General features: G+C 40.1%; 4 protein-coding genes and 1 long non-coding RNA gene across 5 annotated transcripts; 3 read left to right on the top strand and 2 right to left on the bottom strand.

Moving 5' to 3' along the window:
- Positions 1 to 45,311: 45,311 nt before the first annotated feature.
- On the top strand, positions 45,312 to 72,389 carry gpat2 (glycerol-3-phosphate acyltransferase 2, mitochondrial). The gene is made up of 22 exons (XM_041042831.1): positions 45,312 to 45,383; positions 48,699 to 48,809; positions 49,166 to 49,236; positions 49,346 to 49,456; positions 49,899 to 50,021; positions 51,718 to 51,817; positions 53,193 to 53,326; positions 53,553 to 53,652; positions 56,098 to 56,277; positions 57,667 to 57,765; positions 58,516 to 58,598; positions 60,898 to 61,028; positions 61,162 to 61,232; positions 61,489 to 61,649; positions 61,784 to 61,887; positions 63,945 to 64,129; positions 64,732 to 64,809; positions 65,940 to 66,062; positions 69,376 to 69,496; positions 69,918 to 69,986; positions 70,354 to 70,409; positions 72,273 to 72,389. The coding sequence occupies exons 1-22, from the start codon at positions 45,312 to 45,314 to the stop codon at positions 72,387 to 72,389; spliced, it is 2,400 nt and encodes a 799-aa protein (XP_040898765.1).
- Positions 72,390 to 73,717: 1,328 nt separating this feature from the next.
- LOC121185164 lies at positions 73,718 to 74,210 on the bottom strand. The gene is made up of 2 exons (XR_005894344.1): positions 74,108 to 74,210; positions 73,718 to 74,014 (listed from the first exon to the last, which is right to left on the bottom strand). It is a non-coding gene; the product is annotated as an uncharacterized LOC121185164 (long non-coding RNA).
- A 45-nt stretch (positions 74,211 to 74,255) lies between these two features.
- On the bottom strand, positions 74,256 to 80,029 carry fahd2a (fumarylacetoacetate hydrolase domain containing 2A). The gene is made up of 8 exons (XM_041043185.1): positions 79,885 to 80,029; positions 78,949 to 79,214; positions 78,298 to 78,514; positions 77,660 to 77,719; positions 77,401 to 77,563; positions 75,981 to 76,089; positions 75,229 to 75,316; positions 74,256 to 74,993 (listed from the first exon to the last, which is right to left on the bottom strand). Exons 2-8 carry the CDS (start codon positions 79,212 to 79,214, stop codon positions 74,931 to 74,933), a joined length of 966 nt encoding a protein of 321 aa, XP_040899119.1. The 5' UTR covers positions 79,885 to 80,029; the 3' UTR covers positions 74,256 to 74,930.
- Positions 80,030 to 80,860: 831 nt separating this feature from the next.
- Positions 80,861 to 87,084, top strand: zgc:152830 (uncharacterized protein LOC767682 homolog). Its single transcript, XM_041043111.1, has 16 exons — positions 80,861 to 80,975; positions 81,898 to 81,939; positions 82,041 to 82,131; positions 82,421 to 82,569; positions 82,833 to 82,941; positions 83,114 to 83,241; positions 83,345 to 83,444; positions 83,621 to 83,696; positions 83,836 to 83,921; positions 84,021 to 84,125; positions 84,542 to 84,617; positions 84,733 to 84,851; positions 85,123 to 85,206; positions 85,338 to 85,395; positions 86,242 to 86,423; positions 86,541 to 87,084. The coding sequence occupies exons 1-16, from the start codon at positions 80,965 to 80,967 to the stop codon at positions 86,676 to 86,678; spliced, it is 1,554 nt and encodes a 517-aa protein (XP_040899045.1). The 5' UTR covers positions 80,861 to 80,964; the 3' UTR covers positions 86,679 to 87,084.
- Positions 87,085 to 87,981: 897 nt separating this feature from the next.
- Positions 87,982 to 91,526, top strand: pcna (proliferating cell nuclear antigen). Its single transcript, XM_041043108.1, has 6 exons — positions 87,982 to 88,411; positions 89,564 to 89,661; positions 89,778 to 89,845; positions 89,941 to 90,135; positions 90,723 to 90,846; positions 90,958 to 91,526. Exons 1-6 carry the CDS (start codon positions 88,191 to 88,193, stop codon positions 91,032 to 91,034), a joined length of 783 nt encoding a protein of 260 aa, XP_040899042.1. The 5' UTR covers positions 87,982 to 88,190; the 3' UTR covers positions 91,035 to 91,526.
- Positions 91,527 to 108,229: the final 16,703 nt, after the last annotated feature.

Genomic DNA, 108,229 nt, shown 5'->3' with positions numbered 1-108,229 from the left:
ATAGCGGTCAGGTGACATACTCTAACACAGCCTGCCACTCAGGCCTGTGTGTTCTCTGCAGCACCCGGCGTGTACTCCCATTCCCAAGGCTGTGCACGGCTCTGCATATCTGCAACCCCTGTGACAGTGCCAGTCGCTGTGTGGCTCTGTGCTAATGGTTTCCTTTGAATCATAAATTAGACTTGAAAGAAGGGAGAGAATGAGCACATGATTGAGGACTGAGAGGTACAGAGAGAGCGTGATAGATTTTTCTATCATTAATACAGATTGTCTTGCCACAGCGCCTCTATCATGTAGGCTAATTATATTGATTTCGTCCGTCAGTCAAGTATTTTACCAGAGTGTAGCCTTCGTTGAGTATGCATGTGTGTGCCTGTTGTAGAGAATTAGCCAGGTCGCACAAGGGTCTGTCAGAGGACTTTGTCTGTAATTAAAGACTGTGTGGCAGCAGCATGTTTCCCATTAGGGCACCAGTATCACATCCCAGCCATGTGGATCAGCTTTGGCAGTCTGGCACTCTTGCCCTGTTTAATAGAGTTTAACAGAAACACTTAGGCTAATTGTTCACGTCCCTGTTTGGATTTGCCTGTAGCAGTGACACTCTAAAGCAGCAACAGTGATCAGTTAAATAGCAAAGATTAGAAGGGTTAAATATCAAGTAATCTTTAAAGTGTACATCAGGTTAAGAATGAAGAAAAAATAGTGTGTGTTCTGAGTTGTTTTGGATTACATTTCTGTGGAAAGACCTGCTGCACAGGTACAGGATGCAGCTGTTTTATTGATTGCCTTCAGGGAGATTGTAAGGAGCTGTACCCCCAGTCTGTGGCACATTAATGTTCCACAAAATGCTTTTCAGAAAGTACAGTTTCGTCTCATACTGTTTCTTACGCTCAACCCTCACCGTGTCTACCTCACATGCTCTTTAATTCTCTCTCCCTGTCTTTGTCATTCAGCTGGCTGTGCTCCATCTCTCCAGCCCTCGCTTTGTCTCTAGTCACCATTGTCTGCAATGTTACCAAGGGTACTTGAATAGCAAATTTGAAGGGCTTAAAACTAATGAGGACATAATGACATGAATACTAGTACATACAGTACTAACTGTGACATAGTCGGATGTGTAATGAGCACCGGCTGGAGGCAGAGAGGGGATGTGGCTCCCTCCTGCAGCAGTGAGTTGCAGTCAACCTGCCTCAGGACCTGCTCACTCCCTGACACTGCATGGTTTGAGTGGGTAAAGTTTATGCCCACTGTAGACAACTGGAGAAGGAGAGGGATTTTGCTCCTTTCTGCCATGGCAGCTGACGCTCGTGTCCTAAATCAGGTTAATTATCTCTGGACAGGTTAAAGTGTGATGACTTGGTGACACATGGGTAGAGGGTCATGAAGAGAGAGGTAGACCTACACAGCCACTTTCCCAAGACAGGCTGACTATGTTTTCTGCTTTGTGTGTTAATAAATGGGCAGACTGTGGATGAAAATGTTTTTGTTTTTCTCTCTGTGTTAAAAAGCCCCTATTAAAAGCCACTTTGGCGGCTCTGTGGTCATTTGCTACATCTACTTTTGGCCTCATGCCACACAATTTACGACAGTTCTGTGGGGCTGCATGGTTAATTGTGTGTGTGTGTGTGTGTGTGTGCGTGCGTGCGTGTGTGTGTACTCTTTTGCATGCTCTTATGCACTTTAGTATATTTCTCTTTAAATAACAACAGTTTCTTCAGTACAGTTCCAAATACAAATACATTCCAAATTAATATCAGGTTTACTAAAATATCTCCATACTGCCACAAAAGAGTACACCACACTCTATGATCTATGAACAAAAGATCTATTAACATAAGATCTATTAACAAAAGAGATTTCTTAATATTGTGTATTTTTCTTTATGTTGTTTATTATACAGAGTTCATACACAATAGGGCTGGGCGATATGGCCAAGTTTTATTTCAAGATTGGGGTTGAGTAACAATTTTAATCAAAAATGTATTTTTTTAACCTGAAAGACTAAAACTTGTCTGAAACTTCCACATATTAGGATCTAATGTGCATTACAGTTACAGCATATAAAAAAAAATACAGTTGTGGACTGCTTCAACTAAACAGAGCACTGTCCTCTTTAATAGCCATTTTCAGCACACATACAGTAGAAAAGTCTGCACACTAATGCATCTGCTTCTGTTGTTTGTGTTTCTTAACTGGACTGGACATCAGCCTGATATCTGCAGCTCGCTAGGATAAAGTAGAATCTCCACTTGGTTGAGTTGACTGCGGTGGCTTTGTTACCTCGTTGCTAAACACAAACAGAGAGCAAAGATGAGCTTACACAAATGTTTTTCAGCCTGTCCCAATCAACTGTTATTTGACTATAAGTAATGTTTTTGTGCAAATTGTATTAACTTAATTTTAACAATGTAGACATTTTGTACATCATGCAAAAGCATAAATTTCTTCTTGTTTCTTTAATGTGATGGATTTGCTGCTTTTCTCTGTTTTACACAAATAAAAACTTTAGTAACTTCAGATTCTGGATTGTTAGTTGTAAAAAAACACCCCCAAAACATTTGACTATGTCACCTTTGAAGAGATTCTGTACCGACATTTTTCACTGTTTTTTGACATTTTAGGTTCTTGCGGGTGATCGCAAAGTGGTCATTTGTAGTTATATATTCTCTGACATTTGATGTTTGCCCTTCAAAGCGAGCCACTTGGCAAGGCTCTTGGCTTTTTTGGCTCTGCTGGCACATCTGTCATTTTTAGTATTTTAACCTGTCCAAATGTTGTTGTGATTTTAGAATGTGGACTGACAGCCCAAAATGCCAGTTGTTCATGAGTTGCAGCAAGTGTGGTAAAATTATTTTGCCCTTGAGTTTATCAAACTGAACATGATGTGTGGTAAAATGCTACTAAGGTACAACAACACTAACGTGTTAACAGGAGCCCTTGGTTCTTAAACACTCACAACAAAACTTGATGTTTCCTGTATTTGGACTGTCTCAGCTTACTGTATGGACATTGTTTGCTCCAGTTGTCCATCCCAAATGATACTGAAGCTAACATAAAAGCACTCTGCTTAGTGTCATCTCTGCAAAAGACTTGGCAGTTAAATTGGCTAAATAAGTGCAGTTTGATGTTTACTTTAAATGAAATTTCCACTCAGAATCTTTATGAGGTGGAAAAACCGGAAAAACAGTTTACATCTTTCAATCATCTATTCCAGCAGGCTTATTTGTGTGTGTGTGTGTGTGTGTGTGTGTGTGTGTGTGTGTGTGTGTGTGTGTGTGTGTGTGTGTGTGTGTGTGTGTGTGTGTGTGTGTGTGTGTGTGTGTGTGTGTGTGTGATATATCAGGTTGGCTTCTAGTTAGCACCTGAAACTTGAATCCACAGAGACATGTGAACACGTGTGAGTTATTGCTGAATTTCTCAGAAACACTAAATGCCAGTGAAGACACATCCTGTTTGTCCTGGTTGATCTGGTTATGTCAATAGACTGACCACCACGTCCTTAAAGAGAGATGCAGAGATGCTTTTTTTTTTTACATGCACACACTCACAGATGCACAGAGAGAGAGAGAGGTCCATGTCAACATATATGGTACATAGCATTATATAAAGCGCAGGGTCTGTGCTCAGATGTTATTGATATGTGTAATCATGGAGTGTCCCACACTAATGGAGGAAGAGTCAGTGCCTCTCAGGAAGTCTGGCCTTTTGAAATGTCACAGTCGTTTCAGAGGACGATCCTTTAAAAGAGAAGATTTCAGTCCTTCGTCTTCCTCTTGTCTTTTCTCCCCTTTTTGGGTCTATGTTCTCTCTCTTTGCACTGCAGTTTTCATTGTTCGTCCTCTCTCTTTGAGTCCATCTCGAAGCTTTGAAGAATGTCACAATGTGCTTTTTGATTCTAGCACAGGTAATAGGGAGCAAAACTGCACTGTGGCAGTTAAAGGTGCAGTGTCACACCTTAATAGGTTATTCATATTTTTTTGAATGCGTGCAAACACATCGTACAATTTAAAAAATACAAATAAATAAAAATAAAAATTCTTATGATATTATGTATTTAAGAAACTGGCAAAGTCAGCAAACTAGGGCTGCAACAGTTATTTTGTTTGGTTAATCTTCCAGTTATTTTCTCCCTTAATTTATTTATCAGTTTGTCTATAAAGTGCCGTTATAATATCCTACACCCTAAGGTCACTTGTTAAAAAGTCTTGGTTTGTCTGACCGTTTATCCAAAACCCAAACTATTCAGTTTGCTATTATGAATAACAAAGAAAATCATTAAATCCTCATATTTGAGAAGCTGAAACCAGTAAATGTTCATTGTTTTTTCATTATTAAATTAGTTGATGATTGATTTTCTCTTGATCAGTTGATCACCTAGTCGTTGCAGCTCTGCAGCAAACATTTTCTGTCTGTGTTATCAACTGTACATAGCATACATTTTTAGCTATGGGAAACAAACATTACACTTGGGAAACTCTATCTTTTTTGGTAGAACCATACCCTTTTTTCTAAGAGTGTGCAGCACATAGTTCTCCCATCCTGTGCCAGTGGGACCCAGCTGATATGAGTCTCATACACTTGACCTTAACATAAAACCTTTAAACACTCAGACAGGGAGTGAAGTGCTTTGCTTCACCAAAGGTCACTCCCACAGATTTCTCCCACTCTGGTGCAGTGCTTGGCAGCAAGAAGGAAAAAGGATGAACCCAGCAGGCTGCCGCTTTATGACCTCAGGCCGAATACATTCCTGCACAGAAAAATAGCCTTGATCTCTCTTTACACTATAGTCTTAAGCTTGTAAAAGCTTAATTTGGCTGACGGCAGATGTTTATAGTTGTTGATGTTTAAGTACAGTTAATCAACTTTGACCCTCTGTAACTGATTCAGATATGGATCGTCTTTTTAGATAAATTAACAGTATATAGGCCATTTTCTTGGTGTGTGTGAGTGTAGGCCTGAATAATGCTTAATTAAATCTTATATAAAAATGACATGTATGTTCACATACACATTAGTACCCCAGTTATGATCAGATTTTTGGAGCGTCCCATGTCTCTGCTCTCAGATAAGCGCTTACATGTGTCTGAGAGCTACCTGGGTGATAACTGGGGCATGTGAACACCTATTCCAAGTTTTTGATTGTAGTCTATATATCCTTTGATGGCCTACATTCTGAAATGAAAGTGAATACATGATCAGTCATTGTCACCTGAGCTGAATCAGAGACATTCAGACGTGCCTTGTCTCGTCGTGTTCAATTCATGTGCTAGTTGACGATGTATGTGTTCTGTGTTGTGTGATGTTGCATCTCTGCTCTTTTTCTCTCAAGGTTGTATTATCACAGCTCTCTTGCTTGTTTGTGTTTTGGATCTAACTTCTGAAACCTGGATGATCAAATCATGTACACAGGGATTTGAACAACCAGGTTAGTCTTTGATCCTTGTAAATATCATATTCTGAATCAACCCATCCTCCTAAAAAATTGTGTTTATTTAAGTATCTTCATTTTGTGACTTGACATATATGTTCATGAATTTAAAAAAAAAAGGCAAGTTAAAAAAAACAAAACAGGCTAATACCACATTATTAGTCTGCATGTAAACATGGGTTAGGTGTTAACAACATCAAGAGGAAGGGACGTTGATACAAAGCCTCATCATGTGTCACAAATTAATTTAAACTCTGGTCTGTTGGCCTTTGAGATTCTGCTTTTTCCAATCTGCACATTTATAATCTGTGTGACCTCAAATGTGACTGGCTCAGTCTCATCTGCTGCCTTTGATTCAGTCAGGCTCACGCTACGCTCCTCTTTCATCTCCGTCCCCATCGCTTGCTTGTTTTGTCTCCCAGCTGTAGCAGTGTGATGAGATGAGCGCATGCAGCGTCGCTGTTTACAAAAATGACTGCTAACCTGACATTCAACTGTCCATCAGGTGCCTACATGAATTCTTTTTACCCCCCGTTCTGTCTTCCTGCCTGTCATTTTTTTCTCTCTCAGAATCCAGCCTAACATGCCTTTCTTCTCCTAGTGCTTCGACTCCTCTTTCTCTCCTCCTCTTTCATCCTTTCATCAAATCACTCCGCCTCAGTCTTCCACAGCTATCAGAGATGTCAGCTTTAACTGCACTTCCTCTTCTGTCTATTTCTTTCTCCTTTACCTCCTTAGCTCCTACCTCTCCTCTCACATTTCTTGATCCCACTCTCCTGTTTCGAGTAAACTGAGCAGTCGCCTCAGATCTTGTAACGTATCAGGTTGTTTGAACTGGAAACAGCTTTTTCTCCTCCCTCGTGTTTCCTCCCACCACACTATCGCATTTATCTTCATCCTCCACTCATCCCATCCTCCCTGTGTGCCTTTCTGTCTCTTCTTTTGCCTGTTTCATGTTGTTCCATCTTCTGTCTGTTGTTTATCTTCTTCCTTTTCTCCCGCTTTGGAAAACTATTCTTTTTCCCTTTTTTTTTTTACTTGAGATTAATGTATCTGTCCATCTGTCATGATTTGTCAATAAGGTTTGTTTAAGTGTATATACTCTGAGGACTGTTATCTGGATATATTCATCTACTCTCAATTCACAACAGTGGAAGTTTAAAGCAAAGTATTTTTCACCAGATATTTGATGCTCTGAGTGTGCCAAAAGATGTGATTCTGTCCTACTGCGTTTTAGAGTTGAAAGGCCTTCGTTGTGTGGGCCAGGGGCCTAACGTGGTGGAAAGGACCCCTTCTATTTTTTTAATCGACAGAAAGCCTTGCTGTTCTCACTAGCTCTCCTCTCTTCCCCTACTGGGTAGATGAAGACCTTCATCTCTCTATTCATCTCTCTGTGATGCAGCAGGAGTCTATATTTTCCTGTTTTGCTCTTCATCCCCCTCTCCCTTATTTTCCTCTTGTCTTCTATTGCCTTTATCCTGTCATGGTCATTTATTTTATATTCATTTTTTCCCCTGTGGCAAAAAAAAAATCAAAATGTCACTACATCGACATCCTGAGCTTGCCAACCCACACAAACCTTGCACTAGAACGCCCACTTTACTTTAAAACACTGAGGCCTGGAATCATATGAAATGGTAAATGTTTTGATCCATACAAAATGCCCTCTATGAAAGAGAAGTAATTTGTTGTTTGTTTCACAGCTTGTCTCTCCCCAAAAGTGATGCTTCCTCCGTTTACTGAGGCAGAACCCAGTTAACACAGAGACTGAGTTTTAATTTCCCCAGATCCTCCATCATTTAACTACTCATGTAGCCTGTCGCCAGTCTTGATTTGCCAGAACAGAATTGACACTAAACGTAAAGAAAGCAGAACGCCCCTTTTTATTTCAAAATGTATGTTTATTTCTGACTGGCAGACATGCAATTAATACAATAATTTGAAAAGTCTTATATCATCCTAATAAGCCAAAATGCATCTGGGCCATCATGGCTCTGCTTCTTAATAGAAAATTCAGGTATTTTTGAACCTGGGTCTCATTCTCATAATTGTGAATATCCTGACTATGGATCATCCTTGTTTTCTTTAACTTGTGTAACGTTTCCTGAATATCTATTGAGGGCGGTGGTTCAGGTGGTACAGCAGGTTGTCCACTGGTCCCTGGGCTGGTGTTTCGCTTGTCAAACCCAGTGACTAGCTTGGATAAATGAAAGGGTTGCATCAGGAAGGGAATCTGTGTGTGTGGGTATTTGTGAGAATAAGACCCAGATTGAAAAATACCAGAACTGTGTAGCAATAGAGAGGTAGAGGGAGCCATGTAGTGATAACAGAGTTAATAGTGAGATGCTACAGAGGTTGCACATTTACTCATATTGTGATAGAAAAGAGATCATGGTGTTTATGTCGTGATCTGCTTTCTCCTCTTCGACCTGTTCTCGCATTATCACATCACTCCAAAATACTTAGCCTTAGACTGTTTGCCCTGACTCACCAAATGCAGTTTTGCTCCTTTGCCTCCTCTTTTTCCAACGTCCCTGTCCCTCTCTGGTTTTTAAAATGTTGCTCTGTCACACATCAGCTGAAACCCCTCTTTACTTATACGTTTTTAGCACTTTGCAGTGGCAGTGGGAGTAGAAGCAGAAGCAGAGGTATCATCAGATTTACCATAGTTTTGTCCTGGCACATTTGTGTGTTAATGGAGGGGAAAGTGAGTCAGCGAGCATGAAGCATGAGAGGTGAGCTGAAGTAAAGTGTAGTGTGGAAGAGCTGAGGTCATTAAGACACTTTGTATTCAGTTTTTTGAAAAATACATCTTTATTTTTTCATCATGTGCGGCGTTTTGTTGTGATCCTCTCATCTAAAAGCTGAAAGGCACTGCTGTTAACCTGTACTCTCATAACAATTAAACAACTCCCAAAACTCAGAATTCATAATTAAGCAAATCACTTGTCTGATTGAGTAATTAAAATGGGCTGTGTTGTTCCTTTCCCCCAGAAGAGTCAAAAAAGCTGTTTGAATTAACTAGCGTGGGCCTCTGTAATAAAATAAACATTCACTGCGTCAGACTGTATAATACGGAGTGAATTTCTGTATCATGCTGTACAATACAATATGTAAATATCGCCTTTGTGAAGCTGTTAATGGTCAGTTTGTGGTGAGAGCTTTTGAATCAACTCTCTGGTGATTTGTGAGGCTGGAGGGTGAAGCGAATACTAGATTGCATTACATTATATGGTGTTCCTGTTATGTTGAACAAAAACACAAACAACTCACAAAATACAATGAGATACAGCACAGTTTATGAAATGCGAAGTGACTCAAGCCCCCTTAATGTCTCACTGTTTTGCTTTATATATTGAGTGGTAACAGCAAAACACAATGTAATGTGAACTGGTTTAAAAAAAGGGTCAGTTACACTCATATTAAAAACAAAACAAATAAAGAGAAGTGCAGAGTAACCTAAAGTAAACACCTTACTGTTACATACATAGCTTACATAAATTAACTCAGCCATCCAGCTTGAAACAATAGAACCTGATGGGTCTAAATGGATGTGCTGACACTAGGCTATTACCATTTCCCTCCTGTCCTAATTAATTGCATGGTGAAAAGCTCCCCTCCGACTCTTGTCTAAAGCCTGACACTTTGTTTGATGTGTGTGACTTTCCCTTGTTCTCGGTTGGATCCCATCCATTGCCGTGCTCTGTAACTCCTGGGCAGGGTAGGAGTGCTACACACACACACACACACACACACACACACACACACACACACACACACACACACACACACACACACACACACACGCAAAAAAGAAAGAGCTTCTGTTTAAGCTGGGAACTCGTGCCTGGCCTCCCCTCTGCTGCTAATTGCCTTGTTTCCCATCTGGACTATCTGGCACGAGTAGCTCTCTTTCTCTTCTTCACCCTTCTCCCCATTTTTTTTCTCTAACAGTAAGTTAGTTGCACGCCTGTGCAGTCTCTAAAATAAACTGCCACTAGAACTCTTCATCTCCCTTTCCAAAGGTAAGAAGATATGCAACACTGACATTTCTCACTCACGGTGCTGGTGCTACAATGCTGTTCTCCTTTATGACTTCCTGGATCTACAGTTCAACATTTCACTGCATATGAGAATGAAAATTAGTGTGCGATAATGTGTGTGTGCAAATGTTTGTACATATTCACACAGAACACACGGATTCATATAGTTTCTATGCTAAAAATCTTTTTATCTCTCACTTTCTTAGGAGCAGTGTCCAAAACATTGTGGTTGCAGCTTCTTATTTTTAACCAGCACTGACTGTCTCTTTCACCATTTCACAATCACTGCTGGTGGCAGTTAACATTAATCCTGTGAGTACCTTGATGATAGTCCAAAATTAAACTTGCCTGTTGAGTGGTTAAAGTGCTTTGTGTAGCCGGTGTCTGTACTGGGCCAAAGATTTTGAGGGAAGAACCTCACCTCCACCCTGCAACGTCACTGCACATCCATGAATGAACTCAGTGTTTCTGTTCCCTAGGAGAGAGATACCTCTTCTCTCCAGTATATTGCCTCATTAATTTCGAGTTTCACACTCCAGTTAAACTTTCATTCATATCAAATCAGTAATTTAAGCTTACAAAGTTAATAGTTTTGAACGAGGGCCTCCTTTGTTTAGATCATGCAGCTTGTGAAAAACAAGGTGTGTCTACAGGGCTACAGCTGCTGTTTGATATTTGATATCTGATTTCTGTCCCAGATACATATTTAGGTAATGTATCGGACTGGACTCTATCAGCAGATTCCCCACATTAAAGGACTCGGGTCCAAAGTTTCCTCGTTGACCAGAATTCCGTATGGGTCTCCATGCTTGATTTATCCAAGGGAGGAAATTAACTTCTAATTTTGAAATTGTAAACTGAAAACCTAAACCTACGGTTTTCCTTCTATGACCAGTCAGTTTTAAATGGACAGTTGATCTTTTAACTTTCTGTTGGAGTTCAGAAATGTTCCCATTTTATGGTTAGCACTGGAACCGTTTTCCATTATATTAACTTGTCAGCTCTAAAACTTAACACTGGTTTGTGATGACAGGAAATGTAAAAGGTTTCATAAACCAGGTAAAGGTTGTTTTACAACACCGTCACTCAGCTCAGCTGGCATTTATCAAGACGCCCCAAAACAGACGGCATAGTGACCTTGGGGTTATGGGGCTGACAATTAACTGCAACGTCTCTGGATAAAGTCTGAATGGAGACATGGATATCATTCCCATCTCTTGCTCTCCTCATTTCCTGTCATCTGTCTGCTGTTGCGGTCCACTAAAGCCACAAAAATGCCCCAAAAATAATTCAAAATTAAAAAAGTAGCTCCAAACACAGTGTCTGATCCCAGCGGTTGCTTCACATCAAAGAGGTTTTTGTCCATATACTTTGATATATCATTATCTTACCAGCCATTGTCTAGGCACTCTTTTTCCATCACTATTGAGGTTACAGGGTGGCAGAGCAGTTTCTCAGCTGTCTGCTTTTGGAAATGCCTCAGTCATGAGTTGGTGGCAGGTATTCTAAAAATTAGAAATTTCTGGCTGTAGTTCAAACCAGACCTCTGTCGTCCAGATGAAACATTTTGTGTCAACATCTTGCTCTTCTTTATGTTTACTTGCCCTTGGCAGATGTGCCAGGATGTTAATATTGGAGTCCAGTCCAATATCAGCATCTGTATTTTGACAGATTATTTGTCTCCCTCATAGGCTTTGATTTTAGTGAAGAACTCCTTCGCTCCATGTCTTGACATTTGATACCAGGTCACTGAGAGTTCAGGAGAAGTTATTACACAGTAGTCATCTTAACCTGAGCTTTCATTACTCAGCAGATGATTTTTTTTTCTGCTGGCTAAATCCTTCTGCATGTCAGAGTTTCTGGACACTCGTGTCCACAAAGTGAGCCTTTTTCGTTTGGTGATCATGATGGTGTGTGACAGGCAGAAAATGAGACCATTAAAACCGACCAGGAAAATAATTCCTACAGCACTGTAACACATTATGTGTGATTGACTACATATTTGTGTCAAGATTTTATGGATTCTCATTAAGTCCCAAACACCCGTTCCAGTTTTTCATGCCTGTGATGGTCAAATGAGACATTGCATCTGAGTTACTTTGAAGTCACCGAGTCTTTTCATCAGGACTTTCATCAGAATGTGATGGAATAATAGGAGTCTTTATCTGTACTGAGCTTTTGATTTGGCTGCATGACGTCAGGGAGAGACGCATCAGCTGTGAGATGTGGCAGCCACTCAGACAAGTTAATGTTGGGTTTCTTTCCTTGGTTAATAACGTGTTTGATAGAAGGAGGATGTTTTTGACTAGGGTTGTGAAATGTATTACTTTCTGTAGGCATGTATGTGCTCATTTCCGTAACCTGCACCTTGTTTCTTTTTAGTTTTCCCTGTATGCTTCAGCTTAGCTCGATAACACAGACAGACTGTTTTAAGGAAAGTAAAACAGTAAGCAGAAAAAAAGATACCAATCAATATTACGATATTACTGGCTAATGGAAAAAAATATATTAAAAATGCAATCAGGCGCTGGGCTCCAAGCAAAAGAGGTATGTCAAGTAACAAATCCTTACTAATGTCCAACAGTAAAGAAAGCACCCTGAGGAATGAACAAGTACCAAATGGTTGTTTATTTTATGACACATTAAAAAACAGGTGTTTCAGCATCAGTCATCAGCATGAAATTACACAATTTCCCTGATGGTGTAAACACCTTCAAGCAAGGTGTCCTAAAGACAGTGGTTGCTACATGTTTCTTTTACCAAGTTTTGATGTGCGATGCTTACATACAGTCCTTAATGCTTGACCTTAGTAAACACTAACACTTTTTGTGTAAAATGGGCAGAAAACCAAAAAGGTGAAATAACACGCTCCCTCAACACCCATTTGATCCTCTTGGCCGGCCCTGGATCACTGCTGTTAATAGGATTAGTGTGATAGAGAACAGACAGTGTTACTCAGGGTCAAATGTGTTTTTGCTTCATATTTGGTCCAAACTATGTTGGCAGTCTTAGTAAGAAAGTAAGTTAGTAAGTAGGTTAAGTAAATAATTGAGGGAATTAAATAAATATCATATACCTGCACAAAACAACAACAACAATAAAAGGTCCTAACGGATGTTATTATAATTTTATGTAAGGTTTATTATGGGGATTATTTGGATACAAATCTCAGTGGAGTGGCACTCTGAATCTAAATACATAATCACATTATGTGCTGTTTTAAACAGTCCTGAGATGAAGTCCCAAGTAGACATGAAGGCAGAGGACAGTATATGCACTTGAATTCAAAAATTCTTGCTGAACTAGACTTGGAACTCGTCTTTCTATGCTGTAGAAAACAAATAAAAAGAGATTGTAGACTACAACATATTGGTTTTACAAGTTTGTTTCACTAGCAACTGAGTTATAGGAACCGCTTAGTAAGTCAGATGAGGGGGTGTACTCAGACCTCAGCAACCAAAAGAAAGTGGCACAGATTAAGCATAACCTAACGTAAATTCATGATTAGACATAGCTGTCACTTGCATTTAAATTATTATTACAGTCAGCGTTGAATGGAGCTGTTACCGCATGCTGCTCTTTTGCCACTTATTGCCACAGGATCAGAAACAAAAAATATTGCAATGTACCTAATCCTAGGTAGGGTGAATATTGTGAGCTTTATTCATATCCTGTCTTCTTGGCAAATTTCATGACTTCTCACAGGTGAAATTAAGCAACCAGCAACACGTGAAGGAGGTAGCACATGTCGGCACGCATCAGTCCTTGTTCAACACAGCAAATAAGTTGATGTTTTGTGGGATCAACAGCAGGGATAGCAGTGACTTTGACTTTGCTTAAATTCAAATTTAAAGACAAAAAATAAGATTGAAAAAAGAAAAACTTATCTTTATCATGAAATAAAACAAAACAACAGTAAAGTAAGAAAAACAGTTTTTAACACAGTAATGTCTGTTGAGTTATGTCCGGTTTGAATTTAAAAAAAAAAAAATCTTACTACTTTCATACAAGGATAAGAGAACACAATAAGATAAATTTTAATTTTTCCTGTAATACAGTGCAGGACCTGGCCCAGCCCTGATGGCTGCCCCTAAAATGGGCTGTGAAAGTGAATGACATATTGATTTTGTTGCATATTGAAATTTCAGAGTACACCAGTGTTGACAACTGTCAAAAATGCTTTAGGCGACAGAGGCACCCAGTCAGTGAGATGCCAGGCTTACAACATGAGGTCTTAAAATAGTATAGGCTTGGTAGAATTTACTCAGATGTTGCAGCCAAACAACAAAATGACAGCTTAATAAAAGCCATAAGCTGACACGGCTAAAACAGTTTCTGGCAGCTTCCACTTAATACACTGAATTAAATGGTGAGTTTCCCTTAGTAAACAACCCAAAGCATTGCACACTTTTTGACTTATTTATCATGTATTTTCAGCTGTTGAGGTAAATTGAGGATGCTGTACTTATATCACAGTTGTAAACAAGGCAAGTTCCTGCAGCATTTGAACAATACATTCTTGATTTAAATATGCAGCTACTTTGAATAAATCGCTGTGTTGTGGTTTTACTGCACACAAGTGGTGGTGGTGTTTTCACTGGGTTCATTGTCACAGCTGTTTGGAAGATGAATGGTAGCTCAAAATTAAAAAGATTAATGCTACAAGACAAACAAATCAACCACACATTATTGCTCCTAAGACTTGAAATGGACAAAACACTGACATTAATTTCCATTCACTAATTTATTATCCTCTCTGCTACCAAAGTAAAAGTTTGAAGCAGATGACATAAAACAACATGAAGATATAAACCTGTCACCCTAGTTATCTGGATGTCTTTGGAGTAAGACCAAGAGTAATAACAACAACATGATGTTCAGAGTCGAAAAACGCTCTGACCATAGTCAATCAAAACAAAATTTGTTCTCTACACGCAACTAAATACATTCATTTTTTCAGGGCAAAGCACTTCACAATACATTATTGTGTAACAAAATGCTTTGTGTATGGATAAGGTAAACAACAGTTGATTCATTTGCTTTAATTCTGTCTCTTTCATCAAAATAGGGGGGGTCAGAGGAGGTCTCTGAACAAATGGATTCAAAGGTCAGAGACCCTGATGCTTGTACAAACTGAGTTAAATGGGGTTGTGTGTAAAATCCACTCTACCCCTGCTGTGGGATTGGCTTCCACTGGTCTGACAGCCCATGTTTTCCATCAAAAGTAAATTGTATGCATTTGCCCTTTAATGCATTAAATGGACTAAGATAAAAACTGAACTGGGGTCAAGCTTTTGAGGGCACAAATGCATGGGAAATTCCATTTAGCAAAGAACAAGTGCAGGGAAGGGTCTACCAGGAGACAAGGGTCCAAGAATGCCCACCCTTTGGGTTAAGTGACAGAATCCACCCACTCTGTTTTAATTCTGTGAATAATAACATTTTGTGATTCGTGATTATTTGAAATAATGCTTTTAAAAACACTGAATTGCTGTCCATAAAACAGTTCTTTAATGAGTGTTGCTGTAATGAGGATTTGTTGCCATGTGAGTATAATAATGGGGTACTGTCAAAACACGCTTGTCTGTGTGCTGTTTGAATGCATCATTGAGATCTACAGTGTTTCTTGACAAGGCTGATCCTTAGGAGTGCTGCACAATTAATTAAAATCATGGTTTTGATTCATTGCAATCCAATTTTTACTTAACAGTGATTCAATGAGTATTTCCATTATCAGGGAGATTCAAACCAGCAGTTCCTGATTTTCCCCAGTAAATGATGATTATATGACAAACTGTGCACAGGCAGCGTAGAAAGAAAAATCTAACATCTGTGAGAAGTAAGGCCATTTTCAGACGTTAGTACTGTGGGAAAAATCCTCATTTTTTTGAATGGGCTGTTGACACAGAGGGCTCAGGCAAAAATAAAAACCGGGGATCATTGAGCACAAAAGTTGAACAGGGCTCAACTTTTGCTGGAGTGCAATGAGGAGTCAGCGGGAGTGCAGACCCCAAAAACAGCTCTGCGTTAAAACACAAGGGGGGCTTGTGGGGGTGTGTTGCCTCAGGTACTGGTGAGACATGAAATAAAACCCATTAATAGATCCATAAATGTGAAGGCTTATCAGACACCAAAATACTGCACTGTGGATTTTAATACTGACACAGGATTTTACAACTCACAGACAAAAGTTATTGCAGCAGTAAGTATTTTAAAATAAACAGTAGAAATACAGCTTTCTTGTTACACAGTAATTTCCGCGGAAATGCACACTTTTACTTATTTGACTGGCCACTGCAGCACCTTGCCAGATAATAAGGAACAGTAAAATCAGGAAAAACCTACTTTTGATGGTAAAGAATAGACAAATGTATCTAAACTCAGAGTAAAGGGGGAAATAACAAAGAAGCTACAAAGGTCTCTGTCTGAATTGAACCAGACATGTTACAGTTACATGGGATGTTTCTTAGGTCACAGCACCCCAGCATGCCCCATCCAACCCTGTTTCTGGCAGAGGTGCTCATGCCCAAAAAAGCTTTTCATTCTGTTGTGGCCAAATAGTGTTGCACTATAGTTGCAGCTCTACGACACCATAGATTTATAGAACCACTCAAACCTTCACCACAAAATACAGGATGATAAAAAGCTGCAGAAAATCCATAAGCAGAGCCTTATACAGTGCACCATAGTCAGTAAGTTCCTATAGGCGCAGAACAGAGACAATATTTCATTATTAAACTATAATAATCACCTTGTGGTTGTATGCCTCCGCTAACCAGTCGAGTTGCAGTTTACATCCCTGTCTGTTCAGACTTATGGAGTGAAGACTTTGTACTTTGAATACTAAATGTTAATTTGTGTGGTGGACAACTATAAAAATGACAAACCAGCATTATTTAATGTGATTAGAGATGCTCTTCAGAAGTGTTAATAAGCTTGTCTGGGTTGTAAAGTCACACCTAATGTGTTAGAAAGTGAGAAAGGCTGCTAAACACAGAATACATGTCAAAACACAACGTAAACACTGTAGTATTACACTTTGCTTGCTAGCTGTTGCATTGAACGGATTTTTAAATAGTTGAATAAACATCAGTGGCTGTAGACCTGGCTTGAACTTTCTAGATCGATTTGCAAGTCATTGTGTGTTCATGGTTTCAATAGATTGGTTATTGGGACCGATCCCCTGCGAGTGTTCCTGGCTGATAAAGCCCTCAGGGCCGCTTGTTGCCAGCAGCCGGCAAAAAGTCCATGCATGCTAGAACCTCGTCAGAGCCAAGTCTCCAAGGACTGCCAGGTCTGTGCAGTGCTGCGCTGTGTGCTGTCAGACACTACAGAATGATAACTACCAAGATGGGCATTAATATGCAGTATCCACCAATCAGAATATAGCAGCTGTTATACAAATCGGCATTCTTGAGTGGGTGACTACACCACTGGCTTTATTTGATAGTATTGGATTCTGTGATGCTTGTAACATTGCATGCTTTTCTTAAATGTTTCCGTGTACTAAATGCTTATTCCTACTGTGCTACATCATGTGAACCACCTCAGTTTATTTATTTAGGTTTTTTAATTTGACTTTAAATAGATGACTGCTTAAATTTCACAGTTGCACCATTATTACTCCACTCTCCTACACCCAACATGTGTTGTTAAGGTTATTGGAGTGTGCAAGTGTGTCTCAGAGAGCAAAATGTGTTTGTATGTATCTCAAAGGAAATGCTCTACACAACTCCTGGGTTTATTGCTTTCAAGGCAACACATGTAAATGTGTTGTTCACAGATGTTCTAGGTCACTTGATACCCAAATCTGTTTAGGCTTCATGCAACTTTTTACTCGTTGTCAGCATAAAAAACATTTCCCAAACTGGCCGTGGTGTCAGGCCTTTGATGAAAGTGAGAGTCCAGTTCGAGAGGCCATGGATTCATGCAAAATTTAAGGTCCTTACTCTTTCGCTTCCTATTCTCTTTGACACTGGAGCATTTCTGTTCTGGAGCCTCTGTCCAGTCTCAATGTCTTCTAAGTATTAATGATGAGGCATGAAATATGAACAGTCACAGTGACTCAAGATGAAGTCTGAGCATGAGTGCAGGGTAAGGACCAGACATGAGCCTTTTGTTGCTAGAATGATGGAATGATGTGAAGACATTTGGAGTGGTTGGTTAAAACTGTGCAAGTCAAACAGATTTGGCAAAATATTATAGACTGAGAGTTATGATAAAATGTCCGGAAGTGTATAATATGTGATTAAAGAGACAAAAGTTTGAGAATTACTCCTGTGTAGTATGGCATCCAGTTTTAATTTTAGCATTTTAAAGTTTTGTAATCTTAGCCCAGCAAAACCTTCCCAGAAGCTGTTGAGGAACGCGTAAGAATCAAAGATTATAATACATTATTTAAAACAGTGTTGAGCTGATCATTAATTAATATGACCTTAGATATTTTACTATTATGAATTTAAAATCCTTTTAGCTGCCATACAGCACACTAGTCGAGTCCAGGTTATGGGCAGAAGAGGACAAGCTGCCATTCCTGAAGTGGCATGTCACTTGGAAATCAGCAAATGACACTGTGTTGTATGTAACAGATTTTACTTTTGAAGGACTTTTGCCAATAAATATGTCAAGGAGATCATGTAGAATCTTACATGAAATTATATTCATTAAATTACATTAAAATTATTATATCGTAACAAAAAAAAACCCAAATACTAAATTTAGTCACATTTAACAAGTGGACACCTTTCCTGGGCTGTGGTGTAATCACCTGCTCCAACAATAAACTTCAACTTTGGTAGAAAATGGAAAGCAAGCCTCTCCACAAAATTAATTTCACCATTATTCATCTCTATTAATGTTAAATGCTCATGTTCTGCTTGGATTCTGAGAAACATGCGGCTCCGTTCAGTAAAGGTGGCTGTGCTGTAGAGCGCAACCCATAAATCAAATGCTGGATTTGTCTATAGACAAGTACACTTTACAATCTACTGTGCTGAACTCTTGGGTCAGCTAAGTTTATGCCTGTGTCCATGCATCCAGTCTAGTTGTTGCCAAACAAGAAGCAAAATTGAAATGGTGAGTTGTAAACAATAGCTCCCCATAAAATTAACTTGTGGCCTGGTCAAACACATTACTTCTGTCTCCAGCCAGTGGATTGATTATGCTAACTAAGCAGCTAACACCTATTAATTCTCAAATATGTCACAGCCCTACAATTAAAACAACTTCCACAGTCTATCAGAGATAGCGCAGAGCAAGGCTGGAACGCTGCCAGGACCAGTCAGCAGATGTCAAGAGAGTGAAACACTGCTATTATCAAAGTAAACACTCTTTGCCTGAGAGGCCTGAGAGAGAGAGAGACCTTAAGACCTTGTGCATGATCTATAAAAAGTGAGTCAATATAGCCTGGGGGGGCATACTAACTTGGTTCCCCGTGGTATCTGTGTATGTATGCACCCTGTCAATGTCTATTAGAGCACAGAAAAAATTGAATAAATGTGAGTTACCACCAGCATCTACTCCTCTGGTCATTGAATCTGTGGGGGGCAATGGCAGTCAGAGATGAGTTAGAGCTGTGAAACTGCATTGTGTTTGTGTGTATGTGTGTGCTTGCCAGCATGACTGAGAACTGAACAGTAGGTGAAAGCAACTGCTGTAGAATTAGTAGCATTAAAGCCTGAACATTACACAAATGATTTGGAATTGCGTCTGTACTGAATGGGAAATGTGACTCATAGCTAGGCCCGAGTAATATGCCGGAGCTGGAAAAAAATTCAGAATTGTGTCTATATCATAGATCAGTCTCTGGTTACTCTTAGGGTGCCTGATAGAATATTGTTGTCGTAACCACTTTAGCTTTTATATAAACTGCGCCAAATGGCATCAATTTAAAGAAGATATATTTATTCTGATAATGCAGAAGCAGCCCACAATCTCATACTGTGCCTAATCTAGTACTACTCACCTCTATTCAGGGGAAAACCCTTTGTTATGGAATTCAAACTCATATTCTGCATCTAATAGCACCTTTAAAAAAAAAATCAATCATCTGTGGAGTCGAGCAAGTACTTGTAAAAGAGATTTCACAGACTGATGGTTGTATACTGTAACTGCAGTTATCTGATCTGACAGGCGAAACCGGCTAACAGGGCTCTGTAGTCTTAACCCTTCATCCTCATCCATCCATCCATCCATTAATCTCATCTTGTCTGGCTTGCGGTGGCAGCAAGCTAAGCAAGGTAGCCCAGATGTCACCCCGGTGGAACCTGAGGTGTAGTCAGAGTTGTGGAAAGTATACCACCAGGGTGTGCTGCCCCAGGTGCTCCTCTAATTTTTAAATGCCTGTGTGGAGTGACTTCACAGAAAATCATTCAATTTGAATGTGTACACTCAATCAGCAATAGCGTTTGAGCTCAGGTACAGGACAAGGAAAAGAAGGAGAGGGGAGAATGGGGGGCAGTGGGAACAGGAGATGATAAATATGACACATTTTAAGGTGCTGCACAACATAATGGCATTGTCAGGAAGTAGAGGTGGCTGAGAAAAAAGCGCCATGATCAGAGGGCTGCGTTAATGTTAGTGAGGCTTTCCAGTGGTGGAGAGACCTCTGAGTTGAAAGGCTTAAAGATGGATGTGGGGGTTGCTCTGTTTATGCTTGAGAGGTGGGTTAACATTACTTTTGCTACGTCTCACAGAGCCAGTAGGTCAGTATTGTTTTCTCCCATTTGCTAACATTTGTGATAGCAAATCCCAGCTGTTTAGTTAGCAAGCAGGTACCTGAGTCACTTTTGGAAAATACATACCCACAGACATTCAGATTACTTTCTAGTTTGTCAAAGTGTCTTGGTTTACAAAGAGCACTGGTGCAATAATTCACTCTCACTGCCAAAAGTCTAGGGTAACAAAAGATGAAATATTAATTAAATATCACAGCAGGTCACTCTACGGCTGGCTTCATTTCCCATCAGCTGAACACAGTGTTTGTTCTGGTAACACGGGTAGTCTTTGGCTACGCATATCTGTTATAGTCATAATGTCATGGTCCCCATCTGAACCTCAGTCTTGGCGTGATCGTGGCTTTCCCTGTGGTTCGTGAGCATAGCGTTTTGCTCTCACTGGGTTTCCCTTCTTCCTGATCTGCCGTCTTCTGGCTTTCTAATCTCCTTCACTGCCCTTGGTCCTCACTCTCCGGAAATCAGTCATTGTTAGCTGATCATAATCAAGGTCACTGCCATTAAGTTTCCCTCCTTACTGGCCAGATGCTTCGTAATGTAAGACCCCCCTATCTCCTCTCTGTTGGCTCAACTGACTGTGGCTTTTCTATTCCATGTTTCTCCACAAATGTTTACAAATGTATTTATGGAAGAGTTGGGAGGAGGGTAGAGCCATCTCATTAAGCACAGATAAAAGTCACTGATGTTCTCTGATTCCTGATTAACACAAAAATTAACATGCAATGGAACCACCAGTAGAGAATGCAAAAAAAAAAAAAAAAAAAATCAAAATGATCAAAATATTTAAATGAGTAGCACTAACTCACAAATGGAAATAAGTATAAATAAATACAGTATAAATGCTGGTAAAACAAAGAGAATAGTGTTTACCATATTAAAATGCAAAGAATTTGATTGTGTTCACAAAAAATCTTCAGACTGAGAGTAGCTCCTGACTGGCTGATTTAGGAGTGACTTCTGCAAATAATGGCTCTGTTGGACGTAGCATTACACAAACGCTTGCTTTTAGTCAGAATAATTCACAAAGCACTTAAATCAGCTCCCCAAGTCACAAAAGTTAAGCAAAAAAAAGCTTCATGGCTGTCACCGGGCGGCCAGATTGAGTGCTCACCCTAATATGTGCACCAACAAAAGATGATGTGTCTGTCAACAAGAATAAATATCAACTTCCATTAGCACTTAGGTGGTTGATGAAAGCACAGTACAGTATAATGCAGTTGACATTGTTGTCAAGTGTGCAGGCTGAACCCATGAATCCTGTAGCCTGCAGTGTCTGAGGCTGCCGTTTCAAAGGCATCATGTCCCAGCTGGATGTCACTTGGTGGGGGGGCAGTGTCTGTCCCTGCAGGTGGTGGCTCCTCACGCACATTATCACTCCTCACACATCCACTCAGTTAATCCATGTGTCAGCAGACAGAATTTTAGTTTGTTGTTTGAATTAGGATCATTTCATTGCATAGTCACAAGTAACTGTGAATGTGTCATATGTATTTTTACCTCCTTGTAGTTAGTGGGGACTGACAGAAAGCTAGTTCATTCAGGCAGCACGATTTTGTCCATAAAGCAACAGGATCAACCTTGCCCTTGCATTCTCATTAAGTATACACTTGAGTATTAAGTATACAGGTCTCCTGCACTGAAAGGACGTATAAAACATTAGCCTGGTTTAAGACAAGGTGCTTTGCAATGACTTGTCCGAGAAATTTGCCTGATGGTAGTAGAAAGGACCTATGATTCAATTTGATTTTCTCTTTTCTTTTTTTTTTTTTTTTTAGGCAGTGGGCATAGCACACGGGTCAAAATATCTCACACTAATATAATCTCCTCTGCTTCAGCAAAACATGACTTTACCACAGTATCCAAAAGTAGCTGCCTGACAGAGGGGAATACTCGGCTATTTAGCTGGCAGTGAGTGCTTTGGACTGTCCTCTGAATTCCAATAAAGGAGTTTGTACATCAATATAGAATTGAGTAAAGGAGAACTGTGATTCATGTAATTATCAGTTACTTTTTTCCAGCCTGATGTGAGGGAGGCTGAGTCTTTTTTACCGTTTTCTCCTTGCAGTAATATCCCTTGCAAAATTGACCCACCTTTTTTTTTTATCCATGACGAGGATCTCCACATATGACCTGTATCTGGCCACTTACTTGAGATATTCTCATAGTGTTATATACCAGTAAGACCACTACGAATGATTGAGTAACTCTATTTTTCTACTTCATATAGGCGTGTGTAGGCTGTAGCTTTTTTAATAAATAGAAAAAAGGTTTAGGCTTTGTTGTATGTTAAGTGAATAATGGCACATGTCAACATCTCAAAGATTTCATGGAGGAAAAGCGATAAAAGAAAAACACTCAACTCCAAAAAAGGAGTGGAGTTCTTTTATTAGAAAGTTTGGCCTGCTTGAGGAAGAACTTGCCAAGATTAGGTTGGTGGATTTAAGGTTGTCAAAAACAATTTTTAAACTGTCCTAGGACCTGCCTTCGATGTCATGTCATCAGACCCAAGGTGAATCTGTCAAAGGACTTCTCCACTTATCTTTTATTCCTCTTTATCTTTTTTCAGCAGTTGTTTCCTTCCTCTGTATCCTCTGTTTGACTTTAAAGCCCAGTTTCTCTGTGATCCCTGGAGGCTGAATGTAGACAAGTGGTGTCTGCATCACAGTACAAAAGCCATTTTAGTGTTTTTAAGAGAAACCAGACTTGGGGATTGAGAAGACAGAAGAAACGGGCTAGTGTCAGTATCATTCAAATGAGAAAATCAGTCATCCATCCCAAACAACAGTTTCCTAGTTTTTTAGAGATTTCTGAATGATTATATCATAAGATTAGATCACAGAAAGGTCACTTGTCCTGCTTGGTTGACACTGGACACTGAAAAGTTAAGGCACTGGGTTCCTACATTACCTCCTTACATCTAGTGAGAATTGCTAAGTATGATAGGCCACTACAGGTAAGTTATAGGAAGCATTAGAGTCTGTTATTATCATTATCATTATTATTATTATTATTATTATTGGGCTGCTGCATAATAAAGTGAATTCGCCCCATACGTCTGTCCTTTGTCCCTCTTTTTTGAAGGGTAATTTCTAAAATTCAGACCTGCCTTGGTAATTAAATATTTTGTGTATTAAATAGATGGTTTTGTAGGGAAGATGTTGTATCATGCCAAAGAGAAGGTGACTCAGTTCTTTATTTTTACACCGGGAGTATATATCACTGCTCACAGAGGTGACCCATGTGTAAGATGAAGTCAAATCCATATAGCACTTAATAGAGTTAATTTACAAAACCAGCTGAGCAGAACTACAGCCAATTGTTGGTCCAAGTCCAAGCTATAGATTGCACAATTACAAAATCCCAAGTGAATTTTTTTTTCACAAAAAAACATGTTTTTAAGTAGACCAAGTTTCTCTACAGTGAACCCTTTCTTCATTTAGCTTAGTCACAAACAGCAAAAACAAAAGTTTTCCACCTTGAAGTTTTAAAAACATATCAATTGTTGTTGATACTATGTGTGAAAGGACATAGCGAGTATTTATAAGTGAACTCACAGAGATGTGGATATTGGACATCTGTCTACAGCTACCACTTTGCTAAAGGACTGATATGATACAGGAAGACAGCTACGCTACTAGAATGTGTTCTACTTGACTGCAATGGCTAAATTATTAATGTACCTTTATTATTGCAAGACTGTAGTATCTTCAGCTAGAGCAACAGATGATACTGCACACCTAACTAGGTGCTGTGGGACTGGGAAACATCTGTGTTTATATGGGTATTTGTTTGCCTAATACTTTGGTGCCTCAAACTGTTTGATTTGTTTAAGGTACTTTTTTTTGGCTCTAAGTCCTGGATATTATTTAACAGTGTTTCTTCCTAATTGTTTCCTCATGCATTATGGTCCTCACAGGAATTGCTACTGCAGTGACAGTAATTACGTGCTTCCCACACCAGTAAACACTGCTGTTTGATTGGACACCCAGCCAAGGCTGCTGCTAGAGGCTGAATCTGAGGTTGCACAGTGTTGCATGTGTGGGACTCCCATGTCTTGCATATCTTGTGTTCCAGTTTGTGTTGAGTCCAAATAAACTCTGACAAGCAAATTTGCACCGTTGACCAGTGGCAAACCTGTTTAGATGGTGCTGACCTTTGAGGGAACAGTGAGCTAAAGAGTGTAAAGCTGAGGAAGCTGTTATAACTTATTAGCTGTGCCGTCCACCTTTATGTGTCACTTCTCTGCTGCAGTGTAAATAGCTCCATAAAAAAGGCATGCTATGCAAACAGTTATGAGTAGATAATACCTCTGTTGAATAAACTATGTTTAACTTGCTGTGAATTAATCATAAAAACAAAATACCCGCACATAATGACACTGTTTCCGTAGTTACAGTTTAAGGTTTTTGTATGGTCAACAAAACTAGCATTTGAAAAGTGGCACATTTTTATATTTACACTTCATATGGAACAGAGAGGTGAGACTTTAAACACAAGTTTTTCTGGTGCAGGTGAAAACCACTTATTTTGGGGCACATTATTTAGGGCATGTTAACACTTCCTGCTCTCAGTCCACTTCTTCTCAGCCACACTTCAACACATCCCCTTATTAAAGCAAGGACCTTTATTAACCTAACAGCTGATCAGGATAGCTGGTCCCCTGACAAGACTGTGAGGTAAACATGCACCACATGGCAGATTGATGGCAGAAAACCGCTCTCAAAACTATGTACTGTTGTAAGTTTGAAGTATCCCCAGTTTTACACATCACACACACTGAAACATGAAGAACTAGATGAACTTGTTAACTCAAAATCTCTGTTGTAGCCTCTTAAGTTTCAAAGAGTGAATGAGCACCACAGCTAGTATGCATGTGTTGTTATTTTCAGCATGCGGAGATGTTTTTGACCGTACAGTATATGTGTTCATATCAAGGTCACTGGCCTGTGGCCTTTTGGGGAAACTGGAGCTGTGATGCTGAAAGCAACAAATTCATAATTAATAAATCAGAGGCAGACAGCAGCACAGACCCTCTCAATGGACCACAAGCTGCTGTTTGATGCTATATCCCCTGTCTCACTGTTACTATTTTCACAGTGAGAAGAGGCCATCTCCTGGTTCTTGTGGCCTAGAACCACGAGTGTCAAAATTGGTAACACTTTGTCGAAAGCTGTGATTTGTGATATTGTATAGATTGGTGCTGTCACCATAGTAACCATTGTCACTGCTGTCAATTTTTTTCCAGTTTCTTAGTGTAGTTTGATGGGTGACGGACTTCACAAAGCCAGTAAATGTCTCACAAGCTCTATTTTTGCCTGGTCAGATACAATACCGGACCAATTGCCGAACTGAAGGGAGTGTGTAGATCATGGTGTGACTCAGCTCCCATTAAAAGCCCTGAACCTTTTAACAACTATTAAAAGTAAGCATTGTAGACGTAAAATGAAGCACGTCTCTGCTACTTCATGGCCCTTTTCTAGTATCGTATTTATCCAGAATCAGATTTTCAGCCATAGTCCAATGTCAGATGTAAAAAAGAAAAAAAAAAAACAATCCTGTTAAAATGTAAAAATGTCTGTTTGAAAACCAGAATGATGAGACCGGTAAGTGGTGTGTTAGTGCAGTTAGATTTAGGAAGGGTTTGTATTGATTCAAGATATATATAAGGCATCGGAAAGCACTGTCAAGAATCTATTATTTAGGCTTCTTAAAATAACATTTGTCTAAACAAAATTAATCCAAGGCTTTGCCAAACACCAGTGAAAGAGGACAAATTATGAGCTGTCTTTTCCTAATTGTCTGAACTAGAGCCCAGACGATACAGCAGCTGTTGACTGTGTTGCTGAGCGGAAAAAACTACAACAACTAACTTCCCATTTTTTTGTCTCTTTCTTTTATTTTCCAAAGCAAATGCCTGCACCTGAAAATCTCTAATCTGGAGTAATTTATGACACTATAGTTCTTGAATATTAGATAGATAACAGTGGGTGTTACATGACGTAATCCTAATCATTCTGAGCTGAATAAATTGGACGCTGATTATTTCCTGTCAATTTAAGCAACACTTTGTACTCCATTTGGCCTTCTGATGACATCCATTACCATTGCAGAAACCTGTGCATTTGTCTTGGATGTGTCTGCATAAAACAGGCATGGGTATGACAACAAGTCCCAGTTGCTCTGGTCTGATTGTCGTGCTGCAACAGAGAGAGGTGTGGACATTTACAGTGCACCCACTTCTCCTGTCATCAAAGCCGTCAGCATCAAATTGCCATGATTCATTCCAGCTTTTTGATTTTTATTTTTCATTTGATTGATTAGTGCCATTTTTGTTGACTGCTTGCCAGAGTTGCAAACAAATAATGGTGGGGGGAATAAGGGATTGAAAGACTGAAGGTGAGGGAGTGGGCGACAATTGGGATGCATAGACTCTGGTCTCAGCTAAATGAGCTGTTGCTGGAATTATTGCTCAAATCAATCTGAGTGCCAGTGATGCCAGGGCTGTCTACCTGCAGGGCAAGAGTAGGCGTTTTATGATATCGTTCTCCTAGAGTGGGACACACACACACACACACACACACACACACACACACACACACACACACACACACACACTTACAGAAGGTAAGGCCTCTGGTCATTTTCAGTAGTGTATAGATCTTCAAACCTTGACCAGCTTTGTATGTTCTTCAGTTTTCCTAATTTTCACTTGGCAAAAATGTGCTGACATTTGGTGTAAGAGTTACTGTTGTTTGTAAGTGATTCGTTGATTGAAAAGTACATTGTATTGTGATTGTATGGAGAATTAAAAGTAATAATCATGGTCACTGAACTTTGGCTCACTCTAGCAAACATCTTATACCACACACTGAGTGACCAGAAACACAGAAACTATGACCAGTGCGATTTAATCCCACAGTATTTAACATGACCTTTGTGCAAAGTGACACTGTAAAAAACATGGTGATTCAGCTTTATGGTAATTGTGGTGCTGTAATTTGAAGTTGTAGTGTTAGATTGGATTATATTACTTGTAAGGGCAGAATTAGTAAATGAGATTTATATGAATCTTGTAAGTGAAATAGTAGAAACAGCCTTCAATATAGTTAAGTCTTATACAACACCACTACAAAGTACAGCCTTTAAAATGACCATAGAACTGAATCAGCAGACAAATTAATAGTAGTCTCTGTAAAACTAAACCTTTTAAGGTGGTATGAAGTGTGGGGCCTCAGTGTTGCATAACGCTGTGCAGGTGTTTATTTGTCTGGTTACTCAGTAAAAATGTACATTTGCACTCACTGGAACACTTTAACTGGAAAACTCAAGTTTTTGTTGGCTAAAGATGTTAAAAAAAAAAAAGATAGATACTTAGTTTTCTTTAATATAAAACACGTAAAGGCAACAAATACTCGAGGAGCTGAGAATTTTAGCAAATGTAGGTAATTTATACCTTAAGCCAAGACAGAATGTGTGTATTAATGGATTGAAATTGACAATACAACTGCAAAACTAGCTGTCTCCTCTTACATAAGGGGTTCGTTGGTTCTTCCACTGAAAGCTTCCCATGGAATATACAGTATACAGTTATTTGTCTTAAGGCCTTAGTTGTTACTGCCAATAATTAAGGGATTAATTTGTCAGTCAGACAAATTGATGATGGGACTAACCCTGACCATGACCCGGACCCCATCGATTAAGTCCCGTTGAGTAAAATGTGCTGAGACAAGAGTATTGGACCTCATTTCAATAACAGTTGTTCTATCCAACTGTTTTCCTGCCCGTCAGCTCTTTGTAGGCAACAGTGGGATCCTGGGAATCTTGCTGATGCTGAAGAGCCACTATGATTCAGGCTAATTTGATTGGTAGTCTCCAGAAGGAAACTTCATGAATTGAAAAGTTATGGCCCGATTATCACATAAATTGCTCCATTAAATAGATGTGACTTCCTCTGTAGTGCGTGTGTGTGTGTGTGTGTGTGTGTGTGTGTGTGTGTGTGTGTGTGTGTGTGTGCGCTTGTGTGAGAGGAAGAGAGGAAGAGAGTCATAAAGCGAGATCCATTCAAGATAACTCGCTCTCCATTACTTATATCAACAGCGCAGATAATGCTAGTGTGGTTCTTTATTACCGTCATCAGTTTTATTGGTGTTGTTAATACTATGGTTTGTTCCTCTGGCACTCTAATGCAGAAGAGATGAGTGGATCAATCACAGGTAGATTGGCTCCTGGAGGAGAGATAACCTTCATGAGGTAGAGGGAGAGACAGGCAGAATGAGCAGCAGAAAGATAAATAGCAAAGAAGTAAAAGAAAGATGATATAAAAGAATGAACAAAATAATTGAACAAACAAATGGGCAGAGATAAGTTTTTACTCAAAAGAGAGGAACTGAGTCAGACAGAAGCAAGAAAATGGGTTGCCCTGGATTGTGTGTCCTCTGTGGGCATAAGAGTGATTTAAATTTAGTCAAAAACAACAAATGTGCACAGAAGGGGGAAGGAAGTCTTTGCTTCACTGATGAATATCTGGGCAGAGGTCTAGATGTGTTGGAATGTGTTAAGTTTGAGTTTTTCACTGCAGTCCTTCATCACTGTACTTTTAGCTATGCGCTGCATTAAGCAGCCTGAGCAAACACGGTCCACTCTGTCTTTGGCCTGGCTCCTGGTGGCATTTATGGGACAATATTTGTTTGCATTTTGTGTGTCTGCAGGTTTTGAGGTCTTCAGAAGGTTTACAGAGGTTTTAAATATTTTTTTCTGGCCTGCTGTGGTCATTAATAAAGTGTATTAATAAAGTGGGGTTGTTTTGACAGTGTATTGTGTGTGCAGGAGACTGTTTAATCCTCTTTGATGGAGTAAGCAGTCAGCACCATTCAACTTATAACAAACTACTGAAAACTACGGTGGCTGTGAAGTTCATCAAGGAGGAATTGAATAGCATTATATGCGGAGTTAAAAAGGTCCCTTCAGAAACTTTGAAAAAAGGAGAGATACAAAAACAAGCCCATCAGGAAAGTAAGGCAACAAATTCCAGACAAAAATCTAAAAGTATTTGATATGACATGTGGGGTGTTACTATCTGTGGGTGAAACTTTAGACAGCTGACGCTATTATGTTAAACTGAATATTGCACACGCACACAGAAACAACAGTTATCAGTCAGTCAGTTTGTCATTTTAGACGTAGGAGGCATGGCTCTGGAGTGAGAATATGGAGTTATTATTCTATTATAATAGCTTACATAATGTTCCCTAAAGTTTTTTTTTCCACACATAAACAGCAAAGCACCATCTTTCTCCTCAAATGTCTCATTTGGAAGTGGACATTTAAGTAGTCTCAACATTCCAGGTAAATTATTCCTGTACAGACAGTTAAGTTTTGAAGTGAAAGGGGCATTTTCATGGGTACAAAGCAGGGATGCTGTCTATGCTGATAGACAGCAATCTGTAGCAGCTGATACTCATTATAAATGACCTGATCAGGGTTCTCAAATTCACTGATTAAAAAATCAGATTTGCAAAAAACAACACTAAAGCTTCAGTACGGTAGGAGAACTTGAAGTTAGTACTAAGTACTAAATCTATTCGGTAAGTCAAAGTGCAAGGAGAAGAGGTAAAGGATTGCACAGTAAGTGCTAGGTTGGGTATTAGAGGTTAGGGTTAGGGTATTAGAGGTGTTAGGAGAGGAGGTGCTCTCTGAAGAGATGAGTCTCTCTTCAAGAAATTCCTGAAGTCTCATTCAAGTCTTGAAGACTCGTTTTTATTACTGATTAATGATAATTTCTCAGGTGTTTAATTCAATTTAATCAAACAAATATCCAAAACCCAGAGGGATTCAGTTTACTATCATATACGGCAAAAAATAAAGAAAAATTACAGATTATGAAAATAGTTGCAGGGTATTTCTGCTGATTTACTTGATATCCCTTATAGATAGATGCCAGATACTATAATAGCTTGGTTGGTGTGATATGACGAACAAACTAGAAATGATGGAAAAGAAGAGGCGATTGCCAAACAATAAATAGTGGGGAAGATCAGGGACAGAAGCATGACAAAGAGGAAAAAATGTGTAATGAAAGGGAAGACAGCAGATGATGAAAGGAGCAAAGACAGAAGATTATGGAATAAGAGGAGACAGGTGGTGATGGGAAAGGAAAGTGGATGTGGATGGTTGTGAGCAGAAGAGGTCTGTGTTTCACATCGTAAAAGCAGATCAGAAAAACGATTCTTTAGCTCTTTGTTATGGTTGTTAAAATTCAAGAGAGACAACGAGTGGTGCAGAGACTGGGGAGCCGAAGAGGCAGAGTTTAGGAGGAGCAATAGAGAGAGAGGGAGAGCAGTAAGACAGAAGAAGCCGAGGCAGTGTTTTGTAGTGTAATTAGAAGAGCTCTTACCCCAGGCCGCCATTGGGGATGTTTCTGTTCTCCACTTGAGCACCTTGTTGTTTATCTGCACAGCTGGTTGAGAGAGGGAAAGGAGCAGGGGGGGGGGGGCAAGACTAAGCGTGCATGGTGGTAACAGAGGGGTAAAAGCTTCAGGGTGTCATGTTTTTGAAGAAAATATGCTCACACCTGTGGCGCTTGCTGGCTAATATGTTCTGTCATTGCTTGTCGTCAGTTATTAACTCTCAGATCTACTGTATACGCAGCCTGCTTAGCTACATTATGTGTGTTTTTAGCTGCATGCCGATCCCTTCATGCCCCACTGCAACCATCACATTAGAAATGTTTGATTAAATTTGAAGGATCGGTTGAGCAGTTATGCTTTATGTTTCTGCCCCCTCTTTCATTTTAGCTGACCAAGTTACTGGACGGTTATATTCATATCTGCATTATGCAATAGCTTAAGCACCGGTTGCACAAGGAGTCTTATGTAAGTATTTCTGTGTTCTTTACTGCTTCTATTTTCCACAATGTACAGCACTACCTTTACTACTACCACTAATTAGAAAGAAAAAATTGTAAAAATTATTATGATTGCATGTATAATATATAATTATCATATTTTAATTATAATATTAATGTTGTTATTGCTTGTGGGTATACAGAAATCCTGACTCACTTGGGAATATGGTAAATTACAGGTTATGGTGTTCTGATGGTTTCCTGTGTGCTTACCCATGCATGGAATTGCTTCTCCAAGCCATTTAAGTGGTGTAGACTGTCAGCAATCTCAGTAATATCACTTCAGAACCTGTGTAGGGCACTTGTGATTTTCTGTACAGGTCTTTATATAGTTGGTTTTAACCTTTTCCTTGCTTTCATGGTGTGGAAATTCACATAACAATGATAATAGTCCAGTCCGCCATGGTCGCAAGAGCCACACCACACATTTTCTGAGCGAGAACAAAGAAGGGTGTGATAAAGTAAGTGTCAAGTTGTTCAGATGAGGAGCGTACTGCAAAGGGAAACTAAAGCCGCAGAGTTACATCTCTTCCTTTCTTTTCTTTCTTTTCTCCTCATCTCGTCTTTTCCTCTTTTTCTCTGTTACAGCTGGAGTTAACATAAACAGAAACTGACATTTACTACACGGTTACTTAAACAGTGAATTAAAGGTAGACATTGTAGGTCGCTGTTTATTCAAAATACCACTTTTCTAAATTTATCTAGTTGAAACATACAAAGACTGTAGTAAGACAGACCATCGGCTCAGGTTCCCAGTGTCTAAAGATGTGGAGCTCAGTGTCCACTAAATATATCCAAAAATACAGCTGAACCGAAACTACAAAACCACCACAAGAGCCCACAAAAGGCAGAAATGGCATAAAATAAACTACTTTTAATCTATTAGAGTAAATTATAGCCAGTCCAGTGCCATACCTGTACACAGTAGTGTTTTAGGCCTGGACACAGGGCGCACAGTCTCTCCTGCTTCTCACAGTAGGTGACTTTTTGCCCTTTCCTGAAAAGGATTTTTGTGTGCTGTTTTTTTTTTTCCTGGATCCATATGATTCTACCTCAGTACTTAATGGGGGAACACAGCAAGAAAAAATGCAATAAAGGTCAATGTAAAAAGATCTTTCAAGTAAACAGTGATGTTGTTTTACCTGCTTCTGTTTTTTCCACTGTAGACAAAATGCTGCTGTACTGCTTACACCCACCATTACACGCCTCCACCAAAAAGACCTAAAAGTATAAGGGGCTGCTGACAAGAACACCACACAGTACAAATGGACAGAGGAGACAGGTTATTCATTAGAATACACATTTAGTTCTCTTTAGTTAGGTTATCCCAAATCCAGCTTGTACACTAATCCACTCCTTTATTAGCCAGCAGTTTATTAATACTACAAATCCTTGAAACAATCCAATCCCCAGGCTGACTTCTAAGCTTCCTAGTTAGTGTTTATAATGATCCCCAAATTGCTGTTAATGATGAAAACACTTTTTATTTGCCAGGAAGCAAAACTCTGCAGCCTGTTCTTGTCATTTCAAATGAAGCACTGCAACAAATTATATTCTAATACAAAGTATATTCTTACACATAGCTTGGCATTTGACCTGAGGATCTCTAATTAAAGGCTGCTGCGGATGGTGTTAAAATATCTTGAATTTTTACAAAAACCATCAGAAGTAATGAGGTGCCCTCTCCCTCTCACTGTAATCTCTTTCAAACTTGCAAGGACTGATTTCTGAGGATCTGTCGTGTGCCGAAGACTTCTCATTGGTCGGATGGATTTCCACATGAAAACACACAAACCCCCTTTAAAAAGACCTTGAATCAGCTAAAGACTAAGCTTTGTTCACAAATATGGAGCCATTTGTTCAGTCTACTGCAAGGTCTGTTTTAGAATACGAAGAAACATTTCTGTGCAAGGCCACCTCCTTCTCCTCAGAGCCCCATAATGCACAACACTACAGTTCACTGCAGCCTATTACTAGAGGCTGTTCCTGCATCCAGCATTATGACCTGTACAGAAAAATTCCCAGTAAGAAGAATATTGATTGCCTGTGTTTTCACAAAGCCCTCCTGAAAAGGTTGCTTTTACCTTACATCAGCTGTGTATATACCTGACATGATCACAAATATGGCTAATGCTAGACGCCCGTCAGGTTAGATTGGAGTGAGAAGAATCAGCTTTTAGGATTTGCCCCAGGGGAAAATGGAACAAACAGTGAGCTGTGCTGAAAATGAGAATACTACGCCCCTGAAGAGAAGACTTTAAAAAGCTACTTCTGCACACAGGAAGAAGATAAAATTATGTTAATTACAATTGCAAGCTCTGTTCTCATATTAAGTTGAATGCCAAACAGCAGCCTTCGTCATTGATGGGGTCTTGCATCAAGTGCTTTGAAATGTTTTTTTCAAGGCAACGTGTACAGTATACATGCAATAGGTTGTGGCTGTTAATATTTAAACTTGCATCTTGGTTGTGTGTCTCAGCTGTCTATGCTGACACATTTTGACTTGTATGTTTTGTTATTGATAAGACACAGAGTTTTCAAATTTGTTTTCCAATTAGATTTCCTGGTATAAATGAATGTAAATGCAGTAAATGGGATGGGGTGTAGTGCTGAGGTCCTTAATTCCTTTACTTAAACACTGATCAGTGTTGTGTGTTGGATAAATAGGCAAACAAACTGGAGAAAACCAATTTATAGTCCTCGCCAGGTTTCATGAGGGCGATGGTGTGTGACAGAGTGGATTCAGAGGCCACTTGTTTGCTCAGTTTTTTTTCTCATCAAAAAAACATTTGTCACTGAAACTGAGATATATTTACAAATGCAAGCACTCATAGTACTGTAAAGCACTTTGAATAAAAGTGCCCTCTTTACGCTTTTTCATAAAATTACATGACTGAGACCAGAGATCGAACATCTTTCAACCAGTGTTTGACTATTATTAATTCAATATTACTGGACACAGGTAACCCAGAAGGAAAATACTTTCAACATCTAAGGTTCTGCAAGGATCCATTTGACATAAATTTTTGGACGCCAGTCTGCTGCTGTAGATGAGACCTGCTGTTTACCAGACCATGTATAAATCTATATGCTAAATTTGTTGCACGTTTGTTTTTTTGTTTGTTTGTTTTTGCGTTGGAGATTCAATATTGATTTTTTTTTTTTCCACCTCATGGTCAGTAATGCAGCAACTTGCTCTTTACCAACGTTTTTGTTGGTATTTTGAAGAGAATGATTGAGAGGACTTAAAGTCACCACAACTACTTCAAATAATATACAATAAAATTATAGTACAGTATATAATTATGTACACATTTAGAATTGATATGCTAAGAATATTACAAAAAAAAGTTTTTACATGGTCTCATACCAAAAGCTTTCACATCTGCATTAAACCGAGGTTAGAAGCAGGGACTTAGCCAGTCCTTAAGAAAGATGACTTAGCTGACTCGCTGGCACCCATCTGAATTTGGCATTTTCAGTAACGCTGTACGGGTGCATTCCACTATAAATAAAACAACAAAGCTCCTCCCTCAGTAACTGGGAGGAGCTGAAGCCAGATGGAAGCAACATTAGCTGCTAACACTACTGTTACGTGGGTTTAAGATGCCATCGGCATATTTTATGATACAGTTGCTCTTTTTTGAAGACTGCGTATGCAATGTAAAGATTTTAACCAGCATTTTACTTGGTGGTTCCGACATTGTGTTCAGTGTAGGAATGGTGTGGATGGATTGAAGGAGAGGTGTGAATCTCTGACTCTTGTATCTGTTTTACTGATAATGTATCGGCTAATCTATATCCCCACACTTTTTTCCCTAAATTAGCAACGTCATGTTGTGATTAATTATTGCATATAAGCAGATCAGTCAATTACCAGCTTAGCTGAATGAGACCGATCATGAAGCATCTCATCTCATCTCATTATCAGTGTCGTTACTAGATGACAGTTTAAACTGTTGTCTTGCTCTTTTAATTACATAGCCTTTTCTGTGTAATGTAGCACTACTGCTAATTTTCCCTGTAGCTTAATAAGACTAATATCGTACTTCATAAATGTGGCATTATGGCGTTATTGTGACGAATCGGGGGCATTTCTAGTATAAAATGCTTCAAAAACCCTGAAGTCAGGTTGGCTATATTAACCAATTTTCAGCAGCAGCAAATACAGATTGTTTCTGTGCCCCTGCTTTAACATGACTTTAAGTTAGTTTTTTGTCTGTTTTTCTTGTAGTATGTAAAACTACCTTAGGATCTCACAACGAAAGCATTTGTTTCCCTATTTCTCAAATGTTTGACAGGAAGCCAGTTCTTGTTAAAACTCCCGTGACTAATAACATTACCAGCCAACTTCATGAAGCCTCCTTAAAGGCTGTTTGAAATTAATTTTTAATCTGTTAACCAAAAAAAAAAAAAACAAAACAAGCATGCTTCTCCTTCGGTTTCACATTCTTTCACTTCATCCATCTGTTCCCTTGCCTCTGGATTGAAAATATTTTTGTTGGGTGTGTGCTGCCTTCTTTTCATAAGACTCAAATAAATTGTACATTGTTTTGAGAGTTAGCCTTAGAGGAGGTTTTGGTATTTTTCACTTTGCAGAGAAGTGATGGAGCTTGGCAAAAAGGTAAACAGTGACACCACTGTGTTCCTTTAACCATACACCCACAGCAAGAGAGAGAAGGAGCGGGAGGGGGGAATTCACATAGAATATTCACCCTTGTCAGCCCACGGGCTCCTCATTGAGCCTACTAATGACCCTCACATGTCTCCCTCTCTCACTCTGACATATAACCACAGAGCCCTCAGCCTTGATTGTATTAGATTTATCTGCTGTTAAAGTTGTGATCATGAGACCTCAATAAATTGCCTTCTTTCTCTTTTTCTCAGAAGGCTTCTAAACCATGTGGCAAAATTGCATACACATTCACATTACCCTTTTAGTGGCTATACACACACACACATACAAAAGGAACAAAGCTTAATGTTACAAACGGAAATTATTGGTTTCTGTAGCATTACATGTCACCAGTATATTGCATACAAAGAGGCCTTTACTCTCAGAAGGCTTCTCTATGTAACTGTTACGCAACACCAATATGAATCATGTTAGGCTTGAGATATGAGGCAGGTGGTGGAGAGAGTGTACTGACAAAGCAATATTATTAAACAACAAAGCGGTGTAATTTAAAAAAAAAAATTCATTTTTGACAATAACAAGGTCCACTCAATAGCAACTCTGGAGGTTTTAATCAGATCCTAGGATCTTCCTCAGCAGATCGATCTGTTTAGTTGTCATGAAAATGTTCAAATTTCCACTTTTTCTGAGCACTTGAAAGACTTAAAAATTGAGATTTAGTGTTCATTCTCAACCTTGCAAACAGCGGTCCACTCACAAGCATTAGTGTTTCTCCCGCTGACTCTGCCCATATGTTCCCGCTTGACCCGTGGACTTTGCACAGGGAGGACGACATGGAAATAAAGATGTCTCTTCAAGGCTCTGGGAAAGTTTTACACATATCTAACCCTTCTTTGATTAAAAATTCATAACACAAATACTAAATGCTTGAGCCTGTTTGCAGGTGTCCTGTGGTCTGTGGGGCCCTTTTGGGCCGTTGGTTTTTTTTTTCCATTGCAGTTCCCAGAGTGGCCACAGGGACAAATTGGCAGCAGAGGAAGCTCAGCGGCAAAGCTTAATCTCACTCTCTTAATGCTTCCATGGGCCTGACTCATACTGGGGACTAAAAGTGAGTCAATTTTGGACATTTAAAACAAATCTGTTCTCACAAACCCTTGGATATGACCGTTTATAGAAGAGCAATCACAAGAATGCTTGCCTTTGGGACATTTGTCCATTTATGTTAATCACCAAACTTAGAAAAACTGAGAAATGCAAATGGAAAAATAAAAGAGAAACTCAAATTAAAACGCAGGCAGGCAATACAAGCAACTTTTCTTGCGAGTTCACATTGTAGCTCTTTGTCATATTTTTGAATGACTGCTCTCATTACTTCACCCACTTTAACCACTTTACCTTGCTCTTTTAAAAGATGTTCACCAAGATGAATCCAGCTTGTATATGATCTGTCTGATCCTTCTGCAGGTTGTGTTTCTGTCTGTATGAAGAGACTGACAGACTGTTCCTGGTGTAATTTAAAGTTGCTGTCAACTTTTTTTGTACACCATCTCTATAGCTCCTGTGGCCATGAATACAAATATAGATAATTATACACCACTGTGTCTTCCATTATTCATCTGTAGGTCAAACACCAATGAAGAACATAGTGTGCTCACACACACACACACACACACACACACACACACACACACACACACACACACACACACACACACACACACACACACACGGCCCTGATCAGCAGTTGAACCCAGATTCTTATAGCATCCAGTCAGTTCTACATCATTTCTGCCACATCTATCTCACTTTACTTGAACCCTTTTGTCTGTGTGTGTGTGTGTGTGTGTGTGTGTGTGTGTGTGTGTGTGTAAATGTAAATGTCAGTGTGGGTGTGAGATCAATGGCTTTATGCATACAGAGATTACAGGCGCAGCAGTGATGTGCGAAAATTTAATGTACTCTTATCATCCTGGTGAAACATCTCTCCAGCCGTATGTTTGACTAATGAGTCTGTTATTGAATTATAGACATAATCAATCGACTAAGTGTCCACCTGAACTGAACCAAGAGCCTTACAGACTCCCCCGTTTCCTTTTCTAGACCTGAAATGATTAGTCTTGTCTTACTTGTGATGGGCATTTTGTGCTATTTGCGGTAATCTGTAGAGCTAACAACAAATAAACCATTCTCGGAAATGTCATTTAACTTTAAGGAAAATAAATGTTATTTGCAGTCCTCTAATTTTCGTTAGCTATCTATATTGAGTAATACAAGCATACAGCAAATTTTACTTTATGCTAGAGATCAGTAATTGGTGAACAGAAAATTAATTATTAGAAGCTTTGACAATAATTCCTAATTCATTAAAGGCTAATTTCTTAGGCAAAAATCGCAAAACTCAGTGTTTTCACTTCTATCAGATTTTATGTATTTACCCTTTATTTATTATGGCAGGGTATATAAGCTGTTCTTTTACAAGAATGCCTTGTCAGCAGTTTTGTAGAAAAACTGAAATAAAACAAAAAGGAACAGAGACAGGCTGGTTTCTTCTTGATTTTGTACTTTTGTCACACAAAAGCAGTTTTACCACCGGTTTTGGGAAACAGATGGACGTTTTTCAAAATTTTCACAGTTCTACTGACCATATGGTTAATCGAGAAGATAAGTGGCTGATTAATTGGCAATTAAAATAACTGTTACTTGAAGCCCTTCTTTCCATCGTTCTTCAGAAGCTCACTTTTTTCAGCTGCCCTTAAACTCAACGGTAAATTTACAATAGCTGTGAAATGTTTGGAAAGAGCTTAAAGGAGCGAGTTGCTCGCTGTTTTAGTTTGGCCATGCTACTCTTCCTACTGTAATTCAAAATTACAGTGGGAAAAGACATTCATTGGGTCTGCCTTGATATAATTCAGTGAATACTTTGTGTAAGTGAGTTATTGTCAGCTGCTGAGGAATGTTACTTGCTGTACGGCATATAGGCATACACATGAATGTCAGGCTTGCCACTGAGTCATGCTTTCAATTGGATCAGTGTATTCTCGGCGTTCTTTGCAGCACACGTGTTGTGCAGTTTGTCTTCGTTGTCGCAGGAGGAGTACAGCTCGGAGTCAAAGATGAAATAAATGTTTGTTGAATGTAAATTTAATATGATGATAAGTGGATGTTATGGGGCACTTGGTGATGATCAAACAAGCTTACATTGTTCATTATCTCATCAGTGCAGCCTTTGGAGAGATGTCGGATGTTTGACTTTGCACCAACATGCAACAGCAGACACATTCACATATGTTTACACAATTTATACTCAAGTATTTCATAAAAGCTGCCAGGCCTTCCTGAATATTTTTGGTTCATGAATCAATTACCAAATAGGCCGGTTGCATAAGACATCAGGTTACATCATTGTGTTTGTAGAACACATTTTGAGGACTCTCTCTTAATATAGCTTCTCAGCTTTGTGTGGTCACACATTTGCACGTATTTGAATGCATCTGTGTTTCATGTGCCAAGATGTTTACGCGGCTAACAGCTTGCATATTTGCTTGTGTTTGGAGTTTAGGCAAAGCATAGCTGCGGGTATCACACTTCTTGTCCTTACCTCAATCTGTTCCAGGTCAGCTCAGGTGACTTCTATCCCACAGTAGTTAATAAAACATCATGGGTGTCAGGGATAGATGAAAACCTGTTTAAAGGTAGGAGAGAGGGAGAAATATAGATGTGTGAAAGGGAAGAGATGATGGGTATCTGACACGTAATTAGTACTCTCCTTTTTTAGCGAATCCAATGCGAGATAGAAACCTTTTTATCTGACAGTATCAGATAGAAACAGCTCAGTGATCAGTGTAATTACCATCAGATCCTGTTTGTCAAAAAAAAAGATGATCAGTGTAATTATCATCAGATCCTGTTAGTCGAAAACAATCTGATCTCTCTTTTCCCCCCACCCCATGTTTTTCCTCAGTCATATACAGTTTTTCTGCATGCTTTAATGTTGTTTTCACGAAAGAACATCAAAAGTAAAGCACAAATTCACTCTTTCATTCCCCTCTGGTTTTCTCTATTTCCCCCTGAAACATATTTAATCTTTTTATCTCTCTGTCTGCGTCTTGACTTTTATGACTAGATGAGTTGGGTCACCCAAAGGTCAGAAAAAGATAATGTCCAGCCACGTCTGAAATATTTCAGCAGTAAACCATGTCAATCAACTTATATGATCAGCCTTGGTTAGCAGGAACAGCACAGGTGTTGCAAGGAACATTAACAATGGCTCAGTTTTATTCAAGTGTAAGCCGTGACAGTGTGACAGTAGGCCAGCATGCACAATAACAACACCCTGAAGCTGAAGCTGCTTTTCCTTCTGTGACATGTCAGCGTGTCTTCATTGAAAAATGCCTGATTGGATTTTTGCTCAGCAATACTCAGGTGAGCTTGGCCACTTGAAACAATCAAGCTGTGGGAGGATTAGTTAGAAAATATTCATACTCAGCTTGAGTCTTTTTCGACCTGCACTTTGATGCCGATTTATTTTCTTATCCAGACAGCATGTGCTCACCCTAGCACTTCCAGTTTAACTTCTGCCTCTGTTACCACCACAGATTCCTAATTGACATGATAGCGTGTCTGTCTTCAAATGGGGAAAAATCTTGTCTCACCCACGTAAGTGTTTTCAGTTATTCTGGCTAATTAGATCTCAGGTTGACGTTGGGTGTAGCTATGCTGGGATTTACACATCTATAGTAATAATAAGAGAGGGTATGTTTCAAAACCTGAAAGGCACAGTGCTGGTTTGAGGTGCTTGGATGTGTTTTCCACTACATTTCTATTCAGCACACAACACAGCACGTTCAGCCTATGCCAATATGAATCAACTTGTCTGTGTAGCAAGTGCAGAAAATATCATGTGTATCAACACCACTGCATTTGATGCAGACTAATAAACTCTTATTTCATGTGACTTGTACCGACTGAATCCAGATGGAAAGGTAGTATACTGTCTCTGCCAACACTTAATTAATTAAAAGATGAAATTAAAGTTTACCACAGCATCCCTACTACCTGCTATAGTTTGATTAGCAGCTGATAGAGATTTAACTTCACACCTGCCGCCTCGTTTGCTGCGTGCCCCCCAATTAAGCTGGTCTTTCCCATCACGACCACGACTGACGAGTCCAGTGATAAAGGTACACATTTTCCCGTCATGACAGGTGACAAAACAAGATAGTTGAGGACATGTCAGTCAAGCACAGTCTCTAGACTGCCACACGGTCCTGAGAAGAGCACAAATCAGGCATATTGATTAAATATTAAGCCATGACTAAGCCATGATTAAGCTGTGTAGAAGCCTTAAATGACACACTGTTTAACACATTTGTTAAAGTATTTACTGTATGAACTAAGATCAATTCCTGCTGTATCATGGTAGCAGTTTTTTACATTTTAACTTGTGTTGGGATGCTTTAACTGCACTAGTATTCTTTGACACAATCCATTGATAATTGGGAAATGCAGTTAATTATTAAGGCTAAGACTGTCCGTGTTACAGTGGAAATATAATACAAAAACCAGTACTGTCATGCAAGAAAAGTGGTCCTCACTCACACATAAACAGACAGGTGTGTGGGAGATTAAGTGAGGGAAACAAAAATCTGCTCTGGCACACACTCATCTCTTATGGTAAATTTACTGAATGTGCTTCATATTGGTACAGTGAAATGAATGCCTCTGTCAGGCATTTTGATGCTGTCACTGTCCCAAAATGTAGCTATTTAATAAATTTACCATAAATGTTCACACTTTGCAGGGCCTGATTTTCATTAAAAAAAGGATTATGTGGTGCTCTAAAGAAATTTCAGAAGGATTCTTGTATTAACAGTATTGTGCTGTAAGCCTGTTATTAACCGTGTCGTGTTGAAACTCTAAATAAAGATAAATAATATGAATAGCTTACCCATAAATATGGATAGGCCGTATCTAATCAGATAGCAGTACAATTAGTCATAGTTCTGTAACGGTCTGAAAACAATGTTTGAAATTTTGATTGTTGGCTGTCAGAATGTTTGTTTATATAAGGATTTTCTACAAGCACTGTACCACGGACATTAAAGAAAAAGCACTGAAGCTAAAGGGAGGAGGAGAGCAGAGAGTAAAGGTAAAGAATTCTTTTTGTTGTGGGAAATCAATGATACTCTCTGGCTCCATGACGCACAGCTACTGATTCACAAATTGATTTTCAATGTGTGTGTGTGAGTGCGTGTGTGTGCAGTGTACAATTGACGCATCCAGGTCCATAGTTGTGTGCTTTTACCATATTAACATTCTTTTCGAATAGCCTGTTTTACTTGCAAGCTGTAAATAAAAGCCCATCACGTTGATGTCCCTGTGGCGTTATATATCTGCCTTGTCAGCAGGATCCTCGCTCCCCATTGGTTTGTTTAGGATGGCTCATAAGCATGTCAAAGACATGTTGTTAACACCACTGCATTTTCTCCTTTGTCCCTTCTTTGCTAAAGTGGAGGCTTAGATTAAAATTTTCTTTTCAGCTAGAGGAGACTTTCTCTGTCAGAAGCAAATATTTGTGGCAGTTATTATATTCACAGATTGGATATATATATACACACACACACACACACATACCAGATAATGCAACTAAGTGAAAGTTATCGTCAAAAAAGTTCAACAGCTAATAGGGTTGACCTGTGGTGATATACTGGACTTGTGATTAAGGCAAACAGTCCCTGTTAACAATGAAGCCCTTTTTGTTCCCATCTATGGCTGCACAATATTGACATTTTTACCGATTATTTGATAACTGGTCATTTCCACGGTCACTTGGCTCATATTGATGTTATTCATTATACCGCAATACTGCTCTGTGTCTGTTTTCCACTGGTTAGTCTCTACTGTAATAGTGATTTTTGCTGTAGCGGTAGACGTCCTAACAACATGGCTATATTGGTTTCTGTCCTGATTTATACTTCACTGTTTCTATGTGTTTGGAAACACTCGAGGAGTTGGAGTTGAGTGGAATTTAATCTGTATCATACACCACTTTTCCTGTCAGACACAATACACATACAGAAACTCAAAATCATCATCACAGGGCTTGGTCACAGGCAGAAATAAAAAGTCCAAATACAGATCACTCATCGTTCCTGGACATTGCCTTTGATGTTTGAGTGACAGGTCATTGGGCAAATTCAGCTAGTTTCTGCTGAAAGAGGGCATCTCGCTGACTCTCGTGAAGTGTTCCACACTGCAAAGAGTACAACAGGAGAGAGAGACTTGTGACTTTGACCAGTTTTCCACCATATAAAGAACTTAAGCCGAGTAAGGAGAGTAAAAAGATAATTTATATGCAGCGTGAATTTCACCCAGAACTATATACAGAACAAAACTTGACTAGTAAACAGGTCATCACTGCAGGAGGTGTAGCAAGGGCTCCATTGTGGGAATTTGGTGGAGCTCAGCAGCAGGTGAGTTTTTCCAAATAAATTGTGAATTGACATTGATGCTCTTTTTTTTTAACTTTTAACATGTTTACTCTAAAGATGTTGCTAGCTAGCATGTACATTGTTGTGGCTCGTTCAGGTACACAGATAATGAAATACAGATTTGGCTTGTTTATACTCTTCCAGCATTCAGCACAAATAACACTTTCCATTTGTTTTCTTGTCAGTATTTTCAGCTCAGGTTTCTTTCTGTTTGGAAAAAAACAGTTTCCTGTACCCTTAATGTGCGTGTGTGGAGAGGCAAACTTCTTAACTCGCCATGTCTGGCTCCTTTTCAAATAGACGCTAAGTGTATTTAAAGCCCTGACTAATCACTGAGCGGTTTTGGGAATAGATAGGAATGCACCACCCGACATCCCTTCAACTGCTGCTCTAAAATTATCTTCAATCTAATCTGACCTGGCAGCTCATAATGGCTTCTGATTTTTAATCCTTTCTCATCATGGGGCCCACATAGGTCTGGGATATCACATTAGCAAAACTACAGCATTTTAATTAAAGACTATAATTGATCAATTAACTTTTGACGAGAGGAAGAACTAAGCAAGTATAAATATGAGCGCTGTAACGAGGAACCCGCGGCCCAGATTTGAATACCTGTCATGTTTCTAGGTATCAGTGTATGAATTTTTCTGTTGTATGCTGACAGGTACGCATGTGTGAGGGGGAGTGTGCTGTGTGAAACTGTTTGTAGTGTTACGCTAGTCTTGCCTTAGCATACAGCTATACCTAACTATATTCACGTGGCCTCATATTCCCTCTGGAGTGGCTTATGTAACCCCATTAGAGCCTTTGCTGATTCTTTGGCTGTGTAATTTACAGTTTTACACCCTTTACTACCCGTTTTGCTGCCTTGTCTCCTCCATCACCCTGTCCACCTGCAAAAAAACCAAGCCCTGGGAACCTCTTATCAGTGTCTTCTTTCCCACCGGAGTTCGTAATGAATGTGGGAACTGGAGCTTGTTGAAATGGAGCATCTCCCCATGGGGAAGGCTTAAGTTTTAATTAGCAAAGTTAATGGGGCAGAGTGGGATCAACAGAGTGGGAGACAGAGATGCAAAGGAAAAGTCTCCCACTGAACCTAACAAGACTCCTGAATCTAATGGGTTTAACCCGCAGAAAGATTTATTAGAAGAGAATTGGTGCCACAGGATGATGGCGGGCCACGTCTTTATCCTGTTGTTGTAACAGCAAATCCTTCCATAAAGCTGACAGGAAGCTCTCTCTCGAGGTGGTGGCTTTGACGTAGCTCTTGCTTTTGAGAGTGTGCACAGGCTCTTGATCTGTGTTAAATCCACTTTAATCCGAGATGATTACTCATTTCAGTTCCAACATAGCCAATGAAATACGTTAGGTAACCTATTTCATCTAGATCGTATTACATTGTGCCCTATGTTCCCAACTCTCATTACTGGGTTTCTGAGTGGGCAAGGGTCCAGCATCAGTTGCATAAGAGCTGTTTTCCTGCTGGTGGCCATACCCTGGTTTTAATGATTTATAACCCACTGGTGAGTGTCTGCCCCACGCCACCCGCATGTTGCTGAGCACAGACAGCCTGGGAGTTCCTCTTGATCTCTAACCTCTTAATGGCAGTTGTGTCCACTTGTGGGCAGTTGGGAAAGTTGGGAAACCAACATGAGGGAATCAGCAGCAAGAAGCTAATAGCCCTTAACTTGAAAAAAATTAAGGGAAGGTGAAGAATTTGAGAGAATTTTGTGATGGTGGAGGGAAATAATTCTTTGTTATATGGGTGAAATTGTAGCTATGGGCACCAGGTGATAGATTGGTGAGGGCTGCCAACCCTCCCCTGCAAAGGACCAGAGGACTTGTGTTGAGAATGTGTGTGTGTGTGTGTGTGTGTGTGTGTGTTTATTTTCTGAAATTGGAGAGATGAAGCCTTGTCTTAAAGCTTATCGTAGAGCTCCTAAAACTGACTGCTCAGAGAACAATCCGTCTTAATTGTGAGAAAGCGCTGTTTTAACATGATGCTGTATTTTACTCTTTTCCCCCAATCTTTCCTCTGGTAGATCTCTGGGTAAAAGTCTGCAGGGGAGCTCACCATGGTGCAGGAGAAGAATGACGGGATAAACAAAGACATGGTCCTTCCACCAATTCAACAGAATAGACCTGCAGTAAGAATGCCGCCTGCATGACTCTCTCCCACTGTCACCTCCCACTTACTCCATGTGCACTAATCTCAAACTCTTTGTTCTTCACAATCACGCGAAAACATGCATGGACCCATGTGCGTAATTCTGTTTGATCACAGGATGTGGTGTGCCAGTGAGTCATATCGATCCTTCAGAAAATGAAGAGAAATGTTAAAGGAATATTTTGACATTTTTGGAAACAGGCTCATCTGTAATTAAATGAGTAGTAACTAGTCTTATGTCTTTGGATCTGGATCCTGGAGGCGATAAGCTTATGGCACATTTAGACTGGGTTCACTGCATGCCACATTGCATGAGATTGGTCAAATAAAATCTTGGCCTATATCTGTTTCAGACTTAAAACATGTCAGATTGTGCAGCAAATGTGTGGTGAAGCATAGCGCTACCATGTAAACACAAAAAAGTATATGAGAGCAGAGGCTCGCTATCAGCTCCGTCTTCCTCCATTGTTTTGTTGGACCTGAGTCACAGTAGCTGTCACACTGTGAGATTTCGATCCTTAATTTCTGACACTGTCTGAATTTTTCCGCAACATATGTTTGGTCACCAGAGCTCACAGCATCTGACAGTGCGATCTTGGTCCACCATTTTGGATTGACGACCATGAATTTTACAACGTTTCAACTTGCATCTTAGGCAGCCCCAGATCATACATCGTAAAGGGGGCCCTTAGCATAAGCTTTAGCTTGGCATAAAGAGTCTGTGCTTTAACCAGTCCCTTAGAGATCCCCTCCTAATTAATTTCCAATGTAAGTGATTGGGACTCATTGTGTGACGGTAACTGACAGTACAGCAGTTGCCCTGTGGAAAGTGTAATCGTCTTTGTGTCGTTCCTCATTGTGACATTCGCTCTATGACTTTCTGTTATGAGAGCATCACTAATTTACAGAGCTAAAATTTTCTTCCACTCTGAGGTCATCAGAAATGACCTTCATATATATGACCAGTCTTTACGATAATCATGTCTGGTAATATTTGTGTTCCCCGTTGAGTTTCCAGACACTATAGCTTATGAATGCGATGCTTTGTGGCAGCTGAATGGCTCTGTTGTTAGAGCTTCACTTCAGCACATGAATGCATTACTAGGAGGGATACACAGATCAGTCCATGACTTTGACACTACTAAAACTCTAAAATTAAGTAACGAAAACCAGTTTGTTTCATTTGGATGCGTTAACTATGCTGAGCAAGTTTCAAGGCTCTGTGAACTGCTTTTGTTGAATGACTTGAAAACCATTGTGCCATTTGGATGAATTGGGAAATGGCTGTCATTAATGCAAGTTTAAGAAAATTTGTGAACCTATCCTTTAACACAGAAATGAGTGTGGTGTTAATTTTCTCACCTAACTCTATTCTAGTTCTACTCTAAGCTTATTCCCTAAAATGTGAAACTATTCCTTTAACACCTAGGTAAGTTTGCCCACATACTTGTATCATTTGCTGTTTCTACTTCTCCCTTCTTTCTTTATTGCTTTCAACTGAACTAGTATGGTAATTTGAATCATTGATAGTTCGATTTAAGCTCTGTCATTACAGTAATGTTTTGTCTTTAATCAATATTTTCTTGGCAAGGCACTGATTCAGTCAGCTTCTCGGTTTTCTGGAATCCATCATCATCAGTCAACCAGGAGAAAGTGTCATTGATTTCTGGAGATTCATTAGCTCGTTTCACCTAAACGGAGCGATCAGTCTGAATCCTAACTAACACTTCCTTTCAGGCACAGTAACAGCCCACACGCACACACAGAATGATAATTAATGGGTATCGTTGCTGTTTGTCATCATAACACAAATATTTGTACAACTGTCCACCAGTCAAGCTGCTAGAAGAGACCTGGTTGATTAGTACGCAGTACACAGTCTGGCCTGTGCTTCAGTGCATGAGCTGTTTTTGCCTGATGTGCAGTGATTGCCTGATACTGGGTCTCACATGGGCCCTGTATTAATATTTACTGCACTGCAAGCTATTGCATGCTCCCACGGATGCAGAGTTAAACCAATCGCAGCAACACGGAAATCATAACAAATTCATAATGAAATCAAGAGCAAAGAATCGAAGCATTTAACTTTTATGTAGAGCTGGGGAAATGAAATGTAGCTGACATTTCATCGACGCTGCCGTTATTTGTCAACTTGTAAGACTGTACTTTTTTGTACTCACAAGAGACCAGGTTACTGGGAGAAATCAGGTTATTCAGATAATCAGAGTGCACTGCAGCAAATTGGCTACTGTAAATATGTGTGTAAGTACAGCAGGTTAGTGATGCACTATAATGATACTGAATTTTTATGTTGTGGCCAGCAGTTTAAATTATTCCAACCTCTTTCATGATAAATCATCTTTTTTCAATAATTTTTTTACTACTTCTACAGATAAAGCTGCTGATATTTTTGTCAGCAAATCCATTGAAAACACCAAATCCAACAATGAATTGATCCTTTGTTTTGTTTATCCAAAGTCTGGTACATCTCCTTTATGCCATAGAGCATGGCTGTCCAGAAACTATTAACACATCTAACTAACACATCACTGAATCAGATTTCTCCGTACTCCTGACTTCATTTAATGTGTGAGTGAGAAAACAGGCTCTGTAGCTTTTCTGTACAACACAAATGTGTCTTAATGTTACAAGTGGTCAGTTGTAAAACTGTGGAAGAAGCAGACTTATTTCGATTTTTGCAGGCTACTTTGTTAGTTTCAGTGGGTGCATTTATTTTGGATGTAAGGATGCACTACTGCGTGTAATGATGATGATCTTATCGCTCTGCTGTCACATCGATTATTTGCCTGTCCCAGGCACACGTTTACATATAAAAATCAATGAGAAGCACAGTTATGTGCAGCACAGTTATATAAATTAGAAGACAGTTTTATGTCTGCAGAAAACATGTAAACGCACTGGCTGTGTAATTAGTAGGTATATCAGACATGCTCTGCTTATCCTGTTCAAAATGAAAAGGTCCAGAAAGTTCAGTCCGCATGCATTACTATATACAGTAAGTCGCTATTTTATTAGGTTCACCTGGCTAAAGTTAATGCAGTCTGATACAAGAGTCCTGCAGTAAATCTGAAGTTCATGAGGTTCAGCTCTCTAAAACAGTTTCAACAGAAACCGAACATTATAACGTATATTAAGGTCAGATTTATTGTAGGACTGTTGTGTTAGACTGCATTAGTTTTTGCTAGATATACTTAATAAACTGGGAACTGAGTGTATTTTCAGTGAGTGGATGTAGTTACAGTCCCTGTGTCTGTTTCGTTTCCTTCCCTCTCAGTTGTCATGGGAATTGAAGATCATGAAAAAGCTGACATCTGCGCCTCCCTGTCTGGGCAAGTTCAGACCAGCTGTGGGCCAGTGCTGCCACCAGTGCACCCCGGACAGCCTGGTGAGTGTGGAGTGTGGGGCCCAAAGAAGGTTAGAGAGAGAGAGAGAAGAGGGGAAAGGGAAGGTGATACTAATGAAATGAGAGCCATAGGTTGTGTTTTGAAACCATAGAGAAAATTTAATTTCTGTGATCCAGGGCTGTAGATTTACTTACAAGTACAGATTACAATGAAACAAATTTTTTCACTAACTGGAAAGATTAAATTTAAAGATGCTTTGATTAGATGTCTACATTCTGATGGCTTCCTTGAGCTGCATGTGTCTTGTATACAATGAATTGGATTATGTCCAGCAGGGCTCATTCTTGGTTGATGCTGACATCCAGGTCATCTTTTTGTCTGTGTTTTTCTGGCTTAGCGTAAGAAGCTTGGACAAAACTCTTCCCTTGGCTTCCACAACCTTCTGAGTGTCAAGGAGACACAAACCAGGTAGTGATAGTATCTACAGTCCTCAGACAAACACCTACAAGATTTTTCAGGCCCAAGACACTCACCCATGCACATCTTCTGGCTCTGAATTGTGTGTTTTCTATCATAGGTATCGAGGCTGGCTGGTGCGGAGGGTGTGCTGCGCGCTGTTTGTGAGTGGGTGCAAGGTTTACGCAAGTCCTGTTAGCAACAGACTGGAGAGAGTCTGTCAGAGCAACAGGTACCTGAGGGGAAAGAGGAGGAGGAGGAGAGCAGTAGAGATGCCAGAGGAGAGTAAATAAATGATAGGCAGAGATACAGAAAATGAAACAGGCTCCTGCAGTTCAGGAGAGAGGGAAAGAAAAAGGAGGAGAGGAGATAAGAGACGCAAACAAAGATACAGAAAATTACGGCTATCATGGGGTCTGTGCAGAGTGAAAGAAGAGAAATGGGATAACTTGGGGACTGTCATCACACTTCCCCTATCTCTGTCACCGGGTATTCAGTTTGTATATGTTGTTGTCTCTCTGTCAGTGTAATTGAGTCTAACCTTTATGTAACCTCTTTAGTCAGGGATGTTGTTGTTGTTGTTGTCTTACTGGAAGGTGGGTGCTTGTCTGTGTGCAGCACAAAAGAGGCTTTGTGCAGCGTTAACCCTGCTGTCCTGTGACCATGTGTTTCAGGGTGAGGGAAGTGCTCACAGCAGAGCATGAAGCACCTGAGGGGGGAGACGGCCGAGGGCAGCTCAGCCACCTCTCATCATTCCTCCCCCTCCTTAAAACCTGCATCTCCCCTGGCCTCTTACGGTTTGTGTGTACATGTGTGTGAGCTAATGGGCAAAGGCTGACTTTTAAAGACTATTGTTTATTGTTCATGTATTATTATAATTGTGTATTGATTTAAAGCTGAACTATGCAACCCTTTCACTTAGAAGCAACAAGAAATAAATAGAGTATATTCAACTTTATCAGTGTGAATGAAGCAATAGAGTAGTTGAAAACTTTGTTTTACTGATATTCCACAATCTTCCTCAAAATAGAAAGACTAGACTTTTTTTTATCATATAATGATACTGAAGGTTTATGTTGTGGCCAGCAGTTTAAATTATTCCAACCTCTTTCATGATAAATCTTTTTTTTTTCAATAATTTTTTTACTACCACTACAGATAAAGCTGCTGATATTTTTGTCAACAAATCCACTGAAAACACCAAAACCAACAATGAATTGATCCTTTGTTTTGTTTATCCAAAGTCTGGTACATCTCCTCCTTTATGCCATAGAGCATAGCTGTCCAGAAACTATTAAAACACATCACTGAACCACAGGTTGCACTGGGTGATATGTTTATTCATTACTATGAACAAAAACACTGTAGTTTAGTTTGAGCCAGTCGCAACGTACGCTGTCGTGCTGCCATAAATACTCTAGATCTCCAGCTTTTAGTCTTTTTTCAAATGAACTTTATATCCTTGGTCTGTTTTGCAAGATTTAGCTCTTCGGTAGGGACACATGGACTTGGGACAAAGTTTGTTTGGAAGAAAACATTGCACATTATTTGTTGAAAATGGACCCAGAATCTGAAAGTAACATCTGAGTGGGACATTTAGATCTAGGACCTTGATGCTCAAAATAAATCCTTCATTTTGGCTGTTCTACAGCAGAACAGTAAGACGTACAAAACAACAATAAAAACTGAACAAAAGAAACACTGGGCACTGCTTTGTAAACAGAACAGAAAACAGAAGTGGTTCACATTCTGTACTACTTGACATGTAAGATGTTAGTGCATGACTTTCCATCACTCATTTAGCATGCTCCTCAAGATGACTGACAGTTGATGAGGCATAAATTTGTCCATGGGCAGTGGAGGACATGCAATTCTCCTGGGAAAGGGATGCGTCTAGTATTTAAAAGAGAAATCGGGTGGTATGACTCAGATCTTACAGGCCTTTTCCTGTAACCACAGACAGGGTTAGAAATTCTTAAAATGTCTGGTGAAATGGAGTGGAAACTTCTTGCTTTTTTTTTCTTATGAAACTTTTTTGACTTTCGTGTAGTCTCTTGTAGGAATCTGTCTTCAAAATCTGCCTTGTTCTTTCTTTTTTCCTTCTCTCTCTCGTTTACAGCTTCAGACGTCATCTCTATCTACAGCTGTCACCATCTCACACACCCCTCTTTATCACTTTCTGTTTTGCTTCTTCCCTGTGTCATCAGTTTGTTTCTTATCCTCATCCTTCTTGTCCCCACTTTGTCTCACCCCCATCTATCTCATTTACATGTTGTCACACAGAAATCCATCCTCACTTTCTTTGCTATAGCTCCCTTTGGCTCGACATCACATTATTGGTGGCTACTTTCTCTTAGCTTCAACACTATCTGTCCATTATTCCCTTGTGTACATTGTCTTCCTGTCCCCCTTATCTCCGGTCATTAATTTCTTGCATTCTTCTTTCTTTCTTCTGTCTATACATCTCTCCACCCACTATCTTTTTCTGACCAGACTCGTGGGCTGGGTGATGCTGAAGATGTTCGCTTCCGTCTTTGGCAGTATTCAAGTTAACCTCAACCATCTGTCGGCTTTGCACAGAGTCTCACAGGAGGTACAAGTATCTATAAACACACACATGCATATGCAGATTAAATGCCCTCTCTTTTTATTGACAGATTATTAAATGTGTCCATAACCGCTACACCAAAGAGTGTCAGCTCTTCCTGCAAACCATGGAGAGTACGCTTTGTATTTGGACATAGATACTATGATGTGTAGGCTCCACTCACATCCTCACTCAGGATATGAAATTAGGTTGAGCTCAGCCATCTATTAAGATGGTAAACAGCTACAGTACTGTTTGCACGCATCTGCAGAACATTTCAGGGTAAACAAAAATGTAAGAATGTGTGATTACTTTTGATAGTCTAGAAAAAAAAATGCCCTCTCTTAATTCCCTTGTTATACTTAATTATTTTCATAAAGTTTTTTTTTTTTTTTTTTTTTTTTTTTTTTACTGAAGACTGCACCATAATTACATGGTTGACTAAACAAAAACAAATAAGTAACTCTGAGTCAGGCTGCTGTTGCAGAAGTTCAAGATGGGCATGAATGAATTCAGTGAACTATGTCTTTACCTTAGATCTCACTGAAACGCAGACTGTTAGATACATTAAGGCAAATCCAGCAGGAAGTTATTATACTGTTGCTTATAGTTTTCACATGTTGTCAGCTGGTTGTCGGTGCATATTCAGGGTTTCTTAAGACCTGTTTTATTTACTTTTTACTTATTACAAATAAAAGATAAAAACTTAAATGATAAACGAGTAATTTCAATAAATTATATTATTATATAATGGCTTATAAACACCTAGCTATGCTCCGACTATTTACACAGTTTTAATGTTGCCGCACTTTTATTGCGAACCATATTACCTTCTTTTACTGTAGTATCACATTCACAAAAGTGCAATCATGTTTTATCTCTCCTCTTTGACTTCACTTGATATATAATTGAGTTTGCGATAGTAGCTCTTCATTTCCATGTCTGTAATGAAAAAAGATTAAATGCTACTCAAAACATGAACGGTTACATGCAGAATAAAAGCTGTTGTTGACCTTGGGGAAAAAAAAAACACTCATGGTACTCTGTCACCTTCTACAGTGCACACAACAGTCACTTATACATACCCCAGGTATATGCCTAATCTGTGCCTGCATCATTCTAAATATTTGAGTGAAAATATACTGAGATCATCCGATTGTGTCTCTCTGCTGGTTTTAATTTATACATCTGTTTCCTCCTCTCCATTGTGCAGATACTATCTGAAGCTTGTGGGCCTTGATTATAATATTGATTAAATATAAGGCCACAGAAACACTCCGAATCTGTGTGCCACCTCTGCACAGTCCACTGTTGTTTGCCATAATGAATGACAATGTGAAGAACCTTGTTTATCTAAAGTTGCTTCTGTTCGGTAATTCAGGGATCTCCGCTGGTTTATGTCTATGTGCGTCAGAGCATCGTGGACTGTGCCCTCATCCCTCTGGTGCTCTTCTGTCACAGCCTGAGAGTCCCATACACTGTTTGTCCTCTCCAGGTTTACAGCTCCTCCTTAAGGTATAGCACACACAAGTTTGTACTGATATAACAAGTAAACATACAGTATCTTCCCCTACAAATAATGCAGACACCCTTTCTTGCCAGGAATGAGATGCTGAATTTATCAGTTATAATCACACCCTATTTAGGCCAGTCAGTTTAATTTTACATTTTCACAGTGTGAAGATGCTTCTAAATTAAACTAGTGATGTCTGAGATTACGTATCATCTGTTTGTCCTATAGATCAATCCTGCAGAAAGTAGGCGTGGTCCTCCTGCCATCTTCTGCACTCACAGAGCAGGAAGCTGAGACGGATAGTCTGTACTCACCTGTCATGACCTCTGTAAGTCTGACGTGTTTTGACACCTGTATTAGAAATCTGTTAGTGACTGGAAGCTGCAGCTGAGCATACTGATCTGAAACTGCATCACAACATCTTCACTTTTACGCTGAGGTGGACAGATTCAGTTGATTGAGTTGGTGTATTACTCCAGCTATTTGTGTTTCACCATCAAAGTAAAAATGACAGATCTGTAGATCTAATTGATAAAAAAAATGTGCTAAATTAATTAAAATTAAAATTAAAATTTATTTGTTAGAAATACTCTCTGCATTATCTGTTATTTCCCCATTTAATGTGTACCATGGACAAGATATTATGGCTACACTACATAGTTTGATGTGAGATATATTTCCTTTATATTCCACTTTCCCTGAAACATGTGGACTGACAAATCATTTCTACAAATTATACGATATTCTAATCACAACCTACATTACTAAATAACAAATATACAAACCAAATATCAATACATTTTGAGACAAATAATAAATTTAAAGAACAAATTTCTGCCAGTAGCAATGTTTCATGAATGAAGTCCATTCACACACTGTTGCATAAAGCTAATTTAACCATTAGCCTCAATGGGAGCCTGTGGTTAGTAAGGTCCACCTCTGCCCACCAGCACTCAATCAAAGGTGCAGTTTCTGTTTCAAATTTGTAGTCTCCAAATGGACTTACATGGCTTTAGTTAAGTACAATAACATCTGCACATTGTGCAAAGCTCCTTGAGCCACAGACATGCAAATGTCCCCTTCAGCAGGCAAAAGTTAATTCAGGTTCCTTGTAACATTTTCTCAGAGTCAGCAACCATGATATGGTATATGAAACCAAAAGCTGCCTGTCCACTTGTAGATGGGAATGAAACACAGGGCCATGAATCATAAAACATGATGCTAATGCATTTCACTGAAAAATAACCTTCATAGACAGCAGGTAATTATATGAAATTGCAGGCCAAGCAAAAGATACCTGTCCTTGCAGTTTGACTGTTTAGTGTATGTGCATTCGGTTCAATTCATTCTCCCTCACATACACACACTTTTCATCGCACTCCACAGTGGAGTGTTATCACAGTCAGCTCCTCAATCAGAATACAACCTGTCTTTTCCCCCTCTCCCTCACTCCCCAGCCTCATCCCACTCTCCATTCATTCTCAAAATTACCAAGGGGCTCGAGTTTTGCTACAGAGATTGCAGCTCTGCAGTTGGCTGGAGTGACAATGCAATGAGGAGAGGGCGGAAAAATGAAAATAATGGTGGTTAGTTTGATTGTGTCAGCTTGGCAGGTCTGAGCAGGTTGTTTCTGTTTTTATGAGAAGGTTATTCATGTTTTTATCAGCCACAACAGTGTGGCTGGTATTGTTGTGAGTCTGTATGTGTGTGTGCGTGCGTGTGTGTGTGCGTGTGTGTTTCATCATGGCAAAATGTGGTTCTGGAGACACCTACTGTAGCGGGAACTACCATAGAGGCGGTTTTGAGAAATGTGGCAGGTGTTTATATATCTGTCTGTCTGTGTGGACAGATTTTGTCACCACAATAGCATCACAGCCTTGCGAGATACAATCACAAAACTTTACACAGCCGAGTTCAAAGGTGGGTGCGGTCTGAGCAAGGGGCCTGGAAGCAGTGGGGGTGCAAGTAGGGAAGAAGCCATTGCCCCCATATATAATAAATTGAATAAATCTTGCACAGGTCACTTGTTTGGCCACACTCTCTTCTCTCATGTTGTGTGTTCCATTGCACCACGCACACAAGGTGGTCTCTAGTTTTTCCCCTTATATTGGAGATTTTCATGGTCTGAATCATGGTTTTATCTAGCAAGGGAGTTCTTTGAATCTGTTTGCCTAAAGATGCATTTCATTTGGAGGAGTTGCTGGCTTTATTAAGATCAATATTGTGCTATACAGCTCAATAAAACTGCTCAGTCTGACATTAATCTACAAGACTACAGCCACAGTGGAACATAAACAGGTTGTTTATGAGTGACGCAGTAAGTTTCTTTTCTTTTTTTTTTTTTTTTTTGACCATTTATGTGAGTAAGCATATTGGCTGTGCGTGAGAAAGCAGGCTTGTTTATTGGTTGTATTTCAATGTTAATAGACCTTTATTGTTTATTGAGTGTAGGCCTGCTTAGCTGCTGTTCAATGGTAATTGAATTTTTCTTGTCTGTAAGGGGAAAACAGTACTTGGGGCAAGGGAAGTATCTCTGAATGTCATGAAGTGTCTCCCACAGTCCCCTTTTGTTTCTGCTCCTTATCCTCCCTGCTTCCTGCATTTTAACTTGTCCTCCCTCAGCTGCCCTCCATGCTCTGTTTTTTTGTATGGCTTATGTGTATTTTAAAATGTATGGCAGACATTTTATGTTAATTGCTCCCCTGTTGCCAGCGCTTCTCAGACCTTTGTCTCTGCCATCTTTTCTCTCCCCCTTTCTCTTTCCTCTCCTCAGCTGGTACGTGAGCTGCTACATGAGGGCCAGGCGATAAGTGTCGGTGTGTCAGTGGAGTCTGGCCGAGGCGGCCAGTGGCTGGCTCACATCAGACAGCTCATCAAAGAGGGATCTGTCCCCGATGTCAGTCTGGTCCCCGTGGGCATCTCTTACGACTGCTTGCCCAAGACCAACATGCAGGTGGGTGCGTGTAAACACACACTTAACAAGAGCCACCTGTAACCGTAATGTCCTGGGGAGCAAGTGAACAGGTTTGGTTCAGAACAGGGCTTTTAAAACTGTGACATGCGCCACGGAGGAAGCAGAAGAGACTTGAGGCAAAGACACTGTGTGAGGTGTAAGGGACGAGTGCATGTCGGTTTGATAAGAACAACAGGAAGTCAGTTACTGTAAGTTTAGCATGATGATCTGGCTCACTCACCATCAAGTTCAGCAGTTGGAGCTCATGGAGGAAATGAAGGTACTTTAAAATCCTTGGTGCCCAAGTTGCATTAAACATTGTTCAAATCTGAATACACAGACATGATGCACATATTTCAGTTACAGTGTGACTTCCCAAGTATCTCCGGTGTCCATCGTTAATAAACATCCACAAATCTGGTTAGAAATCATCCCTCTAAAACTTGCCTGAAAATCACGTTTCATGTTTTTAGGTTTTCTTCATTATGAAAGTAATCCAGAGACAGTGTTCCCAGACATCTCTGGGAAACTGACAATAGCTAATTCAGCAGACTTTTGACTCATGTTGCCAGTTTGATAAAATGTAGACAAATTTAACCCTGTGAGCCCGTACGTATCATATATGATACCCACATTTCTGGGACTCATTGCATCACCATCAAGCATAAACTTTGCATTTAACCCTTTTAGATGAACTCTTATGCTCGTATACTGACTCCTGGTGGACCCCCCTCACTTTTCCAAATGTTTTGACATGTGTGATACAAACAAAAAATATAATTAGAATTTATTTTTTTAATTATTTTTTTTTTACATTTTGTCAAAGGGACAAATAAAGAGTTCATATTTGAAAAATTAGAATTTTCTGACCATTCTTTCATAGTTCAGGTCTCACAGGGTTAAGCCAAAAAAAAAAAAAACTCCCAGTAATGATCCGGTGTACACTTTTAAGAGTCTTGTTTCACAACTTTGCTTTCAAATGTCTCACCGGCCACCAGCGTTGGTTGATTAGGTTTGCATTCCATTTTTTCAAGGTGATGGCTATTAGTCTCCATTAGTCTTGCCCTCTGTTATCTGCACTTACGATATTGGAGAGTGGGAGTTACTTTCAGTTAATTGCCGTAATAAGGTCCTCGCCTCATCATTTTGTTCTGTCATTCAGCCACAGTGCACATACAGTACTGTACACACAGTTCTCGCACTCATACGCACACTCTGAGACTGGCTATTTATCTTAGTGCTCATCATAGATCCTGCTCATTAGTGGTGTTTCTGTTGGAATGTCACTCCTAAAGGCAAATACCTCATTATGATAAAATCACTAACTTCATTGTATGTAGCACTATAAAAACGTGTGTGTGTGTGTGTCTGTGTTATACATCCTCGCAGGTTGGCTTAAGCACTGTGTTGCAGTGGCTGTGGTCTCTTCTCTGGAGGAGACCAGGAGGAAGTGTGAGGATCCACCTCGCACAGCCCTTTTCTCTCAAGGTGCACATCAGAAAGAGCATATCATCAAAGACTTGCGTGTCTTTTGCAGTAGCAGTTTCCTGTGGTTCCCTGCTTTCTTGTCCTAAGACTCTTTAAACCCTTTATGTCTACTAGTGACACCTCATCATATGTCATAGGTGTTAGTGAGAACATGAGCTGTGAGCTTTCTTGTCCCTTTAATCATAATCTTGCGAGTCCTCGGTTTTATCTTGGCCACTGTTTCAGCCCCCAGGTGTCAAACCGCTGATTTATAGACAAGGTCTGACAGGGTAAGAAAGAGTTATACTAACCTTTGGAAGTAAGCCAACCAAATTATCTTTTACAAGTTGAAATTGTTGACATTGTTCTTCTTTAAACTTTATCCTCACTCAGAACTCATTATTTTGGGGCATAAAAATAAAACTTGAATGGTGGCATATTATCAAAAGCATCTCAATATATGCAGTACAAATCAATATACCACAAACTGCAGTCTTCAGAATGACTGTAAAGTTGAATCAGCACTTCTCTAAAGCAGTTTCAGCAAACTTGCAACTGAGTGCAGTTGAAGGTTAACAAATGGCAGCAATAATAGAGGAATGAGCTGCAGCAATAGTCGGAATCAAATGTTTTAACTCAAACTATGTCTAATTTTCTGAACTCACTTAACCAGAACATCAGTGAATGATTTAGAGACACTGTTTTGCAGCTCTTTGAGAGTGCTTGTGTGCATATATTATCCATTTTGTGTGCTCTTCTGTGTGTGTGTAGGAGATGTGCGAGTCAGGGAGGTGCAGAGTAGATGAATGGCTCCCTCTACAGGACCTGTTGCTGCCTGTTATCCTCAATGGCAGGTAATCAAACAACCTGTGTACGTACCTGTATGCACGAGTTAGTGTTGATACCATATGTGAACAAAGCACAATGGGATTCAGATGCAAATTGTCTTTTATCTAACATCTGTGAAATTGAAAAGTTACTTTCTCTTAAACTTTCCTCTAAACCTTAAATCTGGCACAGCTACGATGCAAGCTCTGATGAGAGTTTTCATCCTCTTAGACTCGGTCCAATTACCATCAACATTACACAGTCTGCCAGTGAGAAAGATAACAGAAAGAAAATAACATCCTTACTCAATCTCTGCTTGGCTTCTGACGAGCAAAGTGGCTTCTCCCTTAAAATGTTTAATTCTTCTGAGAGAGCGGGACGAAGGAAAAACAGCCCGAGTGAATGAGATGGCAAGTGATAGAAGAAAAGAGGTAGAGAGGGATAGATGGATTGTTATCAGCATGTGAGCAGTTTTAGTTCTTTGAGCATGTCTAGATCGTTAACATGCTGTGGTACTTAACACTATGTCTCTGCCATGCTGATTCATTTGTCCTCAGCTGCTGAGGTTCCAGCTTTTAAAGCCTCTGTTTTTGTGTCCATGTATTAAGAACACAGGGAATATAATGAAAAGTAAAAGTCCTCACATACAAACACTCATTTTACAGCGATGCATACCCTCACAGATTATTTATTCTTGGTTGAGATGAACAGTGTCACTGTCTAGAGGACGTGTGCATTAACAGAGCCAGACATGACACACTCTCTGATACACTACTGTACACTCACCAAGCACTTTATTAGGAACACATGCGCACCTGCTTATTCACGCAGGTATCCAACCAACCAATTATCTGACGGCATTGCTGTTCATAAAATCATGCAGAGACAGATCAGGAAGTTCATCAAACATCCTAATGAGGAAGACTGTGATCTCATTGACCATGGCATGATTCTTGGTGCCCGACAAGCTGGTTTGAGTGTTTCTGAAACTGCTGATCTCCTGATATGTTGGCAGATTAAATAGAATAGAATAGAATAAAATAAAATAAAATAAATAAAACAAAGAAAATAAGGAAAAAAAACGTATGCGTATAAATACAAATGTATGTACACACAAACAAATGTACTCATAAATCTTATCAAACAGCTTAATTTTACCAAGTCATACTTGTATTTAGAACTAGAGTGATGGGCTACAACAGCAGAAGACCACGTTGGGTTCCACTCCTGTCAGCCAAGAACAGAAGTCTGAGGCTGCAGATGGTAGGGTCGGAATTTGGCGTCAACAGCATGAATCCATTGACCCAACCTGCCTTGTGTCAACAGTCCAGGCTGGTGGTGTAATGGTGTGGAGAATGTTTTCTTGGCACACTTTGAGCCCCTTAATACCAATCAACTGCATCCCAAATTTCCACCATGTTGTGGAATCCATGCCACAAAGGTTTGAGGCTGTTACAAGAGCAAAGGGAGGAAATACGCAGTAACAGCGTGGTGTTTACTATACCATGCTCGGTGAATGTATATTTCTCACTCGCACAGCTCAGAAGCATAAATAATATTTATATTATTCCAGCATGGCCTCGGGAAAGCAGCTCATAAAATGTATCACACAAACCTTCATATTTGAGTGATGCAGCTGCATTTTACAGGCTTGTGTTGACCTAAAGTGACAGTGACTGGGAGTTGGTTTGCCTCACACACTGTCTTTTTATTCTTATGAATGTAGTGTTTACGTGATCTGTTGAACTCTCTTAATGGTTGAAATTCTGGTAATTTTTCACTTCACATACTTAATTGTGAATGTTGTAATAAAAGTGAATTGACCATTACTGGGAAAAATTAAATGAAACTATTCCTTTTCTTTTTCAGCTGAAATCTGAATATTTATACTGGGATTCACATGATTCATTATGCAACTCTCTTGACAATGAATGCAATTTACTGTAACACATTCCAATGGTCTGCAGTGTCTTTTCTTTAGAAATACAACAGAACAGCAACTGATGTATCTGTTGTCACTCAGAAAGCAAACTTATGTTGTTTTTGAATGTGATAAAGCTCTGATACTGTGTAAAGAGAGTGAAAAGTGAATGGCGATGCTGTTATCAGTGAGATGAAATTGCACTGGATTACATCGTAGACCCTACCACTAACAATTAAAATAAGCTTCACTATTTAGAGAAGCAGTCAGTGAATGTAAATATATTAAATGTCTTCTGAAGAAGAAAACTTAAAGGAGTAGAAGTTAGTGGAGACAGCCTAAAATAAAATTATTGTAAACTCATCCTGACACCCTTCTCTCCTCATTTCACTTTTTCTCTCGAGAACTGACTGTGTGTTTGGGCAGAGGAGGATGTCGTGGCTCTTGCCTTCTTCTCATTATGCGTCTGAACCTGAAGAGCCAGCTCATCCAGAGAGAGACCTCAGCATCGCCATCATCCTCCACCTCATCTTCTGTAGGTCCAGGATTATGTACCCCTGCTGAATCGTAAATGACTCTTTATAAGCTGTTGTTTTAATGGTATGCAAATTGTGCCGCATTATCTCTGTATGTGTGTGTGTGTGTGTATGTGTGTTCTCTCTTTCTAGCTGCAACTTCCTGCATGGCTGTGATGTCCACCAGTCTAGTGTCCAGTCTTTTGCTGTACAAACGCCGCAAGGTACAAGCGTCATCCCTGTGCTTGTGTGTTTGTTGAGCAGTTTTCCCCATGGTGCTGTCGGTATTAAAATCCGCCCCTGCCCCTCTTAGGATCCATCAGTACTCCAAGAGGCTCATAAACAGAATTGGTTTTCGTTCTAGTTTATTAGAGTGTGACAGTGATTTTCTGAGTCATACCCACCAGTCTCTAACTAATGTCACCAGATGGTTAATGCTCACATTTTGAAGCTAAAGTTCTCCATCTTTCTCCTCCGCAGGGTGTAAGTGCATCTGTCTTGTGTCGTGATGTGGCTTGGCTCACAGAGGAACTCTTGTTCAGGAACAAAGACGTTGGCTTTGGGGGAAGTTTGGCGGATGTCGTCCACTATTCGCTCTCCCTGCTCGCCCCTCACCTCATCATAGCTGCAGTGCCGTCTAGGTTGGTTTTCTGTCTGTCACAAAAGAAAAACAAACACTGATAAGCTGTACACCTCAAAACTGCTGTTATCAAAAATCCAATTTCCCTTTCAGTGAAACCTCTGACTCCATTAATGTCTTTTCTTCTTCTTCCAGGACAGACCCTTTTATTGTGCCCCGTCCTTCTCTTGCTGCCACTCTTCACCTGGCCCTGCAGGCCCAGACTGTCACACGCACCTTTATATTGGAAGCTGTTGGTGGTGAGGGACTTTGAATGCATGTATTTTGTGTAGCTGACAAAACTTTCTTATAACACTTAAGCCTAAATATCATTTTGAGACCCTGTGTTCTCCAGGCACCTTATTTTTCGTGGGAGGCCTTGGCAGTGGCTTTGACTGTTGGCATGTCAGTATGGAAAATCAGTCTGAAACATGACATTTTAAAGTATTAGAAGTTAATGTTCTTAATGTTTAAGGAGTACCAGACTTCGGGCAGTGTCAGGGTGCTGTACACACAACAACAACATTTTTTTCCACTTTTTAAAGGAAGCAAGTGATGTGAGGACAGGTCATCAGTGTCATCCAGTTCTTAGGCTGGCTCTGTCTGTCGGCTCGTGTTTGTACCTTTCTTTTAAATTTCCAGATGTGCCAATTTGTGTGATTTGTAGGGACTGACGTGAAAACGCTAACAAATGAAGTGCTGTACCTGTAACATATGAGAGTCATCCATAGAAATCAGGCAGCAGAATGATTGGAGGAGACCGTACTTTAATTGGAAGACTCAGATACCCCAAACCAGGCCTTCCCCATGTTATAGTCCCCTTCTGATGATCTGCAGCCTGCAGCTCTGTTTTATTAAGTAAAAGCTTGTTCAAAACTCAGAACAGAAAAAATGCATGCACTCCACAGGAGCACAAATATAATAATAGCTACATATTGTTAATGTTAAGTGATTGTAAGAAGCGCTGAAGTGTCAGATTTGTGTGGCTATGTAAAATTCAGTCGAGCTGGAAGGCACATGGTAGTATAAAAAACCTTTACATGCACATGCAGACCTCCAAACTCTGGCTTAAGTTTGGTTATCATTCATCTTCTCTTTGTTTGGTTTTATGATAAACAAGTACATTAAATGAAATTCTTCTCAGCTGCTTTTTTAAAAGTCCTTGGTACTGGAACATGTGGAACTCGAGCTCATTAGGAATTATGTCCATATTGGATGAGTCTGCGCCTCACAACTCACATCCACTGCCAACATTGTGTGCCAGCGTTCAGTGCAAATGTGAGAAAATGTAACCAGGCAGACAGTAAGGGTGTGGAGATTGGGCAAGTGGATGGACACATAGCGAGTCAGATTTTCCTGCAAAAAAGTTAGTTAACACATCCTGTGAGTTAACACATCACAGGATTTTTCCCAAACCATCTTTCCCAAACCCAAATGTTTTGGTTTGTCTGATCTATACCCTAATTGCTTCATTTTCCATAAGCGCAGTCTTTCCATAACCTCAACCACACTGCAGCTGTCGTGCGCAGATATAGCAGAAAGTGAGAATTTTTAAAACACTGGCACTGAAGATAATGCAGGGTTTTGCAGAATTGCCCAATTTTGGTGTTGTTGTCTGGTGATAGGGTTGGGAACACAGCGTAATACGTATGAGTAATATATGGTAATCTAATGGCAGAAAGCCTAGATCCTAAATCCTCACCAGATATTATATCAACTCATCTTGGGGCCAAGAGTTATCTGTTGACTTAACTGTACTCAGATGCATGCTGTTCTGTCTCTAGATATCATGCTAACAGGCTGACTCGGGTGAAGCCATACTTTAACATTGCTAGTATAAGTAATTTACTGCTTTGAGCAGAAATCTACTTTTTCTGTTGAATAAAGTCTCTGTTTCTGCATGACTCACTATTCCTGCATGACTTGTTATGGTTGTATAGAAAGTGAAGCTGGTGGGCAGTGGGCTGTGTGCTGCTGAAAGACTCTTTGTAATAGACTGGTACATGGATGCTTGATCAGGTGATAAAAACAAGTTAAATCAGCTATAGAGAGGCAATGATATATCCATATAAGAAACACTAGGTGGAGGACACATGATGTGTGTTCTTGACCTGACTTGGTAGTTCAGTATTTGTCTTCCAGTTTGATTTTGTGACGCAGCACATGAAAGTGGGATAATGGGGAAAAAAAGTATAAATAAAGACATGAGGTTTTTATAGATATAACCAAATTCTGCTTAATTTGGATCATACCACACATGAGTTTTGTAACACTAGAGAAAATGATCAGATGTTTATGTGTGTGTTTTTGTCCTTAGCGTGTGCGGTGTCGGCCATGCTGTGCGAGGTGGCCGTCAGTGGCGTCAGCAGCAGGGTGAGGAGTGACGGCGTGGATGGAGAGGAGGTCAGGGGTGACATGGAGTTTGATGTGGTGCTCTGTCAGTCTGAGCTGACTGAGCGAGCCCTGCAGCTCTGCCATCTCCTGCCTCCGGGCTCCATGCCAGTGAGTTTGAATTCATATCACACACACACCCGCACCCAGTGTGTCTCATTCAATGGATGTTTAATGGAGCTGAACAGCCATTCATCCTGCTCTGCTGCCTCTATCTCAAGCAGAGAGAGGTTTTGGATTGTGTGTGTGCGTGTGTGTGCGTGTGTGCATTGTGTATCTGTGTGGCTGTATTTGTACATGCTCCATCAGACTGACTTCAAGGGCTCCGAATCTGAGCCAGAAATACTGTTCCTTTCTCTGTTTGCCTACCTTTCATTTCAGCAGCTGCTCTTTCTTGTCTCCTCTGCTTGCAGCTGTGTTTCTCACCCCATTCCTCATTGAAAAATATCTCTCCTGCTCTCATTCCCCTCCCGGCCATCTCTCATTCTCCTTCTCTGATCTCTGCTACATCTCTACTGTACACCTCATGGTCTCTGTCAGCTGTCCGCTTCTGCAACTCTTAGATATGTGATGGGCTGAAGCTGTTTGTGACTCTAACCTTGCTTTACCATTGAGCCTAACCATCCTCTCTCTCTCTCTCTCTCTCTCTCTCTCTCTCTCTCTCTCTCTCTCTCTCTCTCTCTCTCTCGCTCTCTCGTTCTCTCGCTCTCCAGCCCTGTCAGTCGTCCCAGAGTTTTGCTCTGGACGCCGTTGACAGTCTGGTGCGCTGTGGCATCCTGATCATGGAAGAAGTAAGAAAGAGTTTTAAAGATTTCTAAAAGTTGTGCTCTCAAACTCTACATAATTGAAGAAAGGTTTTTGAAAATATTACTGCCTCAAGTTAATCTCATTATTCATAAATCTAGATGATCTGGTCTGCATTTTATCAACAAATACAATTTTTTTTTTAAGTTATCTTCAGTTCTAGTTTTATAACTTTTTATACTCTCAGTGTCTGCTTTATTAGATACACCACGACAGTCTAATGCAATCCAATGCAACGGTTCTACCATAAAGTATTCTTTTATGATGAGGACGCTTACAACACCATCTTTAACTATGCCCTCAATAATAAACATATAACTGAATTTACATACCCCCACACTGTCATCACATCTGAACATTTTGAGCCTCGTAAATGAAGATGTTATGGCAGGGCTGTTGTATTGGACTGCATAAGATTGTACAACTGCACTTAATGAAGTGGCCTCTGAGTGTATGTGATTCATTTTTTTATTTTCATGATTAATAGATTAATCATATAGTTAAAAAATGTCATAAAATATTGAAAAAAGCTTATTACAGTTTCCCACAACCTAAGATGAGGTCTTCAAATTGATATTCAGTTAAACTGATATCAAACAGGGAAAAGGCAGAAATCAAAAGCATTTTTCCTTCATAAACGACTTAAACTATTATACATAAAAATAATTGACAATTTTCTTTCTGTTGACTCAACTAATCGTTTTAGCCCTACATTATTTTATGTCCTGGTTTATATCCCGACACAGTAAGTTGCATTTGTGATTGTGATGTATGTTTCCTTACTAGCGTAGGTGTGTTTTATTTGATGCCATTAAAAGCTCTGGGATTTCTTTTTGTTAAACATTTTCCCTGATGAAGTTTAGTGGCTTTAACTACTTGGTTAGGAAACATTCAACTTATTTATGTAAAGCAGCTAAACTTATTGATATTTTTACAATACCAATGTACAAAATGACAATGTGACATAGAATCATCAGACTGAATATTAGACTTACATTCACCAGGTTGCCATAAACAAGACTGATGAATGTGATTGTGTTCCTTCATCTTTTGATGGAGTGTAATGAGAGTCACAGTCTGATATGCTGCTGTCTGTTCTACCATCCAACCTATGTAGATTCCCAGGGATGTTCCCATTTGTGATTTCTGGAAAAAAGAGGGTGCTCTGACCTGGACCACTACTGATGACCCCTATCACAGCGACTCTGACTGTGAAGAGCAGGACCTGCATTCCTACAAGGTACATAAGAGCACTGGTAGACCCCTCTGGGTTCTTCACATGCCTTAGAGAGGCCCCAGTTTTCATGAAGGGAAAAATGTTCCATGCTGGCCTGACCTACAAAGGATGGCACCCTAGGTGACTGCCTACAGGGCACGAACAAAAATACCAGAAACACCACATGAAAAAGAACTTTGAAGTAACTAAATCTCCATTACAAACGCACCTACACAAATGAGTCATGTATCTTGAATGCCAATTAGCAGTCATGTCAGCTTTATAAGAAGTCTAACTGTCATGAATGTAATATGTGATTTTTCAAAGCGACACGAGGCAGCTCACCAACTTCCAAAGGGACCAAACAGGCAGAGCTCAAAGTGTAGGCGCATCGGTCACAGAAGCTGCAAAGTGACTTTGAGGTGACATCCTCTGGAGTCATAACGGTACAAGTAAAACTTAAACTGCATTTAGATATGCAATAAAAAGATTATCACATTAAACAACAGTAGCATGTTAATTCTCAGTGCTTCTTACGAAAACACGTCGTGTCCTCAAATTTTAAGACGTGTGGAGTCCAGTTGTTGCATCAGAAAACATTTTGAAAGCCCTGAATGTACTGAAACCTCTGTTGTTCTCAGCAGTTTGAGGTCTTAATGGAGTTTGCGGTAGTTCAAGCAAACATGGAACTTATTTTATAGCCACATGCTTCAGCTTCCAGTCACAGAATGCCCACAACCCATCTCTTACCATAGGGTTATAGTTAGTTATATAGGGATTTCATCCAAAGGGATTTGCAGTTTACCTTTCATCCACCCATTCACACACAGACTCAGTTACACTGTTGCATGGTACTGGCCTTGTCATTGCCTGAATTTTAGGTGTACTGACTGTTTTTTGCCTGTCAAATACCCCTCAAGGTTGAAACACTGCATCATTAACAACTCTTGGGAGCTTGCAAAATTCAGTGTGTGGACACTGCACAAACTCTGTAACAAGCTAGAGTGAACTATACAGAATACATCCAAATAATTTGTTATGCCTACCTGTGCTGCAAGCAAGTTGATCTACTAGTCCAGAAAGAACAATGCCACTTCTGTGTTGGCATAATTTCTTCAACTTCAGCTTTGTCCGCTGAGGAAGAGTCTGGCCTGTGTTTATACCAGCTTTGCACTTTTTAACTTTACTCCATTCTTTTAACTTTCCCTATCTGCTGCTCTCATTCTTCTTCTACAGACGCCTCCACTCTGTTTCCCCCAGCTCAGGTGCTGAACAAGGACAGAACACACCTCCATACCAAACAATAAAAACATGATTCCCTTACCTCTTCCTCTACTGCCTGTAATCAGTTAGCCTGGATAAGTTGACTTCAGGTGGTCTTACAGAGCTGGTTGGCAGTGATTCAGGTTAAGTTGCCCTAGCATCTAATTCACAAGAAGAATACTGGTCTTGTGTAGCCTCAAAGTTTGGAGATTTGTGCTCAGACACTTGAACTTTAAAACTCCATTTTTTTGTTCACTGACATGTAGAGCTGTTTTTTCCAAATGCACTTTGTTTTGTTTACATTGCTTTTCTCAGATGGTTGTCCACCACAAGTAACAGCAGCAACTACCCACTAAATATTTTAAAGGCTATAGGTAAAATGCAGTCTGTGTATACTACACATACTAAAAAATTTAAATTCATGACACGCAGCTTAAAAATGAAATGTTTTCATAGAATCGTGACCAGGATATGCACTGAGCAGGAGCAATAACAGTTGAAAAATAGGTGCTTTGTGTTGGATAAATGATGCAATCACGGTGTCTGCAGGTCTTCAAAAGTCTTAAAAAGAATGAATCTAGTTCTCTTAGAAAAAAACTTTATAAATATTTTTTCTTGTGTGCTGTAGACAATAATCTTAGCTAAAACTTTTTTTTGTATGTGCTTTATAAACTACAAGGGATACTGGTGCAGTGGTAGATTAGCTCAGGCAATAGTTGTTTTTATCTCACAGGTCTCTCTCTTTTCTCTCTGCCATTTTGATTTTAAAGTTCTTCTGTGTATTGATTGCTTTTAAGAGCTGCACATTCACATAATGATTGTTTAAACACAGATTGAATTAGCCTGATCGACTAAATGGCCACTGCTCATTGAGAAACTGGGTTAGCTCCATTCAGTGTCAGGCTGAAAGAAATATTGCTCTGTTATTAAATCTTGATTAATATATATTTTTAAGCACATTTTGTAAAGTACATTGTACAGGAGTACAAACGTAGGGCCTCGACAAATACAGAACAGTCCAGTAAATTTCCTTGAGTTCATACGTGTAGAAGAAGCAAGCTATAATACCTGCTGCAGACTGTTCAGTATGCTATTTCACTGTAAGCATGCATCCCTTGAGAGACTTAACATTTTGTTATGGTTATGGTTATGTATGGATAATAAACTCTGCTCTGATATATTTCTATATTACATGATTATAATGGCCCCATGCACACTGTTAAACTATTTATAAAGTGCTTTCATGAACCCCCCCCTCGTTTTGTGGCCTCCCTCATTAATGTGACCGTTAACTCAGTCGTCATGATTAATGTCTGAATACATGGATGCGCAGCAGAAGTAGACTTCCGGCTTCTGGATCCCTCAAACATATAAAGGGTTTCTTAATGGGAGAATTGTCCAGCATACACTATATGGGCAAAAGTATGAGGGCAGCCATGTCCACTTACTTTTATGTACTCATGGTTAGGACTAGACTCAAACCATTGAACTGGGATTGTGGTTTAGAGACCAGTGCAGGTGTTCCGCTTTTCATTTGTGCTTTTTTTTCAGTAACCTTGCACCTAACTGCAGTTTGCACCTTCAGTTGTAATGTTACCTACATGCTTTTGGCCATCTAGTGTATACATACAGACAACTTTCTGATTTTATGATAAGGGCTTAAGTTCAGTTCTACATACAGTGCGTCACCACTGCCTTCACATGAGAAGGAAGACAACCCTCCTGCCACAAGCCATGCAGTCGCACTGCGGCAGTGGAAATTGGCTTGCAGGTTTTAATGCACAGCAAAAAAGAAACTTGAATGTTTTAATCCACAATAGAAAATCTGTTTCACTAGCACTGGGATTTCAACCTGGGACCCTCCCACATAAAAGTATGCTGTCCTAGCATGTTTTGTGGCCCCAGAGTACTCGACCCAGAAGGTTTTATACCTCTGCATCCTGCAGCTGTATTTAATTCTGACAGTGACTTCTCACTACAGTATGTGCTCATTGTAGTGGAAAATTCTTTCATTTTAGCTTTACCCTCATCCTCCGTTTCTGATCACTCCTGCTTCGGTCTCTGTCTTTTCTAGATAAGCCAGCCAAGCCAGTGTCCAGACATGCTCTTCTTCCTCTGCAGTATGCTAGCTGGACATCTGAGGGCACTGTGTTGGACCACGACAGGACTGGACCTCATAGACACACCTCTGCTAGGTGTGTGCACCGTATGTTTATAAGACAGTGTTCATCTTTTACTGGTGTTAACACATTTAATTGGTTAAGACTTATCTTTGTGGTAAGTTAGCAGGACTTTCATTTTAAAGTTTGCTTTGAAATGATTTACATTTTTATTTGATACAGATGATAAAAGGAAAAGTGTTGAACTTTTTTATAGCAAAGCACTAGAATATCTCATGCATTCATTCCGCATTAAGTCAAAATGAGTGCTGACGGTGTTCTTTATGTCTCTGATATTTGTGTTTCATCCGATGCCATTTCTAGTGACCTCCTGAACTGCTCACCAGCCATAAATACACAGTATAATAGCATGTCACTGAACCGTGAATACTCTGTATAATAATTTTGTAGATTGTCTGGAATAATTGCCTCTATTTTCATGTCTTTCCTGCTTCAGAAGCAGAGTTTGTGGCTCAGATACACTCCCATCTGTGTGACACAGCAAATAAGAAGAAACAGCACTATGGTGAGTTCAGCCTGACACACACACTCACATCCCCACACACACAAAGACCTTTAAAAGTGTAGATTTAAAAGCTTGTAACCTTGCCTTGTCCCACTGATTCAGTGTGTGTTGTAATAAGTCAGCAGAGACCAGAGAAGGAACGTACCCACTCACATCACATGCTCTGTTCTTCCTCTCCTCCTTTTTCTTAAAAAACATATAAGACAATCAGAAACTACCCAAATGACAGCCTTCAATAATGCACAGTATAAAAATTCCATCACTCCCACTGGTAATGGCTTTGTTCTGTTATCCCGACCTGGTTTTTCTATATTGGATATCTTTCTGTTCTTTTGATTCATGTGTGCCTTTGTGTCGCATCTCACAGAGAGCTGCTCAGAGGAGGCTGCACACACTGCAGTTAGAACACTAATAGACCTGGGGGTGAGTGACAGCCTCTATGTATGTGTGTGTGTCTGCGTGTGTGTCTAAATATGTCTGTCTGCAGAGAATTAAAGCTCAACTCAGAACTGAAAGTTTAGACAAAGTCCACCTCCCCAAAAAGTTCTAACATTAATTTTTTCCCAGGTGAACTTGAATACAACCCAAATCCCCCAAATCATTAATGATCCGTCTCTGATAATCAGCGTTTGTCAACAATATTTGTTACCCTCCAACTCGATGTGAACAGGAATCCAACTTGATTTTGATGCGACAAGAAAGTAACTCAGCCTGACTTGAGCAAGCCATATCCAGTCATATGGCAGAAATCTCAGTCTATAAAGAAGATTCACTGGGCCAAGGACACAAGTGATTTAAAATTAGAAATTGGAAAAGAGTAGTACAGGCAGGTTGAGGCCTCTTTAACTGTGGCAAAGTGATCTACATTTCATAATGGGGTCTTTAAAGAAGAAGACCAGTGTTATATGGACCTATAATCCTATCATTTTTGTTGTCTATATCTATTTTACATTTCCCTCCAAATTGTGTTTCTAAATATCCTGGATTTAGCTGGGATCAGCTATGTTTTAAAACTGAGTTTAAAACTACTACTACTTTAGATAACAGACAAAATGTAAAGTAGTGAAATAATAATACGTCACTCACAGGACCAGTTTTTCGGCCTTATGCGTACTTTTACTTTTGAATGCTTAAGTGCATTTTGTAGATAATACATCACTAATGTATTATGTATTATCACTAACTTCAGTAATGCAGGACTTTTACTTGTGATTGAGTATTTTTACACTAAAGTTTTGCTCATCTTACTGAAGGATAGGATCTCAATACTTGGCTGGCGTTATACAAGTAAGGCAGCTTATTTTTGAAGTTTCCTCAGTGACATATTCCCCTTTGTTCCTGTGGGTTGTGAGGTGACCTGATATGAAAACACTCCACTCTGGCACAGTGAACTGAGGATTAAACAGAAACTCTGACGAGACCAGATAAAAGCTTTTTGTTTATTGTGATGGATTATCAAGCTGCGGCAATTTTCAAGTCTGTGAAAGTTGTTTTTCATACAGAGAAAGAGGGAAGGCAGCAAATGGTTTGTCTTGCAGATAGGAATATGAGCGTCTGTTATCACTATCTGCACCAACTCTGCAACAGCAAGGAATAATGAAAAAGAGAAGGATGCCGTCACTTATTGGCACCAACTTAAAAACTAGAGAAAACACACCTACTGTAGTGAGAAAAATGGAGACGCTCACTCATAAATCTTAAATCCTTTTTATCCAAAAATACATAAATCAGTGTTTCTACACAAATTCCCCGCTCTAGCACTTCGCCACTCAGTCTTAGTAAAGTAGACAGTATCTGCACCCATCAGTCTCCTCTATCAGTCTGTGGGTTGGGAATCGCTGACTTTAAAAATAGAGCATCATTGACCTATATATCTGCAAAGACCTCAAGAGGCATTTATTAACTTTCTTATCAAGGTTATCAGTCAGGAATGGTCGTTATCTTGCTTGTCTTTAGGATTTGACAGATAATTCCAATCCCAAATCCCGATTTCTTTCTCGCATTCATGCAACTGTAAAACAAAAGAAAGGACAACACAGTTTGAAGTTTTGCTCTCTCATTTCGCCTCATTATTTCAGACTTTGCTGAGTTAACAAGGTGGCTCAGTGTTATTTATTGTATATATATAACAGCCCTAGTTTTGTTTTTCATTGGCCTTGTAGAAAAATCACACCACTAAAGATAAGAAAAGCTGCACGCTCACAGTGTCCAAATAAAGGTTACTGAATAAAAAGCTTTGTGCTTTCTGCGAGCGTCCTGACGGTGCCGTGTTTATGTTCACTTCAGGTCCTTTCGGAGGAGCGTCAGAAGAGAGGCGTCTTCCTGGGTGTCAGCCCTTTGTTCCAGTTGTCAGAAAACAGGCAGAAACTGCACCGCTTCATCTCACAGTACCTCTACAATTAATGTGTTTAACTGAGCAGCAAAGCTAGTATGACTCAAGGCCTTGGCATGGCTTTCTTTTGTTGCAGAGTCTGACCTTATCCCCTGTTAGTGTCAGAGAAACTTGAGTTCAGTGTTAACAAAGACGCATGCTGAGCTGGGACGCTCATGCCTTTAGGTTAATTGCATTTTGATTTTTCAGTGATGAGACATTGATTTTAAGTTTATCTTTAGTAATAGCATTAGCATAAAGCCGCAGGAGAGGAGGATTATGAAGTCCCTGCAATCAGTTGTGAGGACTGACGCTTGCATTTCGACCATGTTTATGTTGTGATGAAGGCTGCACAAGTTAAGTTTGTTACTGGTGGAAATGTTTTAGTTCTTTTTTCTAGTTTTTCGCAAAGTTTATTAGTTTAACAATGTTCATACTGGCAATGAATAAATGTTCTTGTTTCATCCTAAATTCATCACAAGATCAGGGTTCATGTACACAAACTTGAATCTTTTACAGCAGTGGATTATTTGCATTCCTGTAGATGTAATTTCTTTCAAACAGCTCATCATTCCGAGTTGCTCTCCTCCTGAATGTAGATTTTTCTGTGCTGACTCAGACCTCAGGAGAGCCTGTCTGTTCGACGTAGACCTTTTGACACCAGGGCGCAGATAAAATCGATGCTTCGCTTTGAACGGGACAGAGCTCTCACTCTCTCTGGCAGGTGTTAATGTTATGCAGTTTACAGCCGACTGTTTGTACAGTCAAGAGTCAGAGCGGGTGTTTTTTTTTCCCTCCTAAACCAATCTCAAGCTGAAGCTGCAGTTGATCCGCTCTCGCTGACTGTGAAACTCTACTGCCACCCAGTGTTGAACTGAGGGTACTTTTTGAGTCCCTCACTATAGCTGGGTCCTAAATCCATATGACTTACTTATTCTTAGCAGGTTGTTTGTGAGTATGTGTGTTCACACTGGAAAAGTGATAAATGAATTGATGAATTGAATGTACTGTTGATGGACACTGTGCTCCAGCAATGCAATGCACAAAGCACATGGAGGAGCAGCTGGAAAATATTAATTGTGGTTGGTGGTGAAGCGGCTCCAAGAACACGTCACAAAAAAATAACTATTTGTTATGATTAATTGGCAGGTCAAGATTTGTTTATACTACGTGCTGTTTACAATAAGTGTGTTGTCTGGAATGACACACGGCTTAAGAAAAGGTAGATGCAGCATCAGAAAGCATCAGGATTTGGTGTCTTTAACATATGTCAGTGAGGGTAGATAAAGTTTTAGAAGCACTTCTTATTATAAGCTGCAGAGTTCAGCAGCACCACAAACAACCAGTTTTCAACACAAACTGAGCATTATAACCTCCACGAAGGTCAGATTTATTGGATGACTGTTGCATTAGACTGCATTAGTTTTATGATAGTGTAGATAATAGTGTAATAATTCAAGGCATTCATTCTGTTATTGCATTTACAAAACATATCCCCCCCGTCATGTGAATTGTGGGGATGGGTGGAGTTCGGGACGTACAGTGGGAGGACCATGAATTGTAGGGTTGGTAGTTTGATGCCCAGCTCCTCATGTCCACACGCTGAAGTCTGCTTGAGGAAAACACTGAACCCCAAATTACTCCCATTATGTAGTATCTGTTTGGAAAAAAAATGTAAACTGCTTTGGGCAAGGTAATTTGGCAAATGAGTGTAACCTAAACCCTAATTCTGAATGTGATCATTTCTCACATTATCAAATGGCTCAGTGGTCAAACATAATTACCAGGCTCAACACGTCAGCTCATCACAGTCACTGAAAAATGTAAATAGGTCTGTTCAGTCCTGAGATTTTTCTAAAGCTCATCTCCGCTAGTGAAAAAAAAAAAAAAAAATTTCAATTTCAGAGAAAAAGAAAATGAAGCGAGCAGGTACATGAATCAAAGCCCAGATCGAAGTAATTATGAAAAATTTTCTCCCAGGCAATGCAAGCAACAAATTTTGAAAACAGCATATTTTTAATTTAATTGAATTCTCCCCATCACTGGAAATGTGCTTTCTTTTTCTGAGAAAGTTTGTTTGAATCCTCTAAATTAGTAGAAAAGTTTTATATACAAATTATCATCCTGACTATTAAACATAATTAGAAAAACGTTTTAGTTTTTACACATTAAAATAAGTCAGGAGGTTCACAGTTTCTGCCTTGTAGCATGAGTGGGCGGCTGCTGATAGAGGGTATTTTTACAGCTGGTGACGACTGTGACTCAATAACTGGGGCTGAGCTGCAAACACCACGTTGAGTCACCTAATTATACTGTTTCATGTAGTAAAAAAATTACCATGTTCTCCTTCCTCACAATTAGTGTAGTATCATGAATAAAACATTCATCGAGAAACATACAGTTTTTACACATCTACACACACAATCAAGCTGCAAAAGTTTTAAAAAATAATTATGAAATATTAACTGGGAAGAGTAAGTCACTGAGTGAAGCAACTAATCAGAAGTGCAGTTTATTGAACAGCTGACGTTCCTTCATAGATTGATGCTGTTTTCAGGAGTTTGTCTCGGGGTTTAGACCACTTTGTTGATTATAGAGCCTAACTGGTCTATCTGGCACTCCACCACGTCTCCTGTCTGAAAGGCAAAAACAGTTAAACACTAAGTTAAAATACACCTTTACCCTAATATCTATTACAGTTCTGTTACGAATTATAGAGTCCCTTTAACTCTGCAGCACAGAATATGTACATTATATGCAGTCAAAAAGTTCTTTTGGATAAAGTTAAAATAAAGCTGGAGCTACAAACACAAAGATGTGAAAACCAGCTCTACATTTTTTCATTTCAATTAGTCTCACACATGAAATCACCTTGAGAAAAACGGGTGGCTTTCTGAACAAACCCACGCCCGGAGGAGTCCCTGTCAGGAACACATCGCCTGGAGTTAATGTCACAAACCTGACAGAGGAGAAAAACATACACACACACAGTTGAGGCCCAGATTCAGGAGCAGGGAAGACAAAGAGAGCTATACAGAGACATACTTATGACGATGGCTTGCTGTTGACTACGTAAAGTGTGCTCTGTCGTGTTGGTAAACAACTGGGAAATCTCTTCTCAAGAATATGCAATGTCATTTTTATATTCATAAAGCAGCTACCCCAAATTATCCTCGTACACATGCAGATCCTGTGAAAGGTGCCGGTAGCTGCCATTATTACAGAACAACACAGCCTCTGTCACCAGTAAGTCAGGCGTGGAAGGGAGAGGCTTTTCTGTCCAAGAATCTCAAATCAGATCAGAGAACACTGCAGATGCTCAGGGAGCTTTAGGGAAAAAGGCTGCCAGCCGTTGTGGATAAGTCTTAGCTGAAGCATGTAATTTCAGCTTGAAGTCAGTGATGAACAGAGCCCATTTGCTCACACAGTGCTCCTATTGTAGAACCATTTCTGACTATTTAATTTGCATAATTTCTTAAATGGAAACTCTGCACTTTCAGCTTGAATTGCCAAGGTGGAAAAATGTAAAAGTTCTGTATTCATTATGTAAATCTGTACTTAAAACATGCAAGTTCTCTGTGAAGTTCGCCATCATTACGAACAGTAACAGTGAGAGGCTTTACTTTGAGACCCAGGCGATCAGCGCCGCTGTCTTGAAGATCATCTGATCAGTGTTGCTGCTCTGGACTGTGTCTCCATTAACCAGGCAGCGGATGCCCAGGCTGTGAGGATCTGGAGGAGAAATCATACAAAAAACAGGACAGCTGATATTCCTGTTTGTGACTTTAAATCTAGACTTATTAAATGATGACCCCTTAAGAAGGTGAACGGACATACTCACACATAAAAAACAGAAGAAACAGAAATAAAGTAAGAGGACAGCGACACTTGTTGCCCAGTAATGGACGAATACAACAAAGAAGAAAATAATAATCAAATAAATATTCAAACAAGCACACTCTGCAACAGTAACCTAGAAGAAGCTGGTATTATTATAACAAACTTCTTTGATTCTTTGATATTCATAGTGTGGAATAATTTTTCAAATTCAGCGATGCTTGAATTAATCCTCTAGTATCATTTAATTAATCTGTTTCACTTACTGGACCTCATCCAAGAACATAGCGTTCATATTCTTGTCCTAAAGGTCTCTTATTTTTTTCTGTGAGGCTTGTTCATAAGTCGGATTCACCAAATTCTCTTCACTGCATAAACTTTCCATAAATCGCTGCTTTCAGACTGATGGATACCAGCTGCTCATGTGAGATTTGATCATCAGCATAATCAATGTGCCTAAAATTGCCAAAAAAGTTCCACCTTTGTGGGAAAGTTTCATTATCAAAAAAATGTCATACAGGAAGGTTTTTTTTTACACTGCAAAGCTTCAAGAAATCAGCAAACAAAAATATAGCAAATTTAGCAGAGTCAGTAGTTAGACCCCCTGTAGTGGACCCAAAACCATTTAAACGATGTTAAAAGCACATCTGTCAGTGGTGTGTTATCAGGGCAGAGCTGTACTGTGACAGAAATAAAGAAGGAATGGTTTAGGCTACATGAAGTTACGAGATAGAATCATCTTTCTAAAGCAAAGCCGTACATGACTGATATCCGAGGCAGGCAAGTGGCCGACAGTCACTCAGATATAAAAGTAGATTATATTATAGCGTGCAGTACTCGATGCTACACTGTCGGGTGTAGAGAATGAGGACGATACTGGACAGTGACCTGCATAAAGACCTGAAAGTCGCAAGCCAAGAAATATCTTCTTTGAAAGATTTACTTTGTACACAGGGCTGGTTATTATAAACGTCATGATGCCAATCCTGAAGATCCATATCCTTGAGTCTGTGGTTAACTTTTATGCATTTGGAAATGATATCTCTGCAGCTGTGCCCTGGATATAATAACCCACATTCACACTGAATTGCAGCTTGCTAACTCAGTGAAAATGCTGACACACAGATAACAGATAACTGCGTGATTCACTGGACTGTCTTTAATTTCCCCTTTCTGTCTCGCTCTCCCTGCTGTGGTATGTTGTACCCTTCACGGCGTCGGTGGTTACTAATGCAGGGCCGAGAGGACAGAAGCTATCAAATGTTTTTCCCAGCAGCCACTGTTTCCCATTGCGTCCCATCTGCCAGTCACGCGCGCTGACATCATTGGCCACAGTGAACCCGGCCACATAGGAGAGAGCGTCTTCTTCCTGTATAACAACAGGGGTGGAAATGGAGTCTGAATAGATAATTCACCAGAGCATCAAAGCGTCACGGCCATCAGACGTGGTGTCCGTGATGCTCACCTTGATGTGTTTTCCTCTTCGTCCTATCACAAAAGCCAGCTCCACCTCCCAGTCCACCTCCTTCAGTCAGACAAAAGGCCAAGATGAAGCAAATAAAACATCAAAAAGAACCAAAGCCGAGTCCCAATCCCAAAGGACGCACTTAATTCAGAGAAGGTTTTTAGTAGTGTGTTCACAAAATACTAAAAATAGTCACAGCTTGATTTTTAGAAGTGCTCACTACTTCAAGAAATATCAGTGAGACATTTCCCAAAAGTTTTTGGAAAACAAAAAATAAGCACTGACCTTGTTTAAGTGATGGCCAGGCAAAATTAGGTGCTTCTTTTTTCTCCTGGCCAAGTCTCTCAAAATTATCTACAACTACGGCAACACTGATTAAGCAATTTAATTTATATGCTTGTTAAAATGTTAAATGCAGTGTAAACGTTCTTAGGATTTCTTTAGATTCCAATCTAAATAATCAGCTCAGTGGACTTCCTGTGGTTGACTTCAACCACAAGATTTGGTAAAAGTCATCCATGATTTTATTACACCTTTTATTAAGGTCTTGCCTTAGCAGATCTCCTCGATCTCAACAGCTAATTGTCCAAAGCTTTGCCGCAAAGCTTCTAACAAAACCAGGGCTTACTTGCTCTCACCTGGCTCTCTGAGGGCAGTATAATGTCATCGTATGGCCCAGTGATGGCGCTGGGGAACTTGCTGAAGATGATCGGATCTTTGGGGATCGGGGCATTCTGTTCCAGGCAGTGGTCACGGTAGTTCATACCCACACACACCACCTTCTCTGGGGCCAACACTGGAGACAGCAGCCGGATGTCTGATCGATCCACCACACACTGACCAGATGCCAAGGCTCTGAGGAGGATGAGGACAAAGATGAGTTAGAAAAACATGATGTGGGAGCAAGGTTGACTGAAGAGGAAAAAGAACGCTGAAGATAAAGTTGTAGAAAAAAAATGAGTAAAGAAAGGCAAACAAGCCCATTAAGGAAGATGATGTTTCACAAAGAAGAAGATGATGATTTAAACGGTTTAGGAAAATGATGATTTATAGAAGAAGATGGATTTAGGAACCAATGTAGAGTCAAAACAGGACAGAGGTATTTAGTAATAACAGTACCACTTTCTGATACAGCACCATTCATGAAGAGTTTATAAGTTGTAATTAATGGATTTATTAATGGTTAACTAACCAATTACTAAAGCTTTATAGATCAGATATAAGTCGTTAATAAGAACTTCTTTTATTTTGCCAGATTGTGGCATCATTGGCCACAGTGTGTTTGATACCTCTGTGCACACTCCAGACCCTTCTCTCCCAGCTCCAGCAGCTCTTTCATTGTCGAGGGCATGGAGGAGTCGAACGCCTTCAGGTCCACCACACCGAGCCCTTCGCCTAGCTCCACTCCCACCCTGATGCCTCCTCTGTCACCGTGGCGATGAAACTGCACCAGACGCATGGCTGCACCACTCAAGCCTCGACTCTGTGGGTTTGTTGTTTGCCTGTGAGAGAGTAAACTCCTGAAGATGCCAAAGGAGCGAAGAGGAAGTCTCATCTGTTGAGGACAACAGGTAATGAAAGTGATGACAAATGATGTGATTAAATAATGAAAAGTCCCCATTACTTCAGACTACATGCTTTGTCCAACCAAAAGTCTTTGTACAGTTTAAGATTGTATCAAACAGGGAAAAAAGGATGCAAATCTTCACATTAAAGATGCTGAAGTCTGAGAAAGTGACATTTTGCCTTGATAGATGTCAGTGATTACAGTTCTCATTCAGTTTATTGACATTTCTGCACTGGTCCTGCTGTGAAATGACCTCCCCATATCTTCATGTGCCACACTGGGCTTTTCTTTTTAAAAAAATTTTCTATTTAAAAACTAATGACCTGATTATAAAAATTTCCCAGGCTTACTTTGGAACTCTGTCAACTTCTCTGACTCACTGCCTTAAGCAAAACTGTCAAACTTACAATAGTTATAACTTTTAATAATAAAAATAACAAGACCAGTGCAAGAACAAAATGATCAGTATGCGATCTGCTTTATTTCCCAAACTAGTTTGTCGAGAAGAAGCTTCCAAAATAAGCCAAACACTGATTATGTAAGCAAGTCTGCCACACAATGTGTAATCATCACTGCGTATCACTTAACAGAGCTGTAAATCAGAGGCTCGATTAGAAAAGCATGAACTCTGCTGCAGTAGCCGGTGACTTGTGCCTACCTGCAGCTCGAACTGTGGCTTTGCAAAAATGACCCTTATCTTAGATAAAATGCCATTTAAAGAGGAATGTGACACTGCAACCTCCTACTGAATAACCGGGACGGCTACTCCTTCTTTCTTGCCCTTTGCACCGTTCCTGGTTAATACTCACCTCTTCGGTTCTGCACAGAAAACACTACTTTTAACTGCTTCCGGTTTGGGTTTGTAGTCCATGAGGTCACGGCTGTCAATAACAGGACACATTGCTCAGCCGACGCTGATGGTGAAATGTACTCGTGATTTTTATTATATTAGGTTTAACAATACATTATACACCGCTAATATATTCCTCTTAAAGCTTTTTTAAACGTTTTCGAATCAGTGTAAGAAACTACAATTCCCGAGTTTATCCTTTAAGGCGCTTTAAATTGCAGTGGGAATTTAGCAACTTCCACGGTCTAAAACATTCACGACATATTAACTCGTCGTGAATTTGTTTTAAAACGTTAGTCGATCAAAACATTAATCAGATGCCAATTTAAAAATTTTATTCGTCGACACATGATCTCCTCTGCAGTGGCGGAAGAAATGCTCAACCGTACCAATCCAACAATGGAAAAATGCTCCAGTACAAGTAAAAGTTCTGCTCATAGAAATGTACTCACTCAAGTATTATCAGTAGTATGTACAGTATCCAAAATACTGGACCCCTGTGACTGATAAACAACTAAACATGTCACTTTCTTTTAGTGATTTTTCCCTTTTGTACAATTTATACAATCTCGACAGGAACCAAATTTGAAATACTGGTATCTCAAAATAGTATTTTAGTGTATTATCTAAGTAAATGTGCTTTGTTACTTTACAACACTGCTCATTTGACTTTATTTGAGACCCCCCAAAAGGCCCTTGAATCAGAATTATGTCGCATTTTACGGTTAGGATTGTCGTAATTACGAGCTACGAGAAGGCCGCGAAGGCATCACGAGTGCAACTTCACGGATCATGTGATCAACCGTAGAAGCGCGCAGGGCAGGATCCGTTGTCACCGGCGATCAGCTGTCTCTTTCACCCCGAAGACACCGGAGGAGGAGGATCAAAATGTGCACCAGGTGAGATGATCGGCCCTTTGTACTTTAGACGCCCAGTTTTCGTTTTGGCTCCGCGGGCTTCTAACGTGCAGCTTTACGCATGAAATAACAGCCGAGGAGACTTAGAGAGGCTTAGAAGGTTTTGTCTTTTGTTTTAATACTTTTCCCTGCAGCAGTATACTGTTTTTTTTTTCAGCCGGTTTAATTTAGTCATTTAATTTATCTGATATAGTGCTATTTATTCACAGCTCAAAGTGGAAAAATCTGATCCTCCCATGTTGCAACAGAGGTGGATTGATTCTCCAGTGAAAGGGCCCACGCAGGGATTTTATGCTTAAATTTCACTTTCGATATCACCACACTTCCCCGTTGTCTCGGGGGGTGTCATATGATGCTAGAAATGTCTGGTGGACGGGTAGGTAACAGAAAAAGTGTTGTAAGTAAATGTATGGGCACCTTTGGGCAAATTTGATATTTTTTGCTTAGTGAAAAGAAGTAAATAAAACCCCTGTGGCCTACAGATGTGTCTGAACTTTAAGTGATCTGCAGGAAGAGTGGGGGGAAATTCCTAAATCAAGAAAAGAAAAGCCTCTTAACTACAGTGTTTGCAAGCTGTGATTTCTACCCAAACGTTTGCGCACAATGACATTATTATCCACTGCAAACCGAGGCAATTGTTCTCTTTAAACTGCACGCTCAGTTCAAAGTCTTGCTGTAGTGAGGCAAGAAGTGAAAATGTCACACAAATTAAAGCATATCTCAAAGTTCTCGCAGGTTTCCACACTGGATCCACTCTGTTATCATTAACCCGCATTATAAAAACTGACATAAGAGTCTAATTGCATCATTCTGTCTGAGATAGCTTATCCATGTCAGGCAATGCTGACGGTGCATATACAAGAGGAAATGAATCTGCATTTTCTTTGTGCGTGTCTCTCTCCAGCGTCCAGCCTGTTGAATGGACCACCGACCCCAAGAACCTGAAGTGAGTATCAGGAGAAATGCTGCGTTTCTTCTCCAGCTGAGAGGGTATTTGTCCTTCTTAACAGAAAGTTGTGTTAAATGATGGCATTGTCTTCTTTCTAGTTTTGATGGCATCGTCTTAGTGACCCAGAGCTATGACACATTGCCCTCCGAGCTCGAGTGTCTGAAGGCACCTCTGCAGGACTACAGCTCTGTAAGTGTCTGTTCTTCTACCAGCTGCAGCCAGTCAACCTCAAAAACCTTTAAAAAATTGGATTTATTTTCTCACCTGGCCTTTCTTTAGAAATACATGATGTGTAGAGTGTTTCTGCAATGTGGACATTGCTTCATTTAAAGGGATCATAAGCCATAAAAGAATCTGACACCAGCAGCCTTCTGTGAACAAAGATGGACTGTGTTTGTACTGTCTCTAGCATTGTTGTACCTCCAAATCTCAGAACGAGAGGTGGTGTAACCTTTGTGCTGTGTTACTTTACTTTCAGGTGGACAGCGGTCTTGGGGAGGAGGTGGTGGTCCTCAGGGTCCCCGGTCTCCCTGGTAACCGCCTGGTGTTTGCCTCCACCGGCCCAGTAAACCGTGACTATGATGATGTCAGGCGCTTCAGTGACGCAGCAGTCAACGGCATCAAACGGTCAGTTGGTGGTTAGTGTCAGTGTCTCGTATTGGGGGTTGACCTCCAGGGGTACGTCTCAGTTCCCTTAGTGGCATCCGTGTTTACCCCAGCTGTGGTGAGGTTGTGATGCGGTTTCACATCAGTCCTATCAGCTAACAGATATCCAAGTCGTGTGTGTCAGTCCATAAAAGACCATTCAAATCCCTGTTCCCATCAAGTAAGGGAACTGGGATGTGCCTCAGGTTCCCTTTGCTGTCTGACTTACCTGTGTGTCTTTCCAGGGCCTTGAAAGCTGGCATGCAGCGCCCCTTGCTGGTCTGCCCTCCACACAAGGACTATCAGAGCAACACCTTGGTGGCTGCACTCGGGGCCCTTCATGCTCTCTACATGGTGAGGAAAAGCTAAACAGCCCCTTCTCATCCAGAGTTTACATAAAGATCTGCATATGTCCAGATATGAGATTGTTGCTCTAAACAGGGTCATTTCTTGCACACATACAAAAAAGAAATGTACTCATCTGGTGCTGTACGCTCACCTTTTATATTTTGTCTTCTCCAAAAAGCCCCTTGAAGTGAGGGAGGGGAATGTGAAACCCGCTGACCACAAGGTGTGTGTTCTGGGCCTGTGGGCTGCACAGGAGGCTCAGGGAAAGAGGCTGGTGGAGTTAGCTGAAGCTCTGGAGAGCGGGAGGTGAGTCAAATAATTAATCTCGTTTCCTGCTGAGGATTTTATCACATCGTGTTATTCAGTCACTCACTGGCTGCCCCCCCCCCATCCCACTTCCATACCCCAGACTGGCATGTCGTGACATTGGTGGCTCCGACCCTGAGCGCATGGCTGCTCCTCGTGTGGCAGATTACGTCCAGGAACTCTTCAAGGACAGCCCTGTGCAGGTAGTAAGAAACATAATATCACATGTGCTTACAGACTTGAACAATGTTCTCTATTTTATTGTTAGGAGAAAATCAACAGTCACCAATTTTTCCTCTTCAGAACCAGGAAACTAATTGCACTTAAAGTCAGTTTTGAAGACCCCAGACATGAGGTATTTGTGTTTCTTCATTTTCAGGTGGAAGTGGTGAGTGACCTGAAGGTTCTGGAGAAAGAGTATCCCTGTCTGGCTGCAGTCAACCGCTGTGCCAACAGTAAGAGAAAATATTTCGTTTTTATCAAATATTAACATGGCTCTGGTCACAGATTTTCAGAACTGTTAAATGTTGCTTTTTTTTTTTTTTTTTTTTTTAAGATGTTTGCATACTTACTCACGGTTTCCTCCTCATGCAGGTGTACCTCGTCACCAGGCCAGAGTGGTCAAGCTGCAGTACTGTGGAGAAGGACCAGTCCAGAAGACGCTCATGTTGGTGGGAAAGGTGAGAGGGAACTGTCAGACTTTTGTATGTGAACCACTAAAACATTAAAGCAAAGACGTGAGTTGAAGAAGTCATATGCTCACTGACTGGTGTTTCCAGGGCATCACCTACGACACCGGAGGAGCTGACATCAAAGCCGGTGGAATCATGGCTGGGATGCACAGGGACAAGTGTGGAGCGGCTGCCGTCGCCGGCTTCTTCCAGGTGAATGGCCTCCCTTTGCAGCCGAGTAAAACAAAGCTTTTACTGGGCATATAAAGAAATGGATCTCTTGGTTTGGCTCTGTGATTTCAAAATAAAATCTCCGCTGAAGGACTTGTGACCTAGTTAGGAATCAGCTCTAGGTGGTTCTGACCTGGATGTTGCTGAGTCATAATGACCAAACAACACACATTAGATCCAGCGACAATATTTTTCTTCATGTGAGCCCCAAGTGATAGTTTTCAGTTCCACATAGTCTTCCAGTTCTGCTTAGACTTTATGCAGCGTCCCTTAGTAGAAGCTGATATATACGTTCATAGAACATCTTAGTAAGAATTAGAAATCTTAACATGGAGACATGAGCTTTAGTGACTTGTTTACAGCTCTGCCACTCACTCAATCTCCCTCTTAATCTCTAGATTCTAGCCAAGCTGAAGCCAAAACATCTGAAGGTTGTTGGCTCGATGGCCATGGTGAGGAACAGTGTGGGTGCAGGTCAGTTTAATCCACTTTCCTTCATTATTTATATTTGTGGTTTTACTTCCATCAGTGAGATCTGTGTTGTAGCTCTCTCCCCCTCAGGCGACGTTGTATGTGTGTATTTTCTCAGACTGCTACGTGGCCGACGAACTGGTGGTTTCCCGTGCGGGTCGCAGAGTGAGAGTGGGAAACACTGATGCCGAGGGACGTATGGTGATGGTCGACCTGCTCTGTGAGATGAAGGAGAAGGTCAGAACATCTCATTCTAATTACTTCCTAACCACTTTTGTGCACTTATATCCCTCCTCTTTTTTGGTACAATATTGTTATTGCGATTTTTTTCATTTTAAGCACATTTCTGTCAAACTTGGATTCATCCTGGAAATCTCCTCCACAACTTGCCATATTTTTACTCACATTGTTTAACCTATTTTAACATGTCACACATATTATGAACTCTATACCACTGACTGGCCAGGGAGAGTCCTCCTGTTTTTGATCATGTCATCTGTTTCTGCAGGCCGTACGTGAGACTTCTCCTCAGCTGTTTACTATCGCAACTCTGACTGGTCACGCAATCAGAGCCATGGGCCCCAACTACTCTGTGAGTACCATTCAAACATAGACAATACTCAGATTTACTGAGAGATGATGATGGTCGAACATTTAAAATTCTAATAATCCACTTCTGTAGAAATCAGCATTTCCAGTGAGCTCAGTTTGTTCTCATTGTAGATCATCATGGATAATGGACCCGCCCATCGCGGTGGGAATGCTGCTCAGTGGCAGAAAGGTGAGAAGATGATACGCATAAATTTGAGTGTGTGAACTAAACTAAATATTCTTAAATCAAGGTCCACTTACTACATGTTTTAACTATATGGTTAAAGCTACAAAGCAAACTGTGACTTGGGTTCATAAATTTGGGCTAGAGCTAAAACAAATAATTGTCAGCAAATGTATTTAGATTGGTATTTCATATTTATTGTTATAAGCATCATGACTGTTCACTTTTTAGAATAAAAAATCATGTCACCAAAACAAATAAGGCCTCATTATATCACACTCAGTTAGAGACAAATTGAGCTGTTGTGGAGCCCAGGATGTGCTTTAGAACCTGCCTCTGTGTTTAAAGGCAGAGCTGTAGACTCTTTTTACAATATAACTATAATGGCACTCAGAGGGCACGGACCTCCACCAATGTCATACACCAGGGATCAGAAAAAAAATGAAATTCTTAGTAAATTATCGGGATCTGCCTCAAAATTTAACAGGTTGTCCCCAGGCCCATGGCCTATCCATCCACCAAGTTCAGGTGAAATCAGTCTTGTACTTTTTGCATAATCCTGCTGACAAATAAACCAACAAACAGATCCGGGTGAAAATATAACCCTCCTGGCAGAATAAACTATTTTTGAACTAAATATTAATATGACAGCAGTGAAACTCACTCATACTTAACACTGTTCGATCATGTTCTTGGATTTAATCCTTCCTTACAAATGCAGCAGTACCTTGTGTTACTGAACAGATGTCGCCAGTGTGACTGTATCAATACTCTCAGGACAATTTGCATCGTAGAAGGATTGATTTTCCCCATCACTATCACACACCTGGTCTTTGCTCTTCTTTCGTGCAGCTGGAGAGGTATTGGGCGACCTGTTCGAGGTGTCCAGCATCAGACGAGAGGACTACGAGTTCCACAAGGGCAAATCTGAGTATGAGGATATTCTGCAGTGCAACAACCTGCCATCCTCAGCTACGCCTCGAGGACATCAGACTCCTGCGGCTTTCCTGATCATGGCCTCAGGGCTGGACAAGGTACTCACACATTGTCAGAATATGTTTTTGTCTATCTGTAAATATGAAAAATACAATATGGAAGAAGTGCAGTGATTAACTTGTATAATAACTTTCGTTCCTGAATTCCCAACACAGCATGGTGTGGACTCGAATGCACCTCTGCCATACTCTCACATTGACATTGCCGGGTCCAGTGGTCCTTTCCCTGGTGTCCCAACGGGAGCTCCCATCCTCGCCATGGCGACCAACTACATTATGTCTAATGCTCTCTAAACAGATACCCCACGTATGACAGACTACGGTCTCTGCACTCAATCCCAACACATATTTGTAAACGTCCAAATATAAACAAATTCCCTGCCACAACATGTATGCAAGATGTGCAGTTTTTCATGTCAGACTTTCCTAATACCTCAGATTGCTTTTCTGCAAGAATGTTATGTATTTTTTAAGATCTTGTGACATTCGTCTTATCTGCACCAAGTGTCAAATGACCCTGCTCTCAAGTGGCCTGAATTCAAATATACTCAGGGGTTAACTGACAGTATAAAAATATCATCCTTTTTTATGTGTCTGTATGTGTCTGTGACAAACCGGGGAAACAGTTGTGTGATTAATGATGCGGTGTGCCAGTCCAACCAAGTACTACTCACAGATCAATAAAACAAATCACAGATCACTGTGTTCTTTCCATTTAACTTACTTTTTTTTTTTTATAAACTTTTTTTCTCATGTTTACATATTACTGCAAAGCAGAGCTGCTTTTAAATCTTTTGGATTGAATCTCAAGTTGAAAACTAAAACTTGTATAATACTTTTGCCTTAGTGGTACTTAAAATATTTACATTCTAAGATCCAATGACAATAGCAGTGAAAAGTTTAAAGATTTAAATGCAAGGCCACATGAAATTCCAAAGGTCCAAAAGTTAAGAAGAACTTAAGTGAGTTTTTTATGTACTTGTACTTTAACTGAAAATTTCCACTTCATGCCACTTTTTGCTTCTACTCCACTACATTTCAAATGGAAATGATGTACTTTTCATTCCAGTGTATCTGACAGCTGTAATAACTAGTTACTTTGCAGATTAAGTTCTTTTTAATGTAATCTATGAGTACCCAAAGAGGTTAAAGTGGCTGTGCTTTCAGACATGATTGCTGATTATGGTCTGCGTTAGTGGATCAGTTTAGTAGCTATCTTAGTAGTAGGAAAAATAGAGGTTAAGTTCTGACACTTATTTTTGTTTGTTCAATTAATTGTGTTGAGTTTGTGATTGGCTTTCATGAAAGAATCTGCTCATTTAAAGTCGAGTGAATATTTATTATTCGTTCATTTATTATTGGAAACTAAAGTATTATTGGATATTCTTTGATTACTTGGGAACAAACAGGAATTTGTGGACCTGTAAAATGAAGTATTAACAGAATTAATGCAACAACAATGAGGTCAGTTTGCTTAAATGTCCTCTCCAACATGGCCGAACTCAGTGTCCATTCGTTTTAGTTGTCGCGGGTGGGTTGGAACAAGGAGGCGGAAATGACGCAATGGCGCCGTATCATTAAAAACTGACGTTAGCGCGCGCTTGCTGCTCAAACCTTGGTTTACAGTGAGAGTTGTATCTGCACGCTGCGTGTCTGCCATCTAACAGCACACAAAGAGTGAACTTTTGCAGCACTCTTGTTCGGTAATAATCTCATATTGCAGCCTCCGTTTTAAGGAGTAACGCTAAAGGCGACGAACATATTTTATTTTGAAATCTAAGCAGACGAAGAAACTCCACAGCAACCATGTTTGAGGCTCGCCTGGTCCAGGGCTCTATCCTGAAGAAGGTGCTGGAGGCTCTGAAGGATCTGATCACAGAAGCCTGCTGGGATGTCAGCTCGTCCGGCATCTCTCTGCAGAGCATGGACTCCTCTCACGTCTCCCTGGTCCAGCTCACCCTGCGGCACGATGGCTTCGACTCGTACCGCTGCGACAGAAACCTCGCTATGGGAGTCAACCTCAGCAGGTAGAGAAAATATTACCTACAACTCTCTTAGCTAGAAAGCACTACACGTTTCAAATTCTTTAACACCAGTCTGTTGAGTTTTTACACCGTAGGCTTGCAGAGAAATGAATCATCTGCGGACTAATAGCTAGTTTACCAGGTCGAGTTTCAGAAGTTTGGCCGACGCTAAAATCGGTATAAATATACATGAAGTTTGGTTTATGTGAGTGGGGTTTATGGCCGATGCAAACCGCTAGTGTTTCACACGGTCACACGGTTATTTCTGCATCTTTTGTTAGCTGAAGTTAATGGTCTGTGTCAAATATCTCTAGCTTACAAAGAAGGTGGCCATCTTGGCGGAGTTGCCCGGGCATGTCTCTTTAGTGCGCTGATCTATCGTTAACTCTTTACTGTCAGCTTAAACACACCGGTTTACACACGATTCATTCTTAAATAGACGGGTTGCTTTAACGTACAGCTTTTTTTTTTCTTGTGTTGAAATAATGTTTGGCGCAGTTTCGGGAGACAGATGGGATACATTGTCATTACGTAGCGACGTCATTTGAGCGCCAAATTCTCTGCAGGGAGGGTTGGCGGGAATTGTTGTTTAACCCGGGAACTTCCACTTCCGTCTGTGCCTCACTGCTTTCTGCCTGTGTAACATTACACCGGTTAACTGGATGTGTCTTATAGTTGTATTGTGTGTCAAAACAAATACGTTACAACTCGATTAGTTAAATTAATCGATTCGTTAATCGACAGGGAAACATTTTACAGCTATTTTGATAACTGATTAATTGTCATGTATTTTCCAGGCAGACCTTTTCTAAATGCAAAATTATTCTGATTTCAGCTTCTCAAATGAGAACATTGTGTCTTTGTAAAGGAGGGCTGCAATCAAGGATTATTTTCTCCATCGATTAATCTTCAGATAGTTTTCTTGATTAATAATTTTCTCACTTTTATTTTCTCCTACAGTCCAGCATTGAAAGATACTCAGTTTATTGCCATGTACAGCAGAAAGACATCAAATCTTTTTTCATCGGTTTTAGGCCCATTTCTGAAGAATTACTGCTCATTACTGACATTATTTACTACCTTCCAAAGCATTTTTTGTCGCTAGTAGTTTGTAATACACTTTTGATTTTTTTTTCTTTTCTCAATCCTATCTAGTATGTCAAAAATCCTGAAGTGTGCAGGAAACGAGGACATCATCACCCTCAGAGCAGAAGACAATGCAGACACACTCGCCCTCGTGTTTGAGACACTCAGTAAGTTTTTGACTTAATGAGTTTAAAGCACCATGATTTCAACTTGACAGATTTTGTTTGACTACGTTTCTTCGGTATTAATATCTTATTTGTCACTGCTCTTGTCCTTGTTGCAGACCAGGAAAAAGTCTCAGATTATGAGATGAAACTGATGGACCTGGATGTGGAGCAGCTGGGTATTCCAGTAAGTAATCTATTGCCTGTCCTTGTCCTTTTGTGTCCAACTTGCTTTTGGATGTGCATTGTTCCTGACCTTTCCCTGACCTCCTGTCCCTACAGGAGCAGGAGTACAGCTGCGTGGTGAAGATGCCCTCTGGGGAATTTGCCCGTATCTGCCGCGACCTGTCCCAGATAGGTGACGCCGTCATGATCTCCTGCGCCAAGGACGGAGTCAAGTTCTCCGCCTCAGGAGAGCTGGGCACAGGGAACATCAAGCTGTCCCAGACCAGCAACGTAGACAAAGAGGAAGAGGCGGTGAGTATTAATATTTGATTGAGTTAAAAACAGAATGATGTGAACATAACATTCAGTCAATCCACACTTACAGCCTGACTGGAAAAAATAGATAATATTAGCTTATCACAAGTGCACTGATATATATATATATATATATATATATATATATAATCTGAAAAGAAACACCAAACTGTAGAATATATATGGCAAAGGAAGTTTTGGAGTTAATTTAGAAACAGGGTTGTCCTAACAAAATGTGGCCATTAGAGATCACAGACATGTTATTGAACTGTAAACATTTATTCATCATCATATGTCACAAATATTCAATAACCAACTTTAAGGGATTCTTACCAAAAACATGTCTTTATGTAGTAAAATAATATTGTCCAATATCACAAATCTGCAGCTATTATTTTTGCTTTTGAGCACAGTGCAGCACTTCATTAGTTTCACTGTTAGTAATCCCAGTGTTTTCTGCAGCTGATAGTCAAGCAGCTTGAAGATGAAGCTAATTATTTGCAGCCCTACCCTTCGTACAGCCTTTACTGTTGTCATGGCACTTGGTAGAGTTTTGACCGCTCCCCTTCGCTTTCTGTTTTTAGGTCACTATTGAAATGAACGAACCCGTCCAGCTGATCTTTGCCCTCAACTACCTGAACTTCTTCACCAAGGCCACGCCGCTGTCCAAGACCGTCACCCTCAGCATGTCCGCTGACATCCCCCTTGGTGAGTGCATCTGCCCTTTTTCTTACATGACTCTTTGACATGACATTTTGATTCTCAGTGTGTTTACGGAAGTTGAAGTGGCCCAGCTTGACGCTTTTGTCTTTCCTGCAGTGGTGGAGTACAAGATTGCTGACATGGGACACATCAAATACTACTTGGCACCGAAGATCGATGAAGAGGCTTCCTAAGTTGTTTCTAAAAGCCCAAAAGGGGAGAATAGAGAAAAGCAGGTAACTGGGACTTGTCCCGAGTGATTGAAGGGTTGAAGTGATCTCATGGTGGTGGATGATCACTCTGAGGTTTCTGATCTCTTCCTGTCTACTGAGAGATTCGCAGCAGGATGTGTAGTGTCAACTTTTATGAACAGTCAGCTGTCAGGGGTATGAATGATGCCATCTGTGTGATAAAGCTTCAGTGCGTTGACTCTGAGGGGGTATTCAGAGCAGCTGGCTGTGCTGCAGACAGCCCTGGTGTAAATTCAGCACTTATTCACTCCACTTTTGTGTCTCTCTCTCTCTATTTTTGCCCATTTTGGGAAAACAGATTACAAGTATCCCATTCCTTCTTGTAGATAACGCATTTGTAAATACTTCCTGTGGTTTCGCACTGTCAAGTCAACCCCAAATGTTTTTGTATTCATTGATTCAGTCCGAAATAAATAATTCAAGTTGTTTCCAATACGTGTTTGTTTCTGACATTTGTGGACAAAAGCTGCATGTCTTCAAAGTGTTTGGAGGAGGAGTTTCTCCTGTCATGTAATATATTAGGTTCTGTTTTGATCACGTTAAACCTAAAGCCAGGTGAATGTTCGTCCTTTCACTGAATCTGAAATACTTTTATTCAGTTTTACACTGAAACTTGCTGTTGACCATAGTATACAGAGAACAATCTAAAACTAAGGCAGTGTCTATGAAGGGAGTTATGCTAGTTTTTTTTTTTAAACACTCACTCCCTTGACATAATTACATATTTCATTAGATTGTTATTACAGATGCATTAATGCAGCTTTTAGCTGTTGCAGTAGAATGTTGTGAGATGATTGTGGGAAAGAAGGAAAAAAAGTTCTGCTACACAACTTTTTTTTTTTTTTTTTTTTTTTATGATTTTCACATTTTTGGTCACATATTGGATTGTTTGACCCTTGTGTCTCAAACATACTTAAATAAAACCACCTGAGAATTTTAGTGAAAGTGAAATGTCTGTTTGGTGAAACAGCTAATAACGCCTAGATATGTGAAATGTTACAGTGGGCTCAAACTAAATGTTTTTGAAAGGGTCTTCAGTCATAACTATTAAGAACCACCGGTTAATCTTTAACAGTACGTTGTTTGAAAGGCATGCATAATGAAATGTAGAGTATAAGTGTAAAGCATAAAATGAAAAAAAAGTGTTAAGTACCTGTACTTAAATGCAGCATAGTATTAAATGTGCTGAGTTACTTTCTGGTGAACAGTTTGAGATCCTTGCAGAGGACAAGGCAGCAGTTGCTGCAGCAGTTGCTGCAGCAGTAACCAGATGTAGCCAGGAGGTGGTGCTCTTTAGCTACTTTTGTCTCCTCTGTGGGTGAGAACAGGTTATAATCCCCTGACAGGTCCCATTTGAGGAATAATTTATTCTCAGAGGAAATTTACTCTTAATTTCCATTCGTCAGTTTTCCCTAAAGGATGTAAATTTTAACCAGTGAAAATGGATGTGAGTTTTTTTTTTACTTTTTTTTTGTGCTCCTGGATGGAAAGCTCCCGACATTTACTCAGCATCAAACTGATAATCTCTATACCTACACGACTGTTATCACGTGTCAAGGACATTTCATTTGCAGCTGCCTCGTTGTATTTCGGTTATTCAACCACAGAGTGGGGATTTTGACGTCCAGTTCTCTGAACTCAGTTTCACAGAGCAGTTACATCACAGAAGTCATCAGAGTTGTCAGAGCCCCGACAGCTTCAGAGCTGCAGGTCTGTGGGTAAAACCGAATGAAACTGCTGATCATTCAGAGAATTCACCTCACATATTGCCAGAGACACAGGTGTCTGTCTGCCTGCCTGCCTGCCTGCCTGTCTGCCTGCCTGCCGGCCTGCCTGTCTGCCTGTCTGCCTGTCTGCCTGTCTGCCTGTCTGCCTGCCTGTCTGTCTGTCTGTCTGTCTGTCTGTCTGTCTGTCTGTCTGTCTGTCTGTCTGTCTGCCTGCAGCTGGTTGTTTACTGTGTTTTGGTGCAGTAGCTAATGTGGAGTTTAATCCTCACAGTGCTTTAATCTGGCTCTAGTCTGAATTGAACTTTTCTGCTGTAAACAGAGACGAGTGTTGTGACATGAGTAGAAACCAGCTGGTACTGTATTATTAGATGACAACGGTGGAATGTAACTAAGTACATTTACTCAAGTACAAATGTACCTAAGTACAGATTTGAGGTACTCTACTTATTATTATTTACGTATTATTATTTTATTATTATATTCTCTTCATTCTACTTCATACTTCTGCACAACAGTTCAGATGGAAATATTGTTTTTTATACTGCGCTACATTTATGTGACTGCTACTAGTAACTTTAAAAATGAAGGTTTTTACCTACAAAGCCAACGAAAGGCACTCCTCGAGGGCCTTATTCCCATTAGAGAGGCATTTTCTCATTTTCCAGGCCATCGTTGTAAAATCTGACTTGACTCTTAACTGTCCTGATTGAATAAAGAGTAAAAGCAGCCTGAGGTAGAAACGGCAGAGCATGGACAGAGCAGATTATAACCTCACAGTAGATTGCCTGCCAGTGTAATCCCATACTCCTCTGGAATATCAAAATTCATCTGCTGAAAGGGCAGGACTCTAATGAGCTTGCACCCGTGCAGCGGGAAAAGAGGATTTTTATTTTGTATGGATTTATTATGCCAAAGAGATTTTGATAATCATTTTTGATGTATGTCTGTTTGAGTGGTCTAAATCTATACCAGCTATCACCAGCTTTCTACTCTGGACTGAAATGTTCCTGAAAACTTGTGGGGGGCAGTTGTACTTGTAGTATGTTATTCTCTAAAACACACATGTACTGCAGCTGTGGGTTTACCTGATGGAGTCAATAAGGGAAGAAGCGTGTCCTCAGATACAGAGCAGATAAAAAAAGATGGGACTGTCATTTTAGGAAGTGACCGATAAAGCAAAGCGATGGCGCAGGCGTTTAAGCTGCCTCAATATTTAATTAACCACTGCCACCCAGGTTAAGATTAATTACTTCCTGGAACAGAGCAAAGAGGGTTCGAGCTGATTGGGGTGTCTGCTTCTGAATTGGTCACAATTTCAGACAGCAACACTAGACATGCTTCACAATGACGAATAATGTCAGAGCTGTAATTACGAGTTATTTTAATGGTTACAGAAGTTTTAGATAAAACCAGGCCAGTCAGACATTATGTCAGTGCTAAGCAGAGGAGGCTCAGTCAAGTCTGAAACGTACATCACTCAGTGACATAACTTGTGCGTCCCCGATATTACTTTGTGTCTGTGTGCATAACTTTAATTAGTTTAGAATCACTGTATATATTTCACATAACTAATCTAATCCAGAAGGTGGTAATTACATCTAACACGCATAATGAACTGCTTATTATCTGTGGCATTAATTTTTGTTTTTCATTTGCCTATTCAAGCAAGCTGAAGACAACACAAGTGGAGAAGTATTACATAAGTAAAGGGTAAGGCAAGTTTATTTGTATAGCAGCCTTTCACAAAAAAAAGGCAGCTCAAAGTGCTTTACATAAGGGATGAGAAGGCATCAAGACAAGATATAAACATGAATTTGATTATGTGATTCCTAGAGTAGATAAAATAATGGAAATGCCTAATGGAAAGAGCTTTAACACTTTTTAACACTTCTATAAAGTTTGCTCATGTTAGCTTGAATGCAAATTAGCATTTATCTGAGTTTTCAAAGCAACATGAGACAATAAAGACGACCAATGATACCAAATCACCTGCATCCAAACTGTAGATGCATTAAAAAAATGTGATCAGTAGGGAAAATTTTATGCCAAACACAACATGCAAACTAATTATGATTTTTTACACATGGCTTTAAATGAATAGTTTTGGGAAAGGAGCAGTGACAGTTTAGTTTTGGCCAGACAAGCTGTTTCTTCTTGTTTTCAGTGCTAAGCCAAGCTAACCAGCTGCTGGCTATGGTTTCATATCATATCAGTCTTCTCAACTCGCTCTTGGCAAGAAAACAATTTGGCTTTTTTTCCAAAAATATCAAACCACAGAGATTTTCCATGACAGACAGTGGGGTGGCACCTGTAGCAGTGTAGCTGTTAATGGCAATTTGAGTGATTTAGTTAATTGGGCACAGAAATTCACGAAGGTACTTCATGATGGCTCATTTGTTGAGACTTCGTTAAAGGCTAGATGGTTTTCAGAAAGCCCTTTTCAAGAAGAAATGTTAATAGTAGTCATATCACACAGAAGTATCTGGCCCCTGGCTCTGTGCCCAGTGAGCCAGTAAAATAATCTTGATCTTTAGGTCCTGATCTTTCACTGGTGAGTGAGTTTAGCAAAATAAAAGTACATCTTACTCCAGGACTTACTTTACAGTCATCATTTTCATCAGACATTTACATTATCTACGTTATCTTGTGTTATTGTAACTCCCTGGCACATTAATTTGTGTGAAACCAGGATTTCAACAGTGTGTCAGACTTCCTCTGATAAACTAAGAATGAACTGCATTAAATTTAAGCCCTGGCATTAATTTGAAACTGTATTTGTATTTTCATTATGGTTTTAATGCATTTTTTGTGTGCCTACACTTGGCTTGAATGTGGCCTGTTGTATTGAAGTGAACCTGATCTCCACAGTGTTATCATGAGACTGGATTCCTGCATCTCTCTGACTCTCTCTCTTCTGTCTCTGTCTGGCCTTTAAATTGCTTTCTGGAGGCAGGGGATTTTGGCCAGGGAGATAAGCAGAATGGGATGAAACACTCTTGCTGGCTGTCTATCTCAGTCTTTCTCTGCGAGGCAGAGGGAGTCTACTGAGCGCTGTACATTTACTGAGACAGAGGAGAGAGGGGGTTGTACTTGCTCATCCCTCGGGTCAGAGAGGCTGAGGAGATGCCGGCGACATCGCTCAAACCAATTTCAAGCTGCCGTCAGCCTTATCAGCAACAAAACAAACCGCTTGTAGATGAAAGATGTTAAAGTATACAGTAGTTTCACACTAAAAGTATATTTCTCCTCTGAGAAGGCACGGATGCACAGCAGAGATGCTGCAGAATTGATGAAAGTCTCTTTGTTTCTCCGCTGTAATGTGTATGTTCTTGTGGTTTTCTCTCCTCTTGTCAGTCAGTCAGGTCCTGGAGGATCGATCCCAACCCAACTCTCAGACCTGACACTCTCTTACATAAGCCCTCAGTGCTCTGGTGTCTCTCCACAAGAGCCGGTTGCATGGATTATTGATGCCCAGCACAGAGCGAGCAAGGCCGCACATGGCAAGGACATACCAGTCGCACATGCTGCACGATCCGCCTGCTTCAAACCACTTAGTCCAGCATTTCCCAGAGATCATTCTTTCTGCTGCAAAGATTTTGAGGCTCTGATGTTTTTTTATTTTTGTGGTGTGAGGACATGGGGATTCCCTCTTCACAAACCCACCACTTCACTGTTTATGCACACAACCACAGCTCTCTCCCCACATTACATTCACATCACCCTCCTTCTCCTCCTCCCCTCCGAGCATGAATTTTTACACTGCGTGCCTCACAGTTGACACACATGTATTTCTGACTATGCTGCGTGTGTCGAAGTCATCCCCGCATGGATTAGCATATTAATGCGCTGTCCTCTTTGTCCCTGTTTTCTGTCACTCAGATTTCACAGCAGCGAGGGAGAGGACGAGGCGATGCGGATGGGGAGGAAGAGGGAAGGGAAGAGTAGAGATGGAAGAGCAGGCTGTAGCTTGTGAGTCACACCTGAGTGTAATTGGTACAGGTGGGACAAAGAATCAATATGGCAATATGGTAGCCAACAGCTTTGGTAAATAGTCACTTTACAAATTAAGATTTCATACAAAACACCTTATGAGCGCACAAAATATGATGCTTTGTTATAGATTAAACAGCCAAACAAGTACGACTGAAAAGATTTGATGAGAAATTGATTAGTTTCTTTACAGAAAATTAATTTAGCAATTATTTTAATAATCATTTGAGCCATTCTTCATGTAAAAATAACAGTTCTTGGTTCCAACTTCTCAAATGTGAAGATTTGCAGCTTTACATTTCAATTATTTCAATTGAAATGTAAAGCTTTTTTTTATGAATTGAAGTTGTGGTTTGACTTTGGGTAATTGTAATATCTCACTATATCCTGATTTTTTTTTACAAGCCATTCAATCAATTGATGAATTAGTTCCAAAAATAATGAGGAAAAAAAATCATTAATTTCAGTTCTGTATAAATCAGTTAAAAATTAGCTCCACCTCAAACAACTGCAACAGTGAAACCCTGCGTTTACACTCATGCATGACCAATAATAATCTAATGATATAATATATAAAAATGACAGGTTCCTTTTTTTGTAATTGAATAATACTTTAGGTGCATTTTCCTGTTACATTTTCACAGCTGGACTTTTACCTGTGATCTGAATTCTTCTCTCACCACTAGAATGGCAATCACCTGATGAGTCCTGATGCAAAACACCTGGATCATGTGACCATTCAAACCTCAGCTCCAGGATTTCAAACAAGCCTTTATCTGGTGAGTGGTCAAATGAAAATATAACGACAAACCACAGCTTATTATGGAATCCAAGTTTTTAATACTTAAACATGATTCACTTTTTTGTGCATATTTTCTCTTCATTTGCACAGATTTTCTTGGTTTTGTTCCATAACAAGCAAAGTGTTTTTAGGTTTGGGGATGTTGTTGATGAAAACAGTGTGAGGACATCAGGATCAGCTTGAGCTTTATTGTCTGCTGTGATGGGCATTTATTATTATTATTTTATTATTATTTTGTGGACAAAATTCTTTTTATTTGGAAGAAAAACTCCTCAGATTAATGGATGATGAAAAATATTGTGAGTTTCTGCTCTGTTGGAGATTTGTGGTTTATGGTGGACAATGATGCAGCAGAGTATTATAATAACAGTATCACATATTGAGGTGCCTTGTAGGATTTAATTATATATTTCTTTTTTGAAAAACGTGGATTTTTCTTCCTCTTCCTCTTTTCCTACACTTTGCCTCCCGTCACAATCAGATCTTTGTCCCTCTCCGTCCAGGGATGCCTCAGCTCGCTACTTAGCAACTGTTTCCACGGATACAAAGTTGCTCCCTGTCTCACCCATACCCCGCCTCCACAATAAGTCGCCAGTGCCCCTCTGCTCCTTTGTGTCCACTTCCTAAAGCCTGATGACGAAGCGGACCAAACTGTCTGGGGTTTACAACAGCTCCAGTATCATTTGTCTCATGCTCAGGAGAGGACATCAACCAACTCCATGTTGCAGTATTCCTCTGTGTGGAGACATGGTTGTTATCTTGGTGCTTTTGGTGCTTTTATTGATCGAGGGAGGGCTGTAGAAAGTATATTGATGAACGTGACAACCTCTTACCAATTACACTACAAAGGCACTACTACTTTTCCACTGTATTGTCCTTGTTGGCTTAATGTCAGTGGGCTCAGAGACCATACGCCTCAGCACTAATGTCACTGAGACAAAGTGCACCTCATTGTCTGCACTTGCCCAGTAAAGTGTTCATGTTTCTGTTTTCTGTCATTCACACACACACACAGGCACACACACTCCGCACACACAGATGTACACACACTCAGGAGGAGAGCAGATGAATCTCTGGTGGTGTCATTTTGAAAAACAGGTCCACAGACACACATGGAGATAAGAAAATGATATACAGTAAAGGCTGCTGGGTACATTCAAACGTGAATGCAGGCATTGGAGCTACAGAAAGATCTATTTATATCGCTCCTAAAAATAGACATTCTTCTCCATAGAAACATGAAATCCTTCTGAGGGGCGAATTACTCCCGAGCTGCTGCTGTTGTGTGCGTGTGTGTGTGTGCATGTGTGTGTCTGTGTGTTATTCTTCTGTTTCTTCCAAAGGTGAAAGCAAATTACCGACTGTATCATCCCAGCTGTGAGGCTCTTTCTTGGGGAATCTCCACTCTTCCTCTCAGTCTGCAGCAGACAGGATTTTACAGGGCTTTGATGATCATCCTCCCCCCCACCACCACCTCTTCCTTCTTTCACGGTGATGGGCTTTAAGCCGACAGGCGCGGCGTAGATTCATGCACATTAGTTTACAGTAGCAGAAGGGGGAAGTGTGTGAATCTGTGGCTAATCGGGTTTGGGAAAGCATTGTCTAGTTGATGTGGAAAAGGCAAAATGACACAAACATTTAAACTGCAACCGTTCACTTTACCTCATCTGAGCGAAAATAGTCAAAAGAGATTTCTAAAAGATAAACTGCTAACATTGAGATGTTTCCCAGCTGATTTTCAGTTACTCTTAGGAAGGTTTGCACTTCTGGGTTCTGTGGTGAGGTCTTAAGCTTGTGAAATACCACAGTCGTATCATCCTGCTGCCACACTGCATAATGTTGAATTCAGTTTGTCTGGCTGATGTTCATTTGAAGCACATTTATTACCTTGATTTGGTCTTTGATCTCAACTCAGTCATCAACCAAAAAAATTAATTTTACTGGATGCCAAAAATCTGATAACATGACTCTGGAAACTCATTGAGATTTTAATGAAACAAGTTGAAACAAACAGACTAATACTTGATTCTGCACTTCTTCAGATGCTGTACTCAAATTAAAGTTATATACTGTATATTATTGATGATTTCACAGCTGCAGAGTCACATAAATCAAAAGACAAATGAAACAGTCACAGAGGTAGATAAGAAACACAAATAAATATGGCTTTTTATTGCATTTTGCTTCCTACTCACCTCCTTGAGCACCTCATTAGTTCCAGATTAAATCATTACATGATTCTTCTATTATACGCTATATTTTATATTTCTGTGTTGGAAGGAAACCATTGGCGAATGCAGAAACAGAAAAAACATAACAAATGCATGATACAACTAGAGACCAACTTGCGATGGGCTCACACCGGCCATGACACTGCTAAGCATGTCGACGTTCAGTACTTATGGGTTGGACCACACCCATCTTTGCAAAACTGGCAAGAGGAAAAGCTTTAAACAAATCGGAGACAGGTTTCAAAGGGCATCCATATGAGGCTTCACTGAACACTTTGAAATTAACATCGAGAGATTTGTGAGCATTTGTGTCAGGCAGTTATCATCATCAAAACACCAGATGAGGGAATCAAAAACACAAGATTATGTTACACAAAATGATGTCTGCTTCAGACTTTTCTATCATCTTTGTTGTTTTCTTGTGAAATAAAGGATAGTTTGTTCTCCTCAGGCTTCTAAAAATTCTTCTACAACACTCTATGAGAAGAAAAATCCCTCTGAGGTTAGTACACGCTGTGTTGCATTATGAGACAGTTTCACAAGTTGGCATTGGTTGGGAGTCACTGTAGTAGAAGCTGATCCTTGTAAAACTCATGCCAAATGTCGAGTATGTTTTTCAGCGTAAAGAAATGAGAGATTAGCTGAATATCCTCACTCCTCTGTAACTTTCTCAGACAGAGCCTGTGCATGTAAACACACACAGGCCTGCAAATTTTAAATGGCAGTATTAAAATGAGCATACTCCATCACTGTTCACCATCACTTCTTTCCTGTGAGAACACGCAGCTTTGGCTCCACATCCGTCCCTCATCTCACAGTGTGTTTCCTGTTTGCCTGATGCTATCTGTCTTCTTCAGCAGAGACCATGGATGTCCTTGGAGGAGGGTGGGGGGGGCAACTGATTCAAGCGGCTCGCCTCAACCATCTGATATCCCTCCGGGATCACAGAGCTGCCGTCGATCTCCAACCAGAGCTGTTTCCATCATGTTTGTTCTGTGTGAGCTGGTGGAGTTCAGATGGAGCTGACCCTTGCACTGATTGTTTGTCCTACTGAGCCATTCTCTATGATAACAGGTCCTTCTTCACTGTGAGAAAGACAGATCGCATGCTGAATGTGTGTGTGTGTGTCCCGTGCAAATGTTCACACACTGCATCACTCACGTTAATCTGCTGTCCTCCTTCACTGGCCTCTAAATGAAGCTCAGCCAATGAGAGAACATGCACCATGCTTGCCTGCAAATGTGTGTGTGTGTGTGTGTGTGTGTGTGTGTGTGTGTGTGTGTGTGTGTGTGTGTGTGTGTGTGTGTGTGTGTGTGTGTGTGTGTGTGTGTGTGTGTGTGTGTGTGTGTGTGTGTGTGTGTGCGTGTTACAAAGCGCAACCAAGGCAGAGATAAAGTGGGAAACAAGACGAGAGAGGAGAGGCAGAGATGGAGATGGAGATTAGCTCCGAGACAAGGACGAGGATGCTGACGGATTTGAGATTATAAAAAAATCCACTTTGTTAAAAGTCACTTTAGAGATAAGGACTTCAAGAACTTGAGTCATAACTTCCCCCTGACCTTCTCACCTTTCCACCTGACCCTGTTACATATTCACTGTGTTATAAATTCCTTGAAATATTTACCAGCAAAACGCACTACGTTCTTTCAGTATTTGAGACATGTTGTAGCTCTGGCTGTCTCTTGTGGTGAGACTCAACTCAAAGTTTGTGTGGTGACACAAACTGTAATGAGTGGTATTAGTAGTTACTAGTTTCTTTTGATGAAATTAGTGCTTTCTTATTATTCAAACTACCCAACAGTATGTACAAGTAGTGCTGAGACAATTAGTTGATTGATTGATTGAAATGATTTTAATAATCATTTAATTATGTGAAAGTTAAAACTAGCTCCACATCAACCAACTACAAAAGTAAAAGTCAGTTTGACAGTCACAGGGGACGTTCTTCTGCACTGAAGATTTTTATCTTTAATACTTTAAATACATGTCTCTTTATTCTTACATACTCTTTCATTTTCAATGCTGGGCTTTTACTTGAAACTGAGTATTTTTACAGTGTGGTGTACTTTCTCCTGTGTAAAGGATCTGAATATTTCCTCCACTGCTGTTGAATTGTGATACATTTGATGTTTTTCTTGGCTCCTTAAACTATCAAACTGAAAAAAAGTATGCCAGATGCAAAATTCTGGTTCATATAAGCGCACGCAAACAGAAGTGAGGATGTGGTGTTTGAAGAGGAAAAAGAATAAATCTATGTATATTCAAGAAGCTGCAGGCATTGATTTCTGTTCATACTGTGTGGCAGGAGCCCCAGGTGATAATTTCCACTTCCCTGTTTCCCACAACTGCACCCAGATTCATTTCTTAGAAGGGCAGGTTTAATTCTTTTTCTGATAGTGCCTATACTGTAGGCCACCTCGAAATTAAACTCCGTGTGAATGTGTGTTTGCTCAAAATGACCTCTGAGTGCTGTCAGGCTCGTGTGGAAACATGGAAACGTGTCTTCAGCTTTGGTGGCTAATAGGAAGCAGTTTTATTAGACAGATGGTCTTTCCTCATTCATCCTGCAGGCTATTTACATTTTCTTGGCTGTTCATTATGCAATCAACGTGATGTGTGAGGATGCTTGACCTGGCTTGATTGCTATTTAGCATCTTGCTACAGTCTCTCCCTCTCTGTCTCTGTCTCTCTCTCCTCTGGGGAGCTTTGCAGAAAGCCAAGGTCGCCTAAATTGATTCGGTTCCTCTCTGAGCACACACGGATCCTCCAGCCAGGCTTTAATTGCGTTTCTGTACCAATCACTCTCATGACAATCACGTACTGTAATCTAATACAACACACACACACACAAAGGACCTCCCCTTCTGTACTTTATGTGCTTAAATTGGCCTCAGTGATCATGCAGGAGAGGAAAGATGAATGAAAAAGCTCGAAACGAACGTGAAGAATTTCTCTTTTTTTTTTTTCCAGACGCTGCCTTCAAGCGCTGCTGTAAATGTCAATAAAGTCTTAAGAATTCAATTTATTTATGGCAAGGCTGTTGCTCTGTATTGAATTTAAGATAAAGCTTTGGTAGCACTGTCTAATAAGAACGCCTTTGTAAAGAGTTTATAAGTTGTGAATAAGAACAATTTCTGTGTTGTTCTTTAGATCTTCAAGAAGTTGTTATCAGGACATAACCCCCATGTCCTGATAACATAATATTAGTTCATAACACACTGTAGAAAACTTTAAGACACATACTATATGTGCTTTATATGATTACATGTGTATTGCCCATTATTCATTAACAGTTCGCATACACTTCGTCACATGTCCTAATATCCTCTTAGAGCTACACTATAGTCTGTTATAAACCATTCAGTTTGTACTTTTAAATAAGGCTGCATAACTATTATTTTCATCATCAGTTCATCTCATGATTATTTCCATGATGGATTCATTATGATTATTTCCTTGATAAGTCAACTGTTTTGTTTCTGAAAATGTCAGAAAGTATTTTAAAAACTGCTCTTTATATTTTACCACATCCAGAAGTGACAACTTCACGGCTTTATTTTGTTCAGTCCAAAGCCTTAAGATCTGTTATCATAGGTAACAAAGAAAAACGTAAAGTTTTCATTTTACAAGCAAATATTTGACATTATTGCTTTAAAAAGATATCACTAAAACAATCATTTTGTTCTCAACGTAGTTGCCAGTTAATTTTCTGCCAACTGACTTGTTTGATTAATCGACTAATTGTTGCAGCTCTACTTAAAAATACTAAATAGAGGCAGTTAAAGTCAGTCTACTGGAGCTGTAACCCTGATGATCTAATGAGGTAAAAACGCTAATTAAGTGTCATTGTGAAGGAGGGTAAACACTGACCAGAGAGATTTTTCACTACCAGCTCTTTACCAGAGGCTGAGTGGTCAAACAGTCCACTGGAGACTCCTCCCCAATGAATTCATGCCGGAGGAGGATTTTCCACAAGCTGGTAACATGAAAGTTGTTCTTATAAATGACCTATAACTGAAAAGCATAAATCAATTATTTATGAGGTATAAAATGGTTCGGTTAGTCTGCAGGTCTAAAGCAAATTGTGCAGTTTTCATATATTCCAGCTCAACATCTGTCCAGGTGTGCACGGGCTGCAGGTAATGCTAGAGGCTGATACATCAGCAGCAATTAAATCCACATCCCTCCTGTTGACTTTGTCCTCGCATCATTAGGTTGTAACAGATGAAGGTCCACTTAATTCCTCTCTGGCTGCTCCCCTCACTCCACCCCCACCCCCTCCGTGTATGTGTGTGTGTGTGTGTGTGTGTGTGTGAATGTGAATGAACGTGTGCGTGTGTGTGTGCGCGCGCATTCCTTCGCATCCAGTGGAGCAGCAGTCGGAGGTTGAGGGTCCGCGCAGAGAGGACACACTCGGCAGAAATCAGCCATCGGTGTCGCCGTGACAGCTCAAGAAAACATGCAGGTGAGACACAGATTTTAAAAAAACAACGTTTTCTTTTGTCCATCGTGCGACAAGACGACAGGTTGAAATGCTGATTTTTCTGCAGGTGGAAAACGCAACAACGCGTTTAAGTTAAATTAACAGCCTGGATCTGCTCGCCAGGCTACTTGTTGGCTGAACTGATTTTTTTTTTTTTTACCTTCGTTTTTAAATTCCTCATTTGCAACCACTTTTGCTCAAAGCTGAGTTTCGGCGTGAAGTTATGTAATTGCAGCCCTGCTGGAAGCTGCCTGTGGAGGAGACGCTTCGCTTTCAGCGCGCATCAGAAATCCCGCAGACGGCTTCCAGCAAGTGTCACTAGGCATCACGTCTTCCACCGCTACTTTTCCTCCTTCTCACTCCGTCAATTTTTAGCGTGTGTGGTTTCATCTGTGTGACTGTGAAACGGAGAGACCACCTCTTGTGGCTCCGAGCGTTTTACGCGTGACTTTCTGGTCTGTCTTAAAATCCGCACAGTCTGCCTCAAATCCTCAATTCTAAGAAGATGAAGGGGGTTGTGTTTGTAATTCTGCCTGTGCTCTGTTTTTCTTCTGGCTGATGAATCAATTTAGAAGATCAGTTCTCAGCAACAAGCAGCCTCTGAGTCTAAATCCGAGGTAATAGACTGTAAAGTGAAAGCCCAGCCTCCCCAAAGTGACTTCCAACACCTTGCAAGGCAGTGCTCATTAATGCTCCCAGAATAATCTGGTTCTGGCTGAGTTTACCCCCTCTATGTGAATGTTCCTTATGGTGCGCTGGAAAACAAGGAAAACCTGTTACTACTGATGCTGATGAAGTCCTTTAAGGAACGATGGCAGCTCTTCTCTGCATGGCTGCACCCTGTTCACATGGCGAAAAGAAGCTGCATCCTGCCTGTACTTCATTTAATCTCAGACTTTACTTGTGTGTTTCTGCACAGATGCAAACAAAAGGTCGCTGACAGGAGAAATATGGATATTTATGATCGTGTTAGACAAGAACAAATGGTCTTTGCCCACACGCACCCACCTCTGGATGCACACAGGAGTCTCACATCTGCATGAACACACACACACACATGCAGCTTTCAGTGATGAGATTCTGGTTGGAGGTTGGAGCAGAAGCAGGAGGACGAGACTCATCAATCACTCAATGAGTCAATCAGTAAATCAGTCAATCAATCACAGACATAATGAGATTGAGAGCTGCGGTCTGTGGGTTTAGACGTGAGTCTGGACGCGTTTTTCAGATGCATATTTTTCTATTTTTTTTCCACATCTTTGATTCTGTGTGCTTGATGGTAATGGCTCCAAATTATTGATTTCTATTTGGGCAACAACAAACAGTTGTTTTCATTATCAATTCATCTATACAGGCTGGTTTTTGGATCTAACAGTTAATTGTTGGCTGTACAAATTGTCAACAAATTGTAAAAAATGGCCATCACATGAGCCCAGAGCTTGTAGTATGGTGTTTTAAAATTTCTTGTTTTGTCCTAACCTGCTGATTTTATTTTTCCAAAAGTTTAAATGCATCAATAATCAGTTTAAAACCACAAAAGGCAAAGAAAAGCAGCAAATCTTCACATTTGAAAAGCTAAGACTTGTTTTAGCCTGTTTGGCATTTCTGCTTTAAAAATGACAAACAACCAATCAGCCACCTTTTTTTTAGGACAGGCTATCTCTCCTGTTCCACTTGTAATAATGTTAAATATAAGTCAAATTTCACACTGGCAACAATTTCAGAAGGAAGAATGTCTGATTAGTCTTATTAGTATCAGCTGCCATTATTAGCACCAATTTGACACCTGCCACAGGCCGACTGCAGCACCTCTCCCTCAACATTTAGATTTTTTCTCCCCACTTCTGTCTGGGTATCGACATGCAGGTATTTGAATTAAATCACGCTGTGAGGCAACTGAGTGCCTGATATTTTAGTGTGTGACTCATGTCAGTTTATTTTTTGCAGAAGAATGGCTGTGTGATCAGTAGCAGTTTTTGTTGTTGTTCATTCATTATGAATCATTTTCAGTGAGATCAGACTGGCCGTCAGAAAAGAGTCCCAACATACACACTGTACCACATCATTGTAAAGCAGACTTTTCATCAGTCTGAAAAATGCTCGGTGCGTTCCAAGAATTAATTTGTGCTGAAGTCTTGAATTTACATGATTTAGGGATCCCATTTCCTCCATCCGCTTTCATTTACTTCTACTTCCTCTAAAGGATAAATCTGATGATGCTCCATAGTTTTCTTATCATCAACAAATCTTATGAAAGAAAAAAAGCCTTTTTTAAAAATGAAAGCACTGTATGTATTTATAATTTTATGTCCGGCCTCGGTAGGAACTAATGTGCCTAGGAAAGCACATTAGTGCCACAAACAGGCTGGCAAACTTGGAGAGTATCTAGAGACGGACTAAAGCTTGATAGTTGATAGTTTTACATGACCACAGTGTGCACCTCTTCAAAAATGTGACTAAATTCAGGCTACAGAGCGTGTGGACCACAGTGAGCCGTAATCAGGTGAACATGGGTTGTTTGGGGATTCTCCTACAAGCTTATGATGCTGAAATTATTACAGGTGTTTTCACTGTTTTCTGACATTTTATAGACAAAACAATTAATCAAGAAAATAATATGGATTTTACCATCACGCCATCATGTTCATTCATTGGTTCTACTATGGATGGTGAAGGGTGATATATTCTGTTATTTATTTATTTATCAACTACTGAACGTATCTGTAATTGAAATATTGGATTTAGGAATTGCAAAACCAGGTCACAGTTGCACTCCTCTTATACTGAAGGATTTGATTTAAATCCCCTCACAACTATACTGAAGATAAAGACACTTTAACTACAGTTTCAATATGATTGTAAAGTCCATGTAACTAGTATTTTAGAGTGGACTTTCTCTTTAAGAGACTCAGTCTGATGTTGCAGTTTTCCACAGAGCGGCACGTCAATCAAAGCAGTCACACACAGTCAACCTGCACAGATCAGTGACGCTACACCAGACAGGCTGACGGCAACACACACACACACACAGTGCATTATGCTGCACCTGATACAGTGTCTGAGGGACCCACCTGTTCAATAGGTGGAGTGATTGGTAGATTTAGACTCATTAAATAATTTAACAGGTCTGGTAACTCTATCTTTAAAAGTGGGAACAGAAATGGGCACCACACACTTCTGATCCAACTTTAAGCCCAAACACAGAGGAGAGGAGAGCCTCTCTCCACGGTACTGCAGAAAAACAGTGCATTGGAAGACTTTGTAGCTTGTGAATAAAATTGCCATTCTTTATGAAATCTTCATTTTTTATCTTACAGTAGTTTAATTTTCTCGGGATCTGGGTTTTAAAAATGGGACGTGTTTATCATTGTAAATTAGCTCTGATATGGTAAATTGGTCCAAATGGAGAACTTCTTTCTCTTCATAAGCATAATGTGAGTGAGTGTGCATGAAGTTACACACATACACATACACATACACACACACACACACACACACACACACACACACACACACACACACACACACACACACAGAGCCAACATGATTGAACTGTGTGAAGCACAGCATCATCGACCCACAGGGGTAAAAATGCAGCGAGGCGAAGCGATGCTGCTGTAAAATATCGATCACTGATCAATTAATATTGTGATGTTTATACATGGTATCTTTATTATCTGTCAATATATGTACTGACCTATATGAAGAGGAATGACAGATGTGTTTGGCATGGACCTGTGCGTGTGTCTGTGTGCATGTGTGTGTGTAGGTGTGTGTGTGTGTGTGTCAGAGAGAGAGAGGAGGAGGAGCTGATAATTGAAACATGGCTCCTCTGTTGCTTGGAGCCTCCCCAGAGTATTAATTCTTTCTCCACATGAAGGCTCACACATCAATATAATACTCTT

The sequence above is a fragment of the Toxotes jaculatrix genome, chromosome 7 (assembly GCF_017976425.1).
Source record: "Toxotes jaculatrix isolate fToxJac2 chromosome 7, fToxJac2.pri, whole genome shotgun sequence".
In the NCBI taxonomy this organism is placed as follows: domain Eukaryota; kingdom Metazoa; phylum Chordata; class Actinopteri; family Toxotidae; genus Toxotes; species Toxotes jaculatrix.
Note: the sequence above shows the minus strand (reverse complement) of the source record. Positions and strands in the feature narration are given on the sequence as shown.

Excerpts from the sequence above, each read along its gene's own strand:
- pcna (XM_041043108.1), top strand. The coding sequence starts at position 88,191 with ATGTTTGAGGCTCGCCTGGTCCAGGGCTCTATCCTGAAGAAGGTGCTG. Across the intron at positions 88,412-89,563 it reads ATGGGAGTCAACCTCAGCAG|TATGTCAAAAATCCTGAAGT; the intron begins GTAGAGAAAATA and ends AATCCTATCTAG. Across the intron at positions 90,136-90,722 it reads TAGACAAAGAGGAAGAGGCG|GTCACTATTGAAATGAACGA; the intron begins GTGAGTATTAAT and ends TTCTGTTTTTAG.
- fahd2a (XM_041043185.1), bottom strand. The coding sequence starts at position 79,214 with ATGAGACTTCCTCTTCGCTCCTTTGGCATCTTCAGGAGTTTACTCTCT. Across the intron at positions 76,090-77,400 it reads AACCACCGACGCCGTGAAGG|ATCCTCACAGCCTGGGCATC; the intron begins GTACAACATACC and ends TTTCTCCTCCAG. Across the intron at positions 74,994-75,228 it reads AGCCACCCGTTTTTCTCAAG|ACAGGAGACGTGGTGGAGTG; the intron begins GTGATTTCATGT and ends TTTGCCTTTCAG.
- gpat2 (XM_041042831.1), top strand. The coding sequence starts at position 45,312 with ATGGTGCAGGAGAAGAATGACGGGATAAACAAAGACATGGTCCTTCCA. Across the intron at positions 49,237-49,345 it reads GTCAAGGAGACACAAACCAG|GTATCGAGGCTGGCTGGTGC; the intron begins GTAGTGATAGTA and ends TTTCTATCATAG. Across the intron at positions 57,766-58,515 it reads CACAGCCCTTTTCTCTCAAG|GAGATGTGCGAGTCAGGGAG; the intron begins GTGCACATCAGA and ends GTGTGTGTGTAG.
- zgc:152830 (XM_041043111.1), top strand. Across the intron at positions 83,697-83,835 it reads AGTCAACCGCTGTGCCAACA|GTGTACCTCGTCACCAGGCC; the intron begins GTAAGAGAAAAT and ends CTCCTCATGCAG. Across the intron at positions 86,424-86,540 it reads TGGCCTCAGGGCTGGACAAG|CATGGTGTGGACTCGAATGC; the intron begins GTACTCACACAT and ends TTCCCAACACAG.